Source organism: Cenococcum geophilum (assembly GCF_001692895.1).
Source record: "Cenococcum geophilum 1.58 unplaced genomic scaffold K441scaffold_78, whole genome shotgun sequence".
NCBI lineage: Eukaryota > Fungi > Ascomycota > Dothideomycetes > Gloniales > Gloniaceae > Cenococcum > Cenococcum geophilum.
In genome coordinates, this window is record NW_027137636.1 from 491019 (window position 1) to 633853 (window position 142835).

The 142835-nt window shown below is 41.5% G+C and overlaps 16 protein-coding genes across 16 annotated transcripts; 10 read left to right on the forward strand and 6 right to left on the reverse strand.

The window, feature by feature from the left end:
* Positions 1–19414: 19414 nt before the first annotated feature.
* On the forward strand, positions 19415–21158 carry K441DRAFT_670029 (short-chain dehydrogenase/reductase-like protein SDR). The gene is made up of 4 exons (XM_067650218.1): positions 19415–19792; positions 19903–20095; positions 20242–20653; positions 20778–21158. Exons 1-4 carry the CDS (start codon positions 19642–19644, stop codon positions 20826–20828), a joined length of 807 nt encoding a protein of 268 aa, XP_067497387.1. The 5' UTR covers positions 19415–19641; the 3' UTR covers positions 20829–21158.
* K441DRAFT_709129 (uncharacterized protein) lies at positions 20795–22613 on the reverse strand. Its single transcript, XM_067653830.1, has 2 exons — positions 21527–22613; positions 20795–21343 (listed from the first exon to the last, which is right to left on the reverse strand). Exons 1-2 carry the CDS (start codon positions 22260–22262, stop codon positions 20931–20933), a joined length of 1149 nt encoding a protein of 382 aa, XP_067497388.1. The 5' UTR covers positions 22263–22613; the 3' UTR covers positions 20795–20930.
* Positions 22614–24331: 1718 nt separating this feature from the next.
* K441DRAFT_334741 (uncharacterized protein) lies at positions 24332–25170 on the forward strand. Its single transcript, XM_067641239.1, has one exon. It carries the CDS (start codon positions 24564–24566, stop codon positions 25020–25022), a length of 459 nt encoding a protein of 152 aa, XP_067497389.1. The 5' UTR covers positions 24332–24563; the 3' UTR covers positions 25023–25170.
* A 2177-nt stretch (positions 25171–27347) lies between these two features.
* K441DRAFT_591906 (glycosyltransferase family 2 protein) lies at positions 27348–29058 on the reverse strand (the record flags this gene model as incomplete). The annotated part of the gene is made up of 4 exons (XM_067644851.1): positions 27348–27488; positions 27614–27923; positions 28037–28885; positions 28997–29058. The coding sequence occupies 4 exons, from the start codon at positions 29056–29058 to the stop codon at positions 27348–27350; spliced, it is 1362 nt and encodes a 453-aa protein (XP_067497390.1).
* A 6390-nt stretch (positions 29059–35448) lies between these two features.
* K441DRAFT_670034 (glutathione reductase) lies at positions 35449–37652 on the forward strand. Its single transcript, XM_067650219.1, has 6 exons — positions 35449–35801; positions 35858–36744; positions 36804–36979; positions 37035–37108; positions 37184–37321; positions 37376–37652. Exons 1-6 carry the CDS (start codon positions 35653–35655, stop codon positions 37419–37421), a joined length of 1470 nt encoding a protein of 489 aa, XP_067497391.1. The 5' UTR covers positions 35449–35652; the 3' UTR covers positions 37422–37652.
* Positions 37653–37789: 137 nt separating this feature from the next.
* On the forward strand, positions 37790–39011 carry K441DRAFT_670035 (uncharacterized protein). The gene is made up of 3 exons (XM_067650220.1): positions 37790–38137; positions 38377–38461; positions 38525–39011. The coding sequence occupies exons 1-3, from the start codon at positions 37876–37878 to the stop codon at positions 38784–38786; spliced, it is 609 nt and encodes a 202-aa protein (XP_067497392.1). The 5' UTR covers positions 37790–37875; the 3' UTR covers positions 38787–39011.
* A 130-nt stretch (positions 39012–39141) lies between these two features.
* Positions 39142–41677, forward strand: K441DRAFT_670037 (P-loop containing nucleoside triphosphate hydrolase protein). Its single transcript, XM_067650221.1, has one exon. It carries the CDS (start codon positions 39219–39221, stop codon positions 41562–41564), a length of 2346 nt encoding a protein of 781 aa, XP_067497393.1. The 5' UTR covers positions 39142–39218; the 3' UTR covers positions 41565–41677.
* A 162-nt stretch (positions 41678–41839) lies between these two features.
* On the reverse strand, positions 41840–45950 carry K441DRAFT_647714 (uncharacterized protein). The gene is made up of 3 exons (XM_067646868.1): positions 45529–45950; positions 45280–45423; positions 41840–45193 (listed from the first exon to the last, which is right to left on the reverse strand). The coding sequence occupies exons 1-3, from the start codon at positions 45584–45586 to the stop codon at positions 42291–42293; spliced, it is 3105 nt and encodes a 1034-aa protein (XP_067497394.1). The 5' UTR covers positions 45587–45950; the 3' UTR covers positions 41840–42290.
* Positions 45951–47411: 1461 nt separating this feature from the next.
* On the forward strand, positions 47412–49577 carry K441DRAFT_461644 (uncharacterized protein; the record flags this gene model as incomplete). Its single annotated transcript, XM_067641782.1, has 2 exons — positions 47412–48267; positions 48499–49577. Coding segments are annotated over 2 exons (1935 nt in total), but the record flags the coding sequence as incomplete, so codon positions are not given.
* Positions 49578–54439: 4862 nt separating this feature from the next.
* K441DRAFT_670042 (uncharacterized protein) lies at positions 54440–59692 on the reverse strand. Its single transcript, XM_067650222.1, has 3 exons — positions 59228–59692; positions 58950–58989; positions 54440–58834 (listed from the first exon to the last, which is right to left on the reverse strand). Exons 1-3 carry the CDS (start codon positions 59353–59355, stop codon positions 54899–54901), a joined length of 4104 nt encoding a protein of 1367 aa, XP_067497396.1. The 5' UTR covers positions 59356–59692; the 3' UTR covers positions 54440–54898.
* A 1378-nt stretch (positions 59693–61070) lies between these two features.
* Positions 61071–63799, forward strand: K441DRAFT_622241 (TPR-like protein). Its single transcript, XM_067645999.1, has 3 exons — positions 61071–61641; positions 61717–61949; positions 62003–63799. Exons 1-3 carry the CDS (start codon positions 61169–61171, stop codon positions 63484–63486), a joined length of 2190 nt encoding a protein of 729 aa, XP_067497397.1. The 5' UTR covers positions 61071–61168; the 3' UTR covers positions 63487–63799.
* A 963-nt stretch (positions 63800–64762) lies between these two features.
* On the reverse strand, positions 64763–66503 carry K441DRAFT_690917 (uncharacterized protein; the record flags this gene model as incomplete). Its single annotated transcript, XM_067652434.1, has 4 exons — positions 64763–64927; positions 64987–65052; positions 65095–65420; positions 66482–66503. The coding sequence occupies 4 exons, from the start codon at positions 66501–66503 to the stop codon at positions 64763–64765; spliced, it is 579 nt and encodes a 192-aa protein (XP_067497398.1).
* Positions 66504–66641: 138 nt separating this feature from the next.
* On the forward strand, positions 66642–67898 carry K441DRAFT_690918 (uncharacterized protein; the record flags this gene model as incomplete). The annotated part of the gene is made up of 1 exon (XM_067652435.1): positions 66642–67898. The coding sequence occupies one exon, from the start codon at positions 66642–66644 to the stop codon at positions 67896–67898; it is 1257 nt and encodes a 418-aa protein (XP_067497399.1).
* Positions 67899–68725: 827 nt separating this feature from the next.
* K441DRAFT_670048 (uncharacterized protein) lies at positions 68726–71041 on the forward strand. Its single transcript, XM_067650223.1, has 3 exons — positions 68726–68996; positions 69088–70362; positions 70435–71041. The coding sequence occupies exons 1-3, from the start codon at positions 68735–68737 to the stop codon at positions 70701–70703; spliced, it is 1806 nt and encodes a 601-aa protein (XP_067497400.1). The 5' UTR covers positions 68726–68734; the 3' UTR covers positions 70704–71041.
* A 733-nt stretch (positions 71042–71774) lies between these two features.
* K441DRAFT_592013 (uncharacterized protein) lies at positions 71775–72741 on the reverse strand (the record flags this gene model as incomplete). Its single annotated transcript, XM_067644854.1, has 2 exons — positions 71775–72405; positions 72461–72741. The coding sequence occupies 2 exons, from the start codon at positions 72739–72741 to the stop codon at positions 71775–71777; spliced, it is 912 nt and encodes a 303-aa protein (XP_067497401.1).
* An 807-nt stretch (positions 72742–73548) lies between these two features.
* Positions 73549–75284, forward strand: K441DRAFT_592056 (acid protease; the record flags this gene model as incomplete). The annotated part of the gene is made up of 3 exons (XM_067644857.1): positions 73549–73739; positions 73792–74523; positions 74555–75284. 3 exons carry the CDS (start codon positions 73549–73551, stop codon positions 75282–75284), a joined length of 1653 nt encoding a protein of 550 aa, XP_067497402.1.
* Positions 75285–142835: the final 67551 nt, after the last annotated feature.

The window sequence follows — 142835 nt, forward strand, 5'->3', positions numbered from 1 at the left end:
TAGCTAAGGGTTAGCGCTACGCTTGTAGACCTTACCCTAGTCCTATAAACTCCTAGACCAATTAGATTACACTAAGAAGAATTTCTCCCTAAGGGTCTAAGAGCTTATAGGCCCTCTTTGTATAAGAACTATCACATATTAGGGGGGCTGATTTGGCGCAGTTACGACCTAGGTTAATACGAGGTTAGGGCTACCCCTACTAATAACGCGCCCGAACCCCACACGAGGTCGCGCAGCAACCGCCCCTAAGTACTTTCGCACGCGATTTTAGGCGAAAAGGTACATAATTTATGTTAGATTGGTACTTCTAGATGGTTGCGTAATATTACTCTAAATTTATAACACCTAAATAGGCTCTATTCCTACATTAAGGCGTCTTAGTTACTATAGTATAGTCCTATATTAAGACATCTTGGTTACTATAGTATAGTCTTATATTAAGGCGTCTCGGTTAATACAGTACAGTCCTATATTAAGACGTTTTAGTTACTATAATCCAGTTATATATTAAGGCGTCTTAGTTACTGCAGTGCAGTCCTATATTAAGACGTCTTGGTTACTAATATAGTCCTATATTAAGACGTCTTAGTTACTATAGTACAGTTATATATTAAGGCGTCTCGGTTATTATAGTGCAATTATATATAGAGGCGTCTTAGTTACCGTAGTATAGTTATATATTAAGGCGTCTTAGTTACTATAGTAAAATAACTATTTAGATATTCTTATAAAGCTAATCTAAAGAACGCTAACCTTATAGCTATTCTAGCTAGTTAATAGCCTATCTCTTATCTCTTACTATACCATCTTTTATACGCCGTCTTATATCCTTAATTATCTTATAGTAATAGCTATAGAATATAGCCTCGCCGTTAACCCGCTAGCGTGCCCCTTAGCAGTAATTAAGAGCTTTAATTAACGGCCTATCTACTAGCCCTAAAGTCTACTTAGTCTAGAGCTAGAAGACTAAATTACCGCCTTAAAGCATTTTATATTTCCTTAGTAGCGCCTATAAATTAAGAATAAATAGAAGAGATAGTTAAGTATTAGCTTATGCCTATACTAGTAGGGGCAATACGGATATAGTAGACGGCTAAATAGGTGGTGCGGATATTATAGATGGCTAAGCAGGTGGTGTGGATATTATAGATAGCTAAGCGGATAGTGCGGATATTATAGACGGCTAAGTAGATAGTGTGGATATTATAGATAGCGGCTAAGTAGGTAGTATAGATATTGTAAATAGCGGCTAAGTAGGTAGTACTAATATTATAAACAGCTAAGCAGGCGGCGCGGATATAGTAAATGTTATAGTAGACGGCGTGGGCTTGCCTAAAGGTAGATATATAAACTCTATAGGCCCTATCTAGATACCCGTCTTCCCTTACTAGATTTATATAGGTGCGAATAATACTAATAACCTTTCTATTTCGCTAAGGCGTTCTAAGATCGTCTATACGCGTAATTAAACCCCCTTTATCTTAGAGATCGCGGCCTTATATCTTAGCTTAGCTACGGCCTTATAGGTAGGCTAGTATTTCTATATTATTAGCTTATTTAGTGTAACTACGTTAGCTAGCGAGCTTTCTACCTATATAGCAAACCTCTAGTACTCCTTATAGCTAAAGAGGGGGTCCTTTTATAGGGGGTAGAGCGGGAACTACTTATATAGGATTACTAAGTCCTATAATAGGATTACCCTAAGCGTATAGAGAAGGCGTAGAAATCCTAAGCCTATAAGGTTAAGCTATATAACCTTATTATCGGCCCTACCTAGGTAGTAGGCCTCTATATATTTTAGCTAGACGTTAGTCTTAGGCCATATCTTTAAATAGAGGGCCTCCTCTAGCACCTCCCGTGCGTAGAGAAGAAAGTAGCCCTTTCCTTCCTTTAGGAAGCTGGTAATTAACCGTATAAACATATAGGGTAGATAGCTAAGGTAGGCTCCCGTTATCACGTCTATATTTTAGCATCTAGCCTATCTAATTTAGGTCTCCTTAACGCCGCTAAGCTTAGTATGCTAGACGCTCTGCTTATAGGCGCTATAGGTCTTCTCCTTTAAGTAAATTCCTACCCCCTAGAATATCTTTTTATTCTATTTAAACTGCGTATAATAGCTTAACGGCTATTATAGTACTTTAATACTGCTAGGGAAGATATATAGGTTATAGTAGTCTTCTGGCTACTAAAAGAATGGAAAGCTTTTAGCGCCGTCTTTACCCCAGTAGTTAAAGAAGTAAAAGGCTATTATAGAGAGGGGGTAGAGGATAGGGTTAGCGTTCCGTATATAGCCTATATACTTAACCTTACTATGCTAATTTTGCTTCCCTTATATTATTAATATAATTATATATAGCGCTAACTTGTCTAGTTTAGGCCCTTTATTCTCTAGTTTAATAAGGATAAAATTAGTAAGCTAAATATCTCGTCTACTTTTACTATAGGTAATAGTAGTATAGCCTAAGGAATGGGTTAGAAAATGGCAGCTATATAGACTGGGTAGGGTATATATAAACCTAATAAATACTTAGCTATAGTTTAAAGGTAAGACTTAACTAAACCTAGTATCTTAGAGCCCGTCTCTTAGCACTAAGTAATTGCCTTTTTAAGCCCTTTAATATTATAGCCGCTAGTAATTATAAATAGGCCTTAATTAATAAAGTTAACGCGTTAAATCCGGTTCTTATTATAGCGGACACTATCTAGTATTACTAAGAGCTTCGCCCCCTGTAGCGGCTATATAGTTTTACCTTTTAACTACTATACGTAAAGCTTAGTAATAGCGGAGATATAGCTATTTATAACTAAGTATTGGACTATCTTATTAAATAGGGCGTTTAGGGCCTCCTCGTCCCATATCTCCCCTTTCTCCTTTATAGCTTTTTCCCCTATACCTACGGCTGCCCCTATAGCTACCCCTACAGCTACCCCTATAGCTACCTTTTCCCCTAGCTGCCCTACCCGCTTAACTGTTTTCTGCCTCTTTTTTGCCCGCTTGCTATCTTTCTATATCTCTTTTTATTTTAACTTCCGTTTTTAATAACTAGTAGCCCATAATTTTTGGTTAATAACTTACTACTTTAAAAATAGGTAAAGCTTATCTTTTATTACCTAGGCGCCGTCCGTATTACCTTTTAGTCTTACGTATTAGTCTTCCTACTTTTTCTACTTTAGCTTATACGCCCTTATAGTATTCTTTAAGCGCTAGGCCTTATAAATATTATATAGCCGTAATGTCTAGGCCTTAAATTTGTTCTAGAGGCTATAGGAGGAAGGGGAGGAGGAGGCTAGGGGGGCTTCCTTTAACTATAAAGTAGACTATAGGGTAAGAAGATTTTTAAAAGACTTTATCTCTATAAGAGGTTAGGGGGAAGATGTGTAAATATAGCGCGGGTATAGGTAAATAAAGCCACCAAACGCGTAAATATTAATAGAGGAGGAGAAGAAGAGAGCTCTATATTATAGAATTAGAATTATAGTAGGCCGTTCTATATAAAACTAAAAGCCCCGCGTAAGCTAGGAGCTAGCGCGGGTATAAGAATAGAAAGAGGGTTAAAAAATGGATTGTTAAGGCGATAATGAGGTTAAAGGCGCGCGATAAGGTCCTTTATACTAACCTAGTACTAACCTAGGCCTTAAAAATGTGTCTAAAAAGTAGGGGCCACTACTAAAAGGGGGGGGTAATATTTAGACGATATGTCGCGGACCTTAGGGGGTTATGCGTAACCTAAGGTTATGCTAAGCCTAACCCTAACCTCTAATACCTATTATATATCGGGGGGGCTAATTTAGCGCGGTTATAACCCGGGTTAATATAAGGTTAGGGCTACCCCTACTAATAACGCGCCTAAACCCTATATAAGGTCGCGTAGTAACTGCCCCCAAGTACTTTCGCACGCGATTTTGGGCGAAAAGGTATATAATTTATATTAGATTAGTACTTCTAGACGGTCGCGTAATATTACTCTAAATTTATAATACTTAAACGGGCTCTATTCCTATATTAAGGCGTCTTAGTTGCTATAGTATAGTCCTATATTAAAATATCTTAGTTACTATAGTTATATAATTACAGCACCTATTATACTAAACGCGTGCTTACGCGTTTACGCGTTTAGTGCACCAACCACTTACTTACGTGTTTGGTGCACTTATAAAGTACTAACTAATTAGGGGGAAGGTGCATTAGTATATAGACTACGTAGTCTGCTTTATATAATTAATAGTTACTATCTAAATAAGTATATAATACTATATGTATTTCGTACCTATAGATATAACTTACTCGTACTATTAAGTTAGTATAAATACTAATTAGTGAGCGCGTATAGATTAGTAATTACTTAATACCTCCCCCTAAGTAATACTTGATAGTAACTACCTATTTAGACTTTTAGTATAACCTACTAAAAGGTTAGAAGTTAGGGATTACGGACTTATCTCTAACTCTGTATACTTATTTAAGTCTTAGTATAGTTTACTAGAAGTATAATAGATGCGAATATAGACCTGTACGGAACCCCCTACCCTTAAACCTTAAACCCCTATCCCTATTATACCCTCTTTTAATACCTCCGACGTCTTTTTAGACCCCTTATAGAGACCTTTTACCCCTTTACGAACTACTATAGACCTGTTAAGACCCCTTATGGATACTCTTACCCTTCTACGAACTGCTATAGATATTAACCGCCTTTACGGACCACTATAAGACCTCTTCTACCTACTGTGTACTACACTATACTATATAGTATAGCAGACCTAAGGAAGCAAGTCAATGAAGGCTAGGAAAAGTAGAGGTAGGGAGCCGACCTTATGTCTATACCTGATGTTAATAACTATATTAAATTTAAAGTTCTTAAATATAAATATTTTAAGCTTATAAACGTCGACCTATGGGAGTAATACTAGGAAGACTTTACGGACTTTATGGAAGCTATCTTTAAAGCATATAACCCTACTACTATCTGTAACCTATAGACCCTCTTATATAACTAAGGTGTATAGGTTAAAAGGAATAAATGAGTTACTGTTGTATAGTCCTTATACAACATAATATATAAGAAGGACTAAATGGAATAGACTAAAGAGGAAATCCTAGACTAGTTTTAAGAAACTAAGGAACTCTTTATTTCTTCTAAACTTAATATAATTGCTAGCCTTATACCTAACCTACTTAACTAAATTTGTCCTATAAACCTAAGCAGTTTTAGAATTAATTTTATGGGCTAAAGCATACCTAGTACTTAAGTTATAGACTATAATACCCCCGTAAACTAAAATACGGACTAAATTACCCCTATTATTTAAGTTATAGATCTATAAGCTATATATCTGTAAACTATAAATCCATAAGTTATAGATCCGCAACCTATCTAACTAAAGACCTATGGTAAGAAGCTAGCTAACCTAGCTAAGCTCTATACCGATAAATCTAAGTATAGCGGCGAAAATAATAACTTTAACTTTAAACTAACTATCTTTACGGACCTCTGCTAGAAGGCTGATATTCCTAAACAAGAGTTTAGCTAAGCCTACTCTACTATACTGCGCGGCCTAGTACTCGACCACTACTACACTAACCTTAAGAGTAACCCCCTTAGTGTTCCTTTTAATAAGCTATATAAAGCTATATATAACTACTTTAAAGGATTAAAATATAAGCGTAATATCCTTACCTAATGGAATGCGACTAAGCTACGGACCGTAATGGATAAGAATACTAAAAAATCGACTATAGAGTGCCTGTAAATCCTTATTAAAGACCTCCGCCACCTATAATATAGTTTTAATATTAAGCTTTAAACAAACGACTTCCTATATAATAAACTTATTACGGCCTACTAGAAAGTAGAGCCCTGTAAGTACGCCTATTATAAGCCTATAGATACCTTAGCTGGCCTTATTAATAATTTACGTTCCTCTATTATAACGTACAAAGTCTTAAACCTACTAGGTAGCACTTAAGCCTTTATTACGGATATTTAATATCCGCAAATAGACTTAGACGTCTACTTTATGGACCGCCGCTACCGCTAGCAGCACCTATACCGACTAAGTCCTACCTGTAACCCCTATAGTAACCCCTGTACGAAAACATACCTCTATAGATAAACTAGCTAGAAGTGCTTCGTGTGCGGTAAGGAAGGATATTAGTTTATAAGGTATACCTAGGAAGAACGTAATAAGTCTAGGAAGAGACTTAATAGCCGTATTAACCAGTTTATTTTAGAATANGAANGAAAGGAAGTANANGAGCCCCCTAANNAGTTAATAGAAGCCCTTATAATTGACTTTAACTTAGACGCTTAGGAATAAGAGACCTTAGAAACATTTCTAACCACTTTTAGACCTTTTATGGACAGCTAAGCCTTTAATATTATAACTGTATTAGCCAACCGTTCCTTTATACACTTAGTTATACCTAAAAACTATTCTATAAGCACCCCCGTTACGGACGTTATAGATTATAAGTAGGACCTATTTATATATATTACTATAGAACGCTATACCCCTAAAGAATTCTACGGTGTTATAATTGATATAGGCGCCTTTAAGAAGTCTACTATAGGCTATAGATAATACTTCGCATATAGGACCACCGTAAATGATAATACGGACATTAATATTACGTAAACTGGGGCCGTAAATGTCTAATTCGGCATTAGCTTAACTGCATTAATTAGATTAGTTATAGTTAAGACCCTAATTAGCCTAGTTAACTTCTATATAGTAAAAGTAGACACCCCTTTTTTACTTTGCTTTGCGGATATAGATAGGTTATAGGTTTACTATAATAATATTACGGACACCTTAATCGGCCCCATAACTGCCCTAGGAAGTAAGTATATTACCCTACTAATTATATAACGATTTGGACACCCGTTCCTTATATAGGGAGAGACTTTACGGACCTATATTTAGGAATCTTTTAACTATAACCTATGCTATCTTACTAGTACGGAGATCCACTATCTATACCACCGTTTTAGCTACCTATTAGTTAAAAAGCTATATAGAGTCCTTAAACGCTTTGGACATGACAATATTAATAAGAAGGCAGTTAATTACCTAACTAAATACTGCTCCTTTTACTAGAAATATAGACGTTCCCTAGGCCAATTTAAGTTTACCCTTTATAAGGACCTTAACTTTAACTACTTAGTATATGTAGACATTATGTATATTAATAGCAGCCTAGTATTATATATAATTAACGAGGTAACCTGCTATTAAGCCGCCCGTTAGTTGCAAAATATATTTATAAAGTATACTTGGGATATTTTACGGACCTGCTAGATTAACACGTATATTGGACCTCCTAAGTATATTACCTATAACGCTAGTAGGAACTTCATTAGTAAGGAATTCTAGTAGTATGCTATAGCTATAGCTATATTAATAAAAGCTGTTCTAGTNAAGGCGTATTAGTCTATTAGGCTTATTAAGCGAGCTTACCTAGCTCTATAGAGAGCTTATTAGATTATTATAGATAAGTATAAGGATATCTAAAAGGAACTAGCTTTACAGATAGCTGTAAAAGCCGTTAATAATACTGCTGGCCCTAACAGACTAGTACCTACCCTTTTAGTTTACGGAGCCTACCTAAGGATAAGCAACCTAGGCCTCCCTACCCCGTTTATTACGGAACGAGCAGCTATAATATAGAAGGTAATGGCCAAAATAGTCAAATTATGGGCTAAATAAACTATTAATAACGCCCTATATTACCGTAACGGACCTAATATAACCTTAGTATATAACCTCCCGCTTAACTCTAAAGTCCTTATATAGCGTAAAAGCGGCAGTTAGAATAGACCTTACTATCTACTAGCCGTAGAAAACGAGACGTGCTGCGTACAGCTTCCTAGCGGGCTAACTAGCTTTAGAAGCACGTCTATAAAACCCTACTTTTGGCCTAAAAATACCTATAACGTTAAGCTAAATAAACTAGAAGCAACCGCCGAATTAGACGAACCAGAAATAACTGCCGAATTAGATAAACTAGAGGCACCCTTGCCTACCCTAGAGGTCCCCTAGAAACCTACTAAACCTACTAAACCTGCCGTAAAGCGTGGCCGAGGACGCCCCTATAAGAATCCTGTAATAGAGAACTACCTAACCTCCATAGGCATATCCGCAAAGCAATCTCCGCCTACGGATATATTAGTTCTAGTATAGGAAACCCCTTTTACGGACTTATGGCGTAAAGAGATTAATAAACTACTTAAAAAGGGTATCTTTGCGATTATAATGGAGAGAAACGTTCCGTAAGGTGTCCGTATATTTAACTTATGCTTTATTAACAAGATTAAGCACCCTAGTACTAATAAAGCCTTTAAGAAATTAAGGCTTGTTATATAAGCTTATAATAACTAGGGAAAGGACTTAGTCTTTACACAATCACCTATAATTTAACGGGTTAGTTAATGGATTATACTCACACTTACGCCTAGACTATAGTAAACTAAATTCATAGCCCTTTACTTATGGGATATTTTATAAGCCTATATATAGTCTAATATCTACCTAAGTAGGGATATTTTTATACAACCACCCTATAAGCTTAACCTATAACTAGGAATAATTTTATAGGTTATAAAACCTCTTTATGGAGTACTAGAAGCCGGAAACTATTGGTTTAAGATATACTACTAGCACTATATTAGTAAACTTAAAATAAAATAGTTAACCTATAACCCCTGCCTCCTATACAGCCCATTAAACGGCTTTAGTATTATTAGACTCTAAATAGATAATACCCTCTTCTTAGTAGACCGGACATTTGTGGACGCTAAAGAGACTAAACTATAAGAAGCTAAGTTTCTGGTAAAGCCGTAAGAGTAGTTAACTAAGTAAACTCTAATTAAGTTTAATAAAGGCTTAATTATATAAAAGGGTAACTTAATCTAGCTAACCTAGGAACGCTAAGCTTAAAACCTAAAGCTTATTATAGTAAAGCCTATAGACCTTACTAGTTCCCGCGGAAAGACCTATAAAACTATAAATATAAAAGACTAATACGCTATATAGCGTGTAAGAGGCGCCTATATTGCTATAGTCTGCTAACCCAAATCTGCCTATAACTTGTCCTTTGCGGCCCAGGTAGTAGATCTATAAGAAGAAAATATTAAGCAGCTTAATAAGCGCATTTAGTGGCAAATTAATAATATAGTAAGGGGACTTACTTTTATACCACTAGACCTAAGTTCCCTTAGCTTACTAGCATTTATAGATACCTCCTTTACTAATAATAAAGACCTATTATTATAAATCGGCTTTATAATTATACTTACGGACTATAATTAGGACGCAAATATACTATACTAGTCTTTAATTAAGTGTAAATAAGTAACCCGTAGTGTACTAGCTTCTAAACTATATATACTAGCTTATAGATTTAATATAGCAGCNNNAATTAAATTAANNGTCTAGAAGATTCTATAACTGGAGTAGTTACCCCTAGTTTTATACACTAATTTAAAGTCCCTTTATAACTACCTAGTTAAACTAGGTACAATATAAAAGAAAAGGCTTATAGTTGACCTAATATACTTATATTAGGCCTATAAATAATATAAGATTACAGAGGTTAAATAGATCAGCAGCGGAGATAACCTAGTAAACGCCATAACTAAGGCAAAGCTATGTTAAGCCCTTAAAACCCTAATTAACACGAATAAGCTTAACCTAAAAGTTATAGAATAGGTAGAACGGGATTAACGGAGTACCTATAGTACGCCTACGGCCCGTTAGAAGGCCGTACGGCTTATTATATAGCCTATTCTACGGACCGTAAGCTATTAGGTGGAAAAACGGTAGAAAGCTATAATAGAACTTAGTAGACTTACATAACCTACCAAATTCTACTATATTCTGCCACAGTAGTTAAATTAACCAATTACGATTTTCTATACCGGGCATGGAAAATCGCCATTAGCTCGCTTAGTACTAGTGCCTTGGCGGCCCTTAAAATCTAACTTACTGCCCGTTAAAAGGCCGTACGGTTTATTTTACGGACCGTAAGTAGGACTTATAGCTAGCTTAAGGTACCGTTTAAAAGGCAGCCTAAATGGCACCTTAGGGGAGATTTTTTATATATTTTCCTTTATATTCTATAGTTTTATTAAAGCAATTACAGAGGCTGTATACCGGTGGTTTTATTTTTTAAGTACTACTAGTATATAATTATAGCACCTATTATACCAAACGCGTGCTTATGCGTTTACGCGTTTAGTATACTAACCACTTATTTACGCGTCTAGTGCACTTATAAAGCACTAACTAATTAAAGGGGAGGTGTATTAGTATATAGACTACGTAGTCTGCTTTATATAATTAATAGTTACCATCTAAATAAGTATACGATACTACATATATTTTGTGCCCGTGGATATAACTTACTTATACTATTAAGTTAGTACAAACAATAGTATAGTCTTATATTAAGGCGTCTTAGTTAATGCAGTATAGTCCTATATTAAGACGTTTTAGTTACTATAGTCTAGTTATATATTAAGGCGTCTTAGTTACTGCAATATAGTCCTATATTAAGATATCTCGGTTACTAATATAGTCCTATATTAAGACGTCTTAGTTACTATAGTATAGTTATATATTAAGGCGTCTTAGTTACTATAGTATAATTATATATAGAGGTGTCTTAGTTACCGTAGTATAGTTATATATTAAGGCGTCTTAGTTACTATAGTAAAATAACTATTTAGATATTCTTATAAAGCTAATCTAAAGAACGCCGACTTTATAGCTGTTCCAGCTAGTTAATAGCCTATCTCTTATCTCTTACCGTACTGTCTTTTACGCGCCGTCTTATATCCTTAATTATCCTATAGTAATAGCTGTAGAATATAGCCTCGCCGTTAACCCGCTAGCGTACCCCCTAGTAATAATTAAGAGCTTTAATTAACGGCCCACCTACTAGCCCTAAAGTCCACTTAGTCTAGAGCTAGAAGACTAAATTACCGCCTTAAAGTATTTTATATTTCCTTAGCAGCGCCTATAGGTTAAGAATAAATGGGAGAAATAGTTAAGTATTAGCTTATGCCTACGCTAGTAGGGGCAATGCGGATATAGTAGACGGCTAAGTAGGTGGTGCGGATATTATAAATAGCTAAATAGGTAATACGGATATTATAGATAGCTAAGCGGATAGTACGGATATTATAGACGGCTAAGTAGATAGTGCGGATATTGTAAATAGCGGCTAAGTAGGTAGTATAGATATTATAGATAGCGGCTAAGTAGGTAGTATGGATATTATAAATAGCTAAGTAGGCGGCGCGGATATAGTAGACGTTATAGTAGGCGGCGTAGGCTTGCCTAAAGGTAGATATATAGACTCCGTAGGCCCTATCTAGATACCTGTTTTCCCTTACTAGATCTATATAGGTATAAATAATGCTAATAACCTTTCTATTTCGCTAAGGCGTTCTAAAATTATCTATACGTGTAATTAAACCCCCTTTATCTTAGAGATCGCGGCCTTATATCTTAGCTTAGCTATAGCCTTATAAGTAGGCCAGTATTTCTATATTATTAGCTTATTTAGTATAACTACGTTAGCTAGTAAGCTTTCTACCTATATAGTAAACCTTTGGTACTCCTTACAGCTAAAGAGGGGGTTCTTTTATAGGGGGTAGAGCGGGAACTACTTATATAGGATTATTAAGTCCTATAATAGGATTACCCTAAGCGCATAGAGAAGGCGTAGAAATTCTAAGCCTATAAGGTTAAGCCGTATAACCTTATTATTGGCCCTACCTAGGTAGTAGGCCTCTATGCGTTTTAGCTAAACGTTAGTCTTAGGCTATATCTTTAAATAAAGGGCCTCCTTTAGCACCTCTTATGCGTAGAGAAGAAAGTAGCCCTTTCCTTCCTTTAGGAAGCTAGCGATCGACCGTATAAATATATAGGGTAGATAGCTAAGGTAGGCTCCCGTTATCGCGTCTATATTTTAGCGTCTAGCCCGTCTAATTTAGGTCTTTTTAACGCCGCTAAGCTCGGTATACCAAACGCTCTACTTATAGGCGCTATAGGTTTTCTCCTTTAAGTAAATTCCTACCCCCTAGAACATCTTTTTTTTTATTTAAACTGCATATAATAGCTTAACGGCTATTGCGGTACTTTAATACTGCTAGGGAAGACGTATAGGTTATAGTAGTCCTCCAACTACTAAAAGGATGGGAAGCTCTTAGCGCTATTTTTACCCTAGCAGTTAAAGAAGTAAAAGGCTACTATAAAGAGGGGGTAGAGGATAGGGTTAGCGTTCCGTATATAGCCTATATACTTAACCTTACTATACTAATTCTACTTCCCTTATATTATTAATATAATTATATATAGCGCTAACTCGTCTAGTTTAGGCCCTTTATTCTCTAGTTTAATAAGAATAAGATTAGTAAGCTAAACGTCTTATCTACTTTTATTATAGGTAATAGTAGTATAGCCTAAGGAATAGGTTAGAAAACGGCAGCTATATAGACTAGGTAGGGTATATACGAACCTAATAAATACTTAGCTATAGTTTAAAGGTAAGACTTAACTAAACCTAGTATCTTAGAGCCCGTCTTCTAGCACTAAGTAATTACCTTTTTAAGCCCTTTAATGTTATAGCCGCTAGTAATTATAAATAGGCCTTAATTAATAAAGTTAACGCGTTAAATCTGGTTCTTATTATAGCAGACGCTATCTAGTACTACTAAGAGCTTTACCCCCCATAGCGGCTACGTAGTTTTACCTTTTAACTACTATGCGTAAAGCTTAGTAATAATAAAGACGTAGCTATTTATAACTAAGTATCGGACTATCTCATTAAATAGGGCGTTTAGGGCCTCCTCGTCCCATATCTCCCCTTCCTCCTTTATAGCTTCCTCCCCTATACCTACGGCTGCCCCTACAGCTGCCCCTATAGCTACCCCTATAGCTGCCTTCCCCCCTAGCTACCCTACCCGCTTAACTATCTTCTACCTCTTCTTTACCTACTTACTATCTTTCTATATCTCTTTCCGTTTTAACTTCCGTTTTTAATAACTAGTAGCCCATAATTCTTAGTTAATAACTTACTGCTCTAAAAATAGGTAAAGCTTATCTTCTGTTACCTAGGCGCCGTCTATATTACCTTTTAGTCTTATATATTAGTCTTCCCACTCTTTCTACTTTAGCTTATACGCCCTTATAGTATTCTTTAAGCGCTAGGCCTTATAAATATTATATAGCCATAACGTCTAGGCCTTAAATTCGTTCTAGAAGCTATAAAAGAAGGGGAAGGAGGAGATTAGGGGGGCTTTTTTTAACTACAAAGTAGACCGTAGGGTAAGAAGATTTTTAAAAGACTTTATCTTCGTAAGAGGTTAGGGGGAAGACGCGTAAGCATAACGTAGGTATGGGTAAATAAAGCCACTAAACGCGTAAATATTAATAGAGGAGGAAAAGAAGAGAGCTCTATATTATAGAATTAGAATTATAGCAGGCCATTCTATATAAAATTAGAAGCCCCGCGCGAGCCAGGAGCTAGCGCGGGTATAAGAATAGGAAGAGGGTCAAAAAATGGATTGTCGAGGCGACGATAAGGTTAAAGGCGCGTGACGAGGTCCTCTATACTAACCTAGTACTAACCTAGGCCTCAAAAACGCGTCCAAAAAGTAGGGGCCACCACTAAAAGGGGGGGGTGATATTTGGACGATATGTCGCGGACCTTGGGGGGTCGTGCGTAACCCGAGGTTATGCCAAGCCTAACCCCGACCTCCGATACCTTAGGGTGGATTGCGTGCGTGTGTATCGTGTATCCCTTAACCCGTTGAAATTTGTCCAGCCAATTAAAGTATCTAGATTAGCGAAAGACACCCAATGAAATCTAGCCGTGAACTTAGGCGGCCTTAGCGTAGGACTCCAACGGGTTAAGGGATAGTTACCTCAGCGAGCTCAGACGCGATTTTTTAGCTAGCGTCGGAATAACCTATGCCGTCTTCCGAATTGCAAAATCACGTCTGAGAGGCTTTGGCGAGTTTTGTTAAAAGCGTAAGCAAAATCCGCCAAACGGATATTACAGATATCTAATTCATTTATTCACACAACGCGTTATTATTACCAAAAGTTTATACATTATTTTTAAGACTTAGGGCTTTTAAATGGTATAAATTTTATAATACGGCTATTGCTTGGTCCTGACATTAATTTTGTTAAAGTTAAAAAACGCGTTGTTAAAAGCGTAAGCACATATTATATCTTATTAAATAGTCTACTAATATAGCTAAAATTATACAGATGTGTAGATATCTACTACTTAAAGCCATTGCAACACCTAGTAGGTACTATAGTTGGGTCCTTCCTTGAAAATATCCTCCCGTGGCCCGGAGGCCTCTGCTACTACTTAAGGGTAAGTTTTGGGCAGAGCCTCGTGCAGAGCCTTAGTAGAGCTTCGTGCAAAGCTTCGTGCAGAGCTTCGTGCAGAGCTTCGTGCAGAGCTTCGTGCAGAGCTTCGTGCAGAGCTTCGTGCAGAGAGCTTCGTGCAGAGCTTCGTGCAGAGCTTCGTGCAGAGCTTCGTGCAGAGCTTCGTGCAGAGCTTCGTGCAGAGCTTCGTGCAGAGCTTCGTGCAGAGCCACGTGCAGGCGTGCAGACGTGTAGCTGTGCAGACGTGCAGACGTTCGTAAGGGCGATCAATTGCAGAGACGTTTGTAGAGACGATTGTATGGGCAATTGATCGATTGATTGTATGGGCGTTTGTACGGGCGATTGTAGAACCTTGCTGGTATATTAGTGCTGCGTGTTAGTAGAGCTTTAGAGCTCTATATAGGCGAAGAAAAGATACTATATATACATGAGGTAGGTGGCGAAACGCCAATGACGATGCTGACGATAGAGCTGACGACTACGATTTGTAATTGCCACTGTCGACAACGCCACTCAGTCAGTATTTGGTAATGGGAATCGACAGGGCTTCGAGTAGAGCTTCGAGCAGAGCTTCGAGCAGAGTTTCGAGCAGAGTTTCGAGCAGAGCCTCGAGTAGAGCTTCGAGCAAAGTTTCGAGCAGAGCTTCGAGCAGAGCTTCGAGCGGAACTTCGAGCAGAGCTTCGAGCGGAGCTTCGTGCGGAGCTTCGTGCAGAGCTTTGGTAGAGCTCCGTGCAGAGCTCCGTGCAGGTCTCCCCCTGAGCTTTGTTTCACAGAGCTCTCGCAAAGCTCCACAGCTCTACGTAGAGGGCTGGCGGTGTGGGCGTGGGCGTGGGCGTGGGCGTGGGCGTAAGCGTTCAGCGTTGGTGTTTACTGAGCGGCTCGGCGATGCAGAGGTAGAATTGGGGCCTCTACGGCAACGAATTCCTCTTAACATCGCGCGCGTATAAGAAGCTGAAGATCTCATAACTTATAGAGGAGGCTTTTCTCTATAATTTGGTATAATTTTTATGTCAACAGGTATTATGGGAGGGTAGATTAATTTCGTCAAAGTTGATAAGGTCTTCTTATATAAACGGTGTTTAGGTTTTCCTACAAATCTCGCCAAAGTCTCTCAGACCAAGAAAACGATTACCGTCCTAAATCAGCTTAGCGGACGGTGCGGATATTCCTATATCCGCAATCGATTTCTTGGTCTGAGCTTCTGAGGTAAAAGGGATAGGTGCGCGCGGTATAATGTGTCTACACCGTATAGGGGACGCCGAAGGATAGATGCCGTGGTTCGAATGACCCGGATGCGTACATTAAGAGATGTGATAGCCGTGTTTTTGAACGTCCGCTAGGGCTCACCCTCCCAGTAAAAATTCTTCATGCCACCACCACGCCGCGCTGCGCAGCTGTACGCGCGTCTCTGCGTTTTCTCTAGTAGTCTATTAGCGCAATCCTAATGGAACATTAATAGTAGCTGCCAGGTTCCCGGGTTCCACCACGTGAAGGTGCAGAGGCCGATTTTATGGAGCCCTAAGCTGATATATTAATTTTATATGGTATTTTATAAATATCACTTGCCTTGTATATCTGAGTACGGACGCCGAATTTATCTCATCTAATTGGCTGGCCCCTATCGATAACCTGAGGACCCGAATTGATGTTGCAAGGGATAGGAGAGGTTGGGTAAGACTAGAGATAGGATTTGCCCAAAAAAAATTTATAGACTATGTTTTGTAATAGACGCTTATATAGGTTACCTTCTTGTCTACTGTTCAGATTTTACTCCCTTTCTAGAATAATCTCAATCCTACCCAGCAAAAACAACATTACCTCTCATCCTTTTCTTTAACGCACTTTCTTTCTCAGGCCTTGAGGAATGGAGAACAAAAAAACAAAAACATACAACAGCAGGTATTCGCTAGTGGTCACCCACCTAACTACTAATCTGCCGGTTACCAGCTTAGATAGGGCGGAGCGGACGGGACGCCTCGTTCTCTGGTACCTATGATCGTATGTACTAGACTTGGTTAAAATAACAATCTATATCCTGATTGAAGAAATTAATGTTTAAACTCGCGCTGCTCAATTGGCCTTCTATCTTTAGCTAAACAGCGAGAGAAGGGGGTGATGGAATATAGTGCAGGATATTCGAGAAGCCCTTCGTATAGAAAGAAGTGTTGGACAATTTAACTATCTCGCCCAGAGTGGTTTGGACTCTGGAAGTGTTTTGAGTTTCGAGAGTAGCGCGACAAACTCCCACGGGGAAAATAACGCCGAGTGGAGGAATGATAAGGCGAAATTATATTTAGATATCTATGCTACATCGCATACTTACTGCTAATGCTGTAGACTTAGCATGTCCTGAGCCGCTAGTTGGGTGGGGTAGCTGAGGTGGTCATAGGAAGCGTGAAGGGTGCTTTGAGTGAGTGTTTTGGAGACTGCTGGCTTCACGGACGGGTTGCTATTTACGAGCCCGGATTTAAGCTTAAAGTAGGATTGACTCCCATAGTGCCTGATTTTAGGCGCTGTGCGAAGAAGCAGCGAGAGGGTGAGGTTGGGAGGAGGTTAGAGAGACCTGAAAGAACCAAGGAGATTTACAGCGCAGTATCGAATGAGCTGGCAAAAATGGGACCAGGATTGTAGAGATTGCACGATAAAGGGAGATGTGTTTCACCAAGAATGTGAGGTTGACGTAAAGGCGGCGTGATTAGTCATATTTTTGGTCAGCGGACATTCACCATTCCTACTGTTGGCCACGGAGGTAGCTTTACTACAGAGGTGCGACGTGTGCTATTCGACATCAGTATCAGCCGGTATTAGTCTAGTTTTGACCTGTATCATCACTCTCTAGGGACCCCTGTAGGAGGTCAATTTCTTATGTATATTAGGGCTCTTAGAGCCACCTTGAATAAAACAGATCACTCGCTCAATTCTGTGTCTCTATCTATCAGCTAAGCCTATGTCATCTATCGTGATACCAGCCTGGCTGAAACCTACTAATGCGGATGAACCTTAAATCGACCAATCATATGCCCCGTTGTCTTACTACGAATCCCCTATTACCAAGTCAAGTTCGGAAGTTGGAGCACCGGCTACTGAATAAATTGTCCACTGGGTTGAATATCACCGAATGCTTCAGCATTATCCCAGGCTGTCATAAAGCATGCTACCAGGACGGATGCTGTCCAAACAAGGTCGAAAACACTTCAGCGTGAGTCACGCTGAATACTAGGGCTGTACCAGTAGCAAGAGCTTAGAGGCTTTATACAATTGGCGCGCTTTTTCTGCGCAAATATAATTGGAGGTCGCAAGGCGGTTTCCTTGGGGTCGGATGATATCAGGTGCAGGGCCTCATGCACCTTGGCAATGGGGCACACGAAGTAGGAAGACTTGGGAAGTTGGGCTCCTACACTATTGCCTAGGATGTAGGCGTAGGAAGTAGTTATGATAATGAATATAAAATTAAGAGTTATCGATTAGATAATGCGGGTATTGAAGCGCCTTGAAAAATTTCTTTCAAGGCTATCGTAAAAGGTCAGCTAAAATGAACCGCTTCTCTATTCCTCTACCATTCCACTCAGACAGCCAATTGCCTTCGTTATGCCTCAGTGCTCAACTCTAGGCTGTGGTCATGATGTTGGCGCGTACCAATACTGCTATCTGCGACAGTGTTACGATGGTGAAGCTGCGAGACCCGTCTGCGGCGCTGTCCGGTACGTCTGGAATTTTGTGGTTGCGTCAAGATTGTGCTTATATCCGGAACACTAATCTGGCTGCATGATTTTCAGCTTGTCTCCTGCGACGAGGTGTTCGCGACTGGGTGAAAATGTCCGGCGGAGATCATGAGCTCTAGGGGCAATTGCAGGTAACTTGTGCCACGTTCCGTGATGAAGGGGATTCAGTCGTTGATATACAGATAATTTTTCAAGCTCGGAGAAAGATGGCGGGGAATAAAGTAGTAGGACCGCTTAGTCGTGAAGGCGTGATGGTTCAATGTACTCAGATAGGTGGGAATAAAACAGGCCTTAGGATGTAATAATAGAAGGTGAACGTAGATAATAGATATTTAAGTCCTCTTTCTCTCTGTTTGTTCCTCTAGTCATTCAGTAGTCTGTCGTTAATGCTGCCGCTATCCATGCGCTGTCGATAAAGGCGTACACACGAGAGGTCGCTCATTTAGTCCTCGTTACACTGAATGGGACTTGGGTTGGCTTCGGAGATATTTCGGAACTCAAAATACGGATGAGCCTACATGGTTTCTTTGAGCGCTTGAGGCTATCCGCAAAGGTAGAATTAGGAAACCAAAATTAAGTGTAGGTCTCAACACTGCATAATATACAAGCAAATGTAGACAAGAAAATACAAAATGAACAGTAGATGCTAGAGATTTTAGAAATTACCAATATATCAAAACTAGAGCATTCTTTAGGAAGTAAAAGATATAACTGGTCTCTTTTGATATTATGATGAGAACGAAGATTAGGATCTCAAGTAAGCTAAATTTATTAGAGTAGTTAACCAGCAGGATTAATTTCCCGGCGGACGGATGGATTTCCTTTTAGCTAATTGTAAGCATATCTGGCTTTCTAGAACCGCTGGATGCATGCGTAACAAGTTTCGGACGTAGCTTGTAAGCTTGACTGGTCAGACATTGGTAGCAAAAGCACGGGTATGTACCATATCCTTTGTCATTTGATCAAGTGCTTCTGCCGCTTATAGCTGTAATACATCTAGTTAGCTATTGATTAGTAGACTGGATGCAAAACAAGAATGTAGGACCAAAGGAATCATGATTTGAATCTTGCCCAATTCATCGGCTTACAGGCTCTGTCATCCCCTTCATCCTCTCCAAGGACCTTCAAACTCTCTCACTCATCCATTAACGATGACGCCGGGCGATGGCATTCCATTAAGGATCGTCTGCCGTTAGATGCACGAAAATAAACATAGGCAAAACTACCCCAGAAACTCGCGAACCCTAGCACGGACCGAATTGTGCCGAGCAAGAACTCCCACCGCCGCCAAGAAGCAAGCGGAGTAAACAGCATCAATTAAATCTACAGATACGCACCTATAAGATGGACACCCTTACGAAACCTTCCATACGAATCCCTCACGACATCCTTGAGCTGCCACTCGTGCTCAGAGAACATTATACGCCACCAACCTTGACCCTAGAACCTTAATCACCAAAGCCTCCACTTTCGCGGCTCTCTAGTAACCAATTCGACGTCGTATAGAACAATGACAACCCAACTCCTCACCGGCAAAATCTGCGCCATCACCGGCGGTGTGACAGGTATAGGACGGGCAATCGCGCTCGAATACATCGCACAAGGCGCACGGGTTGCAGTAAACCATTTCGGTGACGCCAAGTCGGCCGAGCAGTTCCAAAGCATGGGTTGCAGTAAACCATTTCGGTGACGCCAAGTCGGCCGAGCAGTTCCAAAGCATGGGTTGCAGTAAACCATTTCGGTGACGCCAAGTCGGCCGAGCAGTTCCAAAGCATGTTTTCCGAAGCCACCCAATTTGCCTCCAACGAAGAGATCAAGATTGAGGACCGGCTGATCGAGGTACCGGGCGACATCAGCCAACAGGAGACGGGCGTGCGGCTAGTGCAGGCGGCGGTAGAGAAGTGGGGGCGACTGGACGTCTTCGTGAGCAATGCGGGCGTGTGCGAGTTCTCGGAGTTTTTGGAGTGCGGTTTATCTTCTCTTGCTCTGTTCTTTATGCTAGACATACTCTGTTCCTACTCTCCCCTTGTTCATGAATCTGGAACTGCGCCCGTCGGTTCAATGCGCCTTCAACTGGAAGCATTAGTATCGCGGACTAACAGCTCTCCAGCATTACCCAATCCCTCTTCTCCCAGACAGTTTCCGTCAACCTCTCGGGATCCTTCTACGCCACCCAAGCCGCCGCACGGCAAATGTCCACACAACAACCGCCAGGTGGCTCGATCATCGGGATCTCCTCCATCAGCGCGCTCGTGGGCGGCGGTCGACAAGCGCACTACACGCCCACAAAAGCGGGTGTGCTCTCCCTAATGCAGTCTGCCGCGTGCGCCCTCGGCCGGTACGGCATCCGCTGCAACGCACTGCTGCCCGGGACGATCCGCACGCAGCTGAATGAAGAGGACTTAGCAGACGACGAGAAAAGGAAGTATATGGAGGGGAGGATTCCGCTAGGGAGAACGGGCGTGCCAAAGGATTTGGCGGGGCCGGCAGTGTTCTTGGCGAGTGAGCTGAGTGGTTATGTTGTAAGTGTTTGTTTTCTCCTCACTCTCCTTTCTCTCTTGGGTTTGAGCCATGGCTTAGATGCGCATAACCATACCCCCTTTTCTTTAGTAATGCGAAGAAACACTTGCTAACCTAAATGAGCAGAATGGAGCACAATTACTCGTGGACGGTGGATTGTTTGTAAATCTACAATAAACCACATTCTCTTGCTCCTGCTGTAAATACAGATTCAAAAATATACTCTTGTCCAATCCTCACTTCCTTTCCTTACCATAAATACCTTCTACGCCTACAACCTCATATCCCCTCCAACCCATAAGCTTCCTGGGCAGTCCCCCACCACACCCTCTCCCTCCCCTCCCCATGTACCCCGCAATCCTCCAGCACCGCCTCCACAACGCTCCTCCAGTCCGCCCAACTCCCGTCACTTCCCCTCTTGCCCTCAACATTGCACACTGGCCAATCGCTTCCAAACATGACCCTGTCAGCCCCATATTCCTGAAACACAACCTCCACCCAGGGCCGCAAGTGCTCCACCACAGTAGCGACCGATGGCGCCGTGCCACCGAACTCGGAGAAGCCGCCCGACAGCTTCATGTAGACGTTCGGCTGGGCCGCAAGGCGGTTCTGCGCCGCTTTCCAGCGCTGGAACAGCGGGTTCGAGCGCACGATGCTTGAATCTTGCGACAGGTCCGGTTTGCAGAGATGGTCTAGGAAGGAGGGAGGTGGGTGGTCGGTCAGCCTATACGCTCCCGCATCAAGTCACATCAGGTGGCAACAGCGACAGCACAGTACCAAAGCAGAAGAAGAGAAGAGAGAAAGAGAGCGAGAAAACGAGAAAAAGAGTGAGTGAGAGCGGGAAAAAAAAAAGGAAAAAAAAGAGGGTAACCCACTAATCACGAACACCGTCCGTCCGCCGTCCGCCCTAACCCTCTCGACCATCTCCGCCGCCACCTCAACCTGCCAAACGCCCCCGCTCCTCGAATCAACCCCAACATCGAACGCCCCCCCCCNCCCGCCCCTGCCGCTCCCCAACCCCACCAAATTCCCCACCCACGCCTCCCCCAGCGCCACCCCCCGCATCTCGCCCTCCCCCCTCATCCCCTGCAGCAAGCACCGGAACCCGACGACCCGCCCCCACGCCTCCCGCCCCGCAGCCCTCTCCGCAAGCCCCAGATACAGCCGAAAAACCGCCGTCGGGACCCGCAGCGGCGCCCACGCCACGACGCCCGCCAGCAGCGCCGAGTCGGCCGGCGCGAACCCCTCGTCCGCCGGCCCCCCCGCCGGCGCGCCCTCCGCGACCCGCCGCACGAACCGCAGCTCCGCCACCGGTTGCGCCGCCCAGGTTTCCAGCTCGCGCTCCAGCGCCGCCCACGCTGCGGTGGAGCTGGGAGCTGGGAGCGGCGTCGGCAGCGGTGGCGCGGGGGACGGGAGCGAGCGGTCCGTCTCTACGTAGATGAAGGCGCGGCGGGAGCTGCGGGAGCTGGAGGTGCAGGCGCGGTATTCGGCGATGCTGTGGCGGCGCGCGAGGGGGTGGGTGGCGGGCGTCATCCAGGCGTGCGCGGTGGGCGTTGTGGCGGAGGGGGGCCAGAGGTGGACGTGGGAGTCGAGCAGTTTTTGGGGGGCCATGGTTGGTGCGGTTTGGGGGTATGGAGGTCAAGGAGGTGAGGAGAGTAGGGATGAGGCGGTGGTGGAGTGAGGGCGAGGGGTGGGCTGGAGCTGTTGTTGGTGAGTGCGGGTTGTGCGATTGTTGTCGTTGTTGTCGTTGTGGTAGTGGTAGTTGAGAATTCTAGAAGGGGCTAGTGAGTTTTGTCGTTATAGCTTTGACGGATATCGGGTATTGCTGGGACGAAGGAGGGGATACTGCTTAGTAGGGTTGAAGACTGCGGGAGTGCCCAGCCGCAGAATTGCCGCCCAAAGGAGGGGCAATTCGTCGGTGCAATCGAGTCCGAGATGGATAATCGGACTGGGAACAAGGCGACCCTGGAGTTGGATTGAAACAAATCTAAACTTCTTCCATCATAATCCTTCACATAATACCTCTTGTATCGTCACTTCCTTTTGTGTAGACTTTGAGTTTTTAGAGGGAAGGGCGTTTTGTTTTCTTAGCTAGTTTTCATGGCAAAAAGCTTCTCTCCCCTCTGAAAAGCATCTACATGGCAGTAAGTTCGTCCAAAAATTGTTGTAATGAGAGTTATAATATTTCGCCACTCATCGATCGTATAGGTACCTACACTCTTTCTCCCTTAACCAACCGCGAGCCATAACCCCACCGCCTCACCTATACATGCCATTATTTAAGCAGCGCCCTCCCTTTACCATGATTTTCAAGGTATCCGAGGCCTTATAATCTTAGGCTCGCCAGGCGAAGCACTATACATGGCAGAAAAGGGGTATGCAGAGGTTCTACAGCAATTCCGGCAAGAACTAGAAAGTATTAGTTTCAAATGACTACCCAACTCTAGCTGGCACCGCCACGCAGAGCATCGCAGAGGCGATTGAGTGGTAGCACGAGGCAAATGAGGCTGGTGCACAACGAGGCTTGTGTCTTACGCTGTGATACTTTGCTGGCGCAGTGTAACAGGACGGGATGCTAGGGTGGTACCCAGCCGTGGCGAATCGCTTATCAATTCTCAACTGAGCACCACGACCTCCGAGATTCGCACCAGCTCAGAACACAGTACATCCAGGTGTTCATGCTAAGAACTTCTGGAGTTCCAGGTGCCACCGCTCAGGCTTGCAGACCAACGTGGCACTACCCCCATCTACCGTCGAGAAGCTGACGCAGCAAAAACCCCCCAACGCTACCGCTTGCAGACTTTCCCATGGAGACGGTTGTTGGGTTGCCCCAGGAAGCACCTAGCGATTGACTGTGTTTGTGTTTGTATTATCTAGCAATTACTTAGAACAATCCTGTGAAAGATTACGCGTAAATATCTAGATAGTAAGCAGCACGAGTTAATGATCACCGTTCTGCAATTCGGCAGTGCTTAGCGATCGCGCTACCATCTCACTCTCCAAAGATCGAACTTGGCCAGTCCCGAAGGCTCACCGGTTTGGGGCCTGCAGCTTTCTGCCGGTGGTGGCCGTGGGAGCTGCAGGCGCAATTGAGGGCCTTGTAGTCGTGTTTCCAAAGATAGCGGTGCATGTATACGGCCTGTTTCAAAAAGAAAGTTTGCGATGGCTGATCTCAACAAAATTAGAGGAATGCAGTGCAAGATTCAGGCAGGTGAAAAGGACTGGAAAGACTAGTGGCAAATTGGGAAACCATCGGGGTCGAAGTGGCTGTTAGCCTTATCCGGGGCGTTGGTGACAGCGACGGCGGGAACTTGCCGCCCAAGGGAGGATTTCCAGGAGGTGATGCAGAATGAACGAATTGGACCGGTGCCGTGGACGAGCTAGAGACGTTGGAGAAGTTACAGGTTGAACCCTCATTTAGTTCCCGGTTTGTTAGATCTTCATGCATGCGTTATCAGGCCTCCCGTTAGGATGCAGTCGATGAAATGTAGAAGGGGTGGGAAAAAAATCAATGCGAGGGTTTTTTGTGTAGCGATTGCTTATGAAGTTGGGGGAGGCCTTGCAATGGGAGAACGCAAGGCCAACCCCCTTGGCATGCGCACGGTTCGCATGCGTGTGCAAAAATGGCGCCGCCTCGCATGTGAGATGGCTGCTGCGGAAAACGAGGGCGATAGCAATCGGCAGTAGGTATGCCGAAAGCCGCTTCGGTAGGTGGACCATCTTCGTGGGTTGGAAAGGTGGAGGCTGGGAAGAGTACATGGGCAAGCTTTCTGGTACTAGAGGGGAAAAGTTACCCTTGTCTTGGGGGAAGTCCCAGAGTAAAAATAGAGAGATAGAGAGATTGGAATAGAGAGATTAGAGATTAGAGATTGAGATTACAGAACAGATGCACCTTCTCTTTTCTGTGTTTGAATGCGAATCTTACCACATTACCACCCTACCACCTTACACCTGTTAATCAGCCTAGGGCAGGGAATGGTACAAGCCGTGGCTTTCAAGTTTCAGCTGACGCAGTGCAATGATCCATTGATACGGGGAAATGGCCGCTTGGAGCATCGCGTCTGCGCTCCTCGCTGCGGAGCACGAGAAAATGTCCTTGGGATGGCTAAGGGTGAGGATACTGCGCTTCGAGCAGCTCATCTGAGTATGCACCTGCTGCTGCGGCAGACCCTGAGTGCTGGGGCAAATGGCAATGTTGAAAGATTTTTCTCGATGACCCAGCCAGGCGGGCATCCATTCAAACACGGCACTCGGCTTCGTCCTCGCAGCGTTATGGCACAGCACACGGCTAGTCTCATGGCTTGCCCGCTTGCTCGTGTTGTAGATGACACGTCGAAGTTACATATGTACGCGAACGGCAAGCGGCAATGAGGCCGTTCCAAGTAAAAGGGCTTTCCGTTTCCGTGCAGTTCCGCCGGCAGCGCAGGGGTTGGAAACGGTCTGGCGGACGGTGGTGTTTCCCACTGGCGGGTAGTCTTCATGCCCGAGGGGCATAGAGGGTGCAAAAGCGGTTATGGACGATGGGTTGGTGTTAATTAGCGGAAATCCCAAGCGTGCATTGGACCCTGTTTGCGGTACGCGATGAGTAAAACGTCCCGCTGGCGATGCGGGATGAAGTGGAAGGGCGGTCGGCAACGAGAGCGGGACAGGGTAGCGGGACAGGGTAAATGCAGGGTGTATCTGAGAGGATGGGGAGAGAAAGGAGGGGAGGGGGCGCAGTGTGCATGAGGCGCGAGGCATGGAGAGTACATGGCAGCATGGCAAAGCATGGGAGTGGGGTGTTGGGGTGGGCTGTGAGGCATTCGTTCTGGCGGGCGATGGCTGCCATAAGCGCCATGAGCGCCATGACGCCATTAGCCATTGAGCCATGAGGTTCTCATGTCCTGTGGGGAATGGGACAGGGTCCAAGGTTTTAGAAACCATGCGACACCATGCGCCGGAGAGCAGCCCGGCGCTTGGCCAAACGCCCGGATTGTTAGGCGTGGTGTTAGGCGTGGTAGAGGGTGACGGAGCATGGACCGGTGTAGTCAAGTGTGGTCAAAGTATGGTTAGGTGTGGATAGGCGTTGATAGGGTGTGGTTAGGTGTATTAGGTGGAAATAATCTGCCTTGCGGGACGAGGACGGGAAATGACGGGCATAAAGCGTGGGTAAAGGCCCCCACTGAGAAAACCCGGCCGTAATGCCGCCCATTCGGCTGTTGACAGCTGCGAAACTGGCGGATATGTCGCTTTGACGCACCATCCCGCAATCCCTACCTGCACTGGCCAAGTATAGCAATGCTCAGAGCCGCATGGAGTCGCCAAAACCATCGAGACCCAGTTTGCGCCGGGCGTCCAGAGAGGAGGGGGCCGGGCCAGACCAGAAAGCAAGTAAACCGTCAGGGTCTTTCGCTACCATCCGTCGCTGCCGCCGCTGCCCACTGCTGCTCCGCTACCGATGCTGCAATCATCCACCTATGCTTGTCGGACTGCCAGGCAAATATTTGCTCGCCTTTGCCTTGTCCGGCCTTGTCTTGCATTGTCTTGCCTTGACACCCCCACTATCCTCTTCCACAGCGAGCGGGCGCCGTCACGCTCCTGGCCCGCTTTGGCTGCCATCCGCACTTAACTCGGCCCGGGTGGCGGCCGAAAAGGGTGGAGATGGGTAGGGGACCTTGCAGCGTGATTAGCACAGCTGCACAGGCGCTACAGAGCGGTGGTACTCAGCGGTCAAAACCGAAGGTCGACCCAGAATGGCGCTGCTTTGGCGACCTGGTTGCGGTCTCGTCCGTGGGGAATCTCACGCAACCGAATAAAAAACGAATAATGCAATGGTGATGACATGCAAACACGAGCTGGAGGGGCTGAAAGGCGCTGATGGCGCCCCATGGCTAAAACATGGCTAAAGCGAGACTGCCGCAGCGAACACTTCGCTTGGCGCGGGAGATGGTTCGCGCTACTGGGGGCCGTGCAGCAGGTGCATGCTAGGGATGCAGAGAGAGGGCTCAACGCTATGGCAACGAGTCGAGAGAGGGTCGTGACATAAAGCCCGCTGGCCATGATGTTAGTATCTTTAGGCAGACTGCCGCCGCCGACTGCCGTTGCTACTGCTGCTGCTACTACTGCTACTGCTGCTTCACGCAAGGACAAGCCGCCGACTCTTTGACTGACCGCTGTGTGATTGACCGCCTTCCTCCGCGTGCAAGATGCTGCTTGCTGATGTGCCGACATTTTACAATTTGCATCATCTCGATCGTGCTGACATGCAAACGTGCTAACATGCTAACACGGTAACATGACTACAAGGATACATACATTGCATCATGGCATCATGGAAATGAATGAGGAGACAGAAAGTAGTAGCCTGCATTAGGGTCGGGCGACCTTTGCATACATTACATGTGAGTAAAATGATCTCCAGAGACAAGGGAGATCAGGAACGAGAACCTGGAAAAGAAGGGAAAACCATGACCGAAACCTGAAACGCCTCGCGACTCTCCCCACACTTTTTAGTGAGCCGAAAACTAAGAAACCCTTTTTCGCGCCGTGAAAAAACAATTGCACGCGACTTTTCCCTTCGATCTGGCTCTCAAAAATGGTGTCATGATCGCAGATCCGCCCACCTCTGCGTCTCTAAGGCGTGCCAAGGCACCTTACGCATCGCGGGTCTGGACTTTCAAAATCCAAAAACACTTCTAATCTTTTTGGATACTCTCTTCACACTGCCGCAATGGGGAGAAGGGCTCCGCGCTCGCGGACAACGCGTCGTTTCTCCAGCGGGCACTTGGCAGAAGGGTCTATTGGCAGCATTCTGATATTATCGTCCGTGTCCGCGCCTTCTCGTGTACCCCAGGTCGTCTGTTACGCATCCTGGCGTCAGTGACGGACTTGGAATGGTCGGGGAGCATGCGGGGTCCCGAGAGGCCGTGGGACTGATGGGAAGGCCACATGCCAGCAGCAAAAGAGGAAAAGGAACAACTCACTTCGTGGAGCGTTAGCAAGCCCCATAGTTTGATGAAATTGTGGAAATAGCCGAACAGGATCGATACCAGGAGATATCGAATGTCCTGTGGGTTTCTGAAGAAATGCGGCACCAGCTTAATCGATTTCGAGAACAACCAGTGGCCCACGAAGATGCTCCAGGCGACCACTGGCCACCATTGCAGAGAATTCAACGGGTATCCAACCTCAGCTGACGCCTGGTAGAATGCGTAGAATAAGGTAAAGTCATAAGCCGACGCCCATTGAGTGATGGTAGTCTGGAACACGGCATATGTGCTCCATGGATATTTTCTGTGTCAAAAATGAGGGGTCAGCAAGCGAGCTTGTCCAGGTGGACGGGCATGGAGCTTTAGCGCCGATAGGCAGGAGAATATGATAGCCGAAAAAACCAATTTGTTACTCACATCCAGACGTCGCCCGTCTCAAACAAACTCGTCCGGTTGCTGCGCCAGTTGCTGCGCACCCAGCGCAAGCATTGGTTGAGATACTTTCGGTTGTTCTCCAACGTGGTCTCAACCTCGCACTCTTTGTGGTATTGGAATTTGATTTTCCAATTGTGCCAGAAAAGCCAACGCGTGATGAAATTATCGTCGTCAGCGTTCAGGAAATGGTCCACTCCCCAAGTCTCGTGGGTGAACCCGTAAGTGAAGTCCGGATCTTGGAGGATCTCAGTCCGGTACGCAACAGCTCTTCCAGAGAGACATGGTAAGCCACCATCGAGCCAGTTGCATGCCGTGCAGTCGAAATTGCGCCGGATCAGATATACTACACCCAAAAATTCAAAGATGTTCGAAGGGTCTTCTCGGCGTCGTGTTTGGTTCGTCCCAACACCGCCACAGCGAGGGTCCTCGAAGGGTGCAAGGACCCATTTCATAAACTTCCCTGGAAGCCACACGTCATCATCTAGGAGGAGGGTTATTTTTGTTCGAACTTCCGGGATCGCACGGGACATCTGTCGGCGCTTGTTTGCTTGACCGATGCTGAGCACTTTAATCTTCTTGGGCATACCCATTTCCTTAACCATTGAGGACACTCGCTTTAGGCAAGACTCGGTGGCCACCAAAATTATTTCGGATGGTTCAAGTTTGCAAGCAGATTCAACGGTCTCCATCAATTGCTTAAGATCCACCGCAAGGGTGGGTATGATAACCGTCACATCCTGGGAAATAACTGAAGGATTATCCGGAGGTAGTTCTGGTTTGTAGTAGAAGTATGCGAACAAATTGACCCATAGTCGTATATATCTGAACAAGCTATTCCTGCATGTTAGTATGTGCTTGAAAAAAAAAAGGTAGAATACATTGAAATATTTATTTTTGGGAATCATGAAGACATGATAGCTTGGTAAGTGGGCATTGACATACTACAAGACGACAAAAGCGCAAAGCCAACTCCAGGGCAATTGAAAGGGGAGAGATAACCACATTGCAAATCAAACGAAAGTGTTTCGAATGAGAGTCACGCTCAAGAAAAAGTGGACGTCGATCACATTGAGAGAAGCTTCCCCAGAGGGTGTATCGGGAACTAAATATTTAAGCCATATAATTTCGGCTTTTCGGGGCAGATGTGATCTGTCGTCCTTAATGTTGCAGGAGATTCTCTTAGCTAGAGTTTGGGGTAGTGGAAGAGCAGTATGAGGTCAAAGGATAATTCAGCGCGCATGCCTCGGAGTGGCCCAGCATACCATTCGAGCTTAGATCATGCAGAGAGCGCCCCTAGCTCGAAAGCGTCATCCCGCAAGCCGTTGAGCGATGCGAAGCATACAGCCACCCCAGTGGACGACCAGGCCCCAGGGATCCACCCTGAAGGCTAACAGCTTCCAGTAGCCTATTACGCCGCCCGCTAGAGAGAGCGGTGTCCGTGCCCTCCGGCCACCTTTTGCTGAACGACAACAGTCTGTCATGCTATCGCTATGCGCGGAGTGGTTCTTGACGGCTTGCGAATCCCACGGAGGAACTGCATACGTGTCAGTGCTGGCGGCTCGCTGGCGCTGAGATGACTTTTGAGCATGCGGCTGAGAGCTCTTGGGGCCAATATATCAGCGCTCGGCACTATAGCGGCGTTAATTTCATGACCGCATCTCAGATCCAAGCTCTGGGCTCACAGATGCAGAACTCTCACCACTCCAAAACTAGCCGCTGCAAGCGTACTTGGAAATGGCAACAGAACCCGTGGCGTGACGGTGATGGAGATAAGTGTAGGGCAGGGCTGGCGCCCAAGCTGTCAGGCTAGGGTGCCGTCGGCTAATACCAGGTCCAATGTTGTTGCTTCTTGAACCCCGACTGTCGAAGGGAAAGCGCCCCAGTTTCTCCACAACGGCGGGTGACTGGTGCACCAACACTGGCAATTCATTAGCCTGCAACATGATTGCAGTTTCACTATTTCTCCGTTGGCATCACATGGCGGCTGCTTAACGTGGCCTGCAGTAGAGGGCGCCGGTCAACGTCAAGCTCACGTTTGTGCGAGAAAAAAAAATTGAGGCGTTAAAGATCGTCGCAATATAATTCGACGTGCCTGTGATATTGTGGCTTGCTCCGCAATTGGCTAGCCGTGAATTTCAAGCGACAAGGGACTCCTTCAGGTAGCCTGCAGACGAAAGATCGAAAGATCGAGCGCAAAACATGCTCGAGAAACAAATATTTCCGTCGCGCAATATGCAACCGTGGTGTGCCTGGCTTCTCCGTGGCTAAATGTGGTGGGCTGCAGATTCAAGCACCTGCTTGTCTCAACAGTCCTGGAAATCTGCACAAGCTTAGGGTTGACCTGCATGAAAAGATCTGCGCGGCACGGGGATGTGCTTCCCCGATGCACCTGTATCGACCAGTCCGGAGCAATGACTTCGTGGTCGAAGAAAAGGAAAGTGCTCGTGAGCAACGGACCGATCAAGAGGGAGATCATGAGCGGGATACTCCTCGGCGGCTGCATCCTTTGAAACCTGCAGCGTACATGGGCGCCACTATGTTATTTGTTTTCAGTTGAGTGACAGCGATGTCTTGCAGAACGATGTCGTGGACGTCCAATTTGGCTTTGGGGACGAAAGTGTGGTTCGTATTTTGCGTAACATATGTTTTGTAAATTACCCGTTTCCTTACCAACACCATCCGTCCAGAAAAAGAAAGCAAAACACTTTGTCTAAAGCAAAGCGAGAATCTTGAAAGTAACCCGCTCGAATATTTGCAAGGAAAAGAATGAATCCGCCAAGGACAGTCTCTAGGGCCACTGCATCATGTAAGGGCAGGCTATATTTGTGTATACAACGGGTCGACCCTAGCCCCAGGCACACCCGCCATCACCGGCTTCGCACGCCAACAGGGAAGACTGCCGATTTGCTCATCGTGACCAACTACGCAACGACTTGCCATAGCCTCTATCAGCCTTACGGGTCGTGTTCTGTCGCCTTGACAGCCGCTAACAGCTGAGTGCGGTAGCCATGTCCACCTCGCAGTCCGTCGGAAGCGGACGGCTTCCGTTAAACCTCTGGCGGAGAGGATCGAATTTGTCTGTGTCAAGCCCTGTTAACATCAGACCGTGTGAATATTTGTTCTTCACCCGCCCATAACGAAGCCTGTCGGATGCACATGTGTTGCGCTTGTTTTTACAGGACCCGCGAAGCAGCCATGGGTGTTAGCACATCTTATTGGGTGAAATTTACTCGGTTGTCGCACTGTCTTGGCTTATCCTCACGGAAATTTAGCGACTTCAGCTCGCGGGAGAAGGTCGGCCTTGTCGCCCTGTTTTTATCCTATTATCATCAGATTCGTGTGTAAGCACTGTGCACCAAACGCAATAAAGAATAGGCTCAGGAGGAAGAAGAGCGTGAGTGCAGTCGATTGACCAACTTGTACTGCCGTGCTTTTCCCGAGATAACAAAGCTGAACAAAGCAACGAAAATTTTTGCAGCCCACGACATGTCACGTCCTACCCCAACAGCGACAGTGGCATACTTCATTAACGAGTGCAAGCATATATATCAAGCACCTCACTTCGCCCTGCGTGTGATGAGCCTCTTCCAAAGCCCTCGCAAATGAATCGTATCCTTCCCCTGAAAAGTTGACATCCTCTACCGCTCGTGAAGACTAACTTGGACATATAGGAAGGATGCATATGACAGGATCCGAGGACTTTATTTCTTAAAAAGGCAAAGATGCTGGACGAGTACGACACCCTCAAACAGCCTCGTGCATACCTCTAGACAGCGTAAGCACGTCATTACTTCGCCGTGGTTCTCTTGCATAACTGAATAGATTAGGAACACAAAGGAAACGCAACACTTAGCCCGTATGCAAATCACCGGCAAGTTGTGCTAGATTTCCACCCGCCAAGACCAAAATGCTACGAAATTGGCGAAAGAACTCACGTGCCCAAATCGCTCGAACGCCCCTGATTTAGAACAAAAGACTCAGTCAACACAAAGTTTTCATACTTAGTGATGCACATCCATTTTTAGAGAACATACAATGTGTTTTCATAGCCATCAATCTCTATCAGAACAGTAGATGGTAATGAATAGTCCGTGATTGTTCGAGCCTCCTATTAATGGCAACATAAAGAAGAATGCATGTTTTTTTGCAAGTTTTGGATATATTATCAGAGAGCTAGAACGCGCGAGAGGCCTGTTCCTATTTGGGTATAGAGTCGCGGGTTATGCGTCTTAGACGGCTGCAGAACCTGCAGTAGACCATCAACATGCTGCTTAACGCATTCCCGCTTGCGCAGGTCGTTATCCAGATCTGTGCTAGGGAGTTTGACATTCAAGTTTCAGATGGCTTAAGCCAGTGAACTGTCAAGGGCTCCGTTCGGACGATACATTGAAAGAGTTTGTGGCCGCGAGCCGAACGACTGTTTGCAGGCCAGTTGTGTCGCGTGCTCTGTTATATTCCCTTCCAAATATACCTTAGGCGTTCCATCTACACCAGTCGCGAGTTCGATAGTCAAGAATCGGTAATCGATGGTGGATTCTACTGGGTTTATAGGACGATCGAAACATCTAGTGCCACATGGCAGACAGATGAATTCCAGATATAAGGCGGACAGAGGGTGTCTTTGCGGCGAACCGGCTGTTGGAACGGTGTGGTCAGCAAATGTTCATTGACAATAGCCTTGTTAAAGGTGCGACAGCGGTGCTAACGCTGTCTGGTACCCACTGAACGCTTGGTAAACCACCTTAGCAACTACGTGTCTGTTCGTACTCGCTGAAGAGCTTGGTCGAGAGGAAAGCAATGAAACAGTTGATGGTCTTGTCATGCTAGGCTAGGGGTATGGAATTTTACCAGCTAGTGTTATTATTCTTACTAAGTGTTGGGCACTGACAGCAGACTCCAGGGTTTTGCACTCAGCTCTCCACCGTCCGATTCGCCATTCGATTTTCTTGCTGAGTTGCATCAGAACCCACTAGGGGCGTATCTCGGGCCAAAGTACGGTGTGTCCATCCCCCATGGAAAAGATAATCGTGGGGAGTCCGTCGCAGGAATTGGCTGAAAATCGAGACCTTGCCCGCGTCATTTCTTGCCAAGGTGTTGGCTGCAAGCCGTGTGCATGATGCCCAATGTTTCCTGAATTCCACTAACAGCACATTTCAAGTTTCATCTTATTCTAGTGGACGCATCTTGAGTGAGCTGTGCTAAGTTAGTTTGCTGCAGACCATGAAATTTTGCACAAGTTCAGCCAAAGGGATTGAGTCATTGGCTAACGTGCGGCACCAGCGCTGGAACCCGTAACAGGCGTCCAACCACTCTACAAGTACAACGGTAGAAAACCCGACATCCCGCAGAGTAATAAAAGCGGGCCTTGCGCGGGGGACACCCTCCAGAAGAGCTTTTTTTTTTTACATTTCTTGCATATTCAGAGAAATTCAGGGAGACTTTAGCACTCAAGTCGGGCGGTTACCGATTTTCGGGAAGAACCCTGTTATGGATGTATGCTAGTATTCAGGCCCAGAAGCGTCTATTCTCTAGGCCACGAGGTTTCCGTTCGTAATTCGGATCTGATAATGACCTATGAAACAAACGGATGTCGTTTTCCTAAGGATCACACACACTGTTGGTGGTTAGAAGCTCTCGCCGTAGAGTTCTCGCCGTAGAATTCATTCTTCCTCCGAGTTAATCGTTTGATCGATATTTTACTCTCTTTAAGCGCATTCCAAATTAAAAAGGACATTCTTTGAAGCTAGGAGGTGAGAACATGGTGTTGGGCCGATAGAGAATGCCTGTCAAATTTTTTTGGCCCAATGGCGATGTCTGCAGTCGAACTTCTTCCAATCCTCACGCGCACAAATCTTCGATTTAGCGTTTAACCTAACTAATGTTCGGAAGTAACCCGCGTATTAGAGCTTCGAATAATCGAATGATATCCACAACCAGCACGTCCATCCAACACAGCCCCACCTACTAAGCAGCGCTATGCTGTTTGTAAACGAGGTTGAAGATTGCAGGCAGATAAGTCTTCTCACACGATAGCTGAGTATAAGCGCAATGACTCAAACATTGTCCATCTGCTCCCGATGCAAAGCGGTAGAAATCCGAACTCTTCCAAAAAGTCAAGACAGACATTTCGATCTGAAGAAAGCTTAAAATGACCATAAACGGTAATATATAGACCGGCATATAAGAAAGTGTCTCATTAGTGAAAAAATGGCTTGATTTAGTGTGAAAAGTTATCCTCAGGAAATCAACTTGGACAGAGTTCATTTTAGAAAGGTGTTTGCATTGGCCATGGTAAACATGAAAGGAGAACCTTTGGGACAGCACTTCCATTCCCACTTGGAAATCGTGAGAAATTGGCGTAAGCACATCGAAAATTGCATTGAGGTTTACAACAGACTAATTACAAGCGAGGGGCCCTGATGTGGGTGACCTAAGGACTAGAATGGATCAATCCCTCTTGGGCTTTTGCCTGTTGGCCTTCCCCCCTAAACGAGCACGGAGAGTTTCTTTTGGATGATGGGAAAACCCCAGTATGTTCTAATCAAAGAAAGTGCTTTATATCTCAGACATCGAATCATACAGAAGATTCAGGCCCTGCATTCGGGGGAAGAGACTTTGTTACGAACTTCCACGTATCCAAACGAAAGCTCAGCGTATGCACTTGATATGCCATTGCATGGAATATTCTCTTTGCCCTGTTTGATCTAGGCAGAATTTACTCCAAGGCAACGTTAGTGGGTTATGTTTTATGGGGATCTCTGACTGCAGTATGGCTACCCTGTCACCGATGCGATACGACACATTGCACAGCTTGTTAGTGGTGTCTCATTTCTCTTAGTCGTGGATAACGATGGTTACTGGATGCCGTCGAATCTATGGGATGTTGTGAAACACTGTGTGGGTTGAGAGATGTGGAGTGAGATAGGATGTGAAGCATCTATTGGGCTCGAATGGTCGTGAGCATCGGATCGACCGGATTGCTTTGACTGAATGCCCTGCTATTTATACTTCCCTTCTATCGTACATCAGTAATTGGACGGCTCGGCGTGGCGATGGAGCTGGTAAGAAAAATGCAGGGAGATATGATGTTGGAACCCATTCAGGCTTGTGGACTATGCTTAGTCATAAAAATTATCGTCTCTCTGCTATGGTCTGCAACAACATGACGTTATGATACTACTTTCTAGTTACGTTGTTTCTGAATTTGGCGTTTTCATCTTTCTAAGTTATGCTTGGAGCTGTTTCCAGTCTTTTTGTGGTTTGCACTCATTTTTAGTGTTACTCTAGCAAAACCTCTGACGGTTTCCGGCCTCAAGGCTGGGCGCTGGCTCGGCTTGGCTTCAAGGTTGATGATAGTTATGGATCTGTCAGCAATTTACTGTATAAAGCCGTCGCTTATTCACCTTGCTGATTGCACCATCGACACGAAGATTTTTTGAATACTAATGTGACTTAATAAGATAGCTCTGCCCAGCTGCGGCATGTTTGCTTCCCGATTCCCCGCACCACTCTTTTGCTTCATCAGCATAAGGCTCCAAGCATCCGCTTCAAGCCGCCTCAACCAATCCTCTCGCCATTTCTCCATCCACTCAGCCAACATGGCGCCCACCACCAAGGTATTTGATTATATCGTTATAGGAGGTGGCAGTGGAGGGAGCGGAGCGGCACGCCGCGCTGCAGGATGGTATGGAGCGAAAACTTTGATCATTGAGAATGGCAGATCCGGCGGCACTTGTGTTAATGTGGGGTGCGTCTTCACCCTTAATCCAGCAATAATCCAAGTGTTAATAAAGTGTACAACAGCTGCGTTCCCAAAAAGATGACATGGTATTTCGCCTCAGTGAACGAAACCATTAAAGGCGCCCATAACTATTTCTATGATGTCCCTGCGAACGTTAAATTCCATTTCGACCAATTCAAGAAGAGAAGAGATGCATCGATTGCAAGGCTAAACGGCGCATATGAAAATAACTGGAGGCGGGAAGGTATTGAGCTTGTACATGGAACAGCAACCTTTACAGGGCCTAAAGAGATAGAAGTGGAATTGCAAGATGGAAGCGGGAAGGTAGCCTTTACTGCCCCCCATATCTGTATTGCTACAGGAGGATATCCAATAATACCAAAGAATGTCGATGGCGCACAACATGGCATAACAAGCGATGGCTTCTTCGATATTGAGGAGTTACCAAAAAAGATTGCCATTGTCGGGGCAGGATATATTGCTGTCGAAATGGCTGGTATGCTGAACGCCATTGGTGTAGAAGTTCACATGTTCATCAGAGGGGAGACGTTTTTGAGGACTTTTGACCCGATGGTTCAAGAAACTATGACGAAAGCTTATGAAGATGCTGGGGTAATTTTACACAAGAGTTACAAAGACTTCAAGAAAATCGAGAGGTTAGACAATACTTCGGCCACCATCACTGATAGTGCGACCCATGAAAAGCGGGGCGAGGGTCCTTCTCCTAAAAAACATCTCAAAATAACTGGCAATGACGGTGAGGTGTTTGAATTCAATGAATTACTCTGGGCAATTGGGAGAATCCCGGAGATCAAGGACTTGAAGCTTGATCAGATCGGAATCAATTTCACCAAGTCTGGGCATATTGCTACTGACGAATATCAAAACACTAATATAGAAGGGATATACGCTCTTGGTGATGTAACTGGCAAGTTTGAATTAACCCCAGGTAGGTTTAGTCTGCCAAACAGGATATTAAGACCTGCCGCTAAGGTATGATCCATGTAGTTGCAATTGCTGCAGGCCGTCAGTTAGGAAATCGTCTATTTGGCCCTCCAGAGCTCAAGTCATCTAGGCTAGAATACAGCCACATTCCTACCGTCGTTTTCGGTCATCCAGAAGTCGGAACCATTGGATTGACAGAGCCAGAAGCCATCAATCAGTATGGAAAGGAAAATCTTAAGGTGATGCAATTGCCTAATTCCTGGAGCATCTGATACTGATCTGTTCATAATCTAGATCTACAAGACCAAGTTTACCGCAATGTACTTTGACGTCTTCCCTCCCGAGGAGAAGACGAAACACCCAACGCAGTATGTCAACTTTGGAAATTCAGCAACGAAGAGAAAATTTAGGGAAGTCTTTCTGGATTGCTAACTTAAGAATAGATACAAGATCATCTGCGCTGGACTAGAGGAGAAGGTCGTAGGGTTACATATCTTAGGCGAAGGGAGCGGAGAAATGCTACAAGGATTTGGCGTGGCCATTAAAATGGGAGCGACTAAGGCAGACTTTGATCGCTGCGTGTAAGCTTCAACATCTATTGTCTGAGTACAAATGACTAATTCCGATTCTTCCAGTGCCATTCATCCGACTTCCGCAGAGGAGCTCGTTACCATGAGGTAAGGGGCTAATTAAAGCATTTCTGCTAGAAAGGCATATAGTATCAGTAAAGAAGCACGGAACGGATGTCTGGACTTGAGATTGTGGACTGCAGGTTCTGAATACATGGTCGTAAATCTGGCCTACTAAATGTATGGGCTTGGGAGGTAAACGAACTCTGATGAGTAGAAAATGATAGACTATAGTAAAATTCTCCTCGGGAACATTGTAATACAAATACAGTATTATCATCCAAGAGTCTTCTACTCAAATAATTCAGCTGTATGACTTAGTACTATCATCATGCNGCGGTCGAATGGTTGCACTTCCTGACTTGCCCGTGCGCACAGACCGACCCGCCCTACCCGTTTTCCGAACCTGACGAGAAAAGCTGTAGCCAGACAGCTCTAACCTCACACTTTACGCCAGTGCCATCTCCTCTCCATCCATCTCCTTTCCTTTCTCTTTCTTTGTCGTAATGTCTCTCGCAGTATCGCGCGCTGTGTTACGGCGCTCGCAATTCGCCGTGCGACGCGCCGCTATCCGTAATGCCTCAACAAATTCCGAAGTTGCAGGTTCTGCAAAGGAGAAGGCCTCCCAAGCCGCATCAAAAGCATCAGAAGGGCTATCAAGAGTGACATCTTCGGCAGGCTCTGCTATTATCAAGGCCGGGCAATTCACTTCTAGCGCCCTTGGAGGAATTGGTGGTCGGACCGGAAGGCTCATTGGTTTTGTTCAATGTCAGTATTCCTTCGCTCGTCACTACACCCTCAATGGACTCGGTTTACGCTCAATTGAAGAGAGAGAATTACCTTATGTATTGTAAAGCCATTAGCCGATAACCGTAAAAGTGCTTGGCTGTTCGCCTGCTCAAGGGACGGAAGCTCTCGAAAATCTAGCCCACCCCAGCTTAGCCTCTCAAACCGCTTTTGTCTTTTAACTGCTCAAGGGATTATATACTAACTGTGGTCTTGTACAGCAATGATTCCTCCAACGATCTATTACTCCAAAGTCGGTCTGGAACTTGGAAAGATCATCTTCGAGCAACGAAAAATGAGCCCTCCGTATGCCGCACTCTACCCCTACAAGTCTGAAATCATACTCTGATATACTTACATGCTATGCAGATCATTAGCGACCTTTCAAGCCCACTTCCAACCAGTGCTGAATGCACTAAGACACCCTGCGACTCTATTCACACAAGCTACCACCACCTCGAGCACGCTGCAACCCACACAGATACTGAACCGGGTGAGGAATTTGAACAACGCACAGTTAGCCTCAGCTGCTGTTGTTACCGCAGAGGTTGTCGGGTTCTTCTCCGTTGGTGAAATGCTAGGTCGGTTCAAGATCATTGGATATCGATCAAGTGAACCTGCGCATCACTAGATACAGCAAAAGGTTGGTTTCATAGACTAAAGTAAAAGAAGACATGAGATAGATGGCGGCGAGGAGGGAAAGCTTGGGGATTGGTAGGAGAGTGTTCAGCCTCGTGCCGGGAACCTCTGGAATTGTGGTTCGCACAAGTGGTACTCAGCGGAGGGATTCTACACCTGTACTATTGCACATATTTCTCTTTAGATTTCGATTTCTTTTCTCTGTGAAATAGCTGGCAATGCATCTTTTCATCGGTAAGAAATTTATTGATATGATCAAGAATCCACGTGATGTACACCGGATAAACATCGGCATTGCGACCAACAAATTTTGGGTAGTGCTTCAAGAAATCAATACTCCAGGCTATCAACGTCCTCTCTATGCAGTGAACCCCGAACAAAACCTAGAATGCATCCAATACCCTGCCAATACGGAGAAGCATAAATGGACGTTTTCAAACTGCTCTCAAGGTCGGCGAAGCACTCGCGGACCGCTCTCAAGCAGACGCTCCCTTCCAGCGGCGAAGCTCCGAACCCTCAACTTTTCGGCCGGCCCGAAGCCTTGGAGGCCCAATCGAAAGGTCAATCTACAAAGAAGCACAGGCCAGGTCAAAATGATGGTAAGCAGCTGGTAGAGCTTCCTCCGGCTCTTGATTTTTTTGGTGATTCGTCTGGGCATAAGGACAAGGAAAGCGGAAAGGAAAAGAATTTGGCCTCTAGGAAAAATAAGGAATCTCATGGAGATGCATCGCCATTGAAAGTTCAAGCTGGGGGTGAAGATACGTCGACGGGTGCAACTTCAGTCCCATATAGCGAGGAGGAATGTAAACGGGTTCTCCGGACACACAAGCTTAAAATCACTGTACTTGAGGGCTACCAAGTACCAGATCAGGATACAGCAGTTAAAAAGAAGTCTAAGAAACGGAAGAGGGAAGAGGAACAGCTTCAAACGTCTGCTTTTAAGAAAGCGAAGGTACAACTTTATCCGCAGCCTTTGACTACGTTTGGTCAACTGAGGACTAGATATAACATATCGAAGAGGCTAGTGGAGAATATTGAAGCACAAGGCTATAACGTGCCGACGGAAGTCCAGCTTGGGGGTTTACCACTACTTCTTGGAGCCTACGAGGCCCACGCTCGCGACCATCGCAGCGGAGAAAAAAATGGTTCTGTGAACCAGACGGAGGTACCATTTGGCCAGCAAATTGATCTTCTCACTGTTGCACCAACTGGAAGCGGTAAAACACTTGCCTTTCTAATACCTGTTCTGAATGCCTGCATTCACGACATGAAATTAGGGGTACATGATGATAACCAGAGCAATGGTGGGCGTACAAGTGAAATTGGACCTCGTGCTATCATTATAGCTCCAACGAAGGAACTTGCTGCACAGATCGTTAACGAAGGAAGAAAGCTTGGTCAAGGCGCAGGGGTAAAAATATCTCTCATGAAGAGGGGTATGGAGGTTGTTGAACGCTCAGATGGAGAAGTACCTGATAATGGCCAATTACCTCACGGAGACTCTTCGGAAGATGACAGCGATAATGCTGGTGGCACAGTTCTGGAGCGAACAGCGCCACGCAAAAAGAGACGAGCCGAACTTGTCAAGGCCGCCATTCTTGTAACCACTCCACTTGCTCTCCTAAACGTCTTAAAAATGCGTAGCGGGCAGATAGCATCATTACCTACAGTACGCTACCTTATTTTAGACGAAGCAGATGTCCTCCTAGACCCCCTTTTTCGTGAGCAGACCCTCTCAATCTGGAATACATGCGTCAATCCTCTGCTCCGTGTCAGCCTATGGTCCGCAACTATGGGCTCTAATATCGAACAACTTGCGCTTTCCACAGTCAACGACAGGAGGCACCCCATCTCTCCTTCTTCCTCTGACCCGCTACCCCCCGGCGCACCTTTTATTCGCCTCGTCGTCGGTCTTAAAGACACCGCGATTCCAAATGTAGCTCACAAACTCATCTATGCGGCCACTGAGCAAGGCAAGCTCCTCGCCCTCCGGCAGCTTCTCCATCCCACCTCAACCCCATCTACAGACACGACACCCACGCTTCGGCCCCCATTCCTCATCTTCACACAAACCATTCCCCGCGCCATCGCCCTGCACGCCGAGCTCCTCTACGACATCCCACCCGAAGCGGGCGGCAGCTCGCGCATCGCGGTCCTGCACGCCGACCTGCCGTCAACGGCGCGCGACAGCGTCATGGCGCGGTTCCGGCGCGGCGAAGTCTGGGTGCTCATCACGACGGACCTGCTGGCGCGCGGGGTCGACTTCCGCGGGCTCAACGGCGTCGTCAACTACGACGTGCCGAACTCGGCCGCCGCATACGTGCACCGCGTCGGGCGCACCGGCCGCGCGGGCCGCGAGGGCGGCGTCGCTGTCACCCTGTACACGATCGAAGACGTGCCCTATATCAAGAACGTGGCCAACGTGATCCGCGCGAGCGAGAAGCTGCGCGGGACGGAAGGCGCTGCCGGCGAGGGCGCCGTCAAGGACTGGCTGCTGGATGCGCTGCCGACGCCCAGTAAGCGCGATCGGCAGCGGTTGAAGAAGAGGGGCGTGGAGGCGCGCAGGCCGGCGACGGAGGCAGACGGGAAGCAGAGGGCCAAGACTAGGATTAGTACGAAGAGTGGGTGGGAGAGGCGGGTCGAGCATAATCGGAAAGGCGCGGTGGTGGGGAGTCGCATGAGGAAAGGTGCGGAGGAAGATCGCGGGGACAGGGTTGTTGGGAGGCGCCTGGAGGAGGGGGAAGAGAGCGAGTTTGAGGGTTTTGATTGAGGGAAATGCGTATAGGGTTGTAGGAGTTGGTTCTGTCAGTCATGCCTAGCATATAAATTTTGAATATGAATCGAAGTGGCCAGAATAGCGTGCCGCCTCGTTATACTCTAGTGTAAATGTGCAATGTGCAATCTTCATCATATGGTCCTGAGTCGCTAGGTTTCTTTCTACAGCCAATTGAAGCATTGGCACAATCCAAACGTCTGGTTAGAAGTCTGTGTAAACTTGAAAGGCTTGGTGAGCAGTTCACTTATTAATATGGCTGCAGTTGAGTCCTCGTGCGTTTGTCAAGATGTGTTTAACAATGGTCTAGTTACTAAAATCCTCGTCTGCAAAAAAGAGTAAACAGCCTGGCTGATAAAAGGTGACATCTCCGCCATTGTTGGAAGTCCAGTGTTGGGATACAGTCAAACCGTACTAAATATGCCAAGTGACAAACGCGCTACGTCAATCATTCTACGAGTACATGGAGAGAAATGAAACACAGTATGTGCAGTATGGGTAAGTTATTACAACAGCGTACTAGACTACCTCGTAGTAAACCAGCCACCTTTCCGGTCCATCAGATAGAAAGACCCCGGTAAATGTGCCAAATTGATCAGAAATGGCCTTTCGAAAGATCCAGCCCGCCCCCCAATAGCTCCCACCAATCTTCCAGAAACGCCCCGAACATGAGATTGTAGTAAAGTGGAGTAGTGATTTCGCCGATTACGCCGATTATGTAAATTATGCAGATATCTCTTTCTCCGCGCTCTCGCCTAGCGATGTCATGCTCTTTGTCTTCTTCTCCCTGCTTTCAGCGTACTCGAGAAGGGCCTTGGCGTCGTCGAGGCCTGAGATAGCTAGGCCTTTCTTATCATCATGTTCTTCTGCTTCCTCCTTCAAGCTATCCTCTTTTGATTTCTTGCTCTTCTCATCTTCAGACTTCTTCTCGTCATCATCGCCCATGAGTGCCGGCGGTCGTTGACGCATTGCTCGCGCCTTGGCAAGCGATATTGTCTTCTGTTGATAAGTACTAACGACTTCGAACGTCTCATCACGATCGATAGTAGCTTTCATCAGCGCTGCCATCCAAAAACGGCCCTGTTGGATGTTGTCTACCGCGAAATAATGGACAATTGGCTTCGTGAACTGCACACCCTTCTGAAGACCGCTTCGTGGCGGGACAAGCTTGAAGATGAACATGCCTGATGTGTCCCCTTCAATCGCCAGCGCGGTAGCCGCTTCGGTCGAAGCGGTGGTAGGTATCTGAGCATTTTGGGGCGAAGATGGAGAGGATGCAGCTCTTGTAATTGTTGCATGGAGCCCAGTTATGCGTTCGTTATTAGCAGGAAGCACTCGATGTGAGGAAATGTCTATGAGTCCTTTCTCTTCCGTATCGAACTCTGTATAGAAATAGGATAGGCGACGTCCGCGAAGAACGAATAGTCGCGTCTTCCACGTCGTCATAAGATTTGAAGACTTCTTCTTCATCCAACCGCTATAGTCACAACCAACCATCGCATCACGTGGAGTTATCAGTTGCCTGCCGAGTCGGTAGGCGCTAGTGTTATTCTTTTTCTTTGATTTCCGGCGTGTACTGCTCGAAGTAGGAGTTACGTTGCTTGAGCTGCCAGTGGAATGCTTGGCCATCTCCGGGTTCTCAAGGTCGAAGCTTTTGGAAGTCCCGGAGGGTGTGCTGGAGCCAGTTCTTGTCGGCGAGTTTATTGGCGATTCTTTGATAGGTGAAGGTGCTGCATCTGAGCCATGCGAAGAGATGAGTGCCTTCTCGCTCCCAGTGATGGCGTCTGATATCGCTCGAAGGCCTGTGGCACGAGGTTTTCTGGCAAAATGCGAATGGCTTTGTCCCGTAGGAGCCGGTGATGCCCGCCCTAACGATGATGTCTCACTTCCGGGGAGATTGGGAGATGATGCAATCGCATCTATGCTAGGCGAGTTGCCATACTCCAACTTGGTGACTGTAGGGGAGAGGTCATTTGCTAGTTTTAACGGTTTAACAAATTCGAAGGCGCTTGAGATACGGTGTCCCTTTGGACTTGTGCCATAGTAAACTTTAGCAGCGGGTGAGACTGGGCTGATAGATTCTCCCCCAATCGAATCCGTGCTACCGGTTCTACTCTGGCGTTTATACGCGGCATGTCGTGTTGCTTCGGTACTATAACTTGGAGTTTTAGAATGAGTCGGGCTGTGACTGTCCTTCTTTCGCAACACATTTCGCGCTTTTCGGTTGTCGACTTCTCCGCCGGAGAAGTAGCCACGATCCAGTTCAATTGGAGACACTATTGTCATGCCTAATTCCAGGGTTGGTGTGTCAAAAGCTATTCCGTCTGTACTGAGCGAGTGCGTGTGGGCAGGTGAGGAAGGTTGCGTTAGCTCTTTTGGCTTTTGTGAAGATCCCATTGTCCAATTTCGATCGAATGATGGTTGCTTCTTGTGAGAGGTTTGAGTAGGAGGGGGTGTTTGCGCCTGACTAAGTGAGTGAGGTGTTGGCGAGTTTACTGAGAAGTCGATAGATGAATGCCGCCGGTTGTGATTGAGATTACGGACCGACGCCGCTGACGGGCGTGTAGGGCTTGTAGGGCTTGCAGGACTTGCAGGATTTGCAGGGCTCGTAGGCCCCGGTGAGGGAGTAACGTTTACTAAGGGCGATGTGGCATCCATTATAGTACTGGGGGACTGTCCAATTTGAGTACTTGCTCGAGCTTGAGCAGGCCTGGTTGGTGGGGTCCTTGACCCTGAGCCTTCCATTAAACTTGGAATTCGTGGGAGTACAGTTCCCATTGAAGTGCTTCGGTTGCGATTTGTGTCATTGTTAGCTTCCTCAACACCATCATAGTTAGTGATGGCTTTCGCTCCGTCGCGCGCAGTTTTGACTTCCTGTTGTAGCGCCTTAATTTTCAGCCAAGTGCGAAGCCTGGGTCCCACTGGTCCTAGTTCAAACTCCTTTAGGAATATAGTTGCCTGATCCATGCCCAACAAAACTTCCCCAGAAATTTCCTGTTCTCGAAAGATATCGCAATGCCGTTTTTCGACACCAACATCTTCTAGATATTCAGCCACACGTGCAGGCGTCCAAGAAGTTACTTCTTCCTCGGTGTGCAGGTTTTCTTCCTCCTCATCAGTTTCTTGGCCATTGATATACGATAAGCGGTGGTCCAAATGATTGCTATATTCGCTTCCCGAATCATTGGGGCTTCTAAGATCTTTTAAAATGATGCTATGCCTTGGAGTGTGCATGTCAGTTATGTGCTCGTCGATCACGCTCAGAGTTTCGTTCATGACGGGGCTTCCTTGATCTCCACTTAATGCTCCACTCAATGCTATGCTAAGAGTTCTTGTAGCCGTCGTTGAAGGGAGAGATGATCGGTTGTTGAGAGTGGATGGAGTTGTAATTTGTAGTGGAGTGGTTGACGGAGATTGGGTTACCGGTTCAGGAGAGGAGGGTTCTACTAAAGTAGATTCATCTGCTGGAGCAACAGATGGAGGCGGAGGAGTCCTAGAAACTGTCATGCCAGGCTGGACCGTAGGTGTTTCATGGACTGGAGCTGCAGGTTCTGAGGGCGATTGAGGGGTCGAGCGTTGCTGTATAGTAGTAGTGAGCGTTGCTCGTGGAGCCGGCCTTGTGTAGACTGTTGATAACAAAGTTAGACTTTTGGATCGGCCTTTGAATAAGGTTCATTGTGCCGGGTGGTTGATGATGTGAATAAAAGCGCACCTTCGGGGAAAAGACCAGTGTTTCCATTCTGCAAATGTCGTCCAAGGAACCAGCCATCTCCAAAATCATCGTCGCGCTCAATAAGCTCGATTCGGTCTCCTCTGGCCAAACTTAATTCATCAGGGCTCCGAGCTTGGAATTCGTCTGCATGCAACAAGTCAGCCCAGGCTTTGAGCAACTGAGGCATCCCACATGACAGGGTGTTCAACAGACTAAACGAGAATCAAAATTAATGGCAAAGTCACTTACGAATAACAAGGAGAATGTCGCCAGGTTGGGCATTCTCAGTCTGCGTTCGCGAGGCCATGTTGATAGTATATTCAGCGAGAAAGCGGCTCTAGAGACAGCGTAAGGTCAAAACGCTGGCATTCACCAACTGCACACGGTGCTGAAGATCATTGCGAAGTCGGAATCTGGCTACCAGCAGATGGAGCGCACTTGGGACGGTTGATACGCAGACAACTGGCGTGGCAGGCCTGTGATGCTACTCGTCGCTCATAACCAGGCCGACGATTTAGGACACCGACAAGGCTCCTCGTCTAGATGAGCGTCGAAGCAAACGTCAACAGAGGGCGAATAGCGCAGTGGCGAACGAGTCCAAGAGGAGGCTATTTTAAGGAAATCGGGGGCAATGCACTACTGGCGTTGAAGAACGGTGTTCGAGTGGCAGAGTGGTGGCGCGAATGTCCGGCATTTGTGGTCAAGCGAGGGCGGGCGTCTGAATCGACTTGCCTGCCTGTCTGTTGGTTGACAGGACTGGTCTGGAGCCGATTATCTGCGCCGCAGCCACTCGCGCAATCTCTATCTTGTTTCTCGCCGCTGGTCTCGCCCATCCTTGACTCCGTCTCTTCTTTTCTTCTCCAACGGCCGTTGTTCGGGGTGGAGGAGAGGAATTCCGCCCTCCTTTGTTTCTCTGCTTGGCCTCGTGACTCCGCCGATGAGGGAGTGCACCTGCAGGCTGCAGCAGCCACTACCAAGCCAACGTGCACTAGCTCGTTCCAGACTACACCGCTGCCCTGATATTACAGTATCGACTTCACTTCTCTTCACTCCAGCTACTTCACTCTTTCAGGCCTAAACAGTCTCGTCATTTACTCACAATCGGTGCCTTTTGGAGTGAAATGATCTGTCCCATCTCGAAGGGGATATAAACCATGATCACCCGCCTTGATAGGACCTGTCGATTTTGGTTGCTGAAGGATACATCACTAGGACACTTTACCAAGGGCCACCTACTGCGCTTCTTGTGACGAGTCGACAGAAACGAGAGAATGGCCGCTGGCCGTCGACGACCGGAACCCCAGCCCGATCCTGTGGCCGCGTCTACCTCGACGTTAAATCACTTCTTGGGAGGAAAGCAGAAGTCATGGATGGTGTCAGGGGCTCAGAACGTCCCGCGCGCTCCGGCGACTCAGTTCCGTCCGCGCCCAGCAAACCGAACCAACGTCTATACCGCACCACAACCGAACCAGTCGTCCACTTCGAGAATTTCACGAAGCCAGTCGCAGGAAAATCTTGAGAGGCACCCGGCCTCCAATTCAACCTCCCCGCAGCTTGCCAACACCCTGTCACCTCGAAAGGATGTGCTTCCAAGGCCTATAGCCGATGCAATTCTGCTTTCTCCAGCACCAAGCGACGACCTCAACACCGACCCAACTAATAATGCGGCTAATCGGACTGAGGATGGCGCAGGTAGAGGAACAGGGGCTGCGGACAACATTTCCAACCATAATAGTGGTCGCGGACGGCAAAATGGTGCGTTTACCCCAGAGGGGCAAATGGTTACAGCTAGAAAGAGGCCAATGGAACCAGATGTCTTGGCTATGAATAAACGCCACGCCTCGGAGAAAATGCAAGCACTTAGAGCGACGGGGATTGAAATGCTTCTACAATCCCAAACCATAAATGCTGCGCGAGTGCAGGCGCAGCATGAAGTCATTCTGGCCAAAGCACAGGCTTTGGCGCAAGCACAGGCTTTGGCGCAGGTAGAATCACGGTCTCGTGAGCAAGCGCAACTTCAGGATCGAAATCCGGCAGAAGCAGTCGCGCAATCAATGGCACACATCCAGGACGCTCAGGTTCAGGCTCAGGCTCAGACTCAGGCCCAAGCTCAAACGAGCGTCCAAGCTGATGCCCAAGTCAGGACAGAAGCAGCAGCAGCAACAGAAGCACAACAACGCCATCGTCAATCTCCAGCTCCGACTGACGATTACTTCACATCTGATGATTGTAACCAACCACTTCGGCACTTAATTTCGCGTTTTGGTGGTATGCATGGCTTTCAAATCAGAGATGGACAAAGGATACGCCTCCTGAAAGAGGCTGTCGATTCAAAAGACTTTGCTTACCTCTCCATCCATCAGTATTTCTGCCTCGCAACCGTTAATTATAATTCACTTCCACCAAATTTAAGAGCTCTTCCAGCTTTACCAAAAGCACTGGATTGCATCAGCCAAGTGCTTGACTCAAATTCCAACATATCACCCTGGCTTGTTCAATGGTTCTCTGACTTTCCAATGCCATTAGGACAAATTGCAATTAGCTGGCCAACTAAATATAAACAGCAACAAGAGGCTTTTGCTAGGTTTGCCGACCGTACAGGTATGCACTTCTTTGATCTGAAGCGCCGTTGTGTAGAACGGCGTTATCCTCCACTCGTACGAGAACTATTTGAGGAACTTGGAATCGTGTCCGCTGTATTTCAGCGCGTTGTTTTCCTTGCAACACTGCGAAGTTTTTGGGCTCAGACAGGTGGCCAGATGTCTCCACTAGTATCACAGGCTGAAGATTTGTTCCACAAGAATCAAGCCGAGTATCACAGACGAGTAACTCAAAAGCAAACACCTCCTCAAATACTGCTGTACAGCAAAGCCGAGATTTCTCGGGAAAATGAAAATTACGGTCGTCGTTATAAACTACTACATCTTCAGCATGAGAACATGTTTCCTAGAAGAGGGAGTTTTCCGCCAAATGCATCTCCTCAACAAGGTCAGCCACAACAACGACAGCAATCACAACGGCCGCAACAACCGCAACAGCTGCAGCGTCGTAGAGGAAGGCCACCTTTTGAATTGAATTTGCCCAGAAGGGCTTCGAACCCAGTGGTACAGCCACAAAATTTGAGGTGGGGTGATCCTCGAGTTGGAGTGGTTCGACCGCCCGTTACTGTTGTCAGCAGTGGTGCTAGAGCAATATTTGAGCAACCATCAATCGCTTCAGTACCCGCGGTTCAGCAGCACCGGCAAGTTCATCAACAGCCTCGGCGTGGACTGCTGTTTCCTCCTCGGGGCTCAATAAGGGCTCAACCATCCCAACCTAATCCTACTCAATCTGCTCTCCATCAGGCTCATCTGAGGAGCCCTATACTGAAGCCCGAGCAAGGGACACCAGAATCTGACCCAAAGGTGCTCTATCAATTTGTCAAAGGTTTTGCCATACTCCCGACCACGCTGGATGCCAATGCACCAACGCAACTTTGGAAATTTAAAGTTTCTGAAAAGGACGTTAAGACTATACCTAAGGATCAGCCAGGGCAGTTAGGTGAGCCGCCAACTCGGGCAATAGGCGAGCAGACCCAGACATACCGCCTCCGTTCCATCAAGTGGACATCTCCTCGAGCACCAGATGAATCCGCCTGGATGGCTGCTGACAATTCGTGGCTGCCGTATGCGTACTTCAAACTGAATGAACATATACTGCACCCACGAAAGAAACTGCATAACGGCAAAGATCTTCCCATCGACCTCACTCCACATCTCAAAGAAGGCGAAAATTCCTTACAGATAGCTGTAATGCATCAGATACCCAATCGAGCACCGCTCAACTGCGCCTTGGCAATCGAGATTGTTGGGGTAAAGAGCCATGAAGAGATCAAACAAGACTGCTTTATGATGAATCGTATTCCAATTAAGCAGGTTAAGGCTGCAATTAAGACAAGCCTGGCAGGCCTCGATGGAGATGACGAAATTGCAATTGTCAGCAGTAACATTTCCATCAATTTGTTTGATCCGTTCAGTGCCTGCCGCATTTTTGATGTCCCGGTCCGTGGAAGGGAATGTTTGCACCACGATTGTTTCGACCTCGAAACCTTCCTCCAAACCCGCAGACGGAAGCAACCGACATGGCCGACTGCCGTTGATGAATGGAAATGCCCACTATGCAAAGCGGATGTGCGGCCACAAAACCTAATGGTTGACGGCTTCATGGGGGAAGTGCGAGCAAAGCTGTTCGAACAGAACATGCTCGACACGCGGGCTATTGTGGTGGAGCAGGATGGCAGCTGGAAGCCGAAGCCCGAGGTTATAGACAAAAAGGGCGTTCAGGATCGTGACAGTCCTGACAAAGACGACCTAGGTTCGGCGCGCGCAACTCAATCCGCGTCCGCGCCACCGACGTCTCGTCCAGATGCCATGGTCATTGACCTCAGCGATTGAGCCAAGCGTAATCTCGTCACACAAACTCAAGCTATACAAAGCCCCTAAACGGGCTCTTATTATACGTTCCCCCCCCTCTTCCCCTGTGCCGCTCATTACACCAATATTACGACCAACCACCCCAGGCCCGCCCGCTAGTACAGGCGCTAGACCACCTCAAGCCACTATTTCTCACCAATACACACTTTCTTATACATGCTTACCCCCTTCATCTCACAACTTTGTCCATGCAACTACTTATTATTATACCTCTTATACTACTTATTTCCTTTGTTTCGGGTGGCTCCGTGTTTTGCTTTCCAGCTGCTTTTGGTGATTCGGCATACTTACGACTGGCGGCTCTCTTGCATTTTGGACGACTGCGTGCGTGGTTCTGCATTCTATTGATCTTTTTTTCTTTGATTCGTTGTAGTATATCTTGCATGGTTATCTGCGGTGTGCGGCGGAAAAGCTGTTGAGCGGAGTTGAGATAGATAGAGGCAAGGATGCGGCAATGGCCATTGGGCCAAAGGGGCATAACTCAGGGATGTACGAGTATATGGGGGTTAGCTAGGCAGGTCTAGCAGTCCGCTGAGGAAATGAAATACGGGTGTATATTGGTATGCGCGGATGAGCTTCCTTGCATCGCCGTGTGTGTGAATGGCTTCGGGATAACACGTCATGAGAGCCGGGTCAATGGTCGGGAAGGTGAGCCATACGCTATTTCCATTTGATTGTGAAAGCGTCTTTACACTGCATACAAGAGCTGTAAAGCTACGGGCAAATGCGATCCTTGCATCCTGCTTGGAGCTTGCAACACAAGCTGAGACATAGCCTCTATCATTCATTCAACCCATCCAGCCGCTTTCGAAATAAGTCCCAGATACCCATCAACCTTTTTCAGAATGCAAAGGACCTAACAGTGACAGCAGCAACTGATTCACCAGGCAGAAGCGCCTTCCCAGCCCGCCTGCTCCTTAACATCCGCGTTTCCATGTGTCCATCCATCAGCACCGGCATCAGCATCGGCAGTGCTGGAATCCCAGGCACCTTGCACGCCAGAGCTCGCAGAAGCCTCCCAGCCATTCCCTCCGGCAGGAGCACCCCAGGAGCTAACCTCTTCCTCCTTCTTGGGCTCCGGGCAGCGTCTAGGGCCATGTCCCACTAAGAAAACGTTAGCAATGTTTCTTGCTCTGGCAGTTCAAGATGCCTGTAGAAGATCGTTTACTTTGTCCGCAGTTCTTGCACTTGACTCTGGACCAATCGGTTGGTAGAGTGCACTCCTTCGAGATATGGCCTTCGGCGTCGCAGTTACGGCAGATGATCTTGCGCTCCTCGGTGCATTCTTTCGAGAGATGGCCCGCGCTGCCGCAGTTGAAGCACTTCCCGGCCGCTCCACCGCCACCGCTTCCACGCTGGCTCGGTTCCGGGCACTCACGGGCACGGTGGCCTTCTTGACCGCAATTGTGACAGCCTCCACTGCTTCTACCGCCTCTTTGACGGGCGTTGGGGCAGTCCCGCGACATGTGACCCTCTTCGCCACAATTGTAACAAGCTCCTCCCCCACCGCCACCTCTACCGCCTCTCTGTCGCGGTTCGGGACAGTCTCTGGACATATGCCCCTCCTGGTTGCAGTTGAAGCAAGCCCCGCCGCCACCTCCGCGCTGGCTCGGCTCAGAACATTCACGGGCACGGTGGCCTTCTTGACCGCAGTTGTGGCAGGCAGCGCCGCTCTTCTTCGGTTCGGTGCAGTCACGGGCACGATGACCCTCCTGGCCACAATTATGGCAGCCGTTGCCAGTCGCGCTATGCGCGTTGGTGGTGTAGGCACCGAAAGTCCCGGCGTCGGCGGTGGCAAGGGAGCCGTCGACGGTCAGCCCGGCCGCGGCTGCGCTCTCTCGGTCTTTGAAAGCCTGCTTGGCTTCGCGGTGCTTCTTGCCTGCTCTATGAGAGTTCCAGTCTTTCGTCTTGACGGTCCTCTCGCAGGTCTCGCATTCCGTCCAGATGGGGCCGATGACTTTGTGCGTGGGGTACGGATTCGGCTCGAAGATGGTGTTGAAATGCACCATCGTGGCTTTACGTCGGATTGGCGCTTTAGTGGGGTGGTTGAGTGACTTTGGATGAGTTTATTTGAGAGTGATGCTTCAGAGAGACTGAATGAGTTGAGTTGTTAGATGACTGATGTAGGAAAGTTGCTGGGAAGGGTGAAAAGTAAATCAATAGAAGTGAGGTAGTAATATTTCAACTGCTTGTCTCACACTGTGCAAGACACAAGACTACAGCTGTCCAGGAAAGTTGCGTGAACGTGAGACTGGACTCACGAAAGCAGGAGACGGTGAGGTGCAGGCAGAGTGTGAACTCTATACTACGTAGAATTATTCCATGCTCGCAGTTGGCAATTAATCGAGATGATTTTCAGAAGGAACTTGCTCAAGAAGCAAGAGAAGGTGAGGCGAGGACAGTGTAGAGTGAGGTCGACAAAGAACGGAAGACGTTCGCGAACCGTCGTCAAATAAGTGAACGCAGCCGAATTTCACTACAAACGCTAATGCAGAAATAAAATTGGCAAAATTCAGCAAGAGTATATGGATATTGGTACCATTTCACCAAGACATAGAAATCAAACTAAATCGAAACTGAAACTATAGAAATAATATAGAGAAGCGGCCCGATTTCTTGGGATCTTATAAGGGAAATGAATCAAGCGGTTAATACCAAATCCACCTACAAAGTTTTGTTTATTTCGACATCCACCTCCCATAAACAGAATCCACCTCCACTGACAAAAATACTTGTGCGTTAACTAATAACCTTAGCCCTTTGTACGCGGGGCGTCCTTCGTACGTATGTATGGCGTAAGTGGCTTAAGACATAATTTCGCTTCAATTTCTACTAACTAAAAGTAGATAAAGCTTAATACGCCAGCCAGTTTGACTGCAGTGCCGCAATAATGACAACGAAGTCTCGAGCATCTAGCATCACTCCCTGAAGATTTGAAATAGTTTACTATCTCTCACTGTACTAACGATGACCGCCATGCGCATATCCTGTCTATTTCAGTAGGAAAAAGGGCCAATAAACCTAGAACTCCGCGGACGCACGACGAACATGCTCATTAATATTCGCTGCCGGCCTCCCATCCTTCATTAGAGGATACATGTCACAGTTAACTTTCTCACGCGTTTCGTCCTTGTCGGCCTGGCATCGATCCCTACTATATCAAGGTTAAATTAGGGGTGTCTGTGGTTCACCCACTTAGTGTATATAATGAGGCTCTACACAGTTACCGATGTGCACTAACTCATGCCAAAGATATGTGTTTGCAGAATACCCGTATAGATGCGAAGAAGAGCTTCCGAAATATGCTGTGGGTGGTATCATCTTATGCGATTCGGATGGATGGGAGGAGGGAGAGGAAAGGTGAGGAGTTTTCGGCGTCAGGCTCCGTGCATCTCCGCTCCTTCAGAAACCTCGGTGGCAAGTCAACCCAATAGGCTAGACGTTAGAGCCATAGTTCTTTTCGCCAACTTCGCTGTCGATGCCATACTAGACCTTAATACACGTGGAATTTATTCTGAATTCCTCCTGCGGTATAATAATCCAAACCAACAGCTTCGGGGCATACACGAGAGACGTTTTACAACATTAAATCTGGTTGAAACGACGAAATTATACAACGCGAGTTTCCCGGGCTCCGTCCCTACCTCATTTCTTACCACTTTTATCTTTACCTCCCGCGTCAACCTCTGTGCCTTAACTATACTATGAAATTTCTAATTCTTCTACTTTTATAATCACATTATAGGTTACGGTATTGGCAATTGCAGTTGTCAGCGAGAAGTGAGAGCAGCTATGCGCAGCGTTTTATATTAACTATTATGAGGGCCGGGAGGGCAGTAGATGAGTATTCGACAACTATATGAGACGAAGTCTGGGGCGGTGGTAGGAGAGGAAGACGTATCATGGCTTTGTACAGACGCGCCTATCCCTTGCATTGACAACCACATGCCACTTTCCCCTACCATTCCTAACATTCTTAGGGACGCTCAGAATTTGGATTCCCCTTCCGAAAACCAGCCGGTCCCTGCCCCAACATAGTCTCCATGGTGTTGACCACAGTTTCAACATCACCACCAATCCACTGCAGAATCTGGTGGTACGCAACCGCCCCACCAATCCAAAATGCACCTTTCGCTCTTCTTGCCCCTTGTGTCCCACCTGTACCTGCGCAACCGCAACCGCAACCGCAACACGCAACACACGCTCCGCCCTCGCCACCTGCGGCATCGTCTTTCTCGTCTTCGCCCTCAACGAGCTACGCTGCGCCCGCACCGGCTTCCTGATCCGCACCGGCTTTTACGGCGGAAGACTAAGAAAAGAAATAGCGGCGCAGCAATGAGGCCCCAAGATGCTGGTGTGGGGCAGTGAGGGGCAGGGGGGATTAGACAGAGGGCGAGGAAGGCAGGCCGTTTGGGATTGGCGGGAAGGAGTTTGAGAGGGGAGAGAAGGTGGTGGGGGCTAGTTGGCAGGCCCGTGTGAGTACCGAGGGGGAGATGTGGTTGGGGGAGCTGATGGGGTGGTTGACGGGGTGGTTGATGGGGTAGTCGGTGGTGGGCAAGGGCTCGTAGTGCTTGACTAGTTGGCTAGAGAGGGTCTTATAGGAGAGGTATGAGTTGAGAGAACTGAATTTCGATACGACGTGCAGTAAAATATGTTGTGAGGCTGTATTGACAACGCTAGGTGAGGTGTCGAAACAATGGATCTTCATCTGCAACGTGTAATCCGCTTCATCTGCTCAGCCATTCGACGTGTTAGTGGTTTAATTGTTACTAGGTTATAGATACTTTGGGCATGATTTAGAGACCTTCAGAGCAGGTACAGACAGTAACAAATAACCGCCGTTTGTCTAGGATAAGGGTAATTATAGTTATATAAAATCTGGTTCAGCCCTGCCTCCATGCCAAGCCCGCCTGGTGAATGCCGTATTTTGTACTCCATCATGCATGCTGCAATAAAAAGAAACCGAGTTCCAGAAAATAAAAAAGTTCTACTTATGATACACCTATGAGGAACAAATCGAATTTAGATGAACGGCATGCAAATTGAGGTAATTGGGGGGGTATTTGAAAAGAGTATCCGGCTCTCGGCAAAACGTACACGAGCCGATCGGACAGACTTTTCAACATAACCAGATAAGATACTTGCCATTATGATGGCTTGTTGTCGTTATAAGCTTTCGCAAATTCACTTGCGATTTCAGGAGTTTTAAACCTCATGACCCATGAAATAGGTTTTGCGTCTCGTGGAATTACGATCCTCACTGTCGTCTTATCCACCACAGGAGTAAACTTGCCAAGGAGTCTTGAGTTGGTGATGATATTACCGCTCGGAATGAGTCGCATAAGGATACTAACAACGCCAGTCGACTTATTCCTAAGCATGCGAAGTGGTCCTACGCCCTTATTCTCCCATGGAGTTCCGTCTACTCTGTTGTGCTCCATAGCTTTGGCTTTTTCACATTCGAAAAGAACATCGTTATCCCGCTTTTCTTCCTCGGTCAAATCTGTTAGAAGAACTTGAGCATCTGAGGGCCCGGCGTCATCATCGTTAGACTTGTCCTTCTCAGTGGCGGACTCCTTACCGCTAGTTTCATCTGCGGAGAAAGGTGTCGTTGCGCGTGACGGAAATGGGGAGTTGAAGCCGGATGGGAATGCGGAAGTTGATCCAGGCGTAGAAGCGGAGAGGAATGAGGATGTAGGCTTAGTAGTCGGTGGAGTCCCAAAAGAAAAACCGACATCGGTAGAAATCCCACCGGTACTAGCCTTTGCTGGTGTCGTTGAGGGAGCTGTAATAGCTGGAGTGATTCCACTCACGTTAGGGCTACCAAAAAGCCCAAATGTAGTAGGCTTTGAATCACTCGCACCTCCGGAGGGACTCGCCGGGGTGACGTTAAATGACGGTGCTGTGCTCCCGCTAAACTTGATCGGGCTATCGTGCTTGAACGTCTTGTCTCCAGAAAGAGTAGTCTTGGGTTGGAAGATGCTCGTCGATGGTGGTAAGGTATTCCCAAACAGGGTAGCCTTCTTGGGCGTGGTCTCTGGCACCCCATTTGACTTCTCCGTTGTAGATACTGGTAAATCCCTCTCGGGCTTTCCGTCAGCGCCGAACGTCACACGATCGAATAAACTTCGACTCTTTGACGCAGCAGGGAGTCCTGAGTCAGGCGCTTTCTTCTGAGCCGGAGGACTACGGTCTTGACGCTTCCTTCTCATCACATCTTCAATCGTCTCATCATCGGAGTCGTGATCTGTCTGTCTGCGCTTCGAAGAAGCCTTCGACAGACTTTTCGTGGAGGTAGCATCCTGTTTCTCAGTTGAGCCCTCTTGCTCGTCCTCACCAGACACGTCACTATCTTGCGCATCATCCTTGCCAGCATCGGCGCCCGACTCTGCCTCGGATAAGTGGCCAAATATATTGTTGGTCGTGATAGATTTTGACGCTGGAGTGTCAAAGACTGAGGCACCACCAGTAGTTGAGGGTGTGGGACTACCTGTACGGGAAACAAAAAACCCGTTACTCGTAGCCGCACTTGGAGCTTTTGATATTGTGAGAGGCGTCTTGGAAGCGGTATCAGATTCGCTTGATGCAGTTGAACCGGGAACAGCGAACTTCAGAGATGAATTCTTCGCAGCTTCTTCGGTCGCGGCTTTTAGTTTACGTTGCTTCTCCTCATATCTGGCTTCCCATTCAGCCTCAGTCTCTTCTTCGGAGTCGAAGTCTTCGTCTTTTGCTTTCTGCTTTGCCTCGTCCTCGGCGGATTTCGCCTTCTTAGCAAATTGGTTGAAGAAATTGGTTGGCCCTGCGCCGGAGCCAAATTTTGGTATCTGAAACCCAGAGTTTGTACTTGTCGCTGTACTCGAAGGAGTTGTAACAGATCCCTCCTTGACTAGGCTATTTGCCGTTGGAGTAGAGGTAGGTTTCGGGCTGAACAAGTTTGATGCAGGCGTGGTTGGTTTTGCATCCGAGGAAAGTGTGGTACTAGGCTTGAAGGCTGGTAGAGCCGTTGTACTAGAGCTGCTAGAAGTTTGTGGGGGAGCAGAGAAGTCGAGTTTCGGTGTAGAGCCAAAGATGTTAGATGACAGAGGTTTCGAACTGCCAAAAACATTGTTCTCAGCTGCAGGTTTTGCCGTCGCAGACGGGCTCGGTGTAGCAAGCTGACTTCCTGACAAGGAGCTAAATATATTTGATGAAGCAGGCATAGGGTTATTAGACAGTGCCTCCGTAGTCATTGATGTGTTAGGTGAAAATATGTTATTCGTCCGAGGTGGAGGTATTGGTGGCTGTAGCGACCCGAAGAGGCTCGTGGTACGACCAGCACCGTTATTGAGAATATCCTTGAAAATACCAGATGTCTGCGATGTCTCTTTTGCTTGCAGCGTATCTGGAATCTTCATACTGATGACTGCGTTGTCACCCCTTGGTCGCTTTGTCGGGCTACCAGCGTCTCCATTAGCCTTCCGCTTGTTCGAATCTGCAGATGCTTGTGTGGCAGTCCCGTTTGTCTGAGACACGCTAGCGGGCTGAGCATCTTTGCCCGCTAATATTCTACGGGTCTGCTTCAAGTGCCACATTATGACTTTCGTCCAATCAGTGACAGGATTTAGCGTCTTAAGATAATCCTTGGTGGCGGTATTCAAAGCATGAAGCTTAATCGCACGAATGTACTGTTGGTCCTCTTTGAGATTTTGTGGAGGTTCAAAATTGAGGCGAGGCGTGGGGCTACGAGTGGCCGATGGCGCAGGTTCGACACCCGCGGATCCTGCAATTACAGGCTGAACAGCGGGCGCAGACGAGGCGCCTTGAGAGAAGATGTTGGTGGAAGGCGCGGGTGTTGGAGCCGGAGTAAAGGCTTTACTGGTAGGTAGAACAAATGAGATGGGCGGCGCTTGAGTGAAAATGCTGCTCGACGAAGCTGCAGATGTATTTGAAGTTTGAGCCGTTGAGCTACCCTGACCAAATGTCTTTGCCGGCTGGGAGAAGATAGAGGGTCCTTGTGACGTAGCTGTGTTCGCATTTGGAGCAAACAAGCTCAAAGATTGACTTGCCGGCTGCGAGGCACCTGTGAGGTTTGCGAAGGGGTTTGCTGGCTTCTGCCCAGGCGGTTCTTCTTTTTCAGGCGACGGAGTACGTGCGATATTCGCGAAAGGATTCGAGCGGGCTGGCTGGTCCTCGGAAGGCGCTTGCCCAATTCCAAACTTCATTTTGCGGGGGCTGGTAGGTGTAGTTGCCTCAGCGTTGTTTATAGCTGGATCCTGAGAGGTTGAACCGGCTGGCGTGACCCTACTGAACAAGTCCCCACAAGGTTGCAACTGAGTCTGAGAAACTGAAGCGGCTATGCTCGCTGGCTCACTAAGCCTGGCTGGCTCACTTAGCCTAGCTGGTGAATTATCAGGCGATGTGTGCATTGCATCGTCATTGGAACTAAATAGTTTATTCACTGGTGCTTGGCCGAACGGAGTAGATGACGTATTATTTTGGGCGAAGAAGTTTGTGAAAGGCGCCGATTTCTGTGGTGTGGTTGTTCCCGGCTGCGTATTATTTTGTGCTGCGAAATTGGAGGCTCCAAATACGTTCGAAGATGCTGGCTGCGGAGGTTGGCTAGAAGGCATGATGTTGAAGATAGACCCACTGAAACCGCTCGTCGCATTACCGTTCGCATTAGGTGGAGCGCTTGAAGCAAACGGATTATTCCCGCCAGCTGAGAAGTTAAAACTCGACGATGGCGGAGTAGGATTGAAGTTGAAAGGACTGCTCGTGCTCTGGCCGAACGCGGGGAACGAAGCGTTGCTAAAAGCTGTGTTGGGTGCCGCGGGTTGCGCTGGAGGAAAGCTGCTTGTCGCGCCAAAAAGTCCTCCACCCTGCTGCTGTTGCTGTTGCTGTTGCTGTTTCTGTTGCTGCTGTGGTTGTAGAAAGCTGAAGGGATTCGCGTTCGACGGCTGCTGCTGCTGTTGCTGTTCTAGCGGCGCGGTAGGTTGTTGTGGTGTGAAGCCGAACGGGTTCGACGTTAGCTGTTGACCAGGTTGCTGTGGTAGTTGACCGAAGCCAGCGCCCGGAAGGGCCTGCTGTGGAGCTTGTTGTGGTTGCTATAATGTGTTAGTATCGAAAAACCGACAGATTGCGCGTTGAGATACGCAAGAATCTCTAAGCTTGGGTTGCCACGCTAGATGCGCTTTCTTCGAAAATTTAGTTCCGACTTACAGGGCTACTTGCAGTCTTCCGTGACTTGAGGGTCTTAAGTCTGTTGCCGCGAAACATCGTTAGCGGGAGTAATCATATACTTGTTGACGGTGATGAATGTGCATTGATGTGGGAGGGGAGAGATTGCAGAAGGTGGGCCGGCAACTCATAAATTCTAGATGAATCCTTCATGAATGAGAAGCCGTTGTGAAGCGCGTCGTCATAACATCCTCGCTCGTCATTCATCAAATGCGACATTTGGACACCAGGAGGCTTATTTCAACAGGACTTTCACTCACTTTCTATTAGCCAACTGGGCTGCCGTCGCCCGCTTCGGAGTATCATCCATATTGGCTTGTGAAGATCCGTCGCCTATAAACGATGCTCCGTTTGCTGAGCCCTGCACTTGGGCACTCCGTTTGGACATTATACGCGGAAAAGGAGGATCGAGGGCGAGCTCAAAAGAGCCGTCTGCAGCCGCCTAAGAGGAGATAGCGATCGAAGAGGAGACCGAAGCCGATTCCATACGCGACGTTTTGTGGGATGGAAATTCTGAGGATCGCGGGTGGAGATGTCGTGGGCTCCCCCGTGCCTTCCTTCAGCCGCTGGCGACGCAACTGCTGGACGGTGGCGATCCGCGCAGCAATTCCAACGGGTGAGTGGACGACACTGGAAGGTCCCCAACGCGACGAGGAGGTTCTTGTATTGAAGAAGAGTGAAAGTTGATGGAGGGGTTCGAGGCGATGGGGCTCGCTCTATAGAAAGGAAAGGTGTGGTGTTTTCGTGCTTTCTGCCGAAGAAATGGGCGGTCGGCCTGCTGGCAGCAAGAATTCTTGGGTGCCAAGGGCATTATGTTTGCGCAAACCTTAGAAACGTCGAAACACCAAAATCCCTTCACCTGACTCACCATATTATGTGAATGAGGTCGGAATGCTCTGCTTGTTCTCTACACTAACTCTGGTACTTGCAGCAGTCAAGCCAGTTTGTGTTTCCTTATTTCCATCATTCCTCAGCAGAATCGGTCAGGTTTCATCTCATGTCTGTTTCTCATGCTGAACAGTAGATATTCTCAGAGTTTAAACTTCATTTTCGATGTATTAGTCATATGCGATGGCTTATCAAATTTTTTCCTAGTACATCTTTGCTTTTCATTGCAGGTGTTTGTATCTCGAGCGCGCACAGTCCACGCCGCTTTATTTATCAAATGTATGTGCCTAAGTTCCAAATCATAATCTGGAAGAACAATTAATTATAATTTTGCCTCTTCGGAGTATACACTCTCCGTAAGAATGTGACCTTTACAACAATGGAGCGGAGTCTGGGTGTCCGGACGATAGAGCCTTTGCCACGATTCCTATATGTATCCAGTATTTGATCGTTCCCGCGATCGAGCAACATGCCCTTTGGGCCCGTTAGAGCCGCGGAGCAAAACTCGAGCTTCACGTCGTCGCAGCCTTGGATCCCTTGGAATTGCCATGAAAACAGGGCCTTTGCGAAACCGTCGATTTCGTATTCTTATCCATTCGTAGCCACCAAGATTCTAGTGACTGCAAGAGCTCAGTGTATTTCAACCTCGCCGAACGCCGCACCCCTATTGCTTCGAAAACCCTGTGAATTACCGTCCAGTTTAAGCCCGCCCCGTCGGGCCGCCCCCCACAGGCGAGTAGCCCGGGCTTCAATGGCTTCGTGTTTATTAGCACAACGAAATAGACTGCGGTCCTTATGCTACAAGTCTATACTTTTGAGTAGAATACAGGCAACATTGCGGTTTCATGCAGCGCCTCCGTCAGTGGAGAACAGAATGCCGAGTTTACATTGTCTCAGTTCAGCATTCGCTTTAGTGCGTGGAAACGACAAGTAGTCCGCAGGCGATGTATGGTAGAGAGGGAGGCTGGCAGAATAGTAGTTTTGTGATTGTCGCCAGGCCTTGTGGCTTGTTACGAAGATTGCACTTTTGGCGGGCGCAGAAGCCTTGGGCTAGTGCACCGCTGACGTCGACCTGCCTTGCATCGCCGGCACTAGGGGGCAATGGGAGTTTTGTCACTGGCCCAATCAGAACTTCGCTCCTTCAGCCTTTCCTTTGCAGCTGCAATCAGTATATATTTGTGACCACCCACCAAATTCAGTCTGCACAACATCGCTCCTCCTTCAACATTTCTTCCTCTACAGCTACTGACAGTGAATTGTTTCTTGATATTGGTGGCGAAAAGGTGGAGAACACCCAATACCCATGCTCAGACATGACCCAAATGCTAGGCGATTTTAACATGGAATACTTGGGAGTCGATCTGACTTCCTTCGGCTCGTATGAACCAGCTCTTTCATATCTCATGCAGAATCACGGTACTACAGACCAAGCTTTCGAGTTCCATGGCAACAATTCAGTGCTTGAAGATCGTGTTTCAGAGATACTACCTCCACTTGGGCAGATTGCCTCTACATACAACTACGTATCGCGTTCCTTCGATCCACCTCTCGCACCTTACACCAGTCAGCCACAAAACTTTCCACCTTTCAACGAGACCAAGGATACAACCGCACCTTCTATGGGACCATCAACCAGAACACGAAAGAGAAAGGCGCCAACGTTGCACGCTGATGACTGGGAGCCGTACAAGGCTCGAATTATAGAGCTCCATATTGAGCGGGACCCATCTTTTCCGCTTCGGAAAGTAAAAGATATCATTGAGATGGAATTTGGTTTCATAGCTGAGTATGCCTCTTCCTAAATTAGCAAGTAAGGGCAAGCCTTTTTTGATGGTCTGATACTAACAGTTGCTTTTACAAGGGTACGGCAGTACCGAACACGTATAACTCAGTGGGGTCTGGACAAGAATATCAAGCCGCAAGAGATGAAAGCGATTGTTAAGAAGCAACAGAAAAGAAAACTCGTTGAACCCAATAAAGGGGAGCTTACTTTCGTGGTTAGGGGCAATGCTGTGGAACCCGAGAAAATTAATCGATGGATGAAGAGGAACGAGATTACTGAGAGTGTCTTATATGTCCCGAGCCCAGCTGCATGTAAGAGACCATCGATGTAACATTCCCTAAAGAATCTCTCTAATATGCCATAGCCACCCCATCCGCCATTTATTGTCGGACAGTTTCCGAACGAAGTTCACCGGCTACAAGTCCCATATATTCAGTGAGAAGCCCGAACTTTTCAATGACAGGCGCCACGTCTGTAGCCCAGAGTCCCCAAATTTCCTCTCCCACCTTGTCAGTCTCCAGTATCATTCGACCTGCAACCAGCACTTTCACAGGGCAGAGTCCAGCTCCTATTTACCAAGTTCTCCCAAACCTACTTGAAGGATCTACACCACCCCCCGATACCTTCCCAGAACAATTTACATCTTTACAATCGTATTTTACCGAAGATTCCCTGCAATTACAAACAGGACAGGCGCCCAGAAGTGCAGTCCAGTATCGATATAGACAAGCGGACGAAGAGCGTCTAAGACAGGAACTCTCTACTCTGGAAATATTGCATGAAAATGACGATCACCCCGAAACTTTGCACATATTGTTGGAATTAGGTCAGGTACTCCAACGCCAAGGGAGGTACAGGTCTGCTGAGGAAATTATTCGAAGGTTGGTGAAGGCCCGCCAAAAAGTAAATGGAGACGACGATATTAACACGCTTAATGCGTTCGACTGCCTCGGCAAGGTATTACGTCTTCAAGGGTTTTATCTCAAGGCTGAGAAAATACATCGACGAACGTTAGAGCCTCTAAGCAACAGACTAGGATACGAGCATCCACGCACGCTACGCAGCATGGCTAATCTAGCGATAACATTTTGGAAGCAAGGACGATGGAAGGAGGCAGAAGAGCTGGTGGTGCAAGTAACAGAGACAAGAAAGAGAGTATTAGGGCAGGAACACCCAGATACATTGGCCAGCATGGATGATCTGGCGGTGACACTTCAGGAGCAAGGAAAATGGAAGGAGGCTGAAGAACTAGAAGTGCAAGTAATAGAGACAAGAAAGAGAATACAGGGCCAAGAGCATCCACACACGCTAAGCAGCATGGCTAATCTAGCGGTGATATTTCGGATACAAGGACGATGGAAGGAGGCAGAAGAACTGGTGTTGCAAGTAACAGAGATAGGAAAGAGAGTATTAGGGCAGGAACATCCAAATATATTGGCTAGCATGGATAATCTAGCGGTGACATTTTGGAAGCAAGGACGATGGAAGGAGGCAGAAGAGCTAGGGGTGCAAGTAACAGAGACAAAAAAGAGGGTATTAGGGCAGGAGCATCCACACACGCTAAATAGCATGGCTCATCTGGTGTCGACATTTTGGGGGCAAGGTCGATTAAAGGAGGCAGAAGAGCTGGGGGTGCAAGTAACAGAGACAAGAAAGAGAGTATTAGGGCAGGAACATCCAGATACATTGGCCAGCATGAATAGTCTGGCGGCGACACTTCGGGAGCAAGGAAAATGGAAGGAGGCTGAAGAGCTGGAAGTGCGGGTAGTCGAGACAAGAAAGAGAGTACAGGTTCAAGAGTATTTACACACGCTAAGCAGCATGGCTAATCTAGCGGCGACATTTTAGGAGCAAGGACAATGGAAGGAGGCTGAAGAGCTAGAGGTGCAAGTAGTAGAGATAAGTAAGAGGGTATTAGGGCAGGAATACCCAGATACGCTATTTAGGATGAGTGGCCTTGAGTTATGCGGAAATCACAAGGCTGCGATAATGAGGCTTAGCGTTAATGAAGAAATACTTAGCGCTATAAAAACAGAAGCTAGGTCTCAGCTATCTTGATACAAAGTATTCACTTAAGGCTTTAAATAAGCGGCAGATAGAGAATTTGGCATTAAATCATTAGCATAATCTATATAGCAAATCAGACCCAATAGTTCTCGACTTGTAACTAACTCTTAAATGTTTACTCTATAACGATATCAAATGCGTAGAGAAGGTCGCGAAGGCTGCAGCACTATTGCAAGCGATGGCTCTTCTCGAATTTTTAAAAAAGGTGGATGCGTGACGACGGTAAGGGCTAAGGTAGGGCAACTACTGGAGGGCTATCGCTCATTTAACATTATGGACGATTGCTGGAACGGTAAAGCGCCTGCCTGAAACAGCATAGGACTAATAGTGATAGGACGGAAGAGCATAAAGGTTCCATGATGAGGTGCCTAGAAAGGAGCCTCTTGAAAACGAAAATAAGCATCCAATTAGTTACGTGATAGAGCTCGCCGGTTAGGGCGGCGGGTATAGAAGGCGTGTCGGGAGACTGCTTAAAACAGCATTAAAACTCTCCATTTTTAGCGGCTAGTTTACGGGTCCTTAGATTCTGATCGTATTTTGTTAATGGGTATTTTTTGCTCGGAGATGGAGCCATAGCCTACTTGCTGTTTAAAGCGGGATTCTGTTGCGAAAATCATTTCAAATCGTGAGCACCTGCTTGACGAATATTGTATGAAAACAAGGTTAGAAAGGGTTTTAGCGAGACTTTTGGAGACCTTCAGAATGGACTGTGAAGGGTAGAATCGAGTGAAGTTTTTCTAGGCTTTCCTATCAATCAAGCCGTTGTGAAAATTTCGAGGGCGCCCTCGAGGAGATGATAGGGAGAGATTATTGGCGACAGCCCGAAATAACCAGCGAATCAGCTTTTGATTGGGCAATTCATGATTGCTCGAAAGGAGAGCTAAATATTAGTAATTGCATTGAGAATCGCTGATCCACCGATCTCTCAAATCGTGGCAGCCAGATGAGTAACACAATGAACAATCAGGGGACACGTCGATTCATATGCAAAAAATCTGAATCGCTTTAGTAACTGCATGGGTCGTTAAAGTAACTTTATAGGAACAATTGTACTAGTTCACGTCACTGCGGTCGCTGCATTCTTCCAAATTTCCACCAGCGGTCCATCTTGACCATATATGGGATCATATTCTGGAATAGGTACGTTGCGTGCATTTCGGGCCTTCTCCGCTGTCTCAGTTGCGTCGGCCTTGCAAAAGTTATTGTCCCAATGAGGACTCCCCTGAAGGACGAGTCTCCATAAGCGTCGCAGTTGGGGAGAGCCAATACATTCAAACCCACCTTTGGATACAGTCCAACATACTCATAATCACCTTCGGAATCAACCGAGCAATGACTGACGCCAGCCTGCATGCATCAGCCACGGGCCCGAGGGGCTGGACTTGGAACTATTAAGGTAATGTGTTCACGAACAGGCAAGACGATAATGTCGCCCACAGAAACATCAACCTCGATTCCGCCGTCGTTGGGATCATCGAGCGGCCCGCGCCCCAACAGCAAGCGACTAGATCCTTTGAAGATAGCGTAGCACTCGTGGGTCACCGAATGGAAGTGGTGAGCACGGTATGTCTTGAAAACGCCACCCTGCAACCAAGAGTTTTTCTCCAGCGCATCGCGCGTCGAAGCGGCGGTGGGGTTAGCGGGGAGCATGTTGCGATAAATCAAAACCGGCAGTATTGAGTTTGGGACATGAGGGGTCGGAGAGAAATGGTATGCTTCGGGAGTCGGCGCCATGGTTTGAGATACGAAGGGCGGAAGGAGGAGGTGAGGCGTGTTAGGTACCTGTAACATACAAGTGGTTTGCTGTGATGCTATCGTGGTCGTTAATGAAGAATCGACCGTGCATGAGACACTAGCTGGCTGTGGGTAAGCCTGACGATGGCTGGATCTGGAGCCAAGCAGTGAATCCTGGGAAAGGTTGGAGAAAGAGGGGAAGCTGGTCGACAGCCGCGGCACTGGCGACCAGGCACGCAGCAAGCCCCAGACGCAAGCTCCACTCCCTGGGAAGCCTGCGAACCCAATGGTATTTATTTTCCCAACTGTATGTTGCAGAAGCGAGGGCGACATACCGACTGCAGCGTGCTTAGCATGAAGAAGCTGCTGCCTCTTGCTCCGCAGCATGCCACCCCGATGCGCACGCACAAATCGGGTCGAGCACCGACTATAGCCTGGTGTTCGTTATCGTGTATCAGGTAGGCAAGCAAACTTTATCTCCCGAGCTGGATTCACCACCTCTGCAACCTCTGCATCAGTGTGGAGCAGGTTGTATCCCGAGCGGGCCGGCACAGTTTCATTTGTATTGTCTCGCTCCCACGGCGAGCCTTGCGCCACGCCCATGATTGCAAATAGCGCTCTGTGCAGCGAGAGACGCGGGGGCCGCAATCTGACTTTAGAGGGATTCTGGACTCTGAGTGACCAGAGTGACTTAATGCCGCGAAGAGTAGTTCCCGACGGCCATGGCATTAGAGACTAGGAGATGGGGGCCTTTGTCCGCATCTCTGTCGACTTATCACGCCGTGTGGGGCTGGCCTTCTGTGTTCCAGATATACAGCCCTTCCCCCTCGGCCCCAAAGCTGTATTATTCGCCTTCGCTGCTGTTGCTAAGATTGTTGGACCCTGCCCGGCTTCGCCTCCGCAAACACTGCTCATCAGCCGTCGTCTTCAGCTGGGCTGATCCCGCAAAGCCACTCTGCCGCGATTGACTTCGCGGCTTGCAACTGACAGGAGCCATTTCGCTTGTAGCCTACTGAGGCACTCCTTGTTCGTCACTGATCGCCATCCGAGTCTTCCGACACCATGTTGTTGTGGTGATATTTGTTCATCTCGCTCCGTGCTCCTTGCAGCTCGTTATGGTTCACCAACACCGCTCTCACACTGCACCAGCGAAGCCCACCAAAAATGTACAGCTGATCTCGCCCTCCTCGAGTTTTACCAGCATGGCTACGCCCAAATCTGCTGTGCCGTCGGCTCATGGCAAGCTTCACAAGCGCGGCAATTCTGTCAACAACTCGTTCAGTCCGCTGGGTTCGGATGTGTCCAGTTTCTCATTTAAGCGCTCAGACACCCCAAAGGTGACATACGAACAGCCCTTCAGCGAAACATGGAACGAGCCTGCACGTCCAGCTCCGTCGGTGTCAAATCCTCTCAAGATCAAGCCTTATCTTCGAAAGCTATCAGTCAAAGACAGCAACGCGCTAGATTTGTCTCGACCGGCCGCGGAAAACGAAAGCCTGGCTGGGCTTGGTATCCATGAGTATGGTGGAAACGCCCGATCGGCATCAGATGTGAATTTCTCTGCAATAAGTGGTCGAAGTAGACATCACCGTTCGACTAGCAACACTTCCCAGTTCTCAACTTCGTCTAGCCTACAGAGACCTACAGTTCCTTACATGCATCCCATGCGACAAACACCTCGACCTTACACACCGCCGATCTCGAAGTCCTCCCCTGCGTCGATCATTGGAAGCGATGCCGAAGAGGCGGATGATATTCTTTCGGACGAGGAACTACGGTATAGACAGCNCATGTTTGATCCTGCGCGACGCTCTGGATCTGTTTCATCCACTCCAGGAGCATCGGCACCGCTTCGTATTCACGCGTCGGGGTCTTCGACCAGACTCGGGAGTTATTCGCAAACAAGTCTCCCCATCACCTCACCCCCAACTCATACACGCGATACGCTTAAATCTATCGATACCACCACATCCCCCAGCTCGCGCACGTCCTTTGACAAAGCTTTTGGATTCATCCGTGGTGGCCGCGATTCTCCCGTTGATCCTGCTTCACGAGCCGCTTCTATCCGCGCCGCCCGCCAGGCATACCAAGAGAAGGAAGCAGCTAAAGAGCGTAAAGCAGAGAAAGAGGCAATGAAACAAGCGGATCGTGATAACCGCAAGAAATCGAAACAAGAGGAGCGACACCGGCGGAAGTCCGATGTGAAAGAGAAGCGTTCGCGTAGCGTCTCCAACGAGAAAATGATGACGCCTGTTGCTGGGAGGGAGTATTCTAACTATACTCCCGCTCACAGTCGCTCATTGCCAGCCCGTGTTGCTACGGTTGATCTAAATAAGGAGATGCGAACAGCTCCACAGGTCACAACTCGTCGCGCTGCCAAGAGTCGGTGGCTAGCTTTCGTGACTTGGTTCAGAACAAGGTTACTTAGATTTGGGAAGAGATTACGTGTTTCTTCCTGAAATCGTATTACCTATATTCGCTACCGCTCTTGATTGAGTGGTGTTTTGTACGCTTCGATCCTATAGACTCGTTTCTTCGAGGTGAACGTATAGCTTATCACCCACACCTGCGGTTTGATTTTATCTAGCCATGCGAATCTCAATATGTGGGGCACTCAAACACCTATCCGCAATCTTTTCTTCTTTGCACGTATGGGTTGGGTATACTGGGTCTTGCCTATACCCCTTCCATTTATCGGCCTTTTTTTGGCTTTATGAGTTTTTTTTTCCTAGCATGGCATTCACTTTATGATTACGCGTTTTACGATGCTATGGCCGTTCTTTTCTTTCCTCTCATTCGCGCTGCATATACAGCGGGCATGGTCTAGGGCATGGAGGAACTTTTTTCAGCCGGGACATGGAACCTTGAATATACTGGTAGCTGGTTTGGCTACCTTTGGTGTTAACGGTACGGGCGCAGACACCATGGGAAGCACTGAGTGGTAGACTTGGATCTATGGTGCTTGGTGGACTTCTACTGGGTTTCAAGTAGCGTTTGGTACTCTACTTTTGCATACATGGGAGATTTTTGCTTGGACAGCAGGGTGCTGTTTATGAATTATCACAATCGAACTACACTCGTGATCTTTAGTGACCGTGATGCACTTCAGCCTTGCAAATACATATCCTTTTCAATTACGAGCAATGATCAGGATATGGGAACATCGCTGAAAGTCATCCGGAATTCTGCCGAGCATCACAACCTGACGAACATCTTTTGCAAGTGAGATTCAAGTAATTGCATTAGTTCCCCGCTTCTACCACTTCGCGATGCCCTGTCTATTAAACCAGCCATAATGTCGGCTACAGCCCTATATCGGCCTCAATTGGCTTCAAGGGGCGTACGAAAGTGTTCAGCACTCTCACGATGCGTTTTCCAACGAGTCCGGCCAGCACATCGGCGGAGCTATGCTAGCGCTCAGGAGGAGGGAAGGTCATTCAAGGGACAGCTCTATGAAAGCACAGCGCAGAGATTACAGCGGGAGAGGGCAGAGCAGGCTAGATTTGCGAAGCAGAGAGAACTAGGATCTGGAGGGAAGAGCGCTTCTCTGTTATTCGGTATGGATACAAAGTTCCAGCCCTGTCAAGCCCAATTTTGCCATTTATATTCAATTTCCGCCATCAGATATACATTCTAACAATATAATAGCCGTACTTTTCGCAGCAGCCGCAGGCTACTGGACCGGAACTCTCAAACCTCCAAAACCTGACACCAACTCTACAGTTCCCCTTGCCGCAACACACGCTCCAGAACATAATACAGCACCTACAAACCTACAAGCGGCATGGACAGACTTCCGAGACATTGTTGGCGCAGAAAACATATCAACGGAGCAGAGTGAGCTAGAGAGCCACTCGGGCTCATCATGGTCCTCACACCCATCCTCACCCGGCGACGTACCCTTCGCAGTACTCAAACCAGCATCGACGGGGGAAGTCAGTAGGATCATGAAGATCTGTCACGAGCGTCGCATTCCTGTAACACCATACTCTGGTGGCACTTCTATAGAGGGTCATTTCGCAGCGACGCGGGGAGGAATTTGTATTGATTTCTCATGTATGGACAAAATAATAGCCCTTCACGAAGATGATATGGACGTAGTTGTACAGCCTGCTGTCGGCTGGCAGCATCTGAACGAGGAACTTGCAAAATCGAACCTTTTCTTCCCTCCCGATCCAGGACCGGGCGCGATGATCGGTGGGATGGTAGGCACAGGGTGTTCAGGCACCAACTCATACCGATACGGCACAATGAAGGACTGGGTGATCTCTCTTACCATTGTTCTCGCAGACGGGACAATTATAAAGACTCGGCAACGGCCTAGGAAGAGCAGTGCGGGCTACGACCTTACGCGCATGTTCATCGGCAGTGAAGGAACGCTTGGGCTTGTCACAGAAGCAACGCTCAAAGTCACTGTAAAACCTCAACACACTTCTGTTGCAATCTCAGCCTTCAAGACCATCCGCGAAGCCGCCGACTGTGCCTTCCGAGTCGTAGGGGCTGGCGTTCCTATCGCCGCTATCGAGATCCTCGATGATGTGCAGATGGCCTGTATCAACGACGCGGGCATGACATCCAAACATTGGGCCGTCGCACCCACTCTCTTCTTCAAATTTTCTGGGACTCCATCCGCGGTTAAGGAGCAAATAGCGCAGGTTCAGAAATTGGCCAAGTCGTCAGGCTCGAAGAGCTTTGAGTTTGCCAAGACTGAGGAGGAGAGAGAGGAGTTGTGGAGTGCGAGGAAGGAAGCGATATGGAGTGTAATGGCGAAGCAGCGAGACGATGGCGACAGCGTCTGGACAACTGATGTCGCCGTGCCCATCTCGGCGCTTCCGACTATCATCGAAGAAACAAAAGCAGATATTGCGAAAAGCGGCCTTATTGGCTCCATCGTCGGACACGTTGGCGATGGTAATTTTCACGGTGAGTGCGCGCCAAGAGCATTCGTCAATGTACTTGTCAATGTACTGTACTCCTAAGCTAATTCCGTAACAGCTATAATTCTATACAATGAAAAGGAGCATAAAACAGTAGAAGCCATTATTCATCGCATGGTCAAGCGCGCACTCGAGCTGGAAGGCACCGCGACAGGTGAACACGGCGTTGGGCTTGTCAAGCGGGACTACCTGCCGCATGAGCTTGGCGAGACGACGGTGGATGCTATGCGCAAGTTGAAGCTGGCTTTTGATCCACTTTGTCTGCTAAATTGCGACAAGATTGTGAGAGTCCAGAAACCTAAATCGGGAGAGGTCCATGAGTGGTGACAGTGCTGTATGAGGCGTGGAGCGTGGCTGTATCTTTTTGGGAGACAATATTTGGCTGCTTACCACTATTTGATAGTCTGCTTATCTTGTAAATATATATTTAGTATACCTCGTGACCAGACGATCATCCAATTGATAATCGTCTAGTATTACCTCAGAAGCTCAGGCCAAGAAATAGATTGCGGATATAGGAATATCCGCATCGTCCGCTAGGCTGATTTAGTACGGCAATCGTTTTCTTGGTCTGAGGTAAGATTAAGGCATTTAATTGGATAGATTACTAAGATTCGATTGCAATCGATCGCAAACGATGGATAGACTACTAAGTTAGAATCTACTACTATTTTTGATCCCTTTTAGGTATATAAGAGTGAATGCACGGATCACGCACGGACTAAAACTAACACGAACGCGTCCTTTATACTGTGATTCTACGCGTATTTGGATAAATTTAGGGGTCTCAACCCGATCCAAACCGAATTGAAACGGATAACCTCGTGGATTGATTGGATTGATAGGTTAATTTTTAGATTAGCGATCCGTCGATTGATTGATTACGGACTGGTCGCTTAATTAGCCACGCTGGATAATGCTCTCGTAAAAGGTCAATAAAGGCGCTAGCTAGATACACGTACGTGACAAGATACCATGTACGACAGTTGAAAACTTCATTAACTGGTCATACGATGATCACAGAAGGGGGGTTGCTTTTCCTGACAAAGATATGGAGCCCTGATCACTTGATTTTATACTTCTCTAGCGCTTCGGTGTATGTTCCAACGACCCTCCGACTCCCGATTATCATACAAAGAATTGCATCTCCCTCGCACTTCACGGTATAGAAACCCCATTCATAACTGCATGGATACAAATGCGTTCATGGCCAAGCGAAGTTGATTTATAGGCGCTGACCGATGGCTTCTACCGTCGCCGGGTCATTCAAAGTCACTTTTCGATGAAACCCTGTTCAGCCGTCTTCCAGCGTGGCGAAGCCTTCTATTCCGGGTATATTATATGCTAAACAACCAGATCTAAAGTTAACCAAGAACTTTCAGAAAACTAGGCGGCAGGCTAAGCAACCTCATCACATCTATCGAAAACTTTGCACCAACACTCTTCTATATCGGGGCAGAAAACCGGCTCTTTCCCGAAAATCACATGCCATAAATACTCAAATACCCGCCCGCTCGTGTCGTCATCAAGTTGCGTTTCAAGTAACCACTTTCGATACATCTCGTAATCGTCCAATGGGCGCTTCAATACCTGGTTTCTAGAAACAGCGAATTGAGCACAACATGGAGCTGCAATGACCGGCGGCGGTTCTGTGTTGCTGAAAAAGAGTTGCCATGGTCCTAGCATATTATGTTCGACTGTCCGATGGCCTTCCGGAGGATTCCGGAACATCTGAACTTCATCCGGGCAACCAGGTATATGGATGCAGCGGAGGTTAACGTATCCGCTTTCTTGGACGTAGTCGATTTTCAGCCGGTCCAACATGTTTTTTGCGAGATAATCGGGGGCATCGTTATGCCAGGCTTCTGGAAACCCGCCTCGGTGGTTGTGCAGAAATGCTATTGTTTTTGGGAGATTACGGTAGTGATCAACGATAAAAGTGAGGTAAGGCATGGCTTCTCGGCCTTTATTGGCCGCGGTATGTAGGGAGGCAGATTGGTTGTCGACCATATAAATGTGGGTTTCCCAGCTATAATCATCGCAATCAGTAAAACAAACGCAAGTTATGGCATTGTACTACTTACTCTGGCAGTTCTTCGTGCACCCAACTTGTGTCTTCGTTTGAGAGTTTTCCCATCACTATGGCCTTCTCCGCAGCAGGTGTGGACGTAGTGATAGGAACCACCGGGCTGCTTGTAACAGATGACTCGACTTCCCCATCATGTTCGCTCTTTTGTCTTAGGTCCGTGGGAGCAGCCGAAATGGTGGATTTCGAAGTTGTGGAGATGCGATCAGAGTCGCGAAAAACAAGCACGAGCACTAGGATGGTGAATAGCGCGGCCGCTAGGCGATGGAATCTTCTCATATTGCGGCCAGCCACCGGCCAACTACCCAAGACACATTCCCAAGAGTCACTGACATCCAAAAAGTTGAGAATGTGTTCGAGGACATGGCCAAAGTAGAAATAAAACCATACGTCTTAGGGGCGACACGCAAAATATAATACTGAGCGGCACAGCACCCCGGAAGGGTTACGACAAGAGCCCCAGGCGAATCACGACCATTAGCACCCCAGCCGAGCGGTTAAACCTGGGCCTGTGCTGCGTCTACGTGAGGCCACCTAGCACGACCACACCACTCACGACAAAAACCTATTCTGGGGCGAGCCCAAAATTGAAGCGATGTCGAAACAGTCTCAAGATCAGGGCTATGCCATGTGCTTTTGGAACCAGCAGCGCTTAGATGACGTTCCAGATACTTGGCAAAATCTGGACTCTTAAGGTTGTCGATTGCGGGAATTAGCACCTTAGAGCGGCAATTTGAAGGGGCTTTGGGACGTCCAGTGCAATAGGTATTTCTGTTACCCAATCATGTGGTATATTTGTTGCAGGGGCTTTGCAAGCGGCATGCCTGCATTTAGTGGTCCTATGTGTCAGGGTGCTGTGCCACCTCCTTGGATCTAAATGTATGTATGCGCTCGGTACATGATCGTACACATATTCTCTCTCTCGCTCTTCCAGATTTCCTTTCTTTCTACATGTTGTAGCACCACAATACAAGAGGCGCTAGATACAAAGCTCCTAACTCCATACGTACTTCTCCGTTCAATCCTTGGTCCGCCAAGCATGCTGTGCTGGAAAGGATGACCACTCCGGGTTCGCGTTATCTTTCAATGTGCTGTTCCATTTGGCTTTTCTTCTCCTGCGCAATCTATTCAGACATCGCTTCAGCAACTCCTAATTGCACCTTCGAACCAGTCTCTCTTCCTATTCAGGATGTCCGTGTTTCAAGCGTTGGAGTGATGCGGGGCATTGCGCTCTCAGTCGGTAGCCCACCTCAAGAACTCTCCTTTTTACCAATTTGGTAGACAATCCTTGTCATCCGTAGCTTGTATGAGGTGCTAATTGAACTACAGGCCTCTAAACAACACTTGGATTTTCGATTCCTTGAATGGTAGCTGCCCTCGGACAACAACGAACATAGCCTGTGAAACAAAGCGAGGAGGATATTTTGTCGAAAGTAACTCCACTACATACCAAAATTTTTCCGATGTAGTCCTAGCTGGCGGCGCTCCTAGTGACAACAGAACAATCACAGGGTTCGGCGGCACAGATGGTTTGGTCCTCAACTCAAGCGTCTCGCTTGCTAAATTTCCATTTGGAATACCGCGAGTGGTTTGGCCTAGCCCGTATCACACTCAGCATGCCATTGGCCTTGGTATAAATTCAACAATTCTGAACGCTTTACAATCCGCCAGCCAAATTGGATCTAGAGTATGGTCGATGTTCTGGGGTCTTACTGGAGTATCTGCACCTGTACAGATGGACGGCATTTTTGTTTTTGGAGGTTACGACAAGGCTAAAGTTCAAGGAAAAAATCATACGCAGGCATTGGGTTCATTCGATAGATGTGACACAGGCATGCTTGTTACTCTTTCAGACATGCAGCTGAATTTTCCGAACGGTACCACTGAGACCCTCCTCGGATCAGGGTTTTTATCAGCTTGCATTGTTCCGGATTTTCCTAATTTGATCACAATGCCACTAGATCCCTACTATTCAAGTTTTGAGGCACTAACGCAAACTGCGAATGTTGGTCGCTCCTATGGTCTCAATTTTTTTGGTATGCTCTACAATACCTCATCGGTGTACGTTGTCAGAAACCACTCGAGTTGTAAGGGTTTTTTTTAACAAAATGAATAGCTATCAGGGCGACATTACATTCACTTTAAATAGTGGCGTCACTATTCGAGTGCCGAACAGCCAGTTCGTTCTCCCTGACCGCGATACCAATCTTGATGGTCGCCCGTTTGCGAATACTAGCATAAGCGAAGTTTTGATAAATCCTACCCAAGACGCGGACTCAAAAGACCTTCCGCTGTTAGGACGCCAGTTCCTCACCTCGGCCTATGTGATGCTTGATCAAGATGCAAATACCTTCACGATATGGCAGGCCAACCCCACAACTAATATTGATCTGGTGCCTATTGTGAGCGACAGCATTTTATCCGCATGCAACTCCTCAATACCAGCATCGACTTCATCTACGAGCTCACCAGCTCCTATAAATCATAGCGAGCTAAAGGCTGGAGCTATTGCTGGAATTGCCATAGGTGCGGTGTTCGCCGTCGGAGCCTTAGGTTTTGCGATTTTCTACTGGCGAAGAAGACGTGTCAAATACTCCGGCGCCAATAATTTCCCACCACAGCCAGATTATTCATCCAAACCGCCACATACATTCCCTCTAGGAGAAATATCCGGATCACAGGTTCCAGAGTTTGAGGGTTCTAGCAAATTATTTCACGAAATGACAGCCGATCAAGCTATAGAGTCTCCTCCACCTCCACCGCCGCCAAGAAGCGATTCGCCAAGGACCCCACGAGGGGGCCATTTATTCGAGCTCGGGTGACCGCCTAGGTACTGGAAACGCTGGAGGATTTTCGGAAGGCATCGGTTGCGTGATTTTGTAAATAGCTAGATAGTGTGTATTCGGATCGATGATAAGAGAAGGTGAAAATTTCGGTACGCCAGATGCGAAGTCGTTCGCTTTGATATATTTGTAGAGTTTTTTCAGCCAGAATATATTTATTCTCCAGGATTATTTAGGCTCTTAGCCTTAGAAGGAAAAAACTCAGCCTTCCAGCAGAGGTCTCTGCTACCGCTTCAATGTCAGAAGGTAAGAGCATAACTAAGTTTTGCATATCCTTTAAAATATGCCTTAATGTTTGCCACTGTTTACAGGAGATGTCTAAAGCGCTCCGCGCCTTCGTTGTGCTTCGACTTCTGGAATTCCACCAGCTACTGTTCAGTGATCTTATTGGACTGGGTTGGAGTGGATTTAACCCCCAAATCCACTCCATATAGTAAATAGGTGGTGGAGCTCCAGGACTCCAATACGGCTCCAGATTAATTATATACTATAAATAGTAAGTCTTGGCAGAGGGTAAGGAAAAGGTAAGGAAGGAAGAACGTACCAAATTAACCCCAAAATCACAAAGCTTCTAAATAAGAAGCTTCATAATCTTCTACCTCAATCGACTCCTCAAAGGCAGCATATGCGTCCTCATCGTGGCTCTCATTCTCGCCCTCATCTGGCTCTATAACCACTGGCTTACCTGGCCCACCTGGCTCCTCCGGAGCTGCCTCCGCTGCTGCATTTACTGCCGCATTTGCCGCCGCTTCTACTACCGCCTTTATAGCTTCCTCCATAGCTTTTTGGTACGCAGCAACTTAAGCCTTTAAGACCTCCTTTGGTAATACCATTTGTGGTATAGGCTCTCCCTCTATAACTCCAATATCTATATTATTAAACGTGCCCTTGCGCGGAGGCCTATACTAGTGGCGGAGGCACTTATTGGCCTTAATAATATCCATTTGTAAGCAAGAGCGACGGTCCTCTAAGAGGATCTTACAGCTGCTAAAGAGTCGCTCGCACTTATCTAATATAGGCGGTATTGCAAATATATTAAGAGCAAACTAAGTAAGATTGGGCTAGCTCTTATAGCGATCTAGCTAGTATTATATAACGTTAAAATTATTAAAGTTGCCTACGCTAAGGCAGTTCGTTTCTAAATATTCCTAAAGATAGTTGGCAATAATAATAGGCGTAGTAGTAATGTCGTCGGAGTGCACCGTTTTAAGGCGCTTATAATTACGAGCAGAAGCGTAAGTCTTTAGCTTTAGTAACGGCTTTATAGAATTTTATATATTTACTAAGGGCGCGCCTTATAGCTTACCTTTATATTTAAGCCAGAGCTCTTTTATAAGAGCTTTAACTTTTAAAATTTAAACCTTTTTATCTTTATACTCCCCCTAGTTGTCTTAAAACCACTATATCTTAAGTATTGGATTAAAAACGATTGCTGCGTAATAGGCGCTAGTATTATCTACCTTATAGTAGTACTTCTTATACTTCTACTAAGCAGCCTCTAAGCAGGCAGCTAATTACTTATAGTTTTATAACTCTACAGTTTAACGTTTTTAGACAGTAAGCTTAGTAAACTTTTACTACGTTTTTTTAAGCTCTAGTAGAAGCCAATTAAGAGTTTAGAAGTAATCTATAAGGCCTATATACTTACCTTCTACTATAATAGTAGCCTTATAAAAAGCTTTAGGTAATTATATAGATGCTTAAGCTCCTACCAATAATGTATAGAGAGTAGGTTATCTTTACTAAGTGCTTTTACGCCTAAACCCAGTATATACTCCTAGCAGAACTTTATAATACGTTCTCTATAATTAAGAAAGTAAGAGATAGCTAAAAATAAGGAATTTTAATATGTTTAATTATTTTAAATAAGCTGGTAGGTATTAGTATTAAATATTTAGAAAAGGGTTTTAATTTTCCTTCGGTTAATTAATAATCCTTAGCTAAGCTAATTAAACCTTTAGCTTTTAACGTCATATACAAAATCGCGACTAAAATCTTAACACTAAAGCTCTATTACATACATTTAAGCTATTAAACTTAGCCAAAGCACCTCCGATTTTAATCCTTTTAAATACCGTATAATACTAGGGAGTTATTTAAATATATTATATAAGGTTATAAAGTAATCTAATAGCTTCGCGCTTCTTTTAAAGTTACTTTATTTTCTTAAAATCCTAGTTATAATACGCAGCAGCCAAATCTTTATATACTTTCTCTATATTAACTCCTATAATAAAGGCCTAGGCGTAAAGGTTTATAATATAACTAAAATAATAAAGCCTATAGGCCTTCCTTTTATTTACTAATATTCCTAAATAGAGCGCTTAAAGTATTATATTAATACACGTATTATTTAACTCTACATTATTGGCTATAAAATACCTAATATTACTACAAATCTTATAGTCTTTAAAGATATTAAGGAGGACGGCTGCTATATTCTTACTACTATATTTACTAATAACTTCGCGTAGGCCTAATACTATATGGCGACGCTTGCTAGCTTAATTAATAAAATACGCAACTATACTAAGGACCCTAAGTATATTTAGCGATATCCAGAGATTAAAGGATATTAAGATTATATTACGGGAGTTCTTAAGCTTATTCCTTAATTTACCCTTTTATATCTTAAACGCTTTAATTACCTACCCACAAATCGTTTTAAAGGCCTTTAGTAAGAACTTCCTAAGCCTAGGGTATATAAAGAATAACAGCTAACGGAAATAGATATTCTTAAACTAGAAGAAGGCAATATAATAATATATAACCTATTATATAAGCAGCTGCTTAAAAGTATTAAAATTGCAACTCTAAATAAGCGACCTCTCGGCAGGATAATCCTTAATTATTAATTAAGTTAGAGCTGTCTCGCTATGCTTCTTTAGTAAGCCTATAACCTTATTTACATTATAATCCTTAATAAGGTAAATTAACGCGGTAGATCTTTCGCTTAACATAATAGAGAGCTCCTGCGGCTTCTTTAACCTCTTATAAATATAATAGTAGTAATATATAATCAAGCTATCGCCTTTCTTTAGCTATAAATCCTTACCTTAAAGCTATATAGGTAACGTACGTTATCTTATATACTTCGGCTTCTTTATTAAGGCGTTACATTAAATATAGTTCTTGCCCTGCAGCTTAAACTTAACCACCTCCTTCGTATCGTCGGCTTTTAAATTAATTAATTTTAGGGCAAGGATGATATTGTTAAATAGTAGAGGTGGGCGTATTAAGAGAAATTATTCTATTATAGAGGTAGGAAAGTTAAATATAACACTATAATAGTAAGTATAGATATAGAGCCGCAACAGTAGAGGTAATAGTAGCGGTGGCAGGATAACTAGGTGTCCTAAAATTCTATAGCTAATACACTACCTATTAGACACTAAGTTAGTAGTAGAGTTACAAGGGTTGCTAATTGGCTTTATATTGTGCATTAACTCCTTAGTGCTCTATTTCTCCTTAGCCATAGTTTAAATTGGGTATAGATCTGGAGCTCTAGGAGTTAAATTAACGAAGATCTACTCCAATCCACTAATTAGAAGGCCCAATCCAAATCCACATCGAATTTGAATCCACACTGGAGCTCCAACTAGACCCCAGTCCAATAAGATCACTACTACTGTTAGACAATAGAGCTCTGCTAAGAGGAAGGCGCCACCACTTGTCTCATCATATTTAGAGACGGTAAGACCACAGGACGAAATCCAACCTCCATAATCAACGCTGCTGGTGCCTGTGCTGTGTCGCACACCAGAGCGGCGGTAATAACCATAAAACACCGCCTCACTTACGGCCCATGTGCTGGAAGATTTGGGTTTCCTGACTTTTAAGGATCACTTTATTCTATTTTCTTAACTGCCCTTCTTTTCTTTAGAACTGTAACTGTCCTAGCACACTCGGCGATATTTTCAATTTCTTCCGGCATCCCATACGCACATACAGGCAAAACTCCTTAATGCGATACCGGGTATATAACGATACATTTTATATTACGATCTACACGCCCTAACCAAGCCTCTTTTGGTATAACTAACAATAATCTAACTTTTAACGATATCCTTAAGCTCTACCACTAATATCGGTATAACTGGTTATATAGGAAGGGAGTATATCTAGCCTATAAAGAGGGAAATATATACCCTTTAGGCTTTAAGATCTACTTTTTATTAAAGTTTTACTTCTTATTTACCCTATACGTAACTCTTAATATAACAATACCATTAGTATTACGATATATTTAATGCCAAAGCCTATATCGTACTAAGGAGTTTTACCTATATTTAGAACTAGGGTGGGCGAAAATCGTTATTAATTAGATTGATACGATAAGCGATATCATATTATATCATTATTATATCGATCGATTTTTTTTAATAAACCTTACTAAATAAGCGAGTAATTATACCTGTAGGGAATTCTACTAATATCCTTAGCTTTCTTAATAATTTATACCCTCTTTATTTATACTTCTCCTTATATAAGATACTATAAAATAAAATAAAAATAGTAAAAAAGAGAGGAGACCTAGCAGTTAAATTTTAGTAACTTTTATCTATTTCTTATCATCCTCCAGTTTTATAACCCGATTCTCACCCTCTAGTGCTCCTACTGCCACCGCTATAGGTTAAGAATTTTTGTTATACGACAAACACCGAGCCCTATAATCCCGCTACTTATAATTTCCACAGCACCCACTATAGAACCCTAGGAGACTTTAACACTTAGTAAAGGGGCAAGGGCCTACTGGACGACGCGGAGTCGCCGTATAGGCCTCGCAGGGCTAGCGTTAATTAGCTTTCTACATTGTATAAGTAATATAGGTTACTTATAATTATATTTAAAGATCCACGGCTCTAAATTAGAATTGTATTTATATATAAAGGCCTCCCTATCCGCACCTGCTTTTCTAATACCCCCCCACCCAAGCCTCTATATTAATTGCTAGTAAAGCTTCTACCCTCTCCTGCTTATTCTAAGAGTAGTTAGTTATATAGGTATATTATATAAAGAGGAGAGTTTACTTATAGTATGGTAATATTGCCGAAGAATCTCTTATATAGTAGGACGGGAAGTGTACTAGATAATTGTATTTCCCAATTCTTAATAAAGGACGACATTAGTGGGATTTAAACTTATAATCTATTAAGTTTAAAGTTAGCATATATTTACCTACGCTACTTACGCACCTTTAGTGGTTACCTTTTACCTAAAATTATTTTATTTATATATCTTATACCCCTCCCTTAGTGTTGTATAATATATCTCTTATATACCTTTCTTTATATAACTACTATATTCCTTTTAAAATTCCACTCTAGTTCTAGCTTTTTATATACTCCGTTTTCTTAAGGTTTTATAATCTAAGCTATATTTTCTCCTATAATACTATATAACGCCCTCCTAAAAATACTCTCTCTAGTTTGTTACTTATGGCTAGAATTAAAAGTATCTCTCTTATAAAGAGTAAAAGCCGAGGCTAGCGCTTTATTTGTTGTTTTTAAGACCACCACTAAAGTAGAGAAACTTAAATTTTGTACGGTACTTTAGAGCAGTAGTTATTGTACTTATCCTGGCTTACTGGTTAAGTAACCTTTTTATTTAATTTGTTTATAATTTAATTGTACTTATTAAGTTCCTGTATAATTATAGCACCTGTTATACCAACCGCGTGCTTACGCGTTCGGTATACCAGGTACGCGTTTACGCGTTTAGTGTACTAACCACTCGCTTACGCGTCTAGTGCACTTATGAAGCACTGACTAATTAGGGGGGAGGTGTATCAGTATATAGACCACGTAGTCTGCTTTATATAATCGACAGTCACCACTATCCAAACGAGTATATAATACTATACGTATTTCGTGCCCCTGGATACGACTTACTTATGCTATTAAATTAGTATAAACACTGATTAGTAAGCGCGCACAGATTAGTAATTACTTGATACCTCCCCTAAGCGATACTTGACAGCGACCACCCGTTTAGACTCCTAGTACGACCTGCTGGAAGGTTGGAAGTCAGGGATTACGGACTTATCTCCAACTCTGTATACTTATTTAAGTCTTAGTACGGTTTACTAGAAGTTATAGACGCGAATACAGACCTATACGGAACCCCCTACCCTCCTCTAATACCCCTAACCTCTCTTAGACCCTTTACGGAGACCTCTTACCCTTCTGCGAACTACTATGGACCTATTAATTACCTTTATGGACCGTTATAAGACCTTACGGAAACCCCCTACCCTTCTGCAAACCATTACGGACCCATTAATCGATTTTACGGACTGTTATAAGACCTCCCCCACCCGTTATAAGCTGCTACCACCCGCTACGCACTATACTATACTATATAGTATGGCAGACATTAGCAAGCAAGTCAGCGAAGGTTAAAAGAAGTGGAGATAAGGAGTTAACGTTACGTCTACAAACGACGTTAACGACTATATTAGTTTTAAAATCCTTAAATATAAACACTTTAAGCTTATAAATAACGACCTGTAGGAGTAATACCAGGAAGACTTTGCGAACTTTACAGAAGCTATTTTTAAGGCCTGTAACCCTGTTACTATCCGTAAACTATAAACCCTCTTACGTAACTAAGGTGTATGGGTTGAAAGGAATAAATAAGTTACTATTATATAGTCCTTATACAATATAATATACGAGAAGAACTAAATGGAATAGACTAAAGAGGAAATCCTAGACCAGTTCTAAGAAACTAAGGAACTCTTTACTTCTTCTAAACTCAATATAATTGCTAGCCTTATACCTTACCCACTTAACTAAATCCGTCCTATAAACCTAAGCGGCTTTAAACCTAACCTTATTGGCTAAAATATACCCTACTCTTAAGCTACGGACTATAACACCCCTATAAACCAAAATACGGACCAAATTACCCCTGTTGTTTAAGTCACAGATCTACAAGCTATATATCCGCAAACTATATATTCGTAAGCCATATATCCGCAAGCTATAGATCCGCAAGTTATAGATTTATAACCTACTTAAGTAAAGACCTACGGCAAGGAGCTAGCTAACCTAGCTAAGCTCTATACTAATGAATCTAAATACAGCAGTAAAAATAACAATTTTAATTTTAAACTAACTATCTTTACGGACCTTTGTTAGAAGGCCGATATTCCTAAATAGGAGTTTAGCCAAGCCTACTCTACCATACTGCGCGGCCTAGCCCTTAACTACTACTACACCAACCTTAAGAGTAACCCCCTTGGTGTTCTATTTAATAAGCTATACGAAGCTATATATAACTACTTCAAAGGACTGGAATATAAGCGTAATATCCTTACCTAATAGAATGCGACTAAGCTACGGACCGTAATTGATAAGAATACCGAAAAATCGACTATAGAGTGTCTGCAAATCCTTATTAAAGACCTCCGGTATCTATAGCATGGCCTTAACGCTAAGCTTTAAATAGACGACTTCCTGTATAATAAACTTATTACGGCTTGCCAGAAAGTAGAGCCCTATAAGTACGCCTATTATAAGCCCGCAGATACCTTAGCTGGCCTTATTAATAATCTACGCTCCTCTATTGTAATGTATAAAGTCTTAAACCCACTAGGCAGCACTTAAGCTTTCGCTATGGATATTTAATATCTATAAACAGACTTAGACGTCTACTTTACGGACCGCCGTTACCGCTAGCAGCACCTGTACCGACTAAGCCCCACTTATAACCCCTATAGTAACTCCTGTACGAAAGTATACCCCCGTAAATAAACTAGCCAAAAGTGCTTTATATGTGGTAAGGAAGGATATTGGTTTATAAGGTATACCTAGGAAGAACGTAATAAGTCTAAGAAGAGATTTAATAATCGGATTAACTAGTTTATCTTGGACTACGAAGGAGAGGAAGCGGAGGAGTCTCTTAACGAGTTAATAGAAGCCCTTATAATTAACTTTAACTTAGACACTTAGGAATAGGAGACCTTAGAGACGTTCCTAACTACTTTTAGACCTTTTATGGACGACTAAGCCTTTAATATTATAACCGTATTAGCCGACCGCTCCTTTATACACTTAATTGCACCTAAAAACTAGCCTATAAGTATACCCGTTAGACCTATTACGGACGTTATAAACCGCGAATAGGACCTATTTGCATATATCACTATAGAATGCTACACCCCTAAAGAATTCTATGGCGTTATAATTAATATAGGTGCCTTTAAGAAGTCTACTATAGGTTACGGATAATACCTTATATATAAGACCACTATAAATATTAATACGGACATTGATACTATGTAAACTGGGGCCGTAAACGTCTAATTCGGCATTGGCTTAACCGCATTAATTAGATTAGTTAAAGTTAAGACTCTAATTAGCCTAGTTAACTTCTATATAGTAAAAGCGGATACCCCTTTTCTACTCTGCCTTGCGGACATAAATAGGTTATAGGTTTACTATAATAATGTTACGGATACCCTAATTGGCCCCGTAACTGCCCTAAGAAGCAAGAATATTACCCTACTAATTATATGACGATTCGGACACCCGTTTCTTATATAGGGAGAGACTTTATAGACCTATATTTAGGAATCTTTTGACTATAACCTATGCTACCTTACTAGTACGGAAATCTACCGCCTATACCGCCGTTTCGGCTACCCGTTAGCCGAAAAGCTATATAAAGTCCTTAAACGCTCTGGACATGACGACGTTAATAGGAAGGCAATTAACTACCTAACTAAATACTGCTCCTTCTACTAGAAATACGGACGTTCTCTAGGCCGATTTAAGTTCACCCTTTATAAGGACCTTAACTTTAACTACTTAGTATACGTGGACATTATGTATATTAACGGCAGTCTAGTATTATATATAATTGACGAGGCAACCTACTATTAAGCCGCTCGTTGGTTGTAAAATATATCTATAAAATATACTTAGGATATCTTACGGACCTGCTGGATCAATACATATATTAGACCTCCGCAGTATATTACCCACAACGCCGGTAGGAACTTTATTAGCAAGGAATTCCAGCAGTATACTACGGCTATAGCTATATTAACAAAAGCTGTTCTAGTTAAGGCGTACTAGTCCGTTAGGCTTATTAAGCGAGCTTACTTAGCCTTATAGAGAGCTTACTAGATCATTATAGACGAATATAAGGATATCTAAAAGGAACTAGCTCTATAGATGGCCGTAAAAGCCATTAACGACACTACTAGCCTAGACGGACTAGTACCTACCCTCTTGGTCTACGGAGCCTACCTAAGGATAAGTAAACTAGATCCTCCTGCCCCGTCTATTATAGAACGAGCAGCTATAATACGGAAGGCAATAGCCGAGATAGTTAAGCTACGGGCCAAATAAGCAGTTAATAGCGCCTTATATTACTGCAACGGACCAGATATAACCTTAGTTTATAACCTCCCGCTTAATTCTAAAGTCCTTATATGGCGTAAAAGCGGCAATTAAATGGGACCTTACTATTTACTGGCCGTAGAAAACGAAACGTGCTATGTATAACTCCCTAGTGGACCAACTAGCTTTAGGAGCACGTCCGTAAAACCCTACTTTCGGCCTAAAAATACCTATAACGTCGAGCTAGACGAACTAGAAGCAACCGCCGAACTAGATGAATTAGAAGCGACTACCGAATTAGATAAACTAGAAGCACCCTTACCTACCCTAAAAGTCCCCTAGAAACCCACTAAACCTACTAAACCTACTATAAAGCGTGGCTAAAGACGCCCCCGAAAGCACCCTATAACTAAGAACCCCGTAATAAAGAATTACCTAACCTCCACAGGAATATCCATAAGGTAATCTCCGCCTACGGATATATTAGTTCTAGTATAGGAAACCCCTTTTACGGACTTATAACGTAAAGAGATTAACGGACTACTTAAAAAGGGTATCTTTATAGTTATAACGGAGAGAGACGTTCCGCAAGGCGTCCGTATATTTAACTTACGCTTTATTAACAAAATTAAGCACCCTAGTACTAATAGAGCTTTTAAAAAATCAAGGCTTGTTATATAAGCCTATAACGACTAAGGAAAGGACTTAGTCCTTACGCAATTGCCTATAATTTAACGAGTTAGTTAATAGATTATACTTGTACTTATGCCTAGACTATAGTAAAGCAAACCCGTAGCCCTTTACCTACGGGATATCTCACAAGCCTATGTGCAGTTTAATACCTACCTAAGTAGAGATATCTTTATACGACTACCCTATAAGCTTAACCTATAACTAGGAATAATTTTATAGGTTGTAAAACCTCTCTATCCCTTGCATTGTTAATGTGATATAAAATGTGGCCCGTGCGCGCGATCAAGAACATCAAAGTGCGAGCCTATAATGCTAAGGGCTCTCTACAAGTAGATCTGTTAACACAATTGGCAATTATAGGGCTAGTTGTAAAGTTAATTAACTAACCGCCGCGACGTCTATAATTGCAGGCTCTTAGATATAAAGTAGAGGTGTTAATTTAGGTCTTACTGGGCGCGGAGGCAGCTTAAAACTTTGGTGATGCGGCAGAACGATTGACCGCCCGGGAATGCAGCTTATTGATTGGCACGCACGGGCCACAATTTATAGGACGTAAATAACAATGTAAGGGATAGAGTACCGGAAGCTAGGAACTACTAGTTTAAGATATACTACTAGCACTACGTTAGTAAACTTAAAATAGAATAGTCGACCTACGACCCCTACCTCCTATACAGCCTATTAAACGGCCTTAGTATTATTAGACTTTAAATAGATAATACCCTATTCCTAGCAGACTAGACCTTTACGGACGCTAAAGAAACTAAACTATAAAAGGCTAAGTTCTTAGCAAAGCCGCGAGAGCAGTTAACTAAGTAGAGTCTAATTAAGTTTAATAGAGGCCTAATTATATAAAAGGGCAACCTAATTAAGCTGACTTAGGAACGCTAGGCTTAAAACCTAAAGCTTATTATAGCAAAGCCTATGGACCTTACTAGCTTCCACAGAGAAACCTATAAAACCGTAAATATAAAGGACCAATACGTTGCACAGCGTGTAAGAGGCGCCTATATTACTACAGTCTGCCAACCCAAATTTACCTATAATTTGTCCTTTACGGCTTAGGCAGTAGATCCGTAAGAAGAAAATATTAAGCAACTTAATAAGCGCATTTAGTGGCAAATTAATAATGCAGTAAGGGGACTTACTTTTATACCACTAGACCTAAGTTCCCTTAGCTTACTAGTATTTATAGACGCCTCCTTTACTAATAACAAAGACCTATTATTACAAATCGGCTTTATAATTATACTTATGGACCGTAATTAGGACGCAAATATACTATACTAGTCTTTAATTAAGTATAAATAAGTAACCCGCAGTATACTAGCTTCTAAACTATATGTACTAGCTTATAGCTTTAATATAGCAGCCGCAATTAAATTAACGGTCTAGAAGATTCTATAACTAAAGTAGTTACCCCTGATTTTATACACCGATTTAAAGTCCCTCTATAACTGCCTAGTTAAACTAGGTACGACATAAGAGAAGAGGCTTATAGTTAACCTAATGTGCTTATATTAGGCCTATAAACGACGTAAAATTGCGGAGGTTAAATAGATTAGCGGCAGAAATAACCTAGTAGACGCTATAACTAAGGCAAAGCCGTGTTAAGCCCTTAAAACCCTAATTAATATAAATAAGCTTAATCTAAAGGTTATAAAATGGGTAGAATAAGACTAACGGAGCACCTATGGTTTATTTACGGCCCGTCGGAAGGCCGTACAGTTTACTTTACGGACTGTAAGTAGGACTTACAACCCGCTTGGAGCACCGTTTAGAAGGCAGCCCAGAAGACACCTCGGGAGGGATTTCCTATATATTTTTCTTTGTGTTTTATGGTTTTATTAAAGCAATTACGGAGGCTATATACAGGTGGCTTCATTTTTTAAGTACCGCTAGTGTATAATTACAGCACCTGTTATACCAACCGCGTGCTTACGCGTTCGGTACACTAGGTACGCGTTTACGCGTTTAGTGCACTAACCACTCGCTTACGCGTCTGGTGCACTTATAAAGCACTGACTAATTAGGGGGGAGGTGCATCAGTATATAGACCACGTAGTCTGCTTCATATAATCGATAGTCACCACCATCTAAACGAGCATATAATACTATACGTATTTCGTGCCCCTGGATACGACTCACTCGTGCTATTAAATTAGTACGAACAGTTCCTTATACTTATCTTATAATAGCTTATTATATAATACTATTTAAAGAGAGGTAATAGGCTTTTCTAATTCTTAGTATATTTCCTAAAGCCGTTAGACCTTTAGAAGTATCGTTTTCTACTACTTTTTCTTCTAAAATATCTTAATATACTTTATATAACGATTTAGGTAAAGAATAAGTGTAGCGGCGTAAAGAGGGGAGTTGTCTATTCTCTGGTAGTACTCGTTAAACTTCACCTATACATTCTTTACTCGAAGTAAGAGAGCTTTATTTAATTTAAAGAGTACCTATTATATAATATTAGCTTTAGCTTAAATAAAGTAGCTAGAAGAAGAGTTATATAAGAGAGTTCTCTATATATTTAATAAGTACATCCATTATAAAGAGTACTCGATTAAGTATTATATAATCCCCTTATGTCTCTAATATTACACGGTAAAATGGCTTTAGAAAGGTATAAATTATATAAAGAAGCTTTTAGTCTTGCGGTAAGATATAATCCTCCTTAAGTATATTATAGTTGCTCTTAATATAGTTATTAATTCCTAACTTATGCTTAAGTAAAATGCTTAGCATTTAATACTAGCTATTCTATCTTATATAATTATTAAGTAGAACTCATCTTCTAACTAAAGTCTTAAACTCCTTTATATGACTTGCTAAGGTATGGAAGTATACTATAATATTATAAAGCTTACTAAGTAGGCCTATTACTTAGAAGGCATATTTCTACTTAATCTCTTCCTTACAACTTTGCTCCTTTCCGCTTATATTATTTCTTTTATATAACTTAATAGCCTTAAGTTTAAGAGTATCTTTAAAGAGGAAGGCCTGGACGGCGAGATTAATAGTATACCCCTAGCAGTGGATACGTTATTAGATAGGATCCTAGGTAATATCCTTATTATTAGTAAGATACTTATGGATCGTATAATATAGTATATTATTTATTGTAGAGCTATTAGCAATAATAGCTCCAAGCTTTTAAAGAATCCTATACTCCTATAGCACTAAAAAGAGAGTAATCTATTGCTCTTCTCCGCTATAAGTAGCTACCGTATAAAGAGTAAGAAGAGCTTTTATCCGCTTCTCCTAACTATTAATAAAGTGGGCGTAAATTCTAAGGAGAAGGTAGTTATTTAAAGAGGTTTAGATATTAATAGAGAGATAAATGCTTATTAATGCTGACTAAACTCGTTTTTGTATAATATCCTTTTATAACTAGAATAACTAATTAATTATCCAGCTAACTTCTAAGTAAGTTATTGTAAGATATTTATCTAACGCTTAGTTAAGAGCCTAGCAGAAAATATAGAACTCTGGCCACTTAATAGTCCGGAATAAAAGGTTTTATATAATAATTAAATTTATAAGAGCCTAGTTGATAACTTCCTTATTAAGGACCTTCTTTAGTATATAGGAATTAAAGTCATCCGTCTTATTTTCGGCTGCCGCTTGCTCGTAGAGCTTCTTTAACTTTTAACTTACTAATGCTTTCGTACGACTTTATATTGTCTTAACAATAATTCTATACTTTAACTTTAGGTAATTCTAAAGGTTAGTTATTAATATTACACTATATATACAGTATTTACAGTAGATATATTTCCGTTTCTTTAAGTTATATATTAGCTCTCCTTTATCTAGTTCGCGAGAGTAGTTATAGATTAAAGATCTTTTCTAATTGGCCTGTTTTGTGCTAGAAGTATTAATTATACTTATAAGAAGGGAGGAGTCTGCTTTAGAAGCCATAGTTTATATAATACTTTATTAGGGGTAGAGAATTTTTTCTAAGTGGGGTATGCTAAGAAATTATTAAAATAAAAGCGATAAATACCGATAAGCGAAAATCATGATAATTTATCGATCTTATTAGATAAGATTTTATTTTCGCCCACCCTGTTTAGAACTAGAGAAGGATTATATAAGCCGTTACTTATATAATTTATGTTTATAAATATACTAATAATGTTTTAGAAAAGAAGTAATAGTATATTAGTAGAATACTTTAATAAGTATATTATAGCTTACTTAAATAATAAAGAAGAGTACGTTACGTAAAGTAGAGATATTAATTATAATTAGAAAGTACGAATTCCTTATAAAGAAGACTAATTTTATTAGATTTATTATAGACTTAAGAAAGGTTAAGACTATAGTTAATTAGTAAGAACTAGAGAATATTATATAATTAATAATATTTTTAGGGGATTATAACTACTATAGACGATTTATTATATATTATTATTTATTTATTACTTAACGTCCGATTTAGATCCCTGTTAGGCCTACGCGGACTATATCTTATATATATAGGGAGAAAACTCTATAAGAAAACCCCGTATTCTATCTCTCTACCTTTAGGCCCCGCCTGCGTGACGCCTATAAGTCGCCTACGGGTCGCCTATAGTCCTCTATATCCTTACTTTCGACCTCCCTAGTAACTACTACTGCCATAGTAGGCTTACGGACGCGCTAGTATTCTAAACTTTGCTCTTCTACTATAGCAGAACAGTGTGGTTGTTAATAAGTCAATAAGGCTTCAATCGATATTGCTTATTAAACGTTAATATTAATCAATATTGACAACGCTTGTTAATAATGCTTAGTATTTACCGTATGACGCTTTGGACTCTATCTTAAGCTCATTCTTTATAATACTAATTAATAATTAAAGTTAATAATAAGTAAGCTAAGCGGCTTAGGACTAAGCTTAAAGCTATATATAGGTTAATATAAGTACCTTATATAATACTATAGACTATATTAATAACCTTACACTTAAGCTTTTACCACTATATAGTACTTATATGGCTTTAAGCTTAGTCCTAAGCCTACTTAGCTTATTTATTATTAAATCTGTTAACAATGCTTGGTATTTATTAGCGACTTAGTTAATTAAGGTATAAGTATAGTAAAGAGGATGCATATAAGCTTATATAATTAAATTATTTATTAATAAATATTTAAAGCTAAAGAAAGTAAAGGAGAAAAAGATAAGTAGCGCCGCTTAAAGTTTTATATAATCTTTTAATTATATAACTATAGCTATCTACTAAGTTCCACCGCAGCTGTCTATTAAGTTCTACTATAACTATCTACTAAGTTCCACCGTAACTGTCTACTAAATTCCACTACAACTGTCTACTAAATTCCACTATAACTATCTACCAAATTCCATCGCAACTATTTACTAAATTCCACCCTAACTGTCTACTAAGTTTTACCCTAACTGTCTACTAAGTTCTACTGGTTTTACTACAACTGTCTACTGAGTTCCACTATAACTGTCTACTAAGTTTTACTATAATTCGCCGTTTTCTGCCTGCGCCGTAATAGTATTAATTAGCTTATACCTTGGGCTCTATTCTAAGCTTATCCTTTATAATACTACTCCGTTTATAATATTTTAAACACTCTACTCTTTTAATATTTTTAGCCCCTAGCTATACTTTTTTCTATAAAATTGTATAACACCCTTTTAAAAAGACTTGGTCTAGTGAATCGCTTATAGCTAGAATTAATAAAATATTAATTATTATAAACGATAACCCTAACTAACGCTTTCTTTATTAATCTTAATACCACTATTTAAGAGTAGAAATTTTTCCAATATTGTATAGTTCTCTATTAGAATAATTTTCGTACTTATCCTAATTTACTAGTTAAGTATACTTTTCTAGGTCCTAAGCAATCTAATTAAATATATTAAGATCTTTATTTTAAGTAAACTTCCTTTTATATAAAGAAATAAGAGGAAAAGGGCTTTTTTCCTAATAGGACTCCTAAAGCTCTTTTACCTTTTTAAAAACTAGCTTTTACTACTTTACCTTCTAATTCGCGCGAATATACTTTATATATTAGTTTAGATAAAGAATAAAAGCGGCCGCGTAAAGAGGGGAGTTATCCGTCTTAGTATAGTACTTATTAAAGGCCTCTTATCCCTTTCTAATTTGGGAACTAAACTCTTTATTATTAGTGTAGTTAGAGAGAGCCTTTTTAAAGTATTAAATAAGGATATCTATTATAAACAGTATATAATTAATTATTACGTTATATTCTTAAGTTTTAAGTATTGCTTAATAAAATGGTTAAAGAAATGCCTTAATCTTCTAAGTTAATCCTAGTCGCTTAGAGAAAGATAGTCCTTTTTAAGCGTAGCAAAGTTATTCTTTAAATAGGTGTTAATAGCTCCTGCTTTTTTAATTACTATAAATAGTATTAGATACTAGCTATTCCATCTTATCCAATTATTAAGGGGAATTAACTTTTCTGCTAAAGCTTTAAACTCTTTTATATAATTAGCGGAACTATAGATGTATATAATAATATTATAAAGTTTTTAAGTGGACCTATTACTTAAAAGGTTACCTACTTTTTTTTTCTAACTTCTCCTATTCTTTCCTGTTTATTATACTATTTAACTTTTTTTATTTTAATTAGATTTTAAAATAAAAAGGCTTATATAGCTAGGTTAATAATATACCTAATATAGCGAATCTATTAATATAAAGCATTCTACTTAATTACCTCTTCCTTCTAGAGGTAAATACTAAATTATTAGTAAAGAGTATTATTTAAAGAAGCGTTATTAGAAATAATAGCACTAATTTTTTATATAATCCCATACTCTTAAAGGACTAAAAAAGGAGTAGAAAATTACTTATTTCTATTATAATTTATAACTAGATAAAGCGTAATAAGAATATTTAATAGTGTTGGGAATATAGGCAAGTTGCCGTTACGCGTCGCCGCGGCACTAGCGTGGCGAGGAGCCTTAAGCTCCTCGCCCCTAAGCAGAAAGAAATAAGAATAATTATTATTATACTATCTACGAACCGTAGCTACGTGATATCCCCTTGTGTAACCAATACTAATTAGTGGTTAACTTTACTGTTATACTATAGAGCAGCTAGGTATTCCACTAAGAAGAGACGAGCTACTATACTAGTGCTACTTGTGCTAAAGGAAGCTATCTTTTAAGGTTAGAACTGGTCCTAAACCTTAAATAGAACTCTTCTATAAATCTAAGGATTTAAAGGCCAGAACTAGTCCTAAGCCTTTCTAAGATTATAGATTCTTGCGTCCATTACGCAGAATAATACGCTTTATAAGTCTTCGCGATTTAAGGCTAGAACTAGTCCTAAGCCCTATAACCGTAAATATATATTATAAACGCGTACTAAATAATAAACGCGTACTAAATAATAAATATATATTATAAATGCATACTAAACGATAATCCCTATACCAATAACACTTCCCTCCCTCCGAAAATATGGCTACGCCTACTTTAAATAACTAGAAAGACTCCTTACTACTAGGGGTAGCTAAGTACGCGAAACTTATTAATAAAGACTGGGATGAATTTGCCTTTAATATAATAACTTATACCACAAAATAAGTTAATGGCTTTCTCCTACACTATATTATATTCTACCAAAATAGATGTTACGCTAATTTACAACTATAGGAGTATTTTAGGGAGGATTTTATAGGATAGACTGCTGATACCTAGGCACTTGGCAATGTTAATATTATTTAGGATTTTTAAGACTTTCTCTATAGAAATGGGGTATATATTGCTGAGAACGGTAACCTAATTGCTAGCAATATTTAGGCCGTTATTATTAGTATAGAAGAACTAATATAGACGGAAGCTAAGATTATACGTTAACTACGGAAACCTAAAAATAACCTATATTCTTTAGAAGGCAACTTTAATTCGTATTAAAACCCCTAGAACACTAACCCCCTACCTAAAGCTACTCTCCTACCTAGAGGTGCTCTCCTACTTAGAGTTGCTCTGCCTCTACCTCCTCTACTCTAGCTAACCGGTAAGCCTTTACTATAAGAAGTTACGAATCTAATAAAGGTATATTTAGATAAAGAGAAGAAGTTTAGAGGAGAACTGTATAATATACTTAGAGTAAAACTATAGGTCTTTTATAACTATTGCAATAAGGTTAGAATTTAATACCACTAGTACTATTACGTTTTCTCTGTTATGTTAAAGGGACGGGCGGTAATATTTTACTACGACTATATTACGGGTAAAAACTATAACTTTAATGCAATGCTTTAGCTTACTAGAGCCCACTTTAAGACTAATAAGAATTACTAACTTTATATATCCGAATAGCGGAAGACTATATTTTAGAGAGTTATTGCTTCTAACCTAATAAAGACTCGTTTAGAGTGCCTTTAACTACTCTTTAATAAACTTTAGAAAATCTAATGTAGCCTTACTAAAACTTACCAAAATAAGAATAGTCTAAGGGACTAGGTTATCTTAGCCTGCTATAGCATTTCTAAGTGTAATTTAGCGCTATATAAACCTATAGATATGTTTAAAGGAGTATATACTAAGCTACGCTCCGCTGTAGGTACTGTAATATAAATATAAGAATCTTAACAGTTTTATACCAAAAACCCTACCTAACTAAGTATTCCTAACTAATATAATTATAACTAGACTAATCGAATATATAGCGGCCGTGGTAGGGAATATAGTAAAGGGTATAATTAATGTTAACTATAAGGTAATTATAGAGGTCCTTATGGAGGTTTATTTTGAAGTAATCGCTAAAAGAAGTGCTATATTTGTAAGAAGCCAAATTACTAGTTAACTAGACACTCCCTTAATAAGCGAAAAGAGGTATATAATAAGTTCCGTTAGAGTATAAGAAACGTTAGAAATTATAAGGTTACTATAGCCTACTTCTAAAGCTTTCTAGTTTAATATAAAGGCGTAGAAGACCTTAAGGGTAAGGTTAATAAGACTAAATAGCTCCTTATAGATATAGAAATTAAGGACTACTTACCTAACTAATACTTTACTAAGTATGGTGAGGTAAATGGTATATAAACTGTTGCTATTCTTAATAACTAATTTACACTCCATTTTATTATAAAGTCGGATATCTTTAATAAGCTAAAGGAGAATTTTACGTTTTCCTTTGACGATAGATACTCGGTATACGTCTTCTATAGTATTATGCCGGATATAGGAGCCGTAGGAGTATCTATAGTAGGAGAACCTTAAGTTTGAGCTCTTTAGTAGCTTAATAGCTCTATTTAAATCAACTAATTAACGGTAGGCTAATATACAATTTGCTTTGGTAAAGGTACTGCGATCTTTCTTGGTATAATTAGGGTCTAAACCCCCTTAGGATATATTACTTTCTATATTATTCCTATAAACACTCCGTTCCTATTTTATATTAGGGATATAAATAAGTTAGGCGTTAGGCTTAATAACCTTAAGAATATACTTATTTAGGGAGATAATTGGGTGCCCGTTATGCGTAAGTGGGGTTACCCCTAGTTGCTCCTTTATTAACTAGAAAAGAGTATTACTTAAAGCCACTTAACTAAGTTAGAATTACGCTAACTGTACTGTTATTTTGGCCACCTATCCGTTTATTAATTACTTAGGGTTCTTTAGCGAGCAGGCTATAAAGTTAAGGTTAAGGTAATTAAGCATCTTATAAAGTACTACTATTACTACTAAATAAACTAGAAGTCCCCTGGCTGATTTAAGTTTACCCTTAAAGATAACTATAACTTTAACTTCTATATTATTGTTGACGTTATATATCTTAGCGGTAAGCTAGTACTCTAAGTTATTAACTTTTTAACCTCTTTCTAAGCCGCGTGTTTCTTAAAAGATATATTGACTAGGAATGTATAGGATACCCTTTAGTTATGCTAGATTAATATCTATTTAGGACCCCCTAATTAAATTGTCTATAATATAGAAAAGAACTTCTTATCTATAGAGTTCCGATAATAGATAAAGGTAATAGCAATTAAGGTTAAGGAAGTCCCTATTAAGGCATATAATAGCATTAGAAAAGTAGAGTAATATTACGCGCCATTACGCCACGTATATAAGATTATCTCTTTAAAACTAAAGGACGCTAGCGAAGAACTTACCTTATAAATGGCTATTAAAGCTATTAATAATTCCGCTGGCCTAGATGGACTTATACCTATATTACTAGTCTTTAGCGCCTACCCTTAAATAACTAATAATTCTCTACTATTTTCCTCTGTTATATAATAAGCTGAGGCTATTTATAAGGCAATAAAGGAGGTATGATGTCTCTACGCTATACGCTAGGTCAATAACGCACTAGGAATAAGAAATGGCCTAAATACCTTAACTATGCTTGATCTACCACTTTAGTCTAAAGTACGCATATGGCGTAAAAAGGGAGGATGGTTAAGCCTATATTAACTTATTATAATTAATAGTTAAACTTATACTATTTAGATGCCTTATAGACCCACTTAATTCCGTTTAACTATTATTAAGCCTTATTATAAAGATAATAATTTTAAGCCTTTATAGGATGCCCTAGAAGATGCCCTAGAGGAGAACTATAATTAATGTGCTTTAGAAGGCGACCACGATTCTAATATAATTGTAGTAGATACGCCGCAACTATGACGCGGTAGAGGTTGCCCGAAGGGATCACAAAATCGCTAATATCTTATTAATTTTAAAGAATAATTTATTGCCGCCATTAAGAATAGAGTTGAATTATTAATGGCCTTTATAATAGTTAAGGAGAAGGCTGACTTTGAGCTTGCAAAACACCTTTGAAAGGAAGGTTATATTATAACCTTAGGAGCTCCTTTTTAAGCATCTAATAAGCAGGAGATTGACGGTCTTATTATAAGAGGAGTTTTTAAATTTAAGAAGTATAACCCTATTAAGTTTAATAAAGTTTATATCTTTAAGTTAAGGATAGTTAATAAGATTAAGGGCAAAGCTACTGATGCCCTATTTAAGAAATTAAGGCTTGTTATCTAAGGTTATAATAATAATAGTAAAGAGATAATTCTTATATAATCTCCTACGATTTAACGAGCTAGTTAGCGAGTTATTATTATATTAGCTCCCTCCTTAATAAAGAATAGAATGGCGGTTTATTTGTGAGATATTACTTAAGCCTATACCTAATTAGAGACGCACCTTTAGCGCTTAATATTAGCATACCTTCCGGAGTAAATTCGCCATTAGTATCCTAAAGATACGATTATGGTTATGCTTAAGCCATTATATAGAATTGTAGAGGTAGGAACTTACTAGTGGGCTACCTATAGCAAGCACCATAAAGAGAAGCTTTTAATGACTACTTCTACATTTAATCCCTGCTTCCTTATTATAACCATAGGAACTCTATTTAGAATCGTTAGTATATAAATTAATAATATAATTATCTTAGGAGACGACTAATTCTTAGCTCTTAAAGAGGATAAGCTAGTAAAGGCAAATCTTATAGTAAAACTAAAGGAAAAGCTTAATTTAACAACACTATTACTTTTTAATGGATGCATCCTTTCCCTAAATGAGGATTCTATTGCTTTACGCTAGAAGGGTTAAGGTAAGAAGATTAACGTTATTAATATTAATTCCCTAAAGTAAGGATATGTAGAGTAACGCGCTTATGGAGCTTATGTTGCTTCTATCTGTTAACCTAAGGCTTTATTTAATCTATTTATTGCCGCCTAATACTAGGAACTAACTAAGGATGACGTTTTTGCCCTAAATAAACGTCTTTCCTAGTAAATAAACCATCTTAATTGGGGACTACTTTATATGCCTATTAATCTTCCTACCGCTAAGCTCTTTATATTTGTTAATGGATTGTTTATAAATAATAAAGATTTTAGCTCTTAGTTAGGATATAAAATTATTATTATAAACGAATTTACTAGAGAGAATAACTTTATAATCTATAGCAATCTTATTTATTAGAGCTTAATTAAGAGTAAGCACGTTACCTAAAGTGTTTTGGCGTTAGAGATATATAGAATAGTTGGCGGAGTTAATATAGTAATTGTAATTGGAACTACCCTAAAGATAATTATAGATCGACTTGAACTTCCTATTATCCCTATAATCGTATATACCAACTTATATTCCCTCTACGAGTATTTAGTTAAGCTTGGTACTATAAAGGAGAAGCGCCTTATAATTAATATTATAGCACTTTAGTAATTCTATAAGCGTTAAAAACTTTTTAAGATTTAATGGATTAATGGCTAAGATAACCCGGTAGATACAATAATAAAGGCGAACCTAAATAAGGCACTAGAGACGTTTATTAACATAAATACTCTATATATATAAGTTAAAGGTTGGGTTAAAAGGGAGTCCTTAGAAATTTCTTAGTTATATAAGGTCTTAAGATGTCTAGGAACTTTAACCGGCGGTTAAAGTTATCTAATTGGTTAGATTCTCTTGCTAAGACTTTTTTGGGCATAACATTCTGTAGACCCTAACTTAACCTAGCTAATTAGGATTTTCTATCCCTGGGATGGAAAATCGCTATTAGCTCGCTTACTGCTAGCGCCTTGGCGGCCCTACTAATAAGATACCTACTTACAACTTATAAGTAAGAAAGCACCACGTATTAAGAGGCAAATTTTGGGATAGCGAGACTTATATTATAATAGTAATAGTGAGTAAGGAGGATTAATATTTGTTATGCTAGTTGAGCGGTATATATATATAGATAGTAACCGCAAAAGAAGAGTTGCTAGTATTAGGAATATAGGTAAGTTGCTATTACGCGTTGCCGCGGCACTAGCGTAACGAGGAGCCTTAAGCTCCTCGCCCCTGAGCAGAAAGAAATAAGAATAATAATTATCATACTATCTACGAACCGTAGCTATGTAATATCCCCTTGTGTAACCAATAAATAGCTTTTTATTAATTGCTTTAATAAAGTGGGCGCAGATCCTAAGAAGAAGAAGTTTACTTAGAGAGGTCTAGATATTAAGTAAAAAAATAAACGCTTACTATTACTAACTAAAGCTTCTTTTATATAAGGTCTTTATAAAATAGCTATAATTTTTTAATCTTCTTTGTAACTTTAGAGTGTATAGTTATAATATTACCTTTTACTTTAGGGTTAAGAACTTAATAAAAGGCATAAAACTTTAGCCGTTTAATAATGCGGAATAGAAGATTTCCTATAATAATTATAGTAACTAGCGCTTTATTAATAATATCTTTATCTAAAACTTTCTAAAGAACTTAGGCATTAAGCTATTATATTTAACCTATAGATATTGCTCTAATATATAGCTGTTATAATTAATTAAAAGTTACTAATTAAATAGAGCCTAGAGTTAATTTAACCTTAATTCTATATTTGTTATTAAGGTAAGCTTAAAAGCTATTACTAGTAAGAGTACTATATAGTAGATTTAAACAGTATTTATAGTAAAAAATATAGTTTTTTTCTTATTTTTCTGGCTCTTTATCCCTTAGCTTACGTATATAGGCCTAAGTTTTAGTAGCCGTAGGCGTGCGTTTTTTACTCTTTTTTAACACAGTTTTAATTAAGTCTTAAGTAGTTAAAGGGGTAAGAGAAGATAAATTAACTTCAGAATTTATATTTCGTGTAATACTAAAAAAGGTAGATTTTTAAAGTGGGTTTAAAATTTATATAGGTGCCAAGAATTATTAATAAGAAATTTAATCGATATTGATCTTATTAATAAGCGATATCGATAATACGCTTAATAATAAATTATTAATAACTACACTATAGTAAAATGCGGTAAATTGCAGTAAATTGCCATTAGATTGCCGTAGATTGCGGTAATTTGTCTTATAATCGGTCTCTAATTACTAAGTTAGTGTTACGGGACTCACACGTTTTCACGTCCCTGCGCGTTTTGACGTTCTTAACCCGTGCTTACGTTCGTCCCGAGACACCTACGCACGTTCCCCTACAACCCCTATTTATACCCATACCTAACCTGTTTTATTCTATTTTGTATCTAAATGTCTTTATATTAACCACATATAGTTACGCGTACGTAGCCTTTTTTAATTACTACCCCGTTTAGTATATTGTATTCCCGCTTATGCCCACTTCCGTAATACTATATTTAGATCCCTTTTCTATACCTAGCGGGCCTATAGGCTACTAGTCGCGGAGTATACCTTTTTACGCCTATGGGGTAGATATAGGAGCTGCTAGCTGCGGGTAGATTAGGACGCTAGGGTTCTAAACTGGTACGATAAGACACCACGTTAATACGCCTGTGGAATTATAACCTGCCGATAAGATATCGCGCCGATACGCCTACGACCTTAATAGCTTACACCCTACTGCTATTAATTACGAACAGGCATATTACTGCCCTTTGGTTTAACCTGGCTTGTATCCTACTGCTATATAAATATAAACACGGAAGCTGGTATCTTACTACTATCCTACCGACTTGTATATACTGCCTTACATACTAACAAAACCTCGCGCCGATACGCCTGCGAAACGACCCTAATAACCTATTATGCCGATAAGCCTACAACCTAACCCGAATACAACTAGGTAGAGCTTTGCTCCCTAGACCCTCAAACCTATTGCTTGCATTATACTACTGCCTAAACCGATAAGCCTCGTGCTAATACGCCTACGAGATAACCCGTCATTAGTACTATACTACTACCGTCTAAACCTACTGCCGAAGCTCTCTATATCTAATACCTAAATTATCTTAAGCCGCCTAAACCTGTTGCTAGTATTGTACTACTACCGCTAAAGCTATTTATATCCGATACCTAGACTATCTTAAGCCGCCCGTTACTTGTATTATACTACTACCCTAACCTATTAATAAGCCTTATGCCGATACGCTTACGAGCCGAATACAACTAGGTAGAGCCTCGCTCCCTAGACCCCTAAACCCGTCGCTTATATTATACTACTGCCTAAACCCGTTACTAGTATTATATTACTGCCTAAACCCATTACTAGTATTATACTACTACCGCATAAACCAATAAGCCTTATACCGTTACGCCTACAAGATAACCCCATTACTAGCACTGTACTACTACTATATAAACTAATAAGCTCCGTACCAATTCGCCTACGGAACCTAAATATATTGCTAGCACTGTACTGCTATAATATAATCTAATAAGCTTTATACCGATTCGCCTACGGAATCTAAACCTAACGCTAGCACCGTACTGCTACTAATAAGAACCTACCTATAATATAAATACTGTACCGCATTAATAAGAACCTGCTAAGACAATACCGCACTACACTATAATCTGACATCCGTTTTTCCTACCTACTTACCCCTATATACGCTATACGACACACCCCCTATAGAGGGGGGGATAGGGGGGGAAGGGGGGGCCCTATTGGCCTTAGGACGAGACCTAGTAAGGAGGGACTATATATAAATATATAAGGAAAGCCATAAAGCTGCTAAAAGCGAGAAAGGAGACCTGTATAAACTTTAGCAAAGTATCTCTAAGCGGTAAGGACTGTAGCGTAGCTGGCGAATAGAGGCTAGGCTATACTTTGGGCCTAATAAGTTAGTGGCCTAATAATTAAGCAAGGAGGACTAAACTAGCGGAGCCTGCGTAGTAGAGGACGTAGAAGGGCAAAGAAGGCTAATAAATTTTTTTCTATAATGGGTTTTTTCTAGTATATATAATATAATATACCTCGCAAGAGCTCGGAAGTAAAGGGGGAGTACTATTACGGGACCCACACGTTTTTATATCCCTGCGCGTTTTAACATTCTTAACCTATACTTACGTATAAGGGATATTATTACGGACACCTTAGGTTACCCTCAGGACAACCCCTAAACGCCCCTTAGATAGTCACTAGTTACGTACTAAAGGCACATACCCGTAGTATATAGTCTTTATAATCCCAAAGGCCTTACCTCCTTAAGGATTCGTCTCTCTTACCAATCTATCCTATTCTACAATCGTGTCCTTATAGCCCCCTATCTACAAAATCCCCTTACATTTAAATCCTTCCTACTTCCTTTTAGAAGGGTAGTTAGCTTCAAGGACTAGATTATTTATTTACATCTTTTATTTATAACTACTATCCTCCCTTAAAAATCTCGTAATAACCTAAATGAAAACTCTACAGGCACCTTATAGAAAGCCGTTACGGCAAGGTAGGAAGGTCCCTCTAATAGTAAGAGATTGCGATAATATAACCCTTTAGGTAAGACAGCTAAATAAGCCCTAATACCCAAATACTTTAGGAGCTTAAAGACTCTTATATACCTATAGTTACCGCTAAGGAAAACGCGGACACCCTCTATAATAGTTATAACGCTACTAGAAAGTAACTAAAACCCCTTTAGCCCTACCTAAGCCAATTAAAAAATTAAGCGCTAGAGGCGACTCTAAGATCTTCCTCTAAGCTAGAAATGCTAAAGAAATATACTAATATATTTAACTAGGGAATTAACTAGAACCCTCCCAGAAGACTACTGGCCTATAATTAGTATAGTAGCGGTATATAAACTACTTACAAGCTAAGCGGGCCTACCCCTTTAGGTAATCTAAACTAACTACTAACTTAAGACTTAAGCCTTATAGGGAAATCTATACTAGCTACTAGTACTAATACTACCTCTATAGCCGGAGCTTCCCTAAGGCTAAGGTTAGAAAGTTAAGAGCCCTAAACTAATATTTTTTAAAAATAGATATTAAGAAGCTACTATAAGGCTTTTAAAAGCTATATAAAAAGGAGCCACTAATAAACATATTAGAAACCTTTAGGGGTAGGTTTAAATCTAGTAAAGCTTAATCTAAGCTAGATAAAATCTTTTATAACTTAACTAAGGCTAAGGGCTTTCTAGGAGCTACCTAGTACCTACCTAAAAAGGTGTAGAAGACTTAGAGAGTTATCTACACTATAAACGAAAAAAGGATATAAATTAACTAGCTAAGGCCTTTAGTAGTTTAGAACTCCGCTATAGACCTAACGCCTAGCAGTTAGACAATTGGGTTTATAAGGCAGATAACTTCTTTAAGATACTAATAATATAAAATAGTACCAAAGAGCATATACGCTAGATTATTAGCAAGATTAAAGACTAATTACTAAACTAGATTATACTTAATTAGCTTAATAAAGAGCAAATTACTATATAGCTATAGCTATAAGCCTTCCTAAAGAAATGGACTTAAGATCCGCATATTATATAATATAATAATATAAAGTTATTCTAGAATAGGATACAGCTTAACCGCTATAACTTTTACTAGTTTATAAACTTTATAAAAACTTATACTTAATAGATAGATCTAAAGCCCTTTAAAAATAAGGATAGTAGCATTTATAAGAAGGAGAAGATCGGGTTTATCTAGGCTAGAATTAAGCTAGTAATTTATAATAAAATAAAGCGCGTAGGAGCCCTATTACGGATTACTATATATACGGATTTTAAATAAGTAGTTTTAAACGCTAAAGATATGGTAAGAAACTAGACCTTTTCTAGTAGAAAGCTAAGGGGTCACTAAAAGTATAGGCACTCTAGTAGTAATATAGGGCAGGCCTAACCTTTAAAGAAGCCGTTCTTAAAGAAAACTTTAAAAGAGTTAAAGTTAGGAGCCTTAAATAATAGAAAAGACTTCTAGGGCTAACCTAACACCCGTCTGGTACCTTTATAAGAATACTTTAAAAAGTTAAAAGAAAACTTTAGAGGTAAATCCTATTAGAAAAACAAGTTATTAGACAATCTATATTCTTGGTGGCGTAGGACGTGCACTGGTCACGTGTATGGGTCACGTGTATTGTAAATATCTTCGTCTAAGCCTAGGGGCCCTAGGTTAAGCAACAATTAAAACACAATTAAGATCATCAATTAATTAACCCATTTTATTAATAAATAGCTCTATATAAGTTATCTAATAGTTATAAGCCCGGTCCGCCAACACAAGAAGCTATTCAGCTATTACTTAATTATTTAAAGAAATTCTACCTTATCGTTAGACTCTGATACCTTATCGTCACAAGACGACCCTGATTGAAATCCTACCTCAATTGTTATAGGACGAGATTCTATGAGATTCCATAAGATTCCACGAGATTCCACCTTAATTGTTAAAGGACGATCCTAATAATAAGGACGATCCTGATAACAAAATACTATCTTAATTCCTCCTTTGCCTATTAGTTAAATGACTTTACCAACTACCTTATTAAATACGATTATCCTTAATAAGCCAGAAGACTGGGAATAATGGTTATAGCAACTCTAAGCCCTTATAGATTAGCAAATTTAGGCCTATATTAACCTAGCTATGGAAGCACCTTAAGAAGGTCTACTTAAAAAACCACCTTATCTAAAGGTTATAGATTTTAATAAGAATGCAACCTTATATATATAGCTCTCGTCAAATTAACAGAAAGCGTACAAGAATAGTAGATGATACTATAACTAGGATATAAAGTACTTCCTAAAATAGGAAGAGTATCTATAATAGATACGCACCTAGATTATAACTATAGTATTAATTTAGAAGAAGCTACTGCTTAACCCTTCCTTAATAGTTAAAAAATGGCTATCCTAATTAAAGGAGAATATAGAACCTACCTCGTTATTTATTAGGAAGAAGGTATAACACTAGTATATAAAAGCCTTTAAGGGGTTTAAACACTTATTAAAATTAAATTAGTGGCTAGATTAATAGGAATATGTAATAGTACTAGGAGAAAAGTATAAGATCCCTTAAATGTCCGATAGAATCTGGCTTCAAGATTTGGCAGAAGTTATTTAACCTTTTAGCGACGCCTACTGTATAAAGTACACTACTAAGTTAAACAACCTGTAGAAGTTAAGATCTTCTAAATACTGTAGAGTAGTAAAGGAGCTGTAAGAAGGACTTAGAACACCCTTAAAGAAAGCTAATACTACTATAAGAGGGAGTACCTTTAATGCAGACTTCGCAGAGTAAGCTATTAAGGATTACTCTAATACTACTAAAGGTTTATAAAGAGGAAGAGCCTTAATATATAATAGACGCTTAAAGAGAGCTGGGACACTAGTAGATAAGGAGACGTCCTATAAGAAGCCAACGCCTAAGTGCTTAGCGTACGGAATATAAGGACACTCCCTACGGGACTATTAGTGTTTATTTAAAGATAAAAGACCTATAGGAGTTATAATAGGAGATGCGCGCATTAATAGGGCACTAAAGAAGGTAGAAAAGAATAAGAATCTTATTAACTAAGTTATAAAGATCAGACTTAAAGAACAGGAAGACGAGGCTTAATAATAATAGGACGAGAGTTAGGAAGTTAAGATTAAGGGAGAAGCTAATACGATATTCCTAGAATTATATTATATAGGTTAAATCTATCTACTAAAGCTATTGACTATTCTTAACTTAGGAACCACTCTCGTTTTTATAACCTTAGGAAAGCTCTAAAACTTAAATATATTATCGCCGGCAGCTTAAAAGTGCCTATACTAGGCTATAGCGACGTTACTATTTAAGTTATAAAACTAGACAAGAGTAAGGGAATCCTACGTCTTAAGGACGTTGCCTTTTATACGGACTTTAATATAAATCTAGTGTTGTTCCGTCTACTTTAAAAATAAGGGTACTACTAGGATAATAAAGGAGAGAATAATCTTCTAGTTTAAAAGGATAACTTAGTCCTATGTTAAATGGAAGAACGTTATAGATAATAGACTATTAAATACGTCTAACTAGGAAGTCTATTAGCGTTTAATATAAGCTAACTGCTATGCTAAAGGAAGTATAGAGTATTATTAAGAGACGCTCGTCTAGATTTAAAAGGAGATATACGTTTATAGTATCTATGTTTAGGTTATCCAGGACCTATAAGCCTTTATTATTTAAGTTTTAACGCCTTAGAAGTTAAGCTTTAAGGCCTAAAGATAACGGAATATTAATATTGCAGTCTCGCTAAAATTAAGCGTTAGGTCTTAAGAAGGTTCTTAAAATAGAATATTAATAAACCTTATCTTAACCTCTATATTAACTAGACTAACCTTAAGGAAGTGTATACTAGATTTATATAAGTTATATTTATCTATAATACCTTTTTAGAAAGAACCTTCCCGTATTTATAACGACGTATAGTAAAAAGAAGGAGACACTATAAGTACTTAAAGATTTCACCTAATGGATTCGTCTAAGGTATAACCTTAAGGTTAATACTATTAGATCAGACAACGAGCTAGGGAGAAGGAAAACCCTTAAATGGCTACGGACTTAAGGAATTATATTTAAGCCTTTGGCGTTATATACCTAAGCTTAAAACAGTACCGCCGAACGCTTAGGGGGTATAATTATTAAGAGATTATAAGTAATAAGAATTACTACTAATCTACTACACGACCTATAGAACGAGATAGTTAACTATATAGTGTACCTTTAAGATTAAACGCCACTAAAAAGTAATAGTTGGAAATCGCTATATAAGAAGTTCTATACCTTCCTAGCTAATAGGTTAAGAAAGCCGCAACTAGCGCACCTAAAAGCCTATAGCTGTAGGGCGTACGCGATAACGTTAAACGCCTAGCTAAAGAAAAAAGGCTAAGTAAGCTAGATCTATAAGCCTATATCGGCTACCTTATTGGCTATAACTCTACTAATATCTATAGGATCTGGATCCTATATAAAGGTATTATTATCTCTACTAGGGACGTTATCTTTAATAAGAAGACGTTTTTTAATAGTAAGTAAACGGATATCTTAAAGGACCTATACGCTAAGTTAGACACGCTAATTAAGAAGATTTAACTCCTTAATACCTTAACTAAGAATAAGGTCCTTTTAGAAGATAATAAAGAAATATTTAAACCGTTAATTTAAGAGGAAGACGATAACGATGTTAATAAGCCAGTTTAAACCTTTAATAAGTTAGCAGATCTTAAGCTTGTAAGAGCTCTTAAAGATATATACTATATACTACCTCTAATAGAAGAAGATAAAGAATCTCTATATACCTTTTATATTAAGTATCCTATAAAGTTAGATGTATAAGGTACTAATTAAGACATCGCTTATTAAGTAGGAGATGTGTTTAATACTTAGGAGGTATCTAATAACTTAGTTAAAGACTTATTTAAGGAAGCCAGCGATAATAAGTTTAAAGACTTTGTTACTAAAAGGATTATATTAGCCTATTACGGCGCCTTCTTAGCAGGAAGGAAGTTTAACCTTAATAGTCGACTTAATAATAGTAAGCTGAAATCAGGTAGAATACGCGATATTAAATTATATAGGAAGAACTTACCTTTGCTACCCTAGTTAATCTAGGACCTTAATATATATCCTCTTTAAGATTAGTTCTAAGAGGCTTAACAAGCCTATCTCTAATCTTATTATTAAATAAGGTTGTTTTAAGAAATAGATAAGAAGCATATAAAGGGATAGTAGGTCTTTAGCTTAATATAGGTGTTAGTCTATAAGACGGATAAGTATAGATTTCTCTAGAAATGTAAGGCATGCTTAGTAGTTTGCGGAAATTAATAGGCCTTAGGAGACCCACCTATAAGAGCCACTATATTAGCTAGTATAACCTTCCGAACCCTTATAGCGATTACTATAAAATTTAACCTAGAGATAATATAGATAGATATAGTTAATGCGTTTATCTATTGCGATCTTGACGAGGTCGTCTATATAAAGCTACCGCTAAGGTTTAATAAAGAAAAGATAGATAAAGTACTACGCTTAAGAAAAGCCCTATATGGACTACAAAGATTACCACTATTATAGTAGAAGAATCTCACGAGCTTATTAAACGAATTGGGTTTTAAAGAAGTACCCCAGAAGCCGTGTGTTATACTAAAAGGTAGAATAGTCGTCTTCTTCTATATTAATGATATTGTCTTCTACTACTAAAAGATAGATAAGAAGAAAGCTTAAGAAGTAATTAATGAGCTGAGTAAGGAATACTAAATAAATACCCTTGGCGAGCTAAAATGGTTCCTAGGAATCTATATACTACGCAATTATAGCTAGAGGCTCCTATGGCTATCCTAGGAAGCCTATATTAAGAAGATAGCTAATTAGTATAAGATAGATCTTAGAGGGCGTCTTTTAGATACTCCTATGGCAGAATCGGAACTCCTTTCTACTAATTACTGTATAATCCGTCTGATGCGTCCGTCCCCTAATATAGACCTATTAATCCGTCCTATATCCCTACTAGCTTCTACAATGCTATATTAGAGAAAACTAGGTTTAGTACTTTATATAGCTACTATAACGCGTCTAGATATTGCCTTTATAGTATTATAGCTAGTAAGGTTTAATTAGGACCTAAGCCAAAAGCACTATTAAGCGGCAGATAGAGTTATCTAGTACCTATATAGCACGAGGAGCAGAGCAATCTACTATAGAGGAGATAAGGAAGGAATAAACGGTAAAGGGAGAGATAAAGGAATACGTGACTAAGGACGAGATAACAGAGACGGTAGAAGTAAAGCGCAATCATTTATCTATGCTAGCGACACATTATTTACGGACAACTCCGTTGATAAAAAGAGCTTATAAGGATACATTATAAAGCTATTTAGGGGGCCAATCGCCTAGAGAGCAAATAAGTAGGGTGGTTATAACGTCGAGCATAGAAGCCGAGCTATTAGCCCTATTACAGACAGTAAAGGAAGCTATCTTTATTAGTAGGCTGTTTAAAGTAATAACGTTATAACTAAATAAGCCCTTAATTATTAACTGCGATAATACCTAGACGCTCTAACTAATTATAAAAAATATAGTAAAGCTAATTACAAAGCTCTAATATATTAATATCTATTAATACTAGCTATGTTAGGAATACGCAAAGAGACGAATATAATTTTGATAGATAGTAATGAAGGAGATAATTACTAATAGACTTACGAAGGCTCTGCCTAAGTAGAGGTTTTAAAGCTTCGTTAATATAATTAGGATAGTGGATATTAAGGAGCGGCTAAATAAGGAGAAGTAACTAGAGGACCTAAGGGAGAATATTAGAGCGAGACGGAAGGATTTAGATAAGATTATGGTTTAATTGACGCATTAACAGACATAAGAAGGTGGCTAGCTTTGTCCTCGACTAGGTCAAAGCTAAGGGGGTATATTAGATAATCTGTATTCTCGGTAGCGTAGAACGTGCACTGGTTACGTATATGGGTCACGTGTATTATAAATATCTTCGTCTAAGCCTAGGGGCCTTAGGTTAAGCAACGATTAAGATATAATTAAGATTATTAATTAATTAACCCATTTTATTAATAAATAGCTCTATATGAGTTATCTAACACAAGTAGGGCGATAACTGTACTAATAATCTAAAAAAAAGCCCTAGTTATAGACCTCTTTTAGCTATAACTAGGGCAAGATATAAAAGAAGAGACTCTCTATATTACTATTAAGCTAGAAATAACACTCCCTATAGGTAAGATGCGTTAGTTCTAAGTACTATATAATAGTAGCACTAAAATTAATCTTATATAATATAATTTAGTAAAAGAGTATAAACTTATTCTATTGTAAAGGTAGTAGAAACCTATTATAGGCTTCCTAGATAAGTATCGGATTAAACTATATAGTGCCTATAAGCTTATAGTATTAGTAGCCAATATATATAACCGCACTAAGGTAGTCGGCCCGTAACCCTTCTAGGTAGCTAACTTTATAGGTTATAACCTTATCCTTAGATATCCTTAGCTTATAAAAGTAGATTTTAAAATACGCTTTAAAACTAGAGCCTTTAAATAGTAGAATAATAAAGATTTAAAAGGACGTATACTACTAATAAGCCTAAAGGATATCCTAGAGAATATAGTCCTAGGTAAAATAGTATACGCTCTATACCTAAAGGAGTATTAAATCTAATTCCTATTTAATAGTAAGATAGGTATAAAGCCTAGTATAGGTAATAACCCCTTTATAATAAAGACCTTATAGGGAACTATTAGATAGGTTATGGAGATATTATAGGAAAGCGGTGATCTTAAGGATCTTATAAGATACTTTAACTATTATAGGTTACTCTAGCTTAAGCAATATACGGAGAGTATACTACAGCATCTTAAGCGCTATATTAAGGATTTCCTTACCCTTTACTAGCTACTATATAAAACGGTATAATATATAGTGGCAACTATATATAAGCAACTACTATAGCGTATAACGCTGCCTATAAGTATTTTAAGGGAGCTCCGGGACCTACCTAATAATAATATAAAGGATAAACGCGACTTTAATTTATTAAATATTCTAGTAGCCCTAAGGGACTTACTAAGGATATTTTTAGGCAGGAGAGCTAAAGTCTTACTATAGAACTTAGAGTACGATTATATAATTAATCTAAAAAAAGGTAAATAACCACTAAACCTTCCTATCTATAACCTCTTACGTAAAGAGCTTAAGATCCTATGGGAGTACTTTAATAGGTTACTAAAAAAGGGGTAGATTTAGCCCAGTAAATTACCAGTAGGCGCGCTAATCCTCTTTATTCCAAAACTAGATAGAACTATAAGGCTATATATAGACTATTATAGTCTTAATAAGATTACAACTAAGAACCGTTACCTACTACTACTAGTTAGTAAAATGCTAGATTAATTATCTAGGGCGAAGATCTTTATAAAGTTAGATTTATAAGACGCCTATTATAAGCTTTATATTAAAAAAGGGGATAAGTAAAAGACGGCTTTTAAGACCTAATACGGCCACTTTAAGTATTTAGTAATGCCTTTTGGGCTAGCTAATACGTCTATAATATTCTAATTATATATTTACAGAGCCTTAGGGGGACCAGTTAACCATATATACGTTATCTATTTAAATAATATCTTAATTTACTTAGAAGATAAGAAGTAATATAAGTAATATATCTATAAAGTGCTGGAACGCTTAGATAATTAGGGCCTCTACGCTAAGGCATTAAAGTATGTCTTTAATACTAAGTAGGTTAAGTTCCTAGGTTATATTATAACGCCTATAGGTATAGTTATAGACCTAATATAGGTATAGATAATCTAGGAGTGGCTAGAGCTAGAGAGCTACTAAGATGTTTAAGTGTTCCTAGGCTTTACCAATTTCTATAGGCGCTTTATTTATAACTATTTAGACATTACCTAATACCTATTTAATTATATTGCGGAAGCTTCCTAAAACCTAACCTAAGGAGTAAAAAGCTTAAAGGTAGTAAGGAAGAAAACTAAAAAGGGACCAACTAAATAGTATAAACTATAGTTATGGCCTAGAAAGGTTTAGAAGGCCTTTTAGGAACTTTATATAAAGTTTATAAAAGCTCTATTACTACGGCATTTCGACCTAGATTAGCTATTAATAATAATAACTAATATATTAAATTTTACCCTTGTTAGTATCTTACTATAACCTAATAGGCATCTAAACGCTACCCAGCTCTATTAGAGACTAGTAATATTTTATAGCAGAAAATTTTAGGGGCCTAAAGTTAGGTACTATACCCACAATAAGGAACTACTAGCTATAGTTAACTACTTTAAATAGTAATAATATTACCTTAAGTACGCAAGCCATACTACTTATATACTCTTAGATTATTATAATTTACGCTACTTTATAACTATAAAAGAGCTTATACCTTAATAAGCTAGATAGGCAAAGGAGCTTACGCAATTTAATTTTAAGATTAAATATAAACTAGGGGAAAACAACCCTACTAATAGACCGTTATAATGGCTAGACTATACTATAGGCTTTAAAACTGAAGAAGGAAAATAGATAATAGATATCTTACTCCCTATATTATAGAACAAGCTCTAGGTATAGGATGCTTAAGTACCTATAGCTCTATATACTAAGTCTTAGGTAGTATAAGCCCTATTAGTTTCCACTAATGTTCTGGCTAGTACCTGGTCCGTTACTAATAAGGGTCTAAATATACCTAGATAAAACGTCCCTAATATATTCTTAGAACCTAATAATATACTATCTCTAATTGCTAAGCTATCCCCTTAAACTAATAGTAAAGCTATAGAGTAATTGGAACTTAGAGCCCTATAATAACTAAAGGACTTTAACCTTATAGCGGCCTTCTTAATATACGTATATTAAAGAGTTATAAGATCTATAGTACCATCTAGTCTTATACTTAGAGTAGTATAGGATAAAATAGCTTTTACCTAGGAACTATCTAAAAGGTTAACGGATCTTATCTATAAGGTATAATAAAGGGACGCTTCCTATACTATCTTTAATATAGAAGTAGACCGGAAATAGGACAGAAAGAAAGCTGCTAGACGCTACTATTAGGAATTAAACCCAATAGGCCTACTATGTAAAGATAGTAAAGTTTAGGTACTATAAGAAGCAAATCTATAATAGAAGATTCTTATAAAGAATTATTATATAGTTAAATAAAGACAGTAGAATTACTTTAGCGTAAATACTATTAGCTAAGGCTTAAGTAGGAAGTAAAGGAGTACATTAGCTATTATAAGAAGTATTAAGTATATAAAATCCGTAGGCATAAGCTATAGGGTCTCCTTAAATTAGTTCACCCTACTAGCAAGCTATAGCAATATTACGCCATAAACTTTATTACGGATCTCCCACTATTTAAAAATAGCCTAGAACGAACATATAATTTAGTCCTTATACTTATTAATAGGTTTTTAAAGTATATCTAATACCTTCCCGTTAATAAGACGATTAACGTATAAGCACTTACTAATCTAATTAAGAAGAAATGCTTTCTTAAAGTAGATTAGCCGCACTCTATTATCACTAATAGGGGCAGCGTCTTTATAAGTTAGTACTAGCCAGATCTATACTTCCATTTAAAAATAGACTACTATTATAGTATGGCTTTCTACCTATAAACAGATAGGTAAACGGAACACCAGAACTAGGAACTAGAGTCTTACTTATAAATATATTTAAACTACTAGTAAGATAACTAGTATAAGCTACTTCCGCATACAGAGTACGCTTATAATTTAAAGTAATACGTATTATAAAAGTATGCACTAATCTGGATTACCTATAGCGTCTAACTATTTAGGTTTAATGGTATACCCAATAATTACTAGCTAAGGCCGTATAATTAGTTATAGGATCCTACTGGGAAGTCTAAGAATATCTACTAAAGAGTATAAGGATACCTCCGGGAATAGAAGGAGTAATAAAAGTATATAAAGTAGAGCCTATAGAATACCTAAGAGCAGTAAAGACTCTAGTATAACCATAAATACTAGGATAAGCATTTTAGAGTAGGCGACGAGGTTCTATTACGTTCAACAAATATTAAGACCCGTTAACTATTAAAGAAGCCTAATATAAGATACCTAGGTCCCTTTTAAGTTAAGGAACAAATTAGCAAGCTAGCCTACCGTTTCCAGCTACCCTTATTTATAGCCCGTATATATCTAGTGTTTTATATAAACCTACTAGAGCTATAGCATAGACTACTACCAAAAAAGAACTTCCGTTTAGGCCTAATTAAACACCCTAAGGTAGTGGGCAAGCGGTATAAGGTTGAAGCTATACTATACTATAAGTCTATTAAGAGCAAGCTTTAATATAAAGTTAAATAGCTAGGCTAGCCTGTTAAGGACTTTATATAGAAACCAGAGGACCACCTTAATTATTATAAAGATATTCTAAAAGAATATTAGGACTAAGGTCCACAATTTACAAATTATAAAAAGCGCTCTAATACTATAGTGTCATCGCAACCTATAAAGAAAGCTTATAGTAGGCCGTAAAAGGCCCTAAAGAGTAAATAGGTTAAATTAGATATAGTATAGACAAGCTCTAGAAACTATAGGGATAGAGCTATAACCTAAGGCAGAATGGGTCCTTAGCCTTTTCACATACATAGCATAGAGTTAATAGGGCATTTTGCTAGAATTACATTCCCATTTATTAATCTATATTAGGAATATTATTCTTAGGGCTTCTAAGCCCTTTCTAAAAGCCTTATAAGGCCTTTCCAAGCACTTAATTAAGGTCCTCAATTGCTACTATATATAAGAACGAATCCTAAAAGTCTAAACCGCAAATACCTAATCTAAAAAGCCACTATACCTTATCCTTAGGAGCAGGATTAGTATCTATTAGGCCACTAAGTAATGGCTAATAAGAATAGGATCTAGACTCCTTAGTAGGGGTATAAGTAGGCATAAAAACAGGGGTAGGACGATAAGGTATAGCTAGGGCAGAGATCCTTAAATACTTAACACTAATATTAAGTCCAAACTAATACTAACAAAGCTCTTATAGCATAAGCTTATAGTTAATAAAGATATACTTAAGCCCAGAATGAACGGAGATATTAGCTAGCTAGTATAGTCCAGAACCACCAAGACCTTACTACGGCAACTATTAGTTACCTATCTACTAGGTACCCGAAGGGTAACCTACCTAATACTATATTATATTATGCTCTTTTAAAACTTAACGTGTATGCGCAAACTCCTTTCTATAGTAGACGGCAACCTTCTTCTTATTACCCCCTTTCTTTACCCTATCCTTAGTATACCAACCTTACTCTTATATTAGGCATTACTGGCTAGCTTACTAAGAATTATAAGCGGTATAGATGGCTGTAGTATAGTCTTAAATTTAACTAAGTTATTTAGCATTTACGCTAAAATAAAAGAGAGCCTAGGCAATATAGTAGTTAAGGACATTAAAGGAACGTTGCTACTTAGGCCTAGGCTATTAAAGCTTAAAGTTAGTAATGGAAATCTATTAAGAATAGAAAAGCTCACCTTAATATAACTGCCGCTTTTAATACGTATGCATTAATCACAAGGACTAAAGGTATTAGATTTAACATAGTATGTCTTATTATAAGCCTCTAGAATCTTATTATTAGATTTCTAGTCTTTTAAAGATGTATAGGCAAAATTACTTAGGTAGGACTAGTACCAGTTATAAGTTAGCGGAAGTTAGGGTTTTATATATAAAGGTAGGGCTAAAATACGCTATTAAATCTACTTAAAAGAGCAGTTAGCAGAAGAACAAAGAGGCATATTAAATTATTAATGGAAAAAAAAAAATCTTAATAATATATTAAAGATACGTCCAAATTAGACGAAGGTTAATAATGGGAAAAGTAAGGTATTAAGGAGAAGGAACAGCTTAATAAGCAAAGGTGTCCTTATATATTACCGTCCAATACCCTTCTAGTAAATAGCCGCAATCTTACTAATATAACTCCGTTACAATAGCGCTATTTAAAAGAAAGGAAATACGCGTATAAGTTATTTAACCATTACTTCCTTATAAAAACTGACTACGTGGCTAGGGGAAGGCAATTAAAACGTCAATCAAAAACGTATATAAGTTAAATTATACCTAAAAAATAATACTATAGTATTAAAAATTAACGTTATAGACGTTCTTAACAATTGTATAATAGCTACAGTTACTATCATAAAGTGTCCCTATTTACTAGGCAGTAGAGCTACGCCAAATATACAGTATAGAACCACTAGATTTAAAACCATATATACTAAATCTTAAGAGATAAGTCTCTTTAACTAACTAATTAATACCTTAACCGCATCTAATAGCCTAAGGGCAAATGTGGGAGTAATGCGTTAGTAACATAGGGGATTATAAGAAAGGGATTATAAAAAAGGATTATAGACTATATCTTAGCAGTTAAAAACAACGGCAAGCTAAGGCTCTATACGTTAAATCCTATACTAAAAGGTTTTATAGAACTATACTAGAACACTAAATTACCTATAATACTCGTAATTAATTACAGACTGGCATAAAGGCTTGGAAGTAGAGTTATATAAAAATCCCTATATTAGCCTAGGTAGTTACTAGTATACTTTTAATAGGCTTCTAATAGGTCTTCTAGCAATCCTCACATCTTTTCTCCAGTTATATTTTTTCCTTATTAAGTTTTTTTAGGAGTTTAAAGCAGGGGTTAAATAGATAGATAATATACAATAGTATACCAATACCTTTCCGAACCCCTTCCAGGACGAGCCCTTATAATCTCCCTATTATAAAGTAATAGCGATTAGGGGCTGACTGTAAAAAAGGGGGGGGGGGAATATAAGGGATATTATTGCGGACACCTTAGGTTACCCTTAGAATAACCCCTAAACGCCCCTTAGATGGTCGCCAGTTATATACTAGAGGTATATACCTATAGTATATAGTCTTTACAATCCCAGAGGCCTTACCTCCTTAAGGATTCGTCTCTCTTATTAATCTATCCTATTCCACAATGGTGTCCTTATAGCCCCCTATCTATAAGATCCCCTTACATTACGTTTATCCTAAGACACCTATACACGTTCCCCTATAACCTCTATTTATACCTATACTTAACCTATTCTATTCTTGTATAATTACAGCACCTATTATACCAACCGCGTGCTTACGCGTTCGGTACACCAACTACGCGTTTACGCGTTCGGTGCACTAACCACCCGCTTACGCGTCTAGTGCACTCCTAAAGCACTAACTAATTAGGGGGAGGTCGCATCAGTATATAGACCACATAGTTTGCTTCAATACAAGAGACAGTTACCATTATCCAAAAGAGCATACGATACTATACGTATTTCGTGCCCCTGGATCTAACTCACTCGTGCTATTAAGTTAGTACGAATACTGATCAGTAAGCGCGCACAGATTAGCAATCACTCAATACCTCCCCCCAAGCGATACTCGACAGCGACCACCTATTTAGACTCCTAGTACGACCTACTAGAAGGTCGGAAGTCGGGGATTACGGACCTATCACCAACTCTGTATACTTATTTAAGTCTTAGTACGGTTTACCGAAAGTATAATAGACGCGAATACAGACCTGTACAGAACCCCTACCCTCAAACCTTAAACCCCTATTCCTACTATACCTCCCCTAACCTCTTTTCAGACCCCTTACAGAGACCCCTTACCCTTCTACGAACCGTTACGGACCCGTTAATTACCTTTACGGACCATTACAAAACCTCTTACCCTTCCGCGAACTGTTATGGACCCGCCAACCGCCTTTATGGACCACTACAAGACCTCTCCTACCCACTACGTACTACACTATACAATATAGTATGGCAGACCTAAGAAAGCAAGTTAATAAAGGTCAGGAAAAGTGGAGGTAAAGAGTTAACCTCACGTCCATACCTAACGTTAACAACTACATTAAATTTAAAGTTCTTAAATATAAATATTTCAAGCTTATAAACGTCGACCTATAGGAGCAATACTAGGAAGACTTCGCGGACTTTATAGAAGCTATCTTTAAAGCATATAACCCTACTACTATCTGTAACCTACAGACCCTCTTATATAACTAAGGTATATAGGTTAAAAGGAATAAACGAGTTACTGTTATATAGTCTTTGTACAACACAATACACAAAAAGGACTAAATAGAATGGACTAAAGAGGAAATCCTAGACCAGTTCTAAGAAACTAAGGAACTCTTTACTTCTTCCAAACTTAATATAATCGCTAGCCTTATACCTAACCCACTTAACCAAATTCGTCCTACAAACCTAAGCAGTCTTAAAATTGATCTTACTGGCTAAAGTATACCTAGTACTCAAGTTACGGACCGCAATACCCCTGCAACCCAAACTATAGACTATAATACCCCCGCAAACCAAAATACGGGCTAAACCCCTTCCATTATTCAAGTTATAGATCCGTAAGCTATATATCCACAAACCATATATCCGCAAGCCACATATCTACAAGTTATAGATCCGCAACTTACCTAAGTAAAGACCTACGGTAAGGAGCTAGCAAACCTAGCTAAGCTCTATACCGATAAATCTAAGTACAGCAGTAAAAACGATAACTTTAACTTTAAACTAACTATCTTTACGGACCTCTGCCAGAAGGCTGATATTCCTAAATAGGAATTTAGTTAAGCCTACTCTACCATACTGCGCGGCCTAGCACTCAACCACTACTACACCAACCTCAAGAGTAACCCCTTTAGTGTTCCCTTTAATAAGCTATATAAAGCTACCCGCAACTACTTTAAAGGACCAGAATATAAGCGTAATATCCTTACCTAATAGAATGCGACCAAACTACAAACCGTAATTAATAAGAACACTAAAAAATCGACTATAGAGTGCCTGCAAATTCTTATTAAAGACCTTTGGCACCTATAGTACGGCCTTAATACTAAGCTTTAAACAGACGACTTCCTGCACAACAAACTTATTACGGCCTACTAAGAAGTAGAGCCCTATAAGTACGCCTATTATAAGCTTATAGACACCTTAGCTGGCCTTATTAATAATCTACACTCCTCTATTATAACGTATAAAGTCTTAAACCTACTAGGCAGCACTTAAGCCTTTATTACGGATATTTAATATCCGTAAACAGACTCAGACGTCTACTTTACGGACCGCCGCTACTACTAGTAGTACCCGCATCGACCAGGCCCTACCCGCAACCCCTATAATAACTCCCATACGAAAACATACCCTTATAGACAAACTAGCCAGAAGTGCTTTGTGTATGGCAAGAAAGGATATTAGTCTATAAGGCATACCTAGGAAGAACGTAACAAGTTTAGGAAGAGACTTAATAGCCGTATTAACTAGTTCATTTTGGAATACAAAAAAGAGGAAGTAGAAGAGCCCCCTAATAAATCAATAGAAGCCCTTATAATTAACTTTAACTTAGACGCTTAAGAATAAGAGACCTTAGAAATATTCCTAACTACTTTTAGACCTTTTACAGACAGCTAAGCCTTTAATATTACGACCGTATTAGCCGACCGTTCCTTCCTACACTCAGTTGCGCCCAAAAACCATTCCGTAAGCACCCCCGTTATAAACGTTATAGATTATAAGCAGGACCTATTTGCATATATTACCACAGAACGCTATACCCCTAAGGAATTCTACGGTGTTATAATCGACATAGGTACCTCTAAGAAGTCTACCACAGGCTACGGATAATACCTCGCATATAGGACCACCACAAATAACAATACGGACATTAATATTACGCAAACTGGGGCCGTAAACGTCCAATTCGGCATCGGCTTAACTGCATTAATTAGATTAGTTAAAGTTAAGACTCTAATTAGCCTAGTTAACTTCCACGTAGTAAAAGCAAACACCCCCTTCCTACTCTGTCTTGTAGATATAGATAGGTTATAGGTATACTATAATAATGTTACGGACACCCTAATTGGCCCTATAACTGCCCTAGGAAGCAAGCATATTACCCTACTAATTATACAACGATTTGGACACCCGTTCCTTATATAGGGAGAGACTCTATAGACCTATATTTAGGAATCTTTTGACTATAACCCGTACTACCTTACTAGTACTAAAATCCACCGCCTACACCGCTGTTTCGGCTACTTATTAGCCGAAAAGCTATATAGAGTCCTTAAACGCTCTAGACACGACGACGTTAATAGAAAGGCAATTAACCACCTAACTAAATACTGCTCCTTTTACTAGAAATACGGACGTTCCCTAGGCCGATTTAAGTTTACCCTTTATAAGGACCTTAACTTTAACTACTTAGTATATATAGATATTATGTACATTAACGGCAGCCCAGTATTATATATAATTAACAAGGCAACCCGCTATTAAGCCGCCTATTAGTTACAAAATATATCCGCAAAACACACTTAGGATATTTTACGGACCTGCTAGATTAATACATACCTTAAACCTCCTAAGTATATTACCTACAACGCTAGTAGGAACTTTATCAGTAAGGAATTCCAGTAGTATGCTATAGCTATAGCTATATTAACAAAAGCTGTCCCAGTTAAGGCATATTGGTCCATTAGGCTTATTAAGCGAGCTTACCTAACCTTATAGAGAGCTTACCAGATTATTATAGACAAATACAAGGACATCTAAAAGGAACTAGCTCTACAGATAGCCGTAAAAGCTATTAATAACACCGCTGGCCCTAACGGACTAGTACCTACCCTCTTAGTTTACGGAGCTTACCCAAGGATAAGTAACCTAGGCCCTTCTACCCCGTCTATTACGGAACGAGCAGCTATAATACGGAAGGTAATAGCTAAGATAGTTAAGCTACGGGCCAAACAAACTATTAATAACGCCCTACACTACCGCAACGGACCTAATACAACCTTAGTATACAACCTCCCGCTTAACTCTAAAGTCCTTATATAGCGTAAAAGCGGCAGCTAGAATGGACCCTATTATCTACTAGCCGTAGAAAACGAGACGTGCTGTATACAGCTTCCTAGCGGGCTAACTAGCTTTAGAAGCACGTCCGTAAAACCCTACTTTCGGCCTAAAACCACCTATAATATTAAGCTAGACGAACTAAAGGCAACCGCCGAACCAGACAAACTAAAAGTAACTGCCGAATTAAATAAACTAGAAGCACCCTTACCTACCTTAAAAGTCCCCCAAAAACCCACTAAACCTACTAAACCTACCATAAAGCGTAGTCGAGGACGCCCCCGAAAGCACCCTATAACTAAGAACCCTATAACAAAGAATTACCTAACCTCCGCAGGTATATCCGTAAGGCAATCTCCGCCTACAGATATATTAGTTCTAGTACAGGAAACCCCTTTTACGGACTTATAACGCAAAGAGATTAACAGACTACTTAAAAAGGGCGTCTTTACGATTATAACAGAGAGAGACGTTCCGTAAGGCGTCCATATATTTAACTTGCGCTTTATTAATAAAATTAAGCACCCTAGTACTAATAAAGCCTTTAAAAAGTCAAGGCTTATTATACAAGCTTATAACGACTAGGGAAAGGACTTAGTCCTTATGCAATCGCCTATAATCTAATAAGTCAGCCAACGGATTATACTTACACTTATGCCCAGCCTATAGTAAAGCAAACCCGTAGCTCTTTACCTACGGGACATCTTATAAGCCTACGTATAATCCAATACCTACCTAAGTAGGGACATCTTTATACGACCACCGCTAGAGCTTAATTTATAACTAGGAACAATTTTATAGGTCGTAAAACCTCTTTATAGAGTACTAGAAGCTAGAAACCATTGGTTTAAGACATACCACCAGCACCATATTAGTAAACTTAAAATAGAACAGTTAACCTACAACCCCTGCCTCCTATACACCCAATTAAATGGCCTTAGTATCGTTAGACTCTAAATAAACAATACCCTATTCCTAGTAGACTAGACCTTTATAGATGTTAAAGAAACTAAACTATAAAAGGCCAAGTTCTTAGTAAAGCCGTAAGAGCAGTTAACTAAGCAGAATCCGATTAAGTTTAATAGAGGCCTAATTATATAAAAGGGCAACCTAATCCAGCTAACTTAGGAACGCCAAGCTTAAAACCTAAGGCTTATTACAGCAAGGCCTACGGACCTTACTAGCTTCTACAGAGAGACCTATAAGACCGTAAATATAAAGGACCAATACGCTGCACAGCGTGCAAGAGGCGCCTATATTACTACAGTCTGCTAACCTAAATCTGCTTATAATTTGTCCTTTACGGCCCAGGTAGTAGATCTATAAGAAGAAAATATCAAGCAGCTTAATAAGCGCATTCAATGGCAAATTAACAACGCGACAAGAGGACTTACTTTTATACCACTAGACCTAAATTCCCTTAGTATAATAGCATTTACGGACGCCTCCTTTACTAATAATAAAGACCTATTATTATAAATCGGCTTTATGATTGTACTTACAGACCACAATTAGGACGCAAATATATTATACTGGTCTTTAATTAAGTGCAAACGAGTAACCCGTAGTGTACTAGCTTCTAAACTATATGCACTAGCCCATAGCTTTAATATAGCAGCCGCAATCAAATTAACAGTCCAGAAGATTCTACAATTAGAGCAGTTACCCCTAGTTTTATACACCGATTTAAAGTCCCTTTATAACTACCTAGTTAAGCTAGGTACAACACAGGAGAAGAGGCTTATGGTCGACCTAATGTGCTTATGTTAAGCCTACGAACGACGTGAGATTACGGAGGTTAAATAGATCAGCAGCGGAGACAACCCAGTAGACGCTATAACTAAGGCAAAGCCGTGTCAAGCCCTTAAAACCCTAATTAACACGAATAGGCTCAACCTAAAAGTTATAAAATGGGTAGAACGTAACTAACGGAGCACTTACGGTTCATTTGCGGCCCGTCAGAAGGCCGCACGGTTCATTTACGGCCCGTTAGAAGGCCGTATAAGTTTACTTTACGGACCGTAAGTAGGACTTACGGCCAGCTCAAAGCACCGTCTTGAAGGCAGCCTAGAAGGCACCTTGGGAGGGATTTCCTATGTATTTCTTTTATATTTTATGGTTCTATTAAAACAATTACGGAGGCTATACACAGGTGGTTTCATTTTTTAAGTACCGCTAGTGTATAATTACAGCACCTGTTGTACTAACCGCGTGCTTACGCGTTCGGTATACCAACTACGCGTTTACGCGTTCGGTGCACTAACTACCCGCTTACGCGTCTAGTGCACTCCTAAAGCACTAACTAATTAGGGGGAGGTCGCATCAGTATATAGACTACGTAGTCTGCTTTAATATAAGAGACAGTCACCATCATCTAAAAGAGTATACGATACTATACGTATTTCGTACCCCTAGATCTGACTTACTCATGCTATTAAGTTAGTACGAACAATTCTGTTTTATATCTAAATATCTTTATATTAACTACGCATAGTTACGCATATATAGCCTTCTTTAATTACTACCCCGTTTAGTATATTGTATTCCAGCTCGTGCCTACTTCTATAATAGTTAATAAAAATAAATAAACGTATATAGAACGTTATAGGGGTATTCCGTAATAATAACCCCTATTTAAACTTAAGCTCCTATAAGATAGGGCTATAGTAGTTTTAGGTAGAGTTTATAAAAGTCTTTTACGGCTTATATAAGTCCTATAGAGTTAATAGTTTATTTTAGGATATCCTATATAGGTATCTAAATCTAGGCTATTTTCTCTCTTTAAATACAATCTTATAGTTATATAGTTAGTATTCTAGTAGCTTATTAGCTTCTTTTTATAAGAAAATATCTAGGTATTTATAATACTTTACTAATACCTTTATAACAAGGTATATATATATTATTAACTTAGTTATTAGGTTAATAGATACGTACTATACGCTATTATATTCTAGTAGAATTTGGTAAAATTTAGCAAGTTTAGTAAAGTTTAGTAAAAATGCGGGCAGTGTGGCCAACAGTCAGCGTCTAGTGAGCTTCGCTGACTAACTATACTAGTTAAATCGCTCGTTGTCCGCTCGCTGCGTATATATATACGCTAACTGCATCGCTATTAGCGCGCTTATCTAAATTAGGTAATTTGTATAGATTTAATAAAGTTATAAAACTAGATTTTTGAGTTTTGACAGCACTTCTATATATATAAATATTAACGTTGCCTAATCTTAAATCTACCCTAATTAACCTTATATAGTATTTGGATATTATTAAATTTAGTTAGCGCGTCGCGTAAGAAGTTAGTAGTAAAGTTAGGCTCGCGCCTATACTTATTTATCTGCTATTTTATCAATTTCTAGGCCTTTTCTAGATTTGCGTAGGCTACTGTCTAACATATTAGCCACCTAATCGAGCCACCTACTAAAATCTACTAACTTTAATATCTTATAACTCTACCACCACAACACCTATTTAGCTAGAATTTTAAATATAAACCTTTTAAAGCATATATAGTTAAATTATATTATAAAATTAATATATAAATTATAATAAATATTAAAACCAAAATTACTATATTAACTTAAATATATATAATTAATTTTAAAAAATTATATAAATAAAAGGTTTTTATATATAGATAACTGTATTAAAATTTTTGTTTAAATATCTTTAATAGGGGTAGAGTTATTAAAGGCCAAAGTTGGTAAATTTTGGTGTATTTTGGGGTGGCTCGAGTAGTAGGGTAGCTTAAGTGGTAGGGTGGCTCAATTAGGTGGCTAATACGTTAGGCTTTTTCTAAGCGCTTAGCGTACTGCTAGGCTTCCTTATAAGACAGTTTTTCGCGTATAGTTTAGGGTCCTTTTAGTCTTTCCTAGTCAAAGCTAGTGTAGGGTAAGTAGCCTATTTCTAGTTAAATAGGGGCAAATCCAGTAGAGTTATAGGGTAGAGTTGCCTGGGCATAGTCTATAAGGAGTAGCAGTTTAGCCTAGTTTTTTTAAAAGTAGTTAATAAAGGGCCGGAGCCTCTAATCTAGGTATTAGTTTATAATCTCCGTCTAACCATCTATTTAGGGGTAATATGCTATAGAAAACTTTAGCTTAATGCTTAGAATCTAGGTAAACTTGTTCTAAAAGGCTAATATAAACTACGGCCTATAATTAGAGACGATAGTATCTAGTAGTCTATAAATTTGGTAGACGTAGTGGATATATAGTTAGGCCGCCTCTTTAGCATTAATATTTTTATAATAGGGAATTAAGAACGGGCGCTTGCTAAAGCGATTAACTAAAATTATAACTGTATTGTATCCGTTACAGTCTAAAGGCAGTTTATAAAAATCTATAGAGATATACTACTAAGGGCGTTCTAGTATTAAAAGGGGGTTTAATAGTCCTGGGGTTTTATCTTGTGGAATTATAGACCAATAGTAATTATTATAGTTCTATACGTAACGGTTAATATCTATAACTATTCTGGGCTAGTAGTAATAATTACTAGTAATTTTACAGGTTTTATTTTTTCTAGGATAGGCTATAGAGACCTAGGTATATGCCTTAGCGATAAGTTAAGTCCGTAAATTCTATTCCTCTACTACTACTAGCCGTGCCTAATACTTAAGCAGTCTATTTTTAAGGGACTATAGGCTAGTAGTATCCTTCGCCTTTTTACGGTACTTCTGTAGAGAAGGGGCCATACGGTTTACCTATAGTAGTTTATTAATAAGGTTAAGTTCTATAGAGTTAATAGGGCATATCTCGGCTTCTATAGATTTTGTACTTAGTTCTGCCCATATTTAAGGGTTAAGGTGCTTTAGTTGTAGTAGTATCTAGCTCTATAATAAGATCTTTACGGCTACCTATCCGTCTAGGTCCTATTCGCGTCTCGTAAATATATCCACGCAGTTAATAGCGCCTGGCCTATATATAATTAGGAAGTTAAACTAAAATAAAACGTCCACCTAACGCGCCTACTAGGCTATAAGGGCTTTTATTATTATAAAATATTCTAAGGCCTTATAATCTAACACTACCTAGATAGGTTTAGGGGTCCCTTTTAGCTATACTCGCTAGTGCTAAAAGCTAAAGATAATAGCTAACATTTCTTTATCGTAGATGGGGTAGTTTAGCTTAGCATCTACTATAGTCTTTAAGTAGTAAGTAATAGGGTGCTATTCTCCGTCCGTCTACTTCTAGGAATAAACGCCAGTAATAACACTATTTAAGGTATTGGTTTCTAGCATTAAGGGCCGTTTTAGGTTAAAGTGGGCGAGTAAGGGAGTAGAGGCCAGTCGTTTCTTAAGCTTATTAAAAGCCTACCTACATATGGTGTTAAAGTAGGAAGGCTGGTCCTTTATAGTTAGGCGGTTAAAGGGCTAAGTAATCCTGCTATAGTTCTTAATAAAGCGTTAGTAGAAGTTATAGAAGCCTAAGAATAACTATATCCCTTTTACGGTCCGTAGTAGTTCCCACTAATTAATTACGGCTATCTTTTCTAGGTTTACCTTAATTCTATTTATACTAACAATAAACCCTAGGTACTTTATACGCTTTATACTAAATTCTAACTACTTAATATTAGCCTAGAGGCTAGCCTTATAGAGCCGTTATAGGACTTTATAGACATGCTCCTTATATTCTAACTCGTTCTTAAAGCAAATTATAATATTATTTAGGTAGGCTGTATAGAAGTTATTAAGGTAGTTAAAGAGTATATTATTTGTATATTGTTGGTACGTAGCTAGTCCATTAGTTAGGCCAAAAGGAAGTATTTTATACTTATATAATCTGTATTAAGTCTAAAATATAGTAAGATCTATAGATTTAGAGTTTATCCTAATGTTACAGTGCTGCAATAAAGTAGATTGAATAACTACGTTATAGTATAAAGAGGAGAGGAAGGTGGAAAGGGGGTATTATATATAAATAGTAGGGCTAGCCGCTAAGGTACTAGTAGTGGGCTAGCTAATAGTAGGAAATAGTACGAGATAGTATAAAACAGTATACGTTAGGTTAGTGCCGTAACAGTACTCCTCTCCCCTAGATAGTTTAGTCCCTAAACTAAATAGATAACTCTAAAATAGGCAGTATTTAGGGTCGCCTGTTTTTTACTATAAAGATATTAGTTCCGCTTACCACCCTTAACTAAGCTAATAGCAATTTTCCGTACTAGGCATAGAAAATCCTAATTAGTTAGTTTAGTAAGTAAGGTCGGTAGAACTTTATACTACTACCTAAATTAATCCGCGTGGCGTTTCTTAGCGAGAATCTTAGCTAATTAGATAACTTTAACCGCTGGTTAAAGTTCTATAACATCTTAACCACCATAAATTTTAATACGGTGGTCGGCCACGACCTTAGCGTAACTTTTTCTTATCTTATACCTAGTCTAGGGGTCCTAGCTTTTCGGGGTATTGCTTATAGAAGCGCTATACAGCCTATTTATAACCCTTTAGGTCTTCTTTTAGCTGCTAGGTTATATTCTTATAATATTTCCATTTAATCTTATAAGTTAGGCCTTAGGGGTCTTTATTATATATATTAAGGATTTTCTTAAACTCCTATTTATCTTCTATATTACCATTATTATCTCTCTCTACTACTCGTCCTTATATATTGCGGCGCTTTATAATATTAATATTTACTTAGCTAGAGATCTCTTTAGTAGCTTAGAGGCGGACCTTAGATATATAAAAGGATTTGTTTACTTAGATATAGTTTAAAAGGTCTACTATAACTGCCCTTTAATATACTATAAGTACAGGGTACGGGCTATCCTATTTATTGTCCCATTTCTTCTTAGGTTTATTTATCTTTATATTTTCTAAGCTAACTATAACTATATCGCCTTTATAGAATAAAGCGCTTTTATCCTTATAGGTATTAGTATTATCTTTATAGCGTTGCTATAAAATCCGGGCTAGGGCCTTAAGCTATATTAATATCCGCTTAAAGCGGTTAGCTATAGAGTTTACGCGGAAGAACTCCTTTTTTGCTTATACTAATAGTATTAGTAGGTAGGGGCTAGCAGGCTTAATTTTAAGGTGAGGGTTAAAGCTATAGTTTGCAAAAAATAGGGAGATGCCTATACTCTTATTAACTTAGTTATTTATAGCAAACTTAGTAAGCGGTAGGTAGTTAACCTAGTTATCCTATATAAAGCTAATAAAAGTATAAAGGTACTTATTTATAGCAGCGTTAATAATTTCGGTTTAGCCGTCTGTTTTTAGGTATTAGGCTAAGCTTAGTTTTAAGGTTGTCTTAAGGCGTTTACTTAGTTATTGCTAGAAGTCGCTAATAAATTATATACCGTAATTAGAGATAATTATACTTAGTACACTGTAGAGCTTATATATATTATTAACAAAGCCGTTAACTAGCTCCTTTATTAAGAGTCCCACTACTAAAATAAGGTATTATATTTTAGTTAGGTAGTCTATAATAATAAGGATATATTTATATACCTTACTATAGTATTAGTATACTGGCAGTGTTATAATATAGTTAATTAAAATATCGGTCTATAGGCGAGTAGGTAGTTTTAGTAGCTTTAAAAAGCCAGGCGGGGTAAAACGGGGGGTCTTAGTATAAAAGTATAGGGTATAGTCTTTAACGAAGGTAGCTATAAATTAGGAGATTCCTAGCTACTAGTATATTTAGTTTAAGAGGTTTAGGGTCTTAACCCGGCTGGAGTAACTAGCGGGGCTGCTGCTATAAGAGTAATGGATAACTTCTAGGTGGAGGGCTAGGGCGTTAGGGATAAAAAGATATTAGCAGAAGTAAATCTATCTATTAATAATACTATATTCTAACTTATTGCAATAAAGTAATTTCCTAATCTTCTTTAGCTAATAGCAAGCTTTTTAATTACGTAGGGCCGCTACTATATCTCTTACGAGTTCGTTCTCCTAGTATCCTAACTAAATTAACTTATTTAGTAATTTTTCGGCTATTTTGGGGTCTAAAGCAGCTATAAATTCCGTATTATTAGAGTTATAGGACTTATATAGCAATTCTTTTAAGATTATAGGGTTAATTTTCTAGGGTGGTATAACGACTTAGGCTTAGTAGCGGAGGCGTTTATTATTAGTATCCTTAGGCCATATTCCTAGTAGCCGGCTTAAGGCGTTAGGGAGCGTGGCTTTACTACTAGGTCTATATATAATTATAAATTTAAACTATAAAAGGAACTCTACCTACTAGACTTAGTTAGTTTAGCTGCTTAGTAGTTATAAACGTCTATAGGTTCTTATAATTGGTAATAATTTTAAATGGCTCCTTAGTCCCTTATAGCTTAGGATGCCATTTCTTTAAAGCCTTAATAATAGCTAAAAGTTCTTTATTATAGATCTTATAGTTATACTTTAGCGTGGAGTGCTTTACGGAGAAGAATACGACTAGTCTTAATTTACCGTCATTATTATACTAGGAAAGGACTCCGCTAGAAGCCCAATTTAATATATCTGTCTCTGCCACTATCTTCTTTATATAGTTATAGTATGCTAATACTAGTGCTAATGTAAAGGCTCCCTTAAGGGCTTTAAACAATTTAGCTTATTCTAGTCCCTATAACTATCTAATATCCTTCTTTAGGAGTTTTATTATAGGTATAGCGACAGCAGGGTAGCCTTAGATAAATTATTGGTAGAAGTTCGCGAAGCTAAGAAATTGTTATAGTTCTTTAATTAATATTAGGTCCTTTTATTCCTATAAGGCCTATACCTTCTTAGGGTCTATAGTTATGCTATTAGTTAAGATAATTAAGCCGAGGTATTTTATTTTAGTAGAGTAGAACTTGGACTTATTAATATTAATCTAAAGTCTAGTATTACCAAGTCTTTGGATGACTTAATTTATATACTTAGTATACTTAGTACGTGTTTTAGAAAAGATAAGGACGTCGTTAAGGTAGGTAGTGTAGTAGTTATTAAGGGCGTTATATAAGATATAATTAATATAGTTTTAAAACGTAGTGGGTGCGTTATAGAGGCTAAATAGTATAACTAGTATCTTATAGAGTCTAAACCGGGTAATAAATGCTATAAGCTATTTATAGCCCTCTATAATCCAGATTTAGTTAAACGTAGCAATTATATTAAGTTTAGTAAAGTACTTTGCACTATAAAGTATGTTAAGTATCTTATGGATTAATGGCAGTAGGTACCAATTCTTAATAGTAACTGTATTTAGGCCTTAGTAGTTATAGTAGATTTGTATACTACCACTAGGCTTAATAGTAAGGAGGAGTAGTATAGCAGCTAGTAAGGTTAATTTGTGGATAAAACCCTTATCTAGCATCTTATTAATCTACTTTTTTATATACCTAAGTTTAGTAGGTAAGAGTGGTTTGTTTTTATAGTATAGGGCCTAGTTTCTAGGGATAATCTTAATTTTATAGTCCTATAGTTGGTAAGGGGGCAGCTTATCTATATTCTTAGGGAGAAAGTGCTTAATATATTCGTGGAACTCCTTTTGTAAGCATTATAAAAATATCTTTATATATTAATCCTGGTTTACCTTTTAGGAATTTTTTAATATTAGTATTAACTATCTTCTAGCATAGAAACTTAGGCTTAGTTTTTAGGTTTGTCTTAAGGAAATTATAAAAATAAGGGGGTAGCGCTCTACGGGCTTCTTCCATTATATAGTCGCCCTCTACTAGCTAGCGAAAAGACTTTTCTAATAGGTTTGGTACTTCTATTAGGCCTATAGGCAGCTCTTTAAGTAGCTATTAGTGTTCTTCTTATTTAACTAGTTTTACTAGCTCCGCTATATAAATCCTTATTACCTTTATACCTTTTTATTTACAGAACTAGGTAAAATTAACGGTATAAGTATATCTAATATTGTCTAGTTTAGGGCGTATTTGGTTCTCTAGTGCTATAGCTAGGCTAGCGCGGCTTAGTTAGCCCTAGGGGGCGGAAATACGGCAGCGGCCCTATACGGTATACGCGGGAGATAGGTATAAGGTTAGGCGTTATAGGGGGGAGGTTTTAATTACTCTAGTTTTGGTTTTAGCTATAACGCCTTTAGCTATTATACGTGCGGTTATATATAGTAGTAGTTCTTTGATTAACGTCTGATACGGATCCTATCTTGGCCCACGCAGACTACTCCGTCACAGGGGGGAAAACTTGTAATTTACATGAAGAAAACCCTGCAGTTGGGGGAGGAAAAACCCTATGAGCAGCCTCAGTAGGATGAAAAACCCCGATTTGCCATGTTTGTACGTAGCAGCGGCCCTGCGGGCCTACTGCACGTCCTCCTCCTTAGATGTTTTGAACTCCTTGGGAACCACTGCTTCCTTCTCTAGCTTATCGAAGCTAGGGTTCACTACGTCCCAGCTAGGCCTTGCTAATCGATTGCTGTGTCTTATTGTCTCTTTGTGTCCCATATCTTGCCCATCCCCTGTATGCTATCTCTTATGTAGACCACTGCCATATACGCCTTGCCTCCCCCCCCCTAGAGCCATCGAAGGCGTAAGGGGGATTCATCCATTCTAACCACCGTAATACTGATAAGCGAGCGGGATATTGTATTTGGGTATCTTTTGTGCCTAGGCCCCAGCTAGGCCCTCTCTAAGGGTCACCACTCCGTCGAAAGGAGACAGGGAAAACCGTGGGTCGCAATCCAAGCTGCTAGGTAGTATTTGGTAGTTGAAAACGGCGAGTGACCGCATGCTCCGCGGGCGACTGCCCTGGGGGTTAGGAGGGGCCGTATATTTGCTCGTTCGTTCGTTCGATAGCTCATACGCTCGTTTATCCGTCGATGTGAGGTCGTCGATGCTTTCCATTGGGGGCTAGGGGATGCTTTTAAAAGCTGTTCATCCACGTTGGATTACACAGGTGCTTGGTAGGAGAACTAGTGGCTGTATTGTGAAGGGGTACCGTCAGTAGTGGTTTTCGAGATCTCACCATCCCATGTGAAAACTTTTCACTACGCCCCACGACGCATACAACCACCAGGTCCTACTTGCACGCGCTGTGCAACGTCTCTGCGTTGGCTCTGGGTCTGAACTTCGAAGACCTAGGTTCGTAGCCGTCACCACGTACAGGTGCAGAATCCGTTTTCGACGGCCAGCGGTTATATATACAAATAGTAAATAACTTAGAGTTAGGTATCTTATTAGCTGGCCTAGGTTAAGCGGGTATATATAGGGGACTTATAGTTTTAGCAGTATTTATATTTTTAGGGGTAGAGCGGTATTTCTTAGGGGTAGGGTAATAGTCTAGTCTTCCAGAATCTCTGTTTTGTTTACTATATATATTAGCTTACTAGTATTAGGTACCTCTTCTACTATTAGCTAACAGTATTTAAGTATTAGCTGTGTAATATATCTATATAGTACTACTCGGTTATAATTAGGGATATATTATAGGAGACAGTTATAGGTATAGTAATTAGAGTTAAACCTAAGCCCTAAAACGGGGAAGTTTATACTTAAGTTATGCTTTTTAAGCCAGGGCATTCTAAGAATTACTAGTATTAAGGGTAATAACTTTATAATATAGAAAAGCATAGATTCTATATAGTGGCCGATTATTATTTTTACTATAAAGTAATGGGTAATAAAGCTAGATTAGAGTCCGTTAGCAAGGCAGAGTGGTTTTAAAACTAGGAGTCTTTTTATTATAATATTATGCTTCTTTATAAGCGAGTCTTTATCTATAAACGCTGGTGCTATACTACTACTATTAATAAGGCTTACTGTTTTAATAAGAACTTTTAGGAGTAGGTTACGCAATAAGGAGAGGTAAGTCTAAATAAGAATAGAATTTCTATTATTATTTGCTGTTTTAAGATTAAATAGTAGCTAGCTTAAAATAAGGTTTAACTAATCTAGTAGCATAGATCTAATCCTTTTATCCTCCTCCCCGTATAGTTTTAACCCTTAAAGGCGGCTTAGTCTAAGGGTTAGCCTTTTAATAGCTGCGTTATAGGGCTTAGCTAGTAGCTATAGTCTTAGCTAGTATATCCTAATATATTAGTCTCTAACGGTATATATATACTAGGGGGTACTTTGCTAATAATATAGCTAGCCTTACGGTTAGTAGTAATACGGAGTACTTATTTATAGTTCGCGTACGGGACTATTAGCTAGGGCTGCGTTAGGGAAGGGAATTATAGGGATAGGTTTTTATATCTAAACCTACGTCCTTATCCGTAGTTACCGCCTTAATTACTATCCCCTTTATTAAAGAATCCGCTATAACTAGGGGGGGTTAGCGCGGTAGCATTAGAAGGGGATTTAGGTTTTACTAGGGGTTATAAGTATGTTTTTAGTGGCTAGGTTAACTACACGCCATATAAAGTCTATTATTTATATAATATCTTTAGATATTATTAGGGAGGCTATTACTACCACTGCCGAACTTAACGGCGTTTAGGTTTATTAGGTTATTCTATAGTAATATAGGTTAATAGCCGCTAGCAGCACTTAGCTTAGCGGTATTTAACTTAGTATAGTGGGTATAGTTCTATAGGTTATAAGCAAACACATCTATCTACTTACTCTAGCCTTTATAGTTAGTATCGCCAATCTTATAACTAAGGGTAAGAGCTAGGTCCTTTATCTTAAAGGAAATATTCTTCTTAAGCAAATCCACTTTTTGTTCCTTAGTCTTATTTGCTTTAATTATTAACTTATTAAGCTCTGCTTTCCAGAACTAGTAGTTACGCTTACCTTAGCTTAAGGTATTTAACTTATTTTTAGCCGCTTAGGTTATATCTATAGTCTTATAGTATCCTCTTATATCTATAGTCTTATAGTATCCCCTTATATATATAAACATAGACTCTCGGTCAGAAAAGGTCTATTTACTTAAGTCGTTTGGGTATATACGTAGCGTATTAAGGCTATATTTAACATAGTTATAAGCCTTATCTATTAGCATATCTAATATATAGAGGATTTCGTCTATTAGGGTTTTAAAGTACTTTACATCCCTCTAAAAAACGCCTTAGATTTTTATTTTCTATATTTTAAATTTTTCTTACTTTTTAATTAGTGATCCCTTGCCGTCAAACAGGGTTAAATCTTTTACTTCACGCTTTTTTCTACGGGGCTTAGTTAAAAGAGGGAAGCTAGTAGTAGGGTTCTTGTCGGTAATAGTTTTGGTAAGTATAGTAATCTAAAAGCTTAGGTTTTATATAGTCTCGGTATATATAAGGGCTTACTATTCGTATTATTTAATATATAGTTTAAGTATCTTAAGGGAGTTAATTCTATATTAAGCTTTTTTAAGTTAGGACTTTATAGCTTAGCCTTCGCTATAAACGGCTTAAAGGCCGTTCTTAATACTAGTTAAAAAGGCTGTATATATAGAGAGTTACTAAAAGGTTCCTACTATATTAAGGTCCTTTAGGTATTTAGGACCGTTCCTAATCGCCTAGGCGATATTAGTATAGGAGGTGTTAAAGAGGCGGGCGAGCGCTTCGCGAGGGTTTATTAGTGGGACGTTATCTATATTATGGTCGCCTATTCTAGGAGATCTAGGTAAGGCAATTGGAATCTATAAGGCTGACTATAATACTAAGATTGCTAAGACTGTACTAAGGCTATACTAAAACTGTGCTAAAATTATCTGGGACTATAGTACGGTATTATTGGTTGCGCTAGGTCGCGATTATACTAGGAAAACGGAGATAGTGGACTGGGAAAATTTAAAGATCGCGATAGGGTGTAATTAGAGATACCACAAACTGTTATAGTACTGTAATAAAGTAGACTAAATAACTACGTTGTGGTATAAAGAGGAGAGGAAGGTGGAAAGGGGGTATTATATATAAATAGTAGGGCTGGCCGCCAAGGTACTAGTGGTGGGCTAGCCAATAGTAGGAAATAGTACGAGACAGTATAAAACAGTATGCGTTAGGTCAGTGCCGTAACACCTAATTTAGTAAAAAGTCTAACAGATATTAAGCTTTATAAACACCTTAGCTCTATTTATTTGGGCTAGTATCTTATTAAGTAGGGGTAGCGAATAATGGTCTTTGTGGGTTATATCATTAAGCTTATAATAGTTAATATAAAAACAAAGTCCTTTATTTAGCTTTTTTATAAAGAGAATAGGGGAGGTAAAAGGGGCCTAGCTAGGCTTAATAAACCCTTTTACTAGGTTATTAATAAGGTACTACTTAGTGGCCTATAGTTTAGTAATTAATTATTTATGGAGGGGGGTATAGCTAAGGGTGTTTTTCTTGTCTAGTTTAATCTCAATCCTATAGTTATATAATTAGTAAGGTAGAAGCATATTAGATACTGCCTTAGAGAATATATTTTCGAACTTTTAATACCAATAGGGTAGTTTCTGTTTTACTAGCTCCTTGTCTATAAGCTTACTTTCCTATCCGCTAAGCTTATTTTCCTTTTCCTTTTTCTTAATTATTTAATTAATTTTATATAAGCTGGTAATAAAGGTAATAGTATTAAGTTGGACTAAGTTCTAGTAGAATCCTATAGCGCTAATATGGTAGATATTGACTAGTAGGAGGTCCGTAGATTTCTTTACGGACTTTTATTAGGCCGTATTTTGCGGCATAAGGTTTATAATTTTCCTTAGCTCGCGTTCTATTTTCCGTAAGTTATCCTTTTAGTTTATTAGTTTAGTATAGCATCCGGTATTCCTAGCCTTCTTTTATAGCTATATAAGGCCTAAGTTCTCTATAGGGGACTTAGGTAGGTTACTACTAACTTCTTAGGTCTTTAGTGCAGGCAGTGTAATAAAGGTAGTCTTGGGGTGATATAGTATACGGACTCGTTGCGGATTAAGCTGTATATCTTTCTTAAAGGCCTAGCCCCTACGCATAGCGTTAGCCTAGTAAATAGTATTTATCTAGGGCCGTATAAGGTTCTCTATTATAATACTAATTTCTTTTATTAACCCGAGGTACGAGTGGTCTATATTTTCGGGTTCTGGATTTCAAACTCCCGCCAAGCCAACTTCTCATTGGTTAGAAAAAAGTGCGCGCAGTAAGTTGTGGCAGAATCCACGTGACAAACATCAAAATATTAGAACATCAAAATATCTTAGTATTCCTTTTTGTTTATACCTTAATTAACACCACTATATATATTATGAATGTGGCGGAGCCTACTGTAATTAAGTGTGGAAAGTGCCATGTCTACAAGCCCCGCATTAACTTTATTAAAGACGGCCTGTTAAAGAAGCTTTTAAAGCTATGCTAGCTATGTTAGTTAAAGGCGCGTTTTCCCTTATATATTACTTCTACTTATACTAACTTTTCTAGAAATCTATATCTAGTTTAAGAAAGCGGAAAGCTCTTGTAGGGCTAGGGCCTACTACTGAGAATTATTCTGCAAGGCGCTAGCGAACTACTTAACCTAAAAACGACCCCGAGAATACCTTCCTACCTCGCGGCCAGAATAGCTAAGATACTCCTAAAATAGCCTAACGGCGGAAGACAATTAGGGCAATATAACGGGAGCACCACATTCTTAATCGGCGGGGTAAAGCTTACTCGCCTACTCCTCCGCTATATACTATAGATAAAGCTCCGTGCAGTAGAAGAGGCACCCCAGATGGCCCAAATACGTCCTTACCGGAACTAGCTCCTATGCCTACTCTACCGCCAATACCTACCCTACCACCAATACCACCTTTCTCGCGGCAAGCTCCGACTACGGCTACATCACTACCCGTTTCGGCTATTAATTGGGAGCAAATTAAGAAGTTTAGGAGTATACTACAGGCTAAATGTATAGAGACGTGCAGTTATTATAAGGAGTGGTGGTTCCAAATAGGCCTAGCTACAGAGGGTGACAATATAGGTATATGCAAAGCCTACATTAAGGACGCCAATAGCCTTAAATATCCAACCCTTTCTCCCCTATTTAGTGAAAGCAACGGGCTCAATCCGGGGCCTGTTCCTGGCTTCCTACCTATACTTACCGCGGTAGAGGAGCTTCTAATTACGCGCGTATACGTTCATCTACAAGTCGTGCGTGTACGCGGCCAGCAACATCGCTATACTAGCCACGTCTACTACTTTGGCCAGAATACACTAAAGACTTAGAGGCAGCTACCACGGCTACCTACTAAACTCAATATACTAGTCGTGAGGCCTATGGCAGTAGAGGGTGGCGAATACCTAGGTCAGCGGTTTACCAAGCAGTATACTATAAGGCGCTCTACTATAGCATAGTGGCTTTACTTTCTAAAGGTCAATTATCCTAATTATCGTAATATTAAAATATAGCACCTAGCTTACTAGCTTACCTAAAAATAGCTCTATATTAGATTAGCTACCTTATATTAACGAGTTAAAGTCTAATTCTAGTGGCCCGACAGCTTACCCTACTACTCCTATACAACGTCCTCCTACTATTAATCCTCTGCCTACCAAGCTTAGCAGTAATATACTAGACGGCGAATTTAATAACAATGTATTAAATACTTTAGTTCCTAATCTAGTGCCTAACCTTAGTGAATTAGAGCTTTTAGGTCGCGAGGTTTAACACTAATAAGACCTACAAGCGGGCCTAGAGGTTCCTACTATGCAACAGACACCTCTCTCTAAGCGATTAGCTAGTTTTATCATACGCGGCGCCTTTCCTACTCTGTTTCCTTATAGCAAAGCCAATTTTAACATACCACGAAGCCGTACGGTTACCCTAGCTACGTACGCTAAGCATATGCTTAAGTATTAGGACAGTTGGTTTGGCCGCCACCCCTTATTTCGCTACTACGTGTTTAATCGGATTATAAGAGAGCAAGCCCTTACCGCTACCCGTTTCCTTTACGGCCGATTAAATAAGAATGGTCTATCTTAAGATAAGCTTAGTAATGTTATAAATAGCAATAGGGGTGGCTAGTTGCTAAATAAGATTGTACGGTATATATAGAACCTTAAGGGCACTAGACCTTACTGGAGGTAGAAGAGAAATAGGCTTACGGCTTATACTAAGAATATTAAGAGCGGGTCTCTATTCTTTACACTTAGCGCTACTAATTTACATTAGCATAATCTATACTCTTATATACCTCTATTTAACAAATATAAGGCTGCTAATAAGGCTTAGCGCTACTAGATTGCTTCTTAAAATCTCTACAATAATCCGCATATTGCTGCTTACTAGCTACATCGCCGCTTCAATCTATTTAGGAAGCACGTGCTTATAGACCTATTTAATAGCACTAACTTTTAGTCCCGATATAAGTGGTAGGTATAAGGTAGCGGCTATATACATAGCTTCTTATAGAGTTTAATAGCCCTAAGGCTAGATCCGTTAGCTATTAAATTAAGGGCGGCTTTTGCTAAGTACTGGGCTACTTTTATATCCGTAATTAATTTTAATCAATCTAGGCCTCCCGATCTCCAATATCCTTCTACTCTTAGCTATAAAAAATAGCTTAATACCAGTAAGCTTCTTACTACCTACCTTAATCGATTTTAACGGCACCGCAAGTACACCAAATCTTACTGCTTAAGATTAAAGAAAGGCTCTACTAGAGTAAAGGAGTGCCGCTTTTATTTTTCACGGTCTCTCCGCAATAAGGCTACTATATTAAAGGATTAAAATCCACATCACTAGACGTTCTGTCCGCAGCGTAATAATAAGCTTCTTAATAGTTATAATACAGCTATAATATTAGCGTGGATGGCGAATATTAATACATCACCCGCTATAAGTATATTAGTAATAGTTAACTATATAGGCAAATATTACAGTAAGGAAGAGAAGAAGTTAACTTCTTATTAGGAGTTACTCTAATTAGTATAGCCGCACGCCAATAGCCTTTATACCTTTAGTTTAGTCATAGTTAGGTTTATAAACAAGCTTATTACCAAACGCGATTAGTTAGCACAGGAGGTATACTATCTACTTCTTAATATTCCCCTTTGCAAAGGCTCTAGGAATATAATAACTTTAGACTACCACTAGGAGGACGATTAGAGCGCTATATATAAGCTTAATAATGGGCAACTAAAAGGGTGCGGACTGTCTAACTATAAGAAATATAAGCGCCGCCTAGATGGGGTAGAGAACATTACCTTCCTTAATTTTCTACTCCATTTTAATTACTCTACTTATAAGCGTCGGCCAAGAGCAAGGCCTTAAGTCATATTGTACTTTCCGTAATATAACGGCGATTGTTTCTATTTACAGTATCCTAAGTTCTGCCGTGTAAAGCTTATTCTTTATCACCCGTAGAGGGAGTATAAGGAAGTGGCTACTTATACTAATAGATTTAGGGCCCCTAATTATATGGCTTCCTATTAGGCTTATGTTAACTCTTATTAGCACCCACCTAACTACTTCTACAATCGGAAACTAGAGGAAGGTTACAAAACTGCTAATAATATTAATAAGTTTAAGGGCGATTTCGCAGACGACTTAGAGCTATATTAGTCCTTTAAGGCCCTATATACCTGCGTTTAAAATACTAACGGAGTTAAACTTAAGGATTCTAACAGGCTTAGTAATAGGGAGCTTAATTATAACTACGACTGGAGTACGCATTAGGGTACGTACCCGGAGCTTAATAAGAGGACTTATTAGCAGGAAGCACGGCTACAGCCTCTACCGTAGAGCCGCCTATCCCAAATAGTAACTCCGTCCTCCTTATAACTAGGTTAGCGTTATATCTATAATATCATAGTTAGTTACTATAGGCAGATCCAAGTAGGCCTTAGCCCCCCCCTACTGTGGATTAATATTAATAGAGAAGTAGGAACCGGTAAATCACATCTTATTGCTGTTCTGTCTACTACGCTCTATAATATAGCCATATCTAATAGCAAGCCGTCGCCATTGGTTTAAGCCGCCCCTACTAGAGTAGCTGCCTTTAATATTAACGGTAGAACTATATACGAACTATTAAGGTTGCTAGTAAATCGCCCCTTTAAGGAATTGCCTACTGCTAGTCTTACACCTTTATAACAAGCTTTTAAGGATATTCACTATCTCATCCTTAATAAGAAATCTATGATTGGGCAAGTATATCTAGCCTAAATTAATCGCCGCCTCCGTTAGATCTACCCTACGCGTAATAATAACTACTTTAGAGGCTTAAATATCTTACTAGTAGGCGACTTCCATTAGCTTCCCCCTATAGGTCAGGCGGCCTTATATAGTAATCTACCCGCTAGGCCGTCAGAGCTCGCCAGCTATAGAAAGGGAGCCTATAAGGCAATTAACCGAACTGCTATCCTAGATTAAGTTATGCGGCAAGGCGGTAATAATGCTAAGAGCTCTATATTTAGGACTGCCCTTACAAAGCTACGTAGTAATTCTGTAAGTAAATTAACCTAAAAGCTTCTTTTAACTAGGTGTAAGCAGGGCCTATCCACTAATAAAGTTACGGGCTTTAATAATATAATTCGGCTATATAGCACACGCGCTACTATAGGTAAGTATAACACTACTCAGCTTCGCGACCTTTTACAGCTAGTAGTAGCTATTAAGTCAGTTAACACTAGTGTAGGTGTACGGAAAGTCACTCCTAATTAGTGCGATACTATAGAGAATCTAGCCCTATATATTAGCGCGAAAGTAATACTAATATAGAATATCTGGGTTAAACTAGGCTTAGTAAACGGTACTACTGGTATAGTTAAAGATGTTATATAGAAGGGACACGCGGATATTAAAAAGGATCAGCCTTAGTTACTACTAATTATAGTAGATAGGTACAACGGACCTACCCTATTCACTCGGCAGGATAGTAAGAAAGTTGTCCCTATATTTTCCGTGCTTTATAAGTAGGAGGGTATAAGAGGCTCTTACTCACGGCGTCAATTTCCAATTACTCTGGCTTTTGCTCTTACTATATATAAAAGCCAGGGCCTAATACTTAACTAGATAGTTCTAGATATTACGGAGAAGGATAAGACAGCTAGGCTAACCTATGTAGCAATCTTACAAGTTAAGAAGCTTTTAGGGCTTATGTTTGAACGTGGGTTTAATATAGAACGATTTTAGTTATTTATAAGTAAGACTAAAGAGGTATAACAAGAAGATTTTGTACGGAGGCAGCAGCAACTACTCGTAAACGACTTTTCCTAATTAGGAAATTATATACTGGCTTAGAGGTAAGCGGAGAATACGGCATTTATCTTGGTTTTCTAACTTTTAAACAGCTTAACCACGAAATTTAATTTTCTAAATTTTAACCCCCCTATCCGTCCTACCTTCTTACCGCTTTTAGAGCTGTTAGATATACATACAATAGTATATAAGGAGAATTAGCAGTATTACCGGATTAATATTGCTGCTGTCTATAGCGTTAATCAATTTTTAGAATTTTTTAAGTTTTTTTTAAAGGGCGGGAATGTCGCTTATATAAGGAGTTACGTAACCTTTAAGAATACATGCTACTAGGACCGTATATTAGCAGCCACGACTTCTCTATACTATAGTTAAGATTTTATATATACCGCACCTAGAGCTGCTTGCAATAACTATTACCTATAGATCTGCCGATTTACAAATTAAAAATTAGACGTAGTTAGAGCTGTTAGTAGGGGTTATTAATCGCACTCCCTATAACAAAATCCGACTGATAAATGAACTAACAAATTAAATTAAAAGTTTGGAATGTCTAAATAAGGTTCTACTAAGACGCTAGCTAGACCCTAACCTGGACCCTTCCTAACCTATTAAATTCTAAAAATAACGACCTCTACTAAATTAAAAAGTAACCTTATCCTTAATAAGCCATCCGATTGGATTTAATGGTTCTTTATTATCTAACACAGCCAAAACTAACGAGGTATAGTAGTATATCAACCTATTTAAGAAGAAAGACAATCTTCTAAAGCTAGAACTACTAAGTTGGCCTATACTAAGGGACATACTACCCACGGCTATATTAATAGTAAAGCTAGACCCAAACTAGCTTACTGCCTATAACTAGCTCTACGCCGAATATAAGAACAATCTACACGTATACTAGAAGTAAAAATAGGTTATAAACGATATCAATAACTATATTATTTGCACTACATCGGTAGCCTACCTTCTACTTATTAACAGCCTTAGTAGTCGGTTATATTAAATCTTTAAGGCGTCTCTACTACTATAGTAGCCACTACAGTAACGGAGACACCCTGTATTTTAGTAAGTAATCAAGCCCATCTTATACGAGAATCTTATGTTATTAGTACTTACCAAATCACGTTCTTATAGGGCCTCCTCCCGTTTATAAATACTCCCTCCTCTATACCTTTCTTTCTTCTTTTCTTCTTCCTTATAAGAGCTGGTGGTGCTCTAATACTCCTCCTTAGTCCCTACTAAGGGATCTATTAGTTAACGTAGCGATATAGACAGCATCTAATGAGGAGACGGGCGAGAGAGGAGATAGGAAGGACGGAGGGGCGTCTAGTAGGTATTAGTCGAGCAATATTAATGTCTATATTATGGCTGCCTAATCTCCCATTCGCAGGCCTCCTCCTATCTATAAATACTCCCTCCTCTATACCTTCCTCTTTTCTTTTTTCTTCTTCCTTATAAGAGCTAGAGGTGCTCTAATACCCCTCCCTAGTCCCTACTAAGGGATTTATTAGTTAACGTGGTGATATAGATAGCATCTAACGAGGAGACGGGTGAGAGAGGAGACAGGAAGGACGGAGGGGCGTCCAGTAGGTGTTAGTTAAGTAATGTTAATGTCTATATTATGGCTGCCTAATCTCCCGTTCGCAGGCCTCCTCCCGTCTATAAATACTCCCTCCTCTATACCTTCCTCTCTTCTTTCTTCTTCCTTATAAGAGCTGGGGGTGCTCTAATACCCCTCCCTAGTCCCCACTAAGGGATCTATTGGTTGATATAGCGATATAGATAGCATCTAACGAGGAGACGGGTAAGAGAGGAGACAGGAAGGACGGAGGAACCTCCGGTAGGTGTTAGTCGAGTAACATTAACGGCGGTTTTCGTCACCCGAAAATTGCGTCATATAACGACATTTGGGAACGCAAATATGTACCCCCGTCCTATACTCACACCACTACTAAATATTTTAGATTTCGTACTTGGAGCTGCTTATAATAGGCATTCCTAGGAGATCTACCGGTTTAAAGCTCTATAATTAAACGCTGTTGACGTTTTATATAGGGGTCGTTAATTAAGCTCCCGGGACATAATTTTTAAAGTTTAACACCACACTAATATTACGACCTTCTTGCAGTGGCCGAGCTACCCCTAATCTCCTCCCCCTTCTCCCCCCCCTCCCCTCTCCCCCCTCCCATTACTCGGCGCCGAGCTATTGCGTCGTCGCTGAGCCATTGCGTCGTCGTACGTCCGAACTGGGTGGGTAATGATGTGGTTACTCGATTATGTCAGACGTCTCTGCATATAGTTATATCTCTTCTTACACGCATATTTGATCGAGTTGGGGTGGTAGACTTACTTTAATTCCAGCTATGCGGCGATTTAGTTATTAGGTATTAAAAATATTTAGTATATAAAGCTTTAAATTGGAATTATAATCTACTATATTAGATCCTACGTAAAGGGCTCTGTATTAAAGCTCTACAGTCCAAATATATACTAGATTCGTGACCAATATAATCCTTAAGCCCAGCTTAAGTAGGGCGCCTTAGTTACTGTAGTAGATCCTTACCTAGCAGTGACTAAGGCGCCTTAATCTTACTACTACTTCTAAATTAAGCAAAAGCTCTATATAGGGGGGTCCCAGGGGGTCTCCCCCTGGAAACCTTTATCTCTATATATATTAATTAAAGTCTATATAATAAAGCTCTAAAATTAATTAGCTTATTACTTATAAACTCGGGTTAAAATTTACGTTGGGGGATCAACGTTCCGTATGTTAAAGGAAGGGGTTAGGGGTAGGGTTTTAGGCTAGATAAGACACTTATTCCGTACGTCTAGTTATAAGCCTAAATAGGCTAGCCATTTTCTCCTTAAAATTATATTATAGCTTCTAAGGTCCGTAATAAGGAAGGGGATATTATACTACCTTCGTCCGTTAATACGGAGGTAGATCTACAAGATAGATATAATAGGTAGCCCTATTTGTCCGTTATATCCGTAAATAGGAATTAGTTTAGGCAGTTCTTCTAGGGGTATATTTAAAAAGTTAGCTAGTTTTATAGCGCACTTTATATTAATTAAGGTAACGGCATTTACCTAAGTTAGTTAAAGTAGAGGTTAAAACTTAATATTTATTACGGAATAAAGTATGGTCGCCACTATTTATACACCCCCTAAATGATACACGTACACCCCCCAATTAATACACATACACCCCCTACCTCATTTGGTTTAGATGCTTCCTCATTAAGTTAGATGCATCCTCATCAAGTTAGATGCATCCTCATTAAGTTAGAATATCACGTGCGTTTAACTTGTTTGCGCTTACATCACGAAAATCAAAGTATAAGTT

Bases quoted from the DNA above. Each gene is read 5' to 3' on its own strand.
- K441DRAFT_670029 (XM_067650218.1), top strand. From the start codon at position 19,642: ATGACAACCCAACTCCTCACCGGCAAAATCTGCGCCATCACCGGCGGT. The intron at 20,096-20,241 runs GTGCGGTTTATC...ACAGCTCTCCAG, and splicing joins GAGTTCTCGGAGTTTTTGGA to CATTACCCAATCCCTCTTCT. The intron at 20,654-20,777 runs GTAAGTGTTTGT...CTAAATGAGCAG, and splicing joins GTGAGCTGAGTGGTTATGTT to AATGGAGCACAATTACTCGT.
- K441DRAFT_334741 (XM_067641239.1), top strand. From the start codon at position 24,564: ATGCGAATCTTACCACATTACCACCCTACCACCTTACACCTGTTAATC.
- K441DRAFT_670034 (XM_067650219.1), top strand. From the start codon at position 35,653: ATGGCGCCCACCACCAAGGTATTTGATTATATCGTTATAGGAGGTGGC. The intron at 35,802-35,857 runs GTGCGTCTTCAC...AGTGTACAACAG, and splicing joins GGCACTTGTGTTAATGTGGG to CTGCGTTCCCAAAAAGATGA. The intron at 37,322-37,375 runs GTAAGCTTCAAC...CGATTCTTCCAG, and splicing joins GCAGACTTTGATCGCTGCGT to TGCCATTCATCCGACTTCCG.
- K441DRAFT_670035 (XM_067650220.1), top strand. From the start codon at position 37,876: ATGTCTCTCGCAGTATCGCGCGCTGTGTTACGGCGCTCGCAATTCGCC. The intron at 38,138-38,376 runs GTCAGTATTCCT...GGTCTTGTACAG, and splicing joins GCTCATTGGTTTTGTTCAAT to CAATGATTCCTCCAACGATC. The intron at 38,462-38,524 runs GTATGCCGCACT...CATGCTATGCAG, and splicing joins CAACGAAAAATGAGCCCTCC to ATCATTAGCGACCTTTCAAG.
- K441DRAFT_670037 (XM_067650221.1), top strand. From the start codon at position 39,219: ATGGACGTTTTCAAACTGCTCTCAAGGTCGGCGAAGCACTCGCGGACC.
- K441DRAFT_647714 (XM_067646868.1), bottom strand. From the start codon at position 45,586: ATGGCCTCGCGAACGCAGACTGAGAATGCCCAACCTGGCGACATTCTC. The intron at 45,424-45,528 runs GTAAGTGACTTT...TGTTGCATGCAG, and splicing joins CGACATTCTCCTTGTTATTC to ACGAATTCCAAGCTCGGAGC. The intron at 45,194-45,279 runs GTGCGCTTTTAT...TGTTATCAACAG, and splicing joins CACTGGTCTTTTCCCCGAAG to TCTACACAAGGCCGGCTCCA.
- K441DRAFT_670042 (XM_067650222.1), bottom strand. From the start codon at position 59,355: ATGTCCAAACGGAGTGCCCAAGTGCAGGGCTCAGCAAACGGAGCATCG. The intron at 58,990-59,227 runs GTGAGTGAAAGT...TCGCGGCAACAG, and splicing joins GCCCAGTTGGCTAATAGAAA to ACTTAAGACCCTCAAGTCAC. The intron at 58,835-58,949 runs GTAAGTCGGAAC...AACACATTATAG, and splicing joins GGAAGACTGCAAGTAGCCCT to CAACCACAACAAGCTCCACA.
- K441DRAFT_622241 (XM_067645999.1), top strand. From the start codon at position 61,169: ATGACCCAAATGCTAGGCGATTTTAACATGGAATACTTGGGAGTCGAT. The intron at 61,642-61,716 runs GTATGCCTCTTC...TGCTTTTACAAG, and splicing joins GAATTTGGTTTCATAGCTGA to GGTACGGCAGTACCGAACAC. The intron at 61,950-62,002 runs GTAAGAGACCAT...AATATGCCATAG, and splicing joins TGTCCCGAGCCCAGCTGCAT to CCACCCCATCCGCCATTTAT.
- K441DRAFT_670048 (XM_067650223.1), top strand. From the start codon at position 68,735: ATGTCGGCTACAGCCCTATATCGGCCTCAATTGGCTTCAAGGGGCGTA. The intron at 68,997-69,087 runs GTATGGATACAA...ACAATATAATAG, and splicing joins GAGCGCTTCTCTGTTATTCG to CCGTACTTTTCGCAGCAGCC. The intron at 70,363-70,434 runs GTGAGTGCGCGC...ATTCCGTAACAG, and splicing joins TGGCGATGGTAATTTTCACG to CTATAATTCTATACAATGAA.